This window comes from Salmo salar, chromosome 03, assembly GCF_965601325.2.
Source record: "Salmo salar chromosome 03, fSalSal1, whole genome shotgun sequence".
NCBI classification, from domain to species: domain Eukaryota; kingdom Metazoa; phylum Chordata; class Actinopteri; order Salmoniformes; family Salmonidae; genus Salmo; species Salmo salar.
In genome coordinates this window covers 23780706-23924884 of record NC_138293.1, presented here as the reverse complement: position 1 = coordinate 23924884, position 144179 = coordinate 23780706, and the positions used below count along the sequence as shown (strand labels likewise).

General features: G+C 41.9%; 4 protein-coding genes across 6 annotated transcripts in view; 3 read left to right on the top strand and 1 right to left on the bottom strand.

The window, feature by feature from the left end:
• The window catches only part of LOC106599430 (laminin subunit gamma-1), a 75120-nt gene extending 4839 nt beyond the window's left edge, over positions 1 to 70281 (top strand). Inside the window, exons 2-28 of the mRNA XM_014190665.3 lie at positions 44056 to 44360; positions 47105 to 47235; positions 49048 to 49217; positions 49860 to 50048; positions 52335 to 52452; positions 53100 to 53198; positions 55945 to 56081; positions 56248 to 56367; positions 56581 to 56770; positions 56975 to 57087; positions 57785 to 58006; positions 58522 to 58710; positions 58901 to 59146; positions 59854 to 60007; positions 60240 to 60382; positions 60650 to 60828; positions 61048 to 61204; positions 61914 to 62119; positions 62478 to 62557; positions 62814 to 62951; positions 63128 to 63272; positions 63624 to 63773; positions 64374 to 64488; positions 64750 to 64949; positions 65288 to 65446; positions 65934 to 66033; positions 66260 to 70281. Coding sequence (XP_014046140.3) covers positions 44056 to 44360; positions 47105 to 47235; positions 49048 to 49217; positions 49860 to 50048; positions 52335 to 52452; positions 53100 to 53198; positions 55945 to 56081; positions 56248 to 56367; positions 56581 to 56770; positions 56975 to 57087; positions 57785 to 58006; positions 58522 to 58710; positions 58901 to 59146; positions 59854 to 60007; positions 60240 to 60382; positions 60650 to 60828; positions 61048 to 61204; positions 61914 to 62119; positions 62478 to 62557; positions 62814 to 62951; positions 63128 to 63272; positions 63624 to 63773; positions 64374 to 64488; positions 64750 to 64949; positions 65288 to 65446; positions 65934 to 66033; positions 66260 to 66516 — 4412 coding nt within the window. The 3' untranslated portion in view covers positions 66517 to 70281. The remainder of the gene's footprint in view (positions 1 to 44055; positions 44361 to 47104; positions 47236 to 49047; positions 49218 to 49859; positions 50049 to 52334; positions 52453 to 53099; positions 53199 to 55944; positions 56082 to 56247; positions 56368 to 56580; positions 56771 to 56974; positions 57088 to 57784; positions 58007 to 58521; positions 58711 to 58900; positions 59147 to 59853; positions 60008 to 60239; positions 60383 to 60649; positions 60829 to 61047; positions 61205 to 61913; positions 62120 to 62477; positions 62558 to 62813; positions 62952 to 63127; positions 63273 to 63623; positions 63774 to 64373; positions 64489 to 64749; positions 64950 to 65287; positions 65447 to 65933; positions 66034 to 66259) is intronic.
• Positions 70282 to 72458: 2177 nt separating this feature from the next.
• LOC106599435 (laminin subunit gamma-2) lies at positions 72459 to 88209 on the top strand. The gene is made up of 22 exons (XM_014190671.3): positions 72459 to 72738; positions 74226 to 74399; positions 74656 to 74779; positions 74888 to 75012; positions 75124 to 75255; positions 75560 to 75749; positions 76621 to 76733; positions 76999 to 77214; positions 77453 to 77629; positions 80482 to 80715; positions 80862 to 80998; positions 82174 to 82330; positions 82580 to 82785; positions 82937 to 83016; positions 83119 to 83256; positions 83417 to 83561; positions 83998 to 84147; positions 84398 to 84512; positions 86234 to 86430; positions 86724 to 86885; positions 87051 to 87150; positions 87306 to 88209. Exons 1-22 carry the CDS (start codon positions 72612 to 72614, stop codon positions 87557 to 87559), a joined length of 3453 nt encoding a protein of 1150 aa, XP_014046146.3. The 5' UTR covers positions 72459 to 72611; the 3' UTR covers positions 87560 to 88209.
• Positions 88103 to 101727, bottom strand: LOC106599437 (nicotinamide/nicotinic acid mononucleotide adenylyltransferase 2). The gene is made up of 11 exons (XM_014190674.3): positions 101501 to 101727; positions 98966 to 99054; positions 98295 to 98362; positions 95844 to 95922; positions 93229 to 93358; positions 92913 to 92993; positions 92745 to 92789; positions 92440 to 92516; positions 91960 to 92061; positions 91271 to 91338; positions 88103 to 90687 (listed from the first exon to the last, which is right to left on the bottom strand). The coding sequence occupies exons 1-11, from the start codon at positions 101583 to 101585 to the stop codon at positions 90585 to 90587; spliced, it is 927 nt and encodes a 308-aa protein (XP_014046149.1). The 5' UTR covers positions 101586 to 101727; the 3' UTR covers positions 88103 to 90584.
• A 1459-nt stretch (positions 101728 to 103186) lies between these two features.
• smg7 (SMG7 nonsense mediated mRNA decay factor) lies at positions 103187 to 130945 on the top strand. Of its 3 annotated transcripts, none has more exons than XM_014190668.3 (24): positions 103187 to 103344; positions 105084 to 105115; positions 105488 to 105605; positions 105898 to 106030; positions 106854 to 107025; positions 107154 to 107225; positions 107383 to 107533; positions 107762 to 107897; positions 110079 to 110241; positions 110560 to 110719; positions 110918 to 110988; positions 111084 to 111144; positions 111269 to 111388; positions 111612 to 112029; positions 112223 to 112364; positions 112528 to 112667; positions 112898 to 113134; positions 113460 to 113828; positions 117337 to 117483; positions 118152 to 118238; positions 118507 to 118663; positions 123381 to 123551; positions 123726 to 123889; positions 128114 to 130945. In XM_014190668.3, exons 1-24 carry the CDS (start codon positions 103319 to 103321, stop codon positions 128219 to 128221), a joined length of 3555 nt encoding a protein of 1184 aa, XP_014046143.1. In that variant the 5' UTR covers positions 103187 to 103318; the 3' UTR covers positions 128222 to 130945. The 3 variants fall into 3 exon arrangements, with proteins under 3 accessions (XP_014046143.1, XP_014046142.1, XP_014046145.1); XM_014190667.3 differs by having other exon boundaries at positions 112895 to 113134; XM_014190670.3 differs by lacking the exon at positions 117337 to 117483 and having other exon boundaries at positions 112895 to 113134.
• The last annotated feature ends 13234 nt before the right edge of the window (positions 130946 to 144179 follow it).

The following is a 144179-nucleotide window of genomic DNA, read 5'->3' as shown; positions in this document are numbered from 1 at the left end:
GGAAAAGTGAACAATTTCTGTACAGTCATATTCCCAACTTATTTCCTGTCATTCGCAACATTAAACTGTTAATATCATTTTATTATTGACTTAGGCCTACTAATGGATTACAAAGTCTCACAACAAGAGCACACAAGGCTGGCACCCTTGGCATGAATTGGCCACTGTTAGTTTCCCATTATCACTAAATGCATAAGTTCACTGATTGATCACATTATGTGATTCACTGTGGGGATGTGAATCACTGTGGGGAGGTGACTAAGGGAGTGGGAAAGGATGTGCTTGAGCACCTATTCTGCTTCTCAGAAACTAAAAGCCACAATGGTGGAGGTGGTTGAGGCAGGCAGCCCTCTTTACATTCTGTTTGCCAACCTTTGTTTGAAGGAAACATCGACCTCACTCGAATTATGTTTGTTCCTAGTTGGCTTGTTGAGGACAAATAAAATATTTAAATTCGAAATCTTGCTGTTTGTGCGGCTATGCATTTGATCTTATTCTTTAGAGAATGATTGGCATAGATGCCGGGCTCGACATTAACTCTTGTCTGTGACAATAATTTTTTTTTTTTTTAAAGTCAGACAAGAAGAATATAGATTTTAAGTTGTCACAATGGACAAGTAAAAAAAAAAAATCTCACATAACAATATCAAACAATTACTCCAATCAGAATTGGATAAGAGAGGCCAACATTGGAATAATATTAAAATCTATTTTTACTTAAATATAAAAGCCTACATGTCAAAGTGTAGGCGATATGCAGATTGGCTACAGCCTCGTGTCCAAACCGATGGTGACATGAGGGAGGCGCCAGAAAATGTAGCCAAACTGTTAATTACGTAAATACATGCTAAACGCCAGTCATGTTTGACAGCTATAATAAAGGATAATTAACGTCTATAGGCTTGATTCTGTCAACATACTCGAGGCATGGTTTGTTCAGATCAAATGGTCAAAAGACCGGAGAGTGAAGGACAGTGCCTGTTGCGCACCGCACATCACCCACCTTGAATCTGAGTGGAGGTGGTCAGCATTTTGAAACTGTTTAACAATTAACTTAGCTTTAGCTTTCTTCTGGAAAATGTGAAGTCCAAGATGGACAAAGGGGGTGTTGTTGGGGCTGTGTTTCTGGACCTAAGGAAGGCTTTTGATACTGTTAACCATAAGATTCTCATCACAAAATTGTCCAAGTTCAACTTTTCCCCCGATGCCTTGAGATGGAGGAAATCATACCTTGAAGGCAGAACTGTGTGTCAGAGTGAGCAATGAGCTGTCGCCCACTCTTAGCTATGATGTGGGCGTGCCCCAAGGGTCAATACTGGGGCCCCTCTTGTTCAGCCTGTACATTAATGATCTGCCTTCTGTCTGTACTGGGTCTGAAGTTCAAATGTATGCAGATGATACAGTGATATGTGCATGCAAAGAGCAAACAACAAGCTGCACAAGAACTTACTACTGTAATGGTCCAGGTTACAAAGTGGCTCAGTGACTCGTGTTTGCATCTCAATGTGAAAAAAATGGTCTGCATGTTTTTCACAAAGAAGGCAACGGATACTACTGTGCCAGATGTCTATGTGTCAGGGGAGAAGCTCCAGGTGGTATTTGATTTTAAGTACCTTGGCTTTATACTTGATTCCAACCTCTCGTTTAAAAAGTATGTGAAAAAGGTAATTCAAATAACCAAATTCAACCTTGCAAATTTCCGATTTATACGAAATTGTTTGATTACAGAGGTAGCAAAACTGTACTTCAAATCTATGACACTCCCCCACTTAACATACTGCTTTACTAGTTGGGCCCAAGCTTGCTGTACAACATTAAAACCTATTCAAAGGCTACAAACAGGCTCTCAAAGTGCTTGATAGGAAGCCCAATAGCCATCATCACTGTTACATCCTCAGAAAGCATGAGCTCCTGAGTTGGGAAAATCTTGTGCAATACACTGACGCATGTCTTGTTTTCAAGATCTTAAATGGCCTGGCTCTCCCTCCACTCAGTATTTTTGTTAAACAGAAAACCCAAACATATGGCAGCAGATCCACAAGGTCTGCCATGAGAGGTGACTGTATAGTTCCCTTAACCTCTCTGGGATCATTCGGGACTCTAGCGTACCACCTCGCCAACAGCCAGCGAAATTGCAGGGCGCCAAATTCAAACAACAGAAATCTCATAATTAAAATTCCTCAAACATACAAGTATTATACACCATTTTAAAGATAAACTTCTTGTTAATCCAGCCACGGTGTCCGATTTCAAAAAGGCTTTACGGCGAAAGCACACCATGCGATTATGTTAGGTCAGCACCTAGCCACAGAGAACCATACAGCCATTTTCCAAAGAAGGAGAGGTGTCACAAAAGTAAAAAAAAGCGTTAAAAGTAATCACTAACCTTTGATCTTCACTGGATGGCACTCCCAAGACTCCATGTTAGACAATAAATGTGTGTTTTGTTCGATAAAGTTCAAACTTATGTCCAAAAACCTAATTTGAAATTGCCGCATTATGTTCAGAAATGGATTGTCTCAAACATCCCGTGAAATTGCAGAGAGCCACATCAAATTACAGAAATACTCATCATAAACATTGATGAAAGATACACGTGTTATACATAGGATTAAAGATAAACTTCTTGTTAATCCAGCCGCTGTGTCCGATTTCAAAAAGGCTTTAAGGCGAAAGCACACCATGCGATTATGTGAGGTCTGCGCCTAGTCACAAAAACCATACAGCCATTTTCCAACCAAGGAGAGGTGTCACAAAAGTCAGAAATGGCATTAAAATGAATCACTTACCTTTGATCTTCATCTGATGGCACTAGCAGGTCTCCATGTTAGACAGATGTTCGTTTTGTTCGATAAAGCTCATCTTTATGTCCAAATACCTCCTTTTTGTTCATGCGTTTAGTCTAGTAATCCAAATGTACAAAGCACGGGCACAAATTCCAGACGAAAAGTCCCATTAAAGTTAGTAGAAACATGTCAAACGATGTGTATATAATCATTTAGGATGTTTTTATCATAAATCTTCATTAATATTCCAACCGGACAATTCCATTGTCATTAGAAAGGAAAGAAAACGAGCGTCGCGCTCGAGACTAAACTAATGTCTTTCAGCTTGACCACTTGTTGAAACAGCTCTTATTCGATCCCCTTTCACAATACAAGCCTGAAACAACTTCTAAAGACTGTTGACATCTACTGGAAGCCTTAGGAAGTGCAATCTGACCCCACAGACACAGGTTATTGGATAGGCAATCACTTTAAAAAAAAACTACAAACCTCAGATTTCCCACTTCGTGGTTGGATTTGTCTCAGGTTTTTGCCTGCCATATGAGTTCTGTTATACTCACAGACATTATTTTAACAGTTTGAAACTTTAGAGTGTTTTCTATCCAAATCTACTAATTATATGCATATCCTAGCTTCTGGGCCTGAGTAACAGGCAATTTACTCTGGTTACGCTTTTCATCCAAACTTCCCAATGCTGCCCCCTATCCCAATGAAGTTAAGGAAAAGCACCTTTAGTAAATCCGCTTTCTCTGTGAGAGCTTCCCATGTCTGGAATACACTGCCATCAGACACGCATAACTGCACCACATATCACACTTTCACAAAATGCATGAAGACATGGCTAAAGGTCAATCAGATTTGTGAACATAATCCCTAGCTGTGTATTGCCGCTTTCCATGTTGTCTGTAGCTTGTGAGGTGTGGAAACACTTTGTTGCTTTTATGGATTTTGTCTGGTTGCTTTTTGTTCTATGTTGCTCTGTCTGTATGCTACGTCTTGCTTGTCCTATGTTGCTCTGCGGGTACTCACTGCTCAATGATTGTCTATATTGTAATTGTTTTTAATAACCTGCCCAGGGACTGCGGTTGAAAATTAGCCGGCTGGCTAAAACCGGCACTTTTACTGAAACGTTGATTTAATGTGCACTATCCCTGTAAAAATAAACTCAAACTCAATTGTTAACCTGGCTGTTTTATGTAATCTTATTAAGCATCTCTTACCTTGTTTCAAAGTAGTCTTGCCGAAATACAAATGACCATAGAAATGATGAGAGAATTATTTAAACGCTTAATATGCCATTGAAACCAGCATATTTCTCATGTTCTATTGGTTTTCAAATCAACTTTATTTTATTGTCCAGCAGCAAAATGTATAGTCCTATTTGTATTAGTAACCCATGCTAGTTGATACATCTTTAGATCTTGATCCCTCTTGATTTCTAACAGATATTTTCATATCATCACATGAAACCGCTCGCGCTTTTGAGAACGGTGTTTCCTGCTAATTGCATTTTGGAACATTGGTGCCTACAGCCGTGTGCGCATTGTTGAGATTATAATATGAAGAAATAAAACGTCAAGATTTTAAACTAAACAGTCTGATCTGTTGCATCAGCCTCATTGCTTTTTACATTTTCTAATGTGCAGTGGTTGTATGAATTTTGGATCTGTCGTCCCAGAATTGTCCGAGTCTGTTTTGAACCATAGACATTTTTAATCGGCCCAGGGATGACAGGACACCCTTCAGTTCGAGCCCTGGTTGTAATTGTAATGTTGCAATATTTTATAGGCTACCAAAGGTGGCCAATCATCCACCAGGAGAGCCTTAAATTGTATTTGTATTTTGAGGCAGGCTTGAATAGGCAAAGAAGCCAATAGGCAGAGTAGCCTCCATGTTTGTTTTGATTCTCTATGGGGGAAAAAAAGATAGTAATGCATTTCATTTTGAAAAGTGATTCCATGCATCGTACAATGATGTAAAAATAGTGTGATACCTTTTTTAGGGAGGGACAAGTGACTTGTGTGTTAATGGTAAGTCACTTAAAATAAAAGTACTGGTTAAATGACCATATTTATTTTGTTAAGATCTAAGCTTTTGTTTGTATATATTCAAGGCTTGGATGACTTTCATCTCAGTATGCCCTTGAAGGGCTGGTTTGGGCAGGAAGAAGGCATGTCCCGACTTGACAACACAGCAGACATTTAACTAGAGGTTGAAGATGTTTCCTGTCTTTCTAATACGGTATCCTCCACTCTTGAATCCCTAGGCCTCAAATACATGATGATGCCTTACAAATAAGGAGGTTGGTCCCACATTTTGACTACGTGTTTGAATTGTAAGTTCAGGAAAGTTCATCCCCAGGCAAATTCTGTTCCCCAGTTTAGCCCACACTCAGTGCTGAAGAGAAATGAACATTCATGGTGTGCCCATCTCTGAGGGGAATTCTCTTCACCTATGCCCTGAAATGTCAGTCTCTATGAAGAATGTGAACAATGAGGGAGACATCCCCTAGAGGTTTCTGTTTCAAATGTACTTTTAAAGGCATTTGTTGAGATCCTTAAAGGAGAAGGGAAGCTTTTTACTAAATGGCGTGGATTCTCCCTACTTAGGCTATTTAACAGTGCACAAATGGTTTCCAAGGTTGGTTACAATTTGTATTCCAAGAGGCAGCACCATGATTTAGTGAAGTAAAATTAACAAAGCAAACTGTTAAAACATTGTTCAATCTTTTACTCCTATGAACGTGCAGTGAACACCTGCAGGATATGAACAGTTCCGCCTATTATCCGGATAACAATCGTAAAATAGCTTGTTAACCCAAGTTAGTGACTTTGATATGACTGAGGCATGTCCACTCAAAAAAGCATTTAATTCCTATGTATACTTCAAAGAGTTGAATTAATGCTACACACTTATAATATTGCTTTCAATGTACCACTGGCCAAATCTTCTGCTACTGAAGTTGTGCTTGAACTCTTTTGTATGTTCTATCCTCTGTAGGCCTACATCGGAAACCATTCACTATCAGGATGTGGGAAAACTTCACCGTAACTTATCCCTTTGTGATCTGGGAGGTGGTTAACGGCCAGACTAGCTTTGGCCAGCACACAGAAGTGGTTTCTCTATCCCAGAGATGAGATGGTGCGCAGCAGTGTGGGAAAGCCTTTGGGGAAAGTCTTTCTCTGTCCCCTGAGGTTCCCAAGTCATAATTTTCCTTGTAGGCTTTCCCAAACACAATAAAAGACAGTCATTTTTTTTTTTTTAAGACTGGCCAGCTGTTGCAAATTATACCAATCTGAAAGTGGTGGGGGACGGGGCGATGAGCCGTCATCCTATTGTTTTGCTGGTGAATGAATTATCTCAGCGTGGGAACCTTGTATTTCTAACGCCCTAGGTTTTTCGGATGGTCACACATATTTACTTTACATTTACATTTAAGTCATTTAGCAGACGCTCTTATCCAGAGCGACTTACAAATTGGTGCATTCACCTTATGATATCCAGTGGAACAACCACTTTACAATAGTGCATCTAAATCTTTTAAGGGGGGGGGGGGGGTTAGAAGGATTACTTTATCCTATCCTAGGTATTCCTAAAAGAGGTGGGGTTTCAGGTGTCTCCGGAAGGTGGTGATTGACTCCGCTGTCCTGGCGTCGTGAGGGAGCTTGTTCCACCATTGGGGTGCCAGAGCAGCGAACAGTTTTGACTGGGCTGAGCGGGAACTGTGCTTCCTCAGAGGTAGGGGGGCCAGCAGGCCAGAGGTGGATGAACGCAGTGCCCTTGTTTGGGTGTAGGGCCTGATCAGAGCCTGAATACAATATATATATATATATATATATATATATATATATATATATATATATATATATATATATATATATATATATATATATCTCTGAATACAATTTTTAAGTTGGAAAAGCTAAGATACATTTAACAAAGGATGCAAATGATGAAATAACAAAGTGCACATAAGCTCCGAAACCAAATTATCTGAAGAGTCACAATGACAGTTCAAAGAGGCACTCGTTCGTTTATAAGCTATGCTGTAGTGGTTTCCTGTAGAGTTTATTAACTACATTCGGGTAGCATGTGTAGTCCGGCAGTGTCAATTATGCGTGTGCTTTGAATTTATGGCGACTTTGTGTGACGTAAATAAGCTAGGCTAAAGGCTTCCATACGACAACTTGTTTGGATAATGTGCTATATTTGTTTTGCTAATATGATGCTGCGCATGTGTATGTAGTGGAATTGCATTAGTGCCGACATTGGGAATTTGTTTTGTAATTTCCCGGGTCTTGTCATTGCTTTTTTGGGGGAAGTTTGAAGTGTTCCCAGATACCCATGTTAATCCCTACTGTTGTTAATTTCTCTTTATATATATCTTTTTAAGTAGAACAACAAATATAGCTTTTCTAGGGCCCTTTACGGATTTTTCGGGGTCAAGGAGGGCAATGGCGGATTTTTATTTTAGGCCGATATTCAATAGCCAGCAGCATACCACCCTGCCTCCCACTGCTGGCCTGCTTCTGAAGCTAAGCAGGGTTGGTCCTGGTTGGTCCCTAGATGGGAGACCAGATGCTGCTGGAAGTGGTGTTGGAGGGCCAGTAGGAGGCACTCTTTCCTCAGGTCGAAAAAAATATCCCAATGCCCCAGGGCAGTGATTAGGGACATTGCCCTGTGTAGGGTGCAGTCTTTCGGATGGGACGTTAAACGGGTGTCCTGACTCTCTGTGGTCACTAAAGATCCCATGGCACTTATCGTAAGAGTAGGGGTGTCAACCCAAATTCTCAAGCTGTCCCTCATACATCATGTTCACCTAATCATCCCCAGCTTATAATTGGCTCATTCATCCCCCTCCTCTCCCCTGTAACTATTCCCCAGGTCATTGCTGTAAATGAGAATGTGTTCTCTGGCAACTTTCCTGGTAAAAAAAAAATATATATATATATATGCTAACATTTTTGTGACATTTTCCAGAGACAGCCATGTATGCATTAATGGATCCATTTTAAAATCAAACAATACATTTTAATATTTACCAATCTAACTACATAACATTTTATTTGAATGGTAAATCTCTTGATTAACTGGGTAAATTAAGATTGCATAGGCCTACTCACAATACACGTGAATGCATATTCAATAGGAGTGTGCCTGCATTGAGTTATTGATCTTGTTTAGGCTGATCAGTGGAGTCTGTCTTCTGTAGCACCAGTCTGTTTGCCTTCCATTTGGGACCTACACTGAGTGTACAAAACATTAAAAACACTTTCCTCATATTGCTTTGCACTCCCCCTTTTGCCCTCTGAACGGCCTCAGTTCGTCGGGCATGGATTCTACAAGGTGTCGAAAGCGTTTCACAGGGATGCGAGCCCATGTTGACTCCAATGCTTCCCACAGTTGTGTCAAGTTGGCTGGATCTCCTTTGGGTGGTGAATCGTTCTTAATACACACGATGAACTGTTGAGCGTAAAAAACCCAGTAGCGTTGCCGTTCTTGAAACAAACTGGTGCCCTGGCACCTGCTACCATACCCCGTTCATCGGCACTTAAATCTTTTGTCTTGCCCATTCACCCTCTGAATGGCATACATTCACAATCCATGTCTCAAGGCTTAAAAACCATTCTTTAACCTGTCCCCTTCCCTTCATCTACACTGATTTGAAGTGGATTTTACAAGTGACATCAATAAGGGATCATAGCTTTCACCTGGTCAGTCTGTCATGGAAAGAGCAGGTTTTCCTAATGTTTTGTACACTCAGTGTACATAAAAGGTGGTCAACCATCCTCCAGGAGAGCTAATGGGTGTGCAGGCTTTTATTCCTTTACACCTCTAACAAACCACATTTTAGAAATTATCCGGTAATCCAGCCCTATATTGTGTTTTGAGCAGAGCTTGATCAAAAGCCTGCACACCCAGTAGCTCTCCAGACTGAGGGTTGACCGCATGTGTTTTATACAGTTGCCTAAACCCAAGCAAGAATGCGTAGACAGAGATGATCGCCTCGCTTCACGTCCTTAGGAAACTATGCAGTAATTATTTTTTTTAATGTATTATTTCTTACATTGTTAGCCCAGAAAATCTTAAGTGTTATTACGTACAGCTGGGAAGAACTATATGGATATAAGAGCGACGTCAACTTAACATTATGACCAAGTATACGACTGTCCCGAGGCAGATCTCCACCCTGGACATTGGTTCTAATCCCAGAGGCCGACCAAAAACAGCGAAATCGCCACAGGAGAGGCAGATGGAGCGGCCTCCTGGTCAGACTTAGAAGGCGAGCACACCATCCACTGCTTCCGAGCATATTACTCACCAATGTCCAGTCTCTAGACAACAAGGTGGATGAAATAAGGGCATGAGTTGCCTTCCAGAGAGACAGAGATTGTAACATTCTCTGTTTCACGGAAACATGGCTCACTCGGGATATGTTCTCAGAGTCGGTACAGCCATCCAGTTTCTTCACGCATCACTCCGACAGAAACAAACATCTCTCTGGTAAGAAGAAGGGCGGGGGTGTATGCCTTATGATTAACGAGTTGTGGTCTGATCATAACAACATACAGGAACTCAAGTCCTTTTCTTCACCTGACCTAGAATTCCTTACAATCAAATGCCGATCGCATTATCTTCCAAGAGAATTCTCTTAGATTAGTGTCACAGGCGTGTATATTTCCGCCTCCCCCCCACAAGCAGATACCTTGACAGCCCTGAAAGAACTTCACTGGACTCTATGTAAACTGGAAACCATATATCCTGAGGCTGCATTTATTCTAGCTGGGCATTTTAACAAAGCTAATTTGAGAACAAGGTTACATAAATTCTACCAGCACATTGATTGTTGTACCCGCTCGAGCAAAACATTAGACCACTGCTACTTGTATGCGACGCATACAAGGCCCTCCCTCCCTTTGGCAAATCTGACCATGACTCCATCTTGTTGCTCCCCTCCTATAGGCAGAAACTAAAACGTGCTTAGGTCTATCCAACGCTGGTTGAACCAATCAGATTCCTCTCTTCAAGATTGCTTCGATCACGTGGACTGGGATGTGTTCCGGGTAGCCTCAGACAATAACATCGACATATACGCTCACTCGCTCTGCTAGTGAGTTTATTAGGAAGTGCATTGGAGATGTTGTACCCACTGTGACTATTAAAACCTTCCCTAACCAGAAACCGTGGATTGATGGCAGCATTCGCGTACAACTGAAATCATCAACCACGGCATTTAATCATGGCAAGACGAGTGGAAACATGACCAAATACAAACAGTGTAGCTATTCCCCCCACAAAGCAATCAAACAAGCAGAGCGTCAGTATAGTGACCAATTAGAGTCGCGGCTCAAACACGAGACGTATGTGACAGGGTCTACAGATAAACACAGATTACAAAACGAAAACCAGCCCCGTCGCAGACATCAACATCTCGCTCCCAGACAAATTAAACAACTTCCTTGTGTGATTTGAGGACAATACGGTGGCACTGTATTTGAGGACAATACAGTGCCACCGACACGGCCCGCTACCAAAGACTGTGTGCTCTCCTTCAACGTGGCCGACATGAGTAAAACATTTAAACATGTTAACCCTCGCAAGGCTGCAAGCCCAGACGGCATCCCTAGAGAAGGTGGAACGTTTTAAGTGCCTCGGCGTTCACATCATGGACAAATAATTGGTATCGGCGTTGAAAAATTAAAATCGGTCGACCTCTAGTATTATACTGTATTGTATACCATCTGTTACATCTTGCCTGTGCCGCACAGGCCATCGTGCATCCATATATTTATATGTACATATTCTTATTCCATTCCCTTACATTGTGTGTGTGTGTGTGTGTGTGTGTGTGTGTGTGTGTGTGTGTGTGTGTGTGTGTGTGTGTGTGTGTGTGTGTGTGTGTGTGTGTGTGTGTGTGTGTGTGTGTGTGTGTGTGTGTGTGTGTGTGTGTGTGTGTGTGTGTGTGTGTGTGTGTGTGTGTGTGTGTGTGATGTGTGTGTGTGTGTGTGTGTGTGTGTGTGTGTGTGTGTGTGAAGGTAGTCATTTTGAATTTGTTAGTGCAGTAATATCTAACAAGTAATCTGTCGGAACTAGAAGCACAAGCATTTCTCTACTCGCATTAATATCTGCTAACCATGTGAATGTGACCAATATCATATCATTTCATTTGATGTGTGTTTTATACAGTTGCCCCCTACTTTGTGTTGTATTAGGTGCCTTGCACAACGACAGGAGGTGGTACATGGGATCAAAGAGCCACCTCCCAGTGTCTAACGCATTACACATACTTTTTTTTATGGAGTTGAAGTCGGAAGTTTACATGCTTAGGTTGGAGTCCACTCCACTAATTTCTTGTTAAAAAACTATAGTTTTGGCAAGTCGGTTAGGACGTCTACTTTGTGCATGATACAAGTAATGTTTCCAACAATTGTTTACAGACAGTGAATTATAAGTGAAATAATCTGTATCACAATTCCAGTGGGTCAGAAGTTTACATACGCTATGTTGACTGTGCCTTTAAACAGCTTGGAAAATTCCAGAAAATGATGTATTGGCTTTAGAAGCGTCTGTTAGGCTAATTGACATAATTTCAGTCAATTAGAGGTGTATCTGTGGATGTATTTCAAGGCCTACCTTCAAACTCAGTGCCTCTTTGCTTGACATCATGGGAAAATCAAAAGATATCAGCTAAGACCTCAGAAAAGAAATTGTAGACCTCCACAAGTCTGGTTCATCCTTGGGAGCAATTTCCAAATGCCTGAAGGTACCACGTTCATCTGTACAAACAATAGTACGCAAGTACAAACACCATGGGACCACGCAGCCGTCATACCGCTCAGGAAGGAGACGCATTCTGTCTCCTAGAGATGAACGTACTTTGGTGCGAAAAGTGCAAATCAATCCTAGAACAACAGCAAAGGACCCTGTGAAGATGCTGGAAGAAACGGGTTCAGAAGTATCTATTTCCACAGTAAAACGAGTTCTATATCGACATAACCTGGAAGGCCGCGCAGCATGGAAGAAGCCACTACTCCAAAACCGCCATAAAAAAGGCCAGACTACGGTTTGCAACTGCACATGGGTACAAAGATTGTACGTTTTGGAGAAATGTCCTCTGGTCTGATGAAACAAAAATAGAACTGTTTGGCCGTAATGACCATTGTTATGTTTGGAGGGAAAAGGGGGATGCTTGCAAGCCGAAGAACACCATCCTAACCGTGAAGCACGGGGGTGGCAGCATCATGTGGGAGTGCTTTGCTGCAGGAGGGACTGATGCACTTCACAAAATAGATGGCATCGTGAGGATGGAAAATGATGTGGATATATTTAAGCAACATCTCAAGACATCAGTCAGGAAGTTGAAGCTTTATTTGCAAATGGGTCTTCCAAATGCACAATGACCCCAAGCATACTTCCAAAGTTGTGGCAAAATGGCTTAAGGACAACAAAGTCAAGGTATTGGAGTGGCCATCACAAAGCCCTGACCTGAGCCCTATAGAAAATGTGTGGGCAGAACTGAAGAAGTGTGCGAGCAAGGAGGCCTTCAAACCTGACTCAGTTACACCAGCTCTGTCAGGAGGAAAGGGCCAAAATTCACCCAACTTATTGTGGGAAGCTTGTGTGGAAGGCTAAACCCGAAACTTTGACCCAAGTTATACAATTTAAAGGCAATGCTACCAAATACTAATTGAGTGTATGTCAACTTCTGACCCACTGGGAATCTGATGAAATGAATAAAAGCTTAAATAAATCATTCTCTCTACTATTATTCTGACATTTCACATTTTTTTAAATAGTGGTCATTTTAACTGCCCCAATACAGGGAATTTTTACTAGGATTAAATGTCAGGAATTGTGAAAAACTGAGTTTAAATGTATTTGGCTAAGGTGTATGTAAGCTTCCGACTTCAACTGTACGTACAGAGACTCCGCCAATTGTTGGTCATGGAAATTTGGTGAAAATTCATGAAATTCTGTCTGTCAAAATGTGTATTTAATCATAGGTGTTAGGTTTTTAAAACGGGTGTAGAGTTTATATTTTGTGCATGTTAGACAGGACTAGGCTTAGGCAAAGCTGCCTAGCTATATCCCAGAGTAGAGCAGCCTATTTGAAAATTGTGTTTTATTTTGAACAATTTTATTATGATATGGTTGTGCTGGATTTGTCCAGCTCACCAAAGAACACTTAGGTTTCCGCAGACCAAAGTTAAGCCAGAGGTATAATCAGATTCACTGCTGTGACTTCCCTTGTCTGCCTGGCCAAATATAATCTCTTCTTGTGGAACAAGGCCATTTCTTTACTTTGTTGTGACATTCCCTCCTTTTGTTTATTTTTATTTAACCTTTATTTAACTAGGCAAGTCAGTTAAGAACAAATTCTTATTTACAATGACTGCCTACCCCGCCCGAAGCTGGGCCAATTGTGCGCCGCCCTATGGAACTCCCAATCACGGCTGGATGTGATACAGCCTGGATTCGAACCGGGACTGTAGTGATGCCTCTTGCACTGAGATGCAGTGCCTTAGCCCCACTCGGGAACCCTAGATGACCACTGGACTTCAGTGGCTGATCACTGATATGGTCTTAGTTCCTACTAGTTCATTTCATATGGATTTCACAGTCTTCGTAAATTGAAGTGTAGGCTATTTTCTGTACATTAGGCAAAATATTGTGCTTCTTGCAACAACAAAAAATCCAGTGAGCTGGCTAGCCTTTGCTTTAACTGTACTATTATGTTGTTAGTGCAAGTAGTTGAAGTACTCCTGAATATTATTAATTTATAGCTTAGATATTAGGCCTATTTGATTCGAGTTGTTGGATGCACTTGTATTTGAGTTGATGACCACCCTTGGTGAGCAAATCACTGGTCAGTGTCACTTAGTTCTTTTAAATATTGCCAACCAGGAATAACTTTACCAAGGACACATTATTAAAGAAAAAATGCAGCCATTTTAGGATTTCCACCTGTGGCAGTTTAAACTTGTAACTGAATAAACCCTCTTTATCGAAGGTGCCTCTAGAGTCTCTGACGACGACAGAGTCCTATCTTTAGATCTGAGGCATGGGTGACCGCTCCCCACCTTCCCCTCCTAAAGTCATACAACCTCACAAAACTCCTTTGTCTCTTTTCTTTACCTGGGGAGCGGTTATTCAGTTGCTGGATTAGCCTTTTTGTTTGGTCATTCCTATCCGTCTGACCACATCTTCCCTCTATCCCGCCAATCCTCCTCTTTCTCTCCTGGATCTCTCTGTTCCTTTATTTTCCTGCATGTCTTTACATCTTATAGGGAAAGTCTCTTACGCACAGCCTTCAAGACAGAACCTTATCTTTTTGGAGACCTTACACTCAATATTCATTCTGTGATTGGGGATCCCTAAAAAGCTTAACTACAGCCTGTTTGCTGTCCATTCATCAGTGTTTACTTTGAAGTTGAAACATTCTTGCCGCTCTGAGCTAATTATAAGGGCAGTGGTAAGTTTAGGGGCAGTCCTTTGCACTGCCAAAGCGCAGCAAGGGGTGCTTTGATATCACTGGGATGTTGTCAGCAAACCCCATCCATCCGTTGGAAACAATGAGTTGTTCCTGCCAAGGTAGGCTGACAGCCGTTAGGTCAAACTTTTCTAGTTCGAGAGGAAAAGAGCTAGGAAGGATACCTGTATCTTTGTAGTGACTGAGTGTATTAATACACCATCTAAAGTGTAATTAATAACTTCACCATGCTCAAAGGGATATGTTATGTCTGTTATTATTTTTTTAAATGACCCATCTAACAAAAGGTGCCTTTATTTGCGAGCCATTTGAAAACCTTCCTGGTCTTTGGGGTTTGAAATTTACTGCTCGACCCTACAGATAATTGTATGTGTGGGGTACAGAGATAAGGTAGTCATTCAGAAATCATGTTAAACACTATTACACACTGTCCATGTAACTTATGTGACTTATTAATTATGTGCGCATTTTTACTCCTGAATTTATTTACGCTTGCCGTAACAAGGGGATTGTTTGACATTATGGGGTGTTGTGTGTAGTCCAGTGACACAAAATCTAAATTTAATCAAATTAAAATGCGGGCTGTAACACGATGTGGAAAAAGTCAAGGGGCATGAATACTTTCTGAAGGCACTGTATGTCAAAATGTTTATTTCAAATAGCCATAATCAAGTGGCAAGGATCAGATAAATGCTTTCAAGTCTGTGGCCACAGCTATAATTACATTGGTTGGGTCTGATTTGCAGGAAATTTGGCCTCCGCACTTTCACATAAGAGGTGTGGCCACTTGCCTCTCCTCCTTATAGTGTTTTTTCACAGGTGACGACAAGATGCGAGCATGGGAGAGGGTGTGTGAACAGGGCGGGATCAAAGTTAGGGAAAGCTGAACTTCGTGCAAATACTCTGCGACATCGCGGTGCTATTTACCAGTCGAAGCTCATTATAGCTTCCAGCCCCTACTGGATTGGCTGCTTATACCTAGCCTGCTTGCTAGCACCAACATGAGCGTGGCTAACCGAATTATCGCATTATGTCGAAATCCCCTGTAATGACCCCAGTCACTCACCCCACAACAAACATGGACAACATTAAGGAGCGAACTAAAATAAGTTTCATGAAGGACTATGCTGTTAACCGCAAACAGACTGCAAAATTTTTTAAAACAAACAAAGTTTGACCAGCCAAAAGGAAGTTGGATGAAGATTGTGGACCAGGGTGATCGGAAGGAGTGGATAGGTACTTCGGGAACTGATGGACGGACCATAACAATGGTGCACTCAAAGCTGGTAGGCTAGCAAGAACTGAAAACTAACGTTAGTTTAGCAGCATTTATTAGCTATTCTTCTCTGTTAAAAATTATACTAGTCATCGAACATTAATCATACTATGTTCCAGCAAAGCATTACGTAGGTTAATGGCTTAATGTAGAAAGATAGCTTGCTGAGCTAGCTAGCAAAGCCTAAAATTGACATTTTGGTCAACCAGCCACTGTGGCAGCCATGCAGATTTTTTTTACCAGCCAAATGTATTTATTTTTCATTAGAATTACACCAACAAAACTGGAAAAAACAGACTGATTATGCTTTAATGTGTAAAAAAAAAAAAAAATGAATGTATTACTAGTAAGAAGTGATTTATTGTTTTAATAAAATTTTAACCAAAATATCACAAATGAAACAAACATTATTCATCTGCCCCTTTAAGGGTGGGAGGTTACCATGGCAACGTGCCCTGTCATGTTTGTGCCTGTGAGATTGCCTAGCGGTTGAAACTCAAACATTGAAAAAGCTTGTGAACAAAATAATGTAAATGGCAAAGAAACAGAAGGACAAAGTGTCACTGCAGTAGACTTTCGTTTCAAATAAATTAGACCAACTTTTATGCATGGGCACAGCACTTCTAAAAAATATCTCTATATATTTAACTCCGCTCTTCACGCACAGCCCTGCATTGTTGCAGTGCAAGGTGGGATAGGATTCGCAGTTCTTTGACTTTGTGCGATTTAATTTACCAGCTTTGAAACAAAATGGCAGAAATACTTTGAAAGCAGCTACTGCAGCATTTATTTTACTATAAATGTGATCAGATTGACTATTTTTACTCACAAAGGCCATGGAACTGCTCACACTGTATCCCTGACCACCCGCCAACGTGGCTAATGAAATGGACATCTTACCCGCCAATGCAAAAATCTACCGGCAGGGTGTTACTTTTAGGCCCTGTTAGCTAACCTACTTTGCTAAGCAACACACACATTTGCTATGCAGTCTGTGGTTTTAAGTATTTAAAAAAATGTAATCTTCAGATATCCATTTCGGCCCATGTAATGTATTTAGCTAGCTAGCTAGTTAGCCAACTTTGTGTGTAGGCGTTCATTAGTAAGCAATTAAGCATATCACTTTGACTGTCGTTCCATTCCATTGCAGCCTTTAGTCTGGTCTTGGCCAGCTCTGAAATGACTGGTTATCAGTTTCTAATTTATTACATAACCACATTCCCATGTTGTCTATGCGAGTAGCAAAGCATGTGTATTTGCCTTGTATCCTCCGGTTCATGAGCCTGGAGCATTATTGCAGGCAGTGTTGAATTATAACCACCACATATTAGCCATGCAGAACTAAAAATGATGTAAGTCTGATAGCAATTGGGTGTAATATTATATTACTATGAATTTAATGCAAGAACACCCATGCAACAAAATTATTGCTCACTCAAAGCATAATTCCAATGGAAACATATTTTTAGGTAGGTATTTACTTTCCCTTCATTCAATGAATATTTCATCAACTATGTGTATATTCTTTCACTCCAGAAGACAAAGGATTTATGCATTGAAGACACAACTGCATCTACACCCCAGACCTCCACAGAGCGGTTTTGGGGGCGCCGGCCAACATCTGACCAGGGGATGCCAAGATACCTAAGCCTGATAACCTATGCCAAAGACAAGAACTACTGCCATATTGTACATCTTATGTCACTCACATATGTCACTGAGAGCAGGGTTTCCCAAACTCAGACCTGGGACCCCACCTGGGTGCACGTTTTGGTTTTTGCCCGAGCACTACACAACTGATAATCAAAGCTTGATAAGTTGGTTATTTGAATCAGCAGTTTAGTCTGAGGGTAAAAACGTGCACGCGGCGTCGGGGGGGGGGGGGGGCACAGGATCAAGTTTGGGAAACCCTGACTCAGAGGATTTTATTTTTATTTTATTCCACCTTTATTTAACCAGGTAGGCCAGTTGAAAATAAGTTCTCATAACTGCGACCTGGCCAAGATAAAGCAAAGCAGCGCGACAAAAACAACAACAGAGTTACACACAAACGTACAGTCAATAACACAATAGAAAAATCTATGTACAGTGTGTGCAAATGTAGAAGAGTAGGGAGGTAATAAAATAGGCTATAGAAGTGAAATAATTACAATTTTTACCATTAACACTGGAGTGATAGATGTGCAGATGATGATGTGCAAGTAGAGATACTGGGGTGCAAGAGGATAAATAACAATATGGGGATGAGGTAGTTGGGTGTGCTATTTACAGATTGGCTGTGTATAGTGATCGGTAAGCTGCTCTGACAGCTGATGCTTAAAGTTAGAGAGGGAGATATAGGTCTACAGCTTCAGAGAATTTTGCAATTCGTTTCAGTCATTTGCAGCGGAGAACTGGAAGGAAAGGCGGCCAAAGGGAGTGTTGGCTTTGGGGATGACCAGTGAGAGATGCCTGCTGGAGCGCGTGCTACGGGTGGATGTTGCTATGGTGACCAGTGAGCTGAGATAAGGCTGGGCTTTACTGAGCAAAGACTTATAGATGACCTGGATCCAGTGGGTTTGGCGACGGATATTTAGTGAGGGCCAGCCAACGAGAGGATACAGGTCGCAGTGGTGGGTAATATATAGGGCTTTGGTGACAAAACGGAGGGCACTGTGATTGACTGCATCCAGTTTGCTGAGTAGAGTGTTGGGGGCTATTTTGTAAATGACATCGCCGAAGTCAAGGATCGGTAGGATAGTCAGTTTTACGAGGGTTTGTTTGGCAGCATGAGTGAAGGAGGATTTGTTGCGAAATAGGAAGCCAATTCTAGATTTAATTTTGGATTGGAGATGCTTAATGTGAGTCTGGAAGGAGAGTTTACAGTCTAACCAGACACCTAGGGATTTGCAGTTGTCCACATATTATAAGTCAGAACTGTCCAGAGTAGTGATGCTAGTCGGGCGGGTGGGTGCGGGCAGCAATCCGTTGAAGAGCATGCATTTAGTTTTACTAGCATTGAAAAGCAGATGGAGGCCACGGAAGGAGTGTTGTATTGCGTTGAAGCTCGTTTGGAGGTTTGTTAACCGTGTCCAAAGAAGGGCCAGATGTATACAGAATGGTGTCGTCTGCGTGGAGGTGGATCAGAGAATCACCAGCAGCAAGAGCGACATCATTGATATATACAGAGAAAAGAGTCGGCCCGAGAACTGAACCCTGTGGCACCCCCATAGCGACTGCCAGAGGTCCGGACAACAGGCCCGCCAATTTGAACTCTGTCTGAGAAGTAGTTGGTGAACCAGGCGAGGCAGTCATTTGAGAAAACAAGGCTATTGAGTCTGCCGATAAGAATGTGATTGACAGTCGAAAGCCTTGGCCAGGTCGATGAAGACTGCTGCACAGTATTGTCTTTTATCGATGATGGTTATATCGTTTAGGACCTTGAGCGTGGCCGAGGTGCACCCATGACCAGCTCGGAAACCAGATTGCATAGTGGAGAAGGTACGGTGGGATTTGAAATGGTTGATGATCTGTTTGTTAACTTGGCTTTTGAAGATTTTAGAAAGGCGGGGGTGGATGGATATAGGTATATAACAGTTTGGGTCAAGAGTGTCTCCCCCCTTTGAAGAGGGGGATGACCGTGGCAGCTTTTCAATCTTTGGGGATCTCTGACGATACGAAAGAGGTTGAACAGGCTAGTAGTAGGGGTTGCAATAATTTTGGCGGATAATTTTATAGACGGTCCAGATTGTCTAGCCCAGGATGGTAATACTGTAATGTCACTGCTACCACCAAATCTCTAAATTGTTTGAAATACTATGTTAAGTTGTGGGTGAGTAAGTTTGATCATCAATTGTTGTGTGTCTGTATAATTTGAATAAAAACTAAACCATGGATTAGCTTTTCTTTATACATAGTTTTTTCTTCTGCAATATAGGCCAATATATAGCTTTGCAAAATAATATTCATTGCTAAAGTATGAACATTTCTGGCATCAGATTGGATGCACATTTATTTCATGTTCCAAATGCATCTTTTTGCTTTAGCCAATTGTGTTATGCTAAAATATATATTTTTTTTGCCAGTGACAGAGACCGCTGATCAGGGCAGGAGACAGCCAGGCTGCCGCAATAGAAAGTAGGTTCACCAAAGCTGTAAACTTTTATCTTTGGTTTTAGTAGCTAATGTGCGTGAGATGCTAAGTCATACATTTCCATTATTGAACTTCTGCTCGACGAGAGCCTAAATATTTTTCTCTGTCAATAGTAAGTCCATGCATTCTAAGCAGGCAGTCCTTCATATGGCCCTGTCTGTCTAGCACGCGCTCGAAAAAAGCATGGTGGGACGAGATAAGCACGTTTGAGTTCAGCATGCAATTACTCTCGCTGCCTCCAGCGCCGACGTTGTGCCTAAAGTCCATCCAGACGTGTCTATTGTACCTTTAAATCTAAATCATCTGTTGATTCTGGCCTAAAAGGGTAATGTTTAGGCCTAACCCAGTATTTAGCACTGGCATGATCTCCTGAGAAATCTGTGAGAATGACACCCTAAGGCTGGAGTTACACGAAGCAACTTTCATGCAGTTTTTGTTGCAGTTGCATGTGACATCTCCAGCAACTTTGCTGTTACATGAAGCAACTCAAGCGCAATTAATCCTTAAGAGTCTAACGCACCCGTGCGTCAATCTAAGTAACATAATTTTAAAAACTCTCCATCAAAACGCATCAGTTTAACCAAAAGGTATCTGTTTTTTTGCATGGACTGCGTCTCAATCCACAGCATCTGCATATGCGCCTTCTGCATCTGAGGTGAAAGGTGGCAGAGCAAGACCGGTGTTTGTCAGACCATGAGACATCCAAAAAATAAGTATTCTCATGTAAACATCCGAACGGTTTGGCCTACAAACTATTATTGTTTTGCTCTACGACCCCCACAAGTGTCACAGGACTCGTCTGAAGGTAGCCCATTCAAACGAATGGAAGTATGGAGGTAGTTTTGTGGCAACAAAAATAAGGGGTTAAATATGTTTTTTTTTTAAAACCACCTTTCCTGTGTTTTCTTATAGCTCTTCGATAAAGGATAGACACGTCAAAACCTTGTTCCTTATTATTTTTACTTTTTAAACTGTTTGTTTTGATTGGCTCTTGCTTGCAACTAGTTGCATGAAGTTGAAACGTTTCAACTGGATGCAACCAAGTTGCTGATTAGTTGCAGGAGTGGTGCTTCTTGATTGCTTCATGAAACAACTCAATTGCAAGCCACTAGAATTTCGTGCAAGTTGCGTGGTGTAACGGCTGCCTAAGAATGACAGGATCTGAAAGCGCTACACCCTCAAGCCTGTCATTATTGTTTGGCAAACAACTGAATACCCAATGAGGGAGCTTTTCTCTGACCTCTGTTTTAGCCTCCCCCTTCCAATTAGCATGGCTTGATTTGTCAACTGTTAAGTCCCATGTAAAAAATAAAATGTTTTTAAATGGTTGAGTAACTAAATAGAAATGTTGCGTACTCTAATTGGGATCAGATGATCTAAATGCTTATTTGATAACAGTGCGTCACACCCAAACACATTTATATGGTTAGCCTTGTTTTAGTGTCAGCAGCTGTCCAAAGGCCAATGCTCACTTATTTATTCATAGACCATATGTAGCTTGGAAAGACCAGTGAATGTTTTAAAATGCTGTGCCATCTAATTCAACGAGTCTATCATGGTGACAGCTCAGGTTTTTTCTGTGCACTTGCTTCCTTTATTCATTCCTCACTGTAACACAACATTGATAACAGAAAGCCTTTTAAACGGTGCATGTTAAGTCATTAGCTATGAAAGTTGTGAAAGCTTCTATAAGCAGTATGATTTTATGACCAGTTATCATACACCTGATAACCCAGTAGACCTGCATATGTTTCTAGACGTTAACTCAAGATTTTTTGGATTTGCTTACCGTGACCTCCAACTGAAAATGTGAATCCTCTTTTGCTTTCCTCATGCTGGTTTAGACTAAACAAGCTCTGTTCAAAAGATGTGGTGATGGAATATGAAAGCTCAGTAGTCAAATGAATCTGCTGTGAAGGGGAGTGGGGTGCGCTAAACATTTTTGATTTTGTCTAGTAAGGAGAATATGTCTCCTTGCTTATTTCTTGGAGAGGAGCCTTTTGAATAGTACTATTCTCTTGTATCTGAAATAAAGTTTCCTCTTTTAGTCTAACTTTTAGCATGGTTTGATATGTTCTCTAGGTTTTCTGTTACTTCAGTGGCTGGATTAACTTTTTGTATATTGCAGGGTTTTTAAACAAGCATACGGTACCTCTTTCTTTCGGGTGGAGATCTGTCGATAAGAATGCCTTACTGGATAAAATTGCCATCTTTGTGCCAACATAATATATTTTAAACCTTTTGCTTGGCTACTATCCCTGAGGTGTGTTATCTCCTCCAGGGTGGATTTTTGGCAATGGATGTCAACTGGTAGATCCCATTTTCTACAAACAAAGTTGAAGTTCTTTACCCCAGGATCCAAAACATGTACTGTGGCTTAAATATATTTGTGGAAAAAGTGCATATTTAAACAAAATCAATATTTATCTATATACCTTAGACCAGTTGTTACCTAGAAAGAGCTACTGGGTGTGCCAGTGTTTCCAAGCATTGACATGTAATCTTCGCCTCAATGTGTTATCAGACCAGCAGTTTTCAATATGACTTACCATATTGACACAGCATTAGTAGCTGGTGACCGAGCTATGTGACTGTGCACTTGTCACCCTTTCCACAGACAGACTGAACTGACATGGTTATCCACTTCCGCCCTGCCAGAACCTAAGGCTGTGGGAACTAGACTTGACAGACTTGGCTTAGGCAACACACTGACCTCCCAAAAAACAAATAGGAAGTGCACTCAAACTGTGTGGTGGGGCCAGGTTGTTGTTGTCTACATTGAGAAATGGGGATTTTGCTGTGCCAGGAATTGATTCAATCCCTAAGGGAGAGGATTTTCTATTATTTTAGACAGTGTGCGTATGTGAAAGAGATGCATTACACAGGCATGCAGATGCTTGCAGGGTAATTTTAGCCTGTGCTGAGTGGAAGGATCCCCTTGTGGTTGGGGGGGGGGGGGTGTAATTAAGTGACTTCTTCTTTCAAGGCTCTCTGCAAAGAGTAGTAAACAGATAATTATGGCTGAGGTGTCAGGCGTGGAGAGATTTATACATAACCCAGGTAGAAATGTGATATTTGCACCCTTTGTACGTAGTTCCTTCGCTGAAGACATCTTTTCCAGCTGCATTTGATAATTGTATTAATTGATGGAGATGGTTGATAATACAGAAGATCTCCAAACATCATTCGTTTCCCACAAATGTTTTGTTGGTTTCAGAGAATCCCAAATTTATTACGAAAGACTCTTCCGTATCGATGCTTCAGTGAGATTGTGGTGGTGGTGACTTGGGGTGTGTGACAGTTTCCATCCATCAAATGATGTGAACTTTCATGCTGCCCTGTTTTATTAGGTTAACAAGGTTCTTCCTTTTTGAATAGTGTTCAAAACCCATACAGCCCCATACAGCTAATGATTGAATCTGTATTTTTGTACTGACAACATTAGGCCAGGTGTTTGTAGTTAGTCAGTGACACCTTTATTGGTGTAAATGTGTTATTGATAAATGCAGGCCAAATCGGAAGTGGTGGAGGATTTCATGCGTAAAGCAGGAATTATTTCCTTCTAGGACTCTTACCCAGAGGCAGAGATTGGAGTCTCACTGTCACCCTCCCCTAGTATGCTATTTGAGGAGGAGGGCCGGACATGAGGTTTGGCACGACTTCAGTAACTGTTTATGCAGCTGTTACATGTCTGACATCCATGTTAAAACATGCGTCTGGGAAAACTCTTTTTTTTTTTTTTAGAGTAAGAACTAAAGACCCATGTTTGTTTCATTATCTTTTGACGTTTATGTATTTGTCTGTCCTCAATTCTCCCCAAGTTCAACACTGGTAACCTGTACCTCTAAACAATTCTTATATGGATTGTAGGTCTGGGTGATGGCTCAGGGATCTGAAATATCTAGGTCAATGAATGCTAATACTTTGTAGAGTCTACCCTAGCACCCTTTTGGAATATATTTTTGTTTTGAAGTGCTTTTAAACTTTAACTATGAGGCTGGCTATGCAAGTACAGACATAAAGTCTAGGAAAGGAGTGAGACAAAACCCCTTACGACTCCGGTCTTCCTCTAAATCAGATCCTCATTTTACATTTGACATTTTAGTCATTTCGCATTCATCTTAAGATAGCTTGGTGAGACAACAACATCACAATTATAGCAAGTTTATTTTCCCTCAATAAAGTAGTTATCAGCACAACCAGTGGTAGGAGGAAAAGACAAGTGCCTTTTCTGTTTTTGGGGGTGGGGAGCACCGTTGGATTTAAAGGGGCGGTGTAGTCCAATGTAATTTGCCTGTTTTCTTATGATATTGCCACAGTATGATGTCGAAATAACACTCTGAAATTGTGAAAATTATGATAATGCCCTTTTTGTTTAAGTGCTGTTGAAAAAATGCCTGGAATTTCAGCCTGTTCAGGTGGGATGGATTTTTTTGGCCCAGATCATGACATCACAATCTGATCTGAATATTCTGACCAATGACCACTCACCTTTTTTTATTTGCGTATGTATCCTCTTACTTTGAAGGGGTAAGCGGCGTAGGCTCTAGACTAGAGTCTAGATGGTCCTATCTGCCAATCAGGGCTGTGTATGTAAAGATATGTTTTATTTGTATCAACATGCCAACATGATCTGACTGAGCATTTCAATGGCTAATAGAGGCTCAGGTCTGAGCTGGAGCTGCTCTTCCATAGGGTTAGGAGGGCCAAGAGACCTGAGGTGGCAGAACAGAGTTATTTTACTGGCCTATTAATCTACATTGTTTGCTGTAAATTCTCTGCATGTACAGTTGAAGCGGAAAGCATATCACACCCATCACTGGCTTGCCCTCAGTCCGCCCTTGCTTGAGCAACTTAAAGAAAACTGCAGATGTATGCATCACTACTGCCAGATGTGCCTTATCAGGCCAGTTGGTTAGCTTGTAAAAAAAAAAAAAGATTTGAAATGAAATTCAAAGACTTGAATGTTTCCATTGAATCTTTGTGGCATACTTCTTAATTATTTAACATCCGTTATGCTCAGCTTCACAAGTATCCAATATTAAAAGTCCAATGCAGCTGTTTCTATCCCAATAGCAAATCCTTTCTGGGTCGCAATGAAGTGCCTTACTGTGATTTGTTTTCAATTAAAATGGTCAAAAAGACAGAAAAATAGCTTAATAGCAAAGAACAATTCTTCAAGCAAGAATTTGGAGTGGTCTTAGTGGGGAGGGGATATCTAGCCGTTATTGGCAGAGGTTTGGAACTCTTTCTTATTGGTCTGTTAATTTAACACGTTTTACTGCATGGTGATGTCACCATGGAAAGGCATAAGCTCCATCAGCACTAAAACAGGCTAAATTATCATGCAGTCTTTTCAAACAGCTCCTACATTGAAAAGGGTATTGTCATGATTTTCACAATTTCACATTATAACTCCAGGTGGGAATGTATATAAAACACAAGAAAATCTGTTACTTTACTGGGTCTTTAAGATCAAGTGTGATCAGATTGTGATTTAATTTGAACAAGGAAACAAAGCACACTAGCATAGCCTTTTACTTACACAATAAAAGCAGTTATTTAATTCAGGAATATTTAAGTTTTTGACAATCCAAATGTTTCAGATGAAAGAAAAAAATACTGCATACCACCAGCATGTGTATTGTTATACGGAGCAGAAAAGCCTATTGTTATGACTTGTTTAGCATTCTTCTTTAGAAATAGATGTCTGGTGAGATGTCTGGTAAGATGTGGTTTTTAGAGATTGTTAGACAGTGAGTGAGCATTCATCAGACTACTGTACTCAGTGCAGTATTCAGTGCAGCGCTATACGATTCGAGGCAATAGGATTCTCAAACTCTGTCCAAATTATATATATATATGTTTTAAATATATAATGAAAAAAATATAACGTAACATGTCAAGTACTGGTCTCATGAGCTGAAATGAAAGATCCCAGAAATGTTCCATACGCACAAAGAGTTTTTATTTCTCTCAAATATTGTGCACACTTTTTTTAAATGTTGGTGCGCATTTCTCCATTGGCAAGATATGCCACACGTCAGGTGGATGGATTATCAGGAAGCTGATTTAAACAGCATGATCATTACACAGGTGTATCTTGTGATGGTGATAATAAAAGGCCACTCGAATAAGTGCAGTTTTGTGCTGAGGAGTATTTCTGTCTATAATAGTCCTTTTGTGGGGAATACTCATTCTGATTGGCTGGACCTGCCTGGCTCCCCAGTGAGTGGGCCTGGCTGTTAAGTGGGAGGGCTTGCTCATTCATTTGAAATCCGTAGATTAGGGCCTAATGAATTTATTTCGATTTGATTTCCTAACTAACTCATTAAAAAATTAAATGGTTGCATTTATATTTTTGTTCACTATATATTTTTTTGGATTCAAGTTTTTCAAAATAAGTTAGTTAGGCCAACCCTGCAATCTACACTGAACAAAAATATAAACGCTAACATGACACATCTCCTTCGCATTGAGTTGATCAGGCTGTTGATTGTGGCCTGTGGAATGTTGTCCCACTCCTCTTCAATGGCTGTGTTAAGTTGCTGGATATTGGCGAACTGGAATACGCTGTCGTACACGTCGATCCAGGGCATTCCAAACATGCTCAACAGCTGACATGTCCCAGTTCTTCCACAGCCTTCATATTCACCAGACATTTTCAGCTTCCAGTAATTGTGTACAGATCCTTGTGACGTGGGGCTGTGCATTATCATGCTAAAACATGAGGTGATGGCGGCGCATGAAAGGCACGACAATGGGCCTCAGGATCTCATCACGGTATGTTTGTGCATACAAATTGCCATTGATAAAATACCTTTGTTTATTGTCCGTAGCTTATGCCTGCCCATACCATAACCCCACCGCCACCATGGGGCACTCTCTTCACAACATTGACATCAGCAAACCGCTGACCCACATGACGTCATACATGTTGTCTGCCATCTGCCCAATACAGTTTAAACCGGGATTTATCCTCGAAGGGAATACTTATCCAGCGTGCCAGTGGCAATCGAAAGTGAGCATTTGCCCACTGAAGTCGGTTACGACGCCAAACTGCAGTCAGGGCAAGACCCTGATGAGGACCACAAGTACGCAGATGAGCTTCCCTGAGATGGTTTCTGTCAGTTTGTGCAGAAATACCTTAGTTGTGTAAACCCACAGTTCATCAGCTGTCCGGGTGGCTGGTCTCAGACGATCTGGTAGGTGAAGAAGCCAGATGTGGAGTTCCTGGGCTGGTGTGGTTACACGTGGTCTGCGGTTGTGAGGCCGGTTGGACAAACTACCAAATTCTCTAAAATGAAGTTGGAGGTGGCTTATGGTAGAGAAATGAACAATACATTTTCTGAGAACAGCTCTGATGGACATTCCTGCAGTCAGCATGCAAATTTCATGCTCCCTCAACTTGTGACATCTGTGTTGTGTGACAACTGCACATTTTAGTGGCCTTTTATTGTCTCCAGAACAAGGTGCACCTGCGAAATGATCATGCTGTTTTAATCAGCTTCTTGATATACCACACCTGACAGGTGGATGGGTTATCTTGTCAAAAGAGAAATGCTCACTAACAGGGATGTAAACAAATTTGTGCACAACATTTTAGAGAAATAAGCTTTCTGTGTGTATGGAACATTTCTGTGATCTTTTATTTCTGATCATGAAACCAACACTTTACGCGATGCGTTTTATATTTTTGTTCAGTATAGATACATTTGTTGTTCTGTAAGTTACCTATTCCATGGTAGGTTTTCATAAAGCCACAGACATAGATTACACTTGTCCCAACTACAGTATTCAGAGGGCTGTGGAGTGACACTGAGCAAATTGTTCCTTCTGTGTCCTACTGAGATCTTTGTCTTGATTCATTTAGGCGGGGTGGGCAAAGCAGGCCATGTTTTGTTTGTTCCTGTCATCCTCATGTTGTAACGCCTATTGACTGGGTGGCTTCATCTTAGGTGGCCTGAGCAAATAAAGCTTAGCCAAACAGGGTCTCTGTTTTGTGACCCCATGGATCTAAGCCTACACCAATGACAATACAAAGCAGCATAGGGTTTTAGTTTGCTAACTAATTCATATTTTGAAACTAAATAAATCTTTGTTTTGTTTCCGGTAATGCATAACAGAAGGGCCTACAGCACTGTTTGTGAAACTTTCTCACTGGTTTTATTAACGTAGTTTGCTCAAGGCAGATAGACATATTTTAATACCCCCCCCCCCCCCCCCCCCCCCCATGGATTACCTTGATCTTCCCATGATGTAGACTACCAAAATAATTCAGTAGTCAAGGGACAGTAGCTAGTGGGACAATCACAGGCTTGCCAACACAACTAGTCGTTTTCTATTCACACTGGGAACTAAGGAGATGAGATCCCGCCCAAATTTGAATTAATGATGAGGCAGTGTCTTCAACCATTAAAAGCAATCATTACCTCCCTCCCACCCTTGGTTCCTTCCTGCTTTTCGTCCACTGCTTTCCTTAATTGGAGACCCCATGGTGGACACTGGCTTTGTCCCAAATGGCACCCTATTCCCAATATAGTGCACTACTTTTGACCAGGGCCCCTAGAGCTCTGGTCAAAATTAGTGCACTATATAGGGAATGAGGTGCCATTTGGGACGCGGCCTCGGAGAACCTCCTCCGCCCACCCCCCAGGATACTACATTGTTGTTCAGTATACTCACCTCAACAATGGTCCACTACGACTAGTCTATCTCCGTCTTGCGAGGATGTGCATTGATTTTAATCCCCTCACCACCAATCTGTGCCTGCAGGCTGCTTCTGTGTTTACTGCTAAAGCAGGGGAGGAGATTGAGTTGATAGGAACAGCATTCCACTATCATGTGAAGAATTGCTTATAAGTACAAATAAGCCTGTGTTTGTCCTTAAAGTTTCCCAATGTGAGAGACTAACAAATTGAAACTTGGTTATATATTTACAAGAACATTAATGTGTAACTGTCAACAGTATTACAGGTTTCCACATGTCCCTAATATACCAGCCAAGTTACTCAGAACCCAAGCTTAGTTTAGGCCTACCTGATTTCCTCTGCAGCGTACAGCAGTGTTTGAAAGATAATAGCATGGCAACCTTTTCATGTTTGTCAGTCATTTTCCAAATGGCTAAGCCTGGTGTTGTGCCTTGGATTTCAACTGTCCGGAACATTTTGATTGACCACCTAAAGTACAACAGTATCACCAGTGGCAATGATTCCACTGTTTGGTGGAAATATAGAGCTGTCAGCTTTTTGGCATCATTGCAATGTTTCTCATATCCCTTTCAAACCAAGAAGAAAACCCGCCAACTTTAGCATGCTGCCAACTTTTCTTTAAATCTGAAAGGTATTGCCGGCAACAAAGCCTAGTTTATTTCCACCAACCGACCAAGTCATGATTGCAGTAATGTGTTTAAAAGTCCCGCCAACCCCTCAGTATAAATGTCCCCTTTCATCTTACTGGCTTTGGCACGCATCCTGAACCTTCTATTGTTGTCCGACGTCATTAAACTTGTCCTTATAATTATGAAAAAGCATAAACAAAATGGCTGTCTGCATGCAACAGCCTGTTTCAAACAGCAACTCTACTTGTAAAAATATGTGCACCAAAAAAACATCCGTTTTAAAATGTATTTATGATTTGTCAAGCTAGCAAGTCGGGGGAAATTAAAATCAACTTTCTGGACAACATTTTGGTTTGTTGTTAGCTAGCTATCTAGCTGGCTAGCCAGCTCATATAATTACCAGAACAATTTTTTATTCCCCATAAAAGGAAAATCATGTATGGCAAGCTGCTAACTTACTGTTGTGAATGGGAAGAAATGAAAGCAGTGCATTCTGTCCTAACGGAGGAATTTAGAACTTGATTAATAGATGAGTTAATGGAACGCGGATGTTCCATTGACCAGATTGACGCACATTCAACATCTGATCTAACAAAGTGGATGTTCATCAGGCCCACAGTGTGGTTACTTGGATGTATTTGGCTGTTTTCACTGCATAACATGTTGAAGTTGTCCCTTTTTTTTTTTCATTTTTAGAAGTGACTGCTAAATGCTAACTCACTTATAAGTTTGGTTAGCATACAGAAATCGGATGTGGTAGTCAGTTGTTTTTAACTGTAATCAGTTGATTGGTAATGATGACATGAACATGTTGGGGTTGACATCCAAACAAGCATTATACTCTGATTTTTAACTCAACATAGTGTGAAATACACTTAAACAATAGCCTGAATGTAGGCTAATTTTGCTGAGAGGCAATGAGGAGCCTCAGGATCTTTCCCTCACGCCCCTTTTCCTGAAGCATTTCCATGGCAATTCCATTGTTTTGGTCGAGTTCGATTAACCTCTTTGAATGTTTCTTGCTCATTTGCCGCTAAGCAATGGCTAAATAAAAGGAGAATGACGACGAGAGGTAAAAATGTGTCTGTTTGAAAGGGGATCGTATGTTTTTACAAGCAACATGCTGTGAATTCTGAAAGAAGTATCATAATGCTGGGAAAGCACCTCTTTCTGACAGAGGGGGCTCCCTTTGAGTCGCTGGACCTGCCGGAAACAGTTTATTTTAGAGATCAGCCGGGTGAGGGGGATCTTTATACCAGTCTGACAGTTCTCATAGAGGCAGTTAGTAACGGGCTATCTGCCCTTCAGATGATGAACTCGGGCACATTCCTCAGATTCCTCAATTGTAATGTTGCCCTCCCCCACCCTTTCTGAATACAACTTTCAATTTGTTAAGGTTTTTATCTCAGGAGGTTTTACTTGTCAGACTCTGACCCGACATGACACCTGTTAGAGAAAAGCAAAATAGCCCTAATGAGTTTCCCTTTCCTTTCTCCTGTTTAATGCAGAAGCACACGGCCATCTTATCCCCTGCAGCTCACGCTTTTTTCTTTCCTTACATTAACAGGGTTTGGGTATATCTTGACAGTGAGGACTAGCCTACATGGTGTGTAAGCACACAAGCAAGTAAAAATCAACTTCAGAAGTGCTTTAGTTGCCTTTTTAGAATTTGATATTAATTTGATATGAATAAATTTGCCCTATTGGTTACTAGATCCTACTGTGATCATATTAGCAAGGTGTTAACTGAATTGGATTGTGCCCTGAAGTAAATTGATTACAGTGAGTTCATGCCATGGTTGTTGCTGTATCCGATCCCCATGTCTGTCCGTGTATTGGTTCAGCCCGTGGGAGTGTTGAGTTAAACAGATGTTCTACATATCTCCCGAGCAGATGGAGAAAATCGTGTACAAGGGGAAAAAAAGTTGTCATGCCCACACGTTAAAACTCAAAGCGGTCATTGTTCATCTCCCACGTAAAGAATGTGATGAGGTCATGGGAGGAAATCTAATTGGACCATGGTGTGGCCTGGGGCCTTCCCCTGGACATTAACACACACCCTACAACAACCCGTAATCCCCCCCATCCACCAGATATTCCCTGCTACTCACCCCCAGGCTGTGCCTCTACTGGGTGTAAGGGGATGGAGGCCCAAATCCCACATCCCAGCAAACCGTGTAAAAGGTGAAAATAAGAACACACCTTAAAAGTAGCATGTAGAGGGAGAAGTTTCTAAATGACACCTCGATAATATCAACCCAGAGATTACTTGATAATATATGTATTTTAAATGGCTGATTTAGCTGTTTTCCCCTTGAATGTAAAGGGAGCGAAACATATACGGACACGATTTTAGGGCTCTGATATTTCTACTCATTTGGCTGAACTAATTATGTTTTTCTAATGATTTTCTGAAATAATTAGGCCTTTCATAAGCTGAGGGCTTGAAAAAATCTGATTTCTCAGCCATTAGGAAGGGTTACAATCATCACCCAAGTTTTCACATGATTAATAAGCAACTGGTGTAGATTAACAATGAAATGCTTACTTACGGGCCATTCCCAACAATGCAGAGGTAAAAAAAGAAATAATAGAAAACTAATAAGAGGAATAAGTACACAATGAGTAACGATATCTTCGCTATATACACAGGGTACCAGTACCAAGTCGATGTTCAGGGGTATGAGGTAATTGAGGTAGATATGTACATATACAGTGCCTACGGAAAGTATTCAGACCCCTTGACTTTTTCCACATTTTGTTACATTACAGCCTCAAAAATTCAAAAATGTATTAAATTGTTTTTCCCCTCATCAATCTACACACAATACCCCATGATGACAAAACAGCTTTTTTTTTTCTTCATTTTTGATCATTTATAAAACATGTAAAAGGGATCACATTTACATAAGTATTCAGTCCCTTTACTCAGTACTTTGTTGAAGCACCGTTGGCAGCGATTACAGCATCGAGTCTTGGGTATGACGCTACCAGCTTGGCACACCTGTATTGGGGAGTTTCTCCCATTCTAATCTGCAGATCCTCTCAAGCTCTGTAAGGTTGGATGGGGAGCGTCGCTGCACAGCTATTTTCAGGTCTCTCCAGAGATGTTCGATCGGGTGCAAGTTTGGGCTCTGGCTAGGCCACTCAAGGACATTCAGAGACTTGTCCTGAAGCCACTCCTGCAGTGTCTTGGCTGTGTACGTAGGGTCATTGTCCTGTTGGAAGGTGAACCTTCACCCCAGTCTGAGGTCTTGAGTGCTCTGGAGCAGGTTTTCATCAAGGATCTATCTGTACTTTGCTCTGTTCATCTTTCCCTCGATCCTGACTAGTCTCCCAGTCCCTGCCGCTGAAGAACACCCCCACAGCATGATGCTGCCACCACCATGCTTCACCGTAGGGATGGTATTGGCCAAAGAGTTCAATCTTGGTTTCATCAGACCAGAGAAACTTTTTTTCTCATGGTCAGAGTCTTTAGGTGCCTTTTGGCAAACTCCAAGCAGCATGTTGTGCCTTTTACTGAGGAGTGGTTTCCGTCTGGCCACTCTACCATAGAGGCCTGATTGTTGGAGTGCTGCAGCGATGTTTGTCCCTTTGGAAGGTTCTCCCATCTCCACAGAGGAACTGTAAAGTTCTGAGTGAGTGCCCATCAGGTTCTTGGTCACCTCCCTCACCAAGGCCCTTCTCCTCCGATTGCTCAGTTTAGCCTGGCGGCCAGGTCTAGGAAAAGTCTTGGTGGTTCCAAACATCTTCCATTTAAGAATGATGGAGGCCACTGTGTTCTTGGGGATCTTCAATGCTACAGACATTTTTTGGTACCCTTCCCCAGATCTGTGCCTCTACACAATCCTGTCTCGGAGCTCTACGGACAATTCCTTCGACCTCATGGCTTGGATTTTGTGGGACCTGTTTTCACTTTTTTTAAAAAATTTTTTTAATCTGTTTTAGAATAGGGCTGTAATGTAACAAAATTTGGATAATACTTTCCGAAGGCACTGTAGGCACTGTAGGTAGGGATAAAGTGACGAGGCAACAGAATAGATAATAAACAGTAGCAGCGGCGTATGTGATGAGTCTAAAGAGTTAGTGCAAAAAGGGTCAATGCAGTCCAGGTAGCTATTGGTTAACTATTTAACATTATTTAGCAGTCTTATGGCTTGGGGGTAGAAGCTGTTCAGGGTCCTGTTGGTTCCAGACTTTGTGCATCGGTACCGCTTGCTGTGTAGTAGCAGAGAGAACAGTCTGACTTGGGTGGCTGGAGCCTTTGACCATTTTTAGGGCCTTCCTCTGACACCGCCTGGTTTAGTGTTCCTGCATGGCAGGGAGCTCGGCACCAGTGATACATTGGGCCATACGCACTACCCTCTAGCGCCTTGTAGTCGGATGCCAAGCAGTTGCCATACCAGGCGGGTATGCAGCCAGTCAAGATGCTCTCAATGGTGCATCTGTAGAACTTTTGGAGGATCTGAGGGCCCATGAGTCTTTTCAGCCTCAGAGATTGAATAAGAGATTATCTTATTCAATAAGAGATTGTCTGCAGAGATTGAATAAGAGATTTGGTGTGACTGAGACTTTTCTCCCAGGAAGGCGCTCCAACTTTCAGCACCATTTTCACTTACAGCCTCGCTCTTGTTGCTAACACACTCAGCCTGAAGCAATCAGCTTTGTTTTTGATACCTTTGTGGGATGTCAATGAAACCTTATCCCAAACCCAATCACAAATCAGCAGTTTTATCACCTCTCGTCTCTGACAACTTAGAGGTGTGTTGAAAGACCCTTCATCAAATAGCCAACAGCGAAGCATACCACCTTGGTTTAACCCAAGAATGTCAACAATAATACATTCAAAAGAATTTGACATCAAAAGAACTAGCCTCAATGGGTGGGAAGCCACCATATCATGTCCACTTTTTTTAAATAACTAGCCCATAACCACATACACTATTTGCATTCCACCCCCCCCCTTACGCTGCTGCTACTCTGTTTATTATTTATGCATAGTCACTAACTCTACCTACATGTCCATATTAACCGGTGCCCCCACACATTGACTATGTACTGGTACCCCCTGTATATAGCCTCACTATTGTTATTTTACTGCTGCTCTTTAATTATTTGTTACTTTCATTTGTTACTTTTCTGTTTTTTACTTAACAATGCAGTTTAAAGAATAGTACGTGTTAAGGGCCTGTAAGTAAGCATTTCACTGTTAGGTCTACACCTGTTGTATTCGGCGCATGTGACAAATAACATTTTGATTTGCTTACTCATTTTCTATAATACATTTGTCATTAATGCATACATTAGTTTCACAAGCCATTGTTAGTTATTGTTAGTGCAATGACTGGAAGTCTATGGTAACAACTAACATGTTCATCTGACTCAAGTGAGGTAGATAAAGGGCTTCATTGCCAAAATAAACTGTTGTCAAACATTTTAGGTAGTGTCGTGAGGGGAACTGGCAGAAACCACCTGGCACTGAAAATGTTGGAAAGAGTTTTCCAATAGCCACAGAACGTCAAGTACAAAATGTTCTGCATGTTGAATTAATTGCAGTGTGTGGGCTTCTTGACTGTAATGTTCTTAAGGAAAGATCTCTTCTGTGTTAAAATAGAATTAATGAGATTGTCTTCGGGAAATGGTACCATCTGTTTTTCATACGATGTTCACTGCTTATGAGTATAGGAATTGGCTGTGCGATTAACAGATTATAAACTTTTCAAAGACGCCCCCTCTGCTGACCCCCTGGAATGTCCCCCTTGGTAGTCATCTACAGAAAGGTCCCAGATCTGTTTGTTGAAAAACTCTGGTCTTGTGAGGTTTGTCTGCTTACAAGTCCAAGCTTGCAGTGATAACACACAACTTGTGTTCTAATGACATGTTAGAGACCATAGGAAACATCAGTGTGTCTTGTCAGAATGTTTGGCAATGTAAATGCGGATTTCACATTTCCTCAAACCAACCGAATGCATGTTTGAGTGTCGGAATATATGAGCGGAATGTGCATATAATTACATGATTCGCGGAATATTACGTTTGACTTTTTCTTTACAGTATGTGATAAAAAGTCCTTGTTTAGTTCTGGCCATTCATGGTTCAACAATTGTAAGCCAGGCACAAATTCTCAGATTCAATCAATGCTTGATTTGTTGAGCATGCATGTCTTCTTCTCCAGAACTTTTGAATTGCTGATCAAAGACAATCCTCTTTTTAGAACAGTCATGAGCTTTCATTCACATTTTAACAAGAAATATGTCTCCATACACAGCCCCTTTTCCCCCTAACTTACTTGTCTCTGTTCTCCCTCTCGAGTCGTTCTCTTGTCAGCCCTCCCCTTTACTGGCCTAGCGGAAGCACATTCCAGCAGAGAGGAAGAGACGAAGCGAAAGGTTTTACTCAGCCCATAATCTGTCCACGAAATTGAGCCCGCGAAGTGAGGAATTTTTGCTCGAATAGAAGTTCCATAATGGTTAGGTTTTGTTTTTACGAATGCACTGATCTAAGCAGACGCACGTGGCATTTCGACAACTTTGAAAAGACTACTATCGGAGTTGTGCCTGTTGTCAGAGATGGATGGAGGACTCATCATTGGTATAACCTGTTTTAGCATGGACATTGCCGTTGAGGGCTTCCACCATTTTAAAGTAGTCAACTGGATGGAGATTTCCTATGAGTTGGGAGCAGTCAGCCAATGAAAAATAAGAAAATTGACTCCTTTAAAATGGATATGGCCTCAATGACACTTTCAGATGCTATAATGGCAAAGATAAAAATATGGGTCTAATATCCATCTCTGGCCTATTGTTCACACACACGTATCTGCCCTCTCATTGGCTAGAATGGTCCAATCTGATCTCGCCACCTCCCGCCTGCCTTTCATCTTTGAGGACATGTATTTACATTGTTAGAGCAGGCACTTGACTATCTTGTCAATATCAAATAATATTGATTCCAGACAGTACACTCTCCACCTCCCCTCCCCCAACCACCACGTCACAGCCTCACTCTACTACAACATGCTTGAGGAGTGAGCAGCTGCACACATGGTTGAAGTCCCCTCCCTTAGTTATCGGCTGTCACTCACAGGAGTTTCTTTTCATTTAAAACATTACTGCGTTTGGAGATCTAAAAGATATTTCAGTATCAGTATCTTACAATGGTAGTGTTAAGTCGGTTTTAACCAATACCAATTATTGCGTATTAGGCTGTAGCATAACTATAGCTTGACAGATATCGGTTGATAGATATTATCAGACATTATTAGCCTTATACAGAAATATTTGTATCGGTCTTTATTCCACCGATAAAGCACCGATATTCTATACATAGAATGAACAAATACTTGTGCTCATTTGCGGTATTAGAGTGCTCTACGAGCTGCTCATTGAACATCATTCAGCCTGTAAGTCATGACGTGAGAGTCAGAGTGGTCGTAGTGGTTTGACGGTGAGTAGCTTGCCACAGCCGTTTTTGAATAAGTAAATAATCAAAATTACACTTCACCAAGCAAGCAGTCCTATCCTCATCACATGCTCACTTGGTTAACGTTAGCTGGCTAGCTAACCAGCAATGTAGTTAGGCTCTATCTAGCCAGCAAGGTAGTTAGAATGCTGCGCCCCTCGGGAGGCCCTTAGGCCAAGGCACTGCATTGCAGCGCTAGAGGCGTCACTACAGACCCGGGGTTGATCCCAGGCTGTGTTGCAGCCGGCCGCGACCAGGAGACCCATGAGGCTGCGCACAATTGGCCCAGCATCGTCCGGGTTAGTGGAGGGTTTGGCCGGCCGGGATGTCCTTGTCCCATCGCGCTCTAGCGACTCCTTTGGCGGGCCGGTCACGTGCGCTGACATCAGTGGACAGCTATACAGTGTTTCCTCTGACACGTTGGTGCGGCTGGCTTCCGGGTTAAGCGAGCCGTGTGTCAAGAAGCAGTGTGGCTTGGCTGGGTTGTGTTTCAGAGAACGCATGGCTTACGACCTTACGGGAGTTGCAGCGATGGGACGAGACTTTAACTACCAATTGTGTATCACAAAATTGGGGAGAAAAAGGGGTTTAAAAAGTACAAAATAAATAAGGGTAGTTAGCCTAACTAAGTGGCTAGCTAGCAAGCAATCTCAAATCAAAGTTTATTTGTCACGTGCACTGAGTACAACGGGTGTAGACCTTAGTGAAATGCTTACTTACAGGCTCTAACCAATAGTGCAAAAAAGGTATTAGGTGAACAATAGGTAGGTAAAGAAATAAAACAACAGTAAAAAGACAGGCTATATACAGTAGCGACGCTATATACAGACACAGGTTAGTCAGGCTGATTTGAGGTAGTATGTACATGTAGATATGGTTAAAGTGACTATGCATATAAGATAAACAGAGAGTAGCAGCAGTGTAAAAAGAGGGTTTGGGGGCACACAGTGCAAATAGCCATTTGATTACCTGTTCAGAAGTCTTATGGCTTGGGGGTAAAAACTGTTGAGAAGCCTTTTTGTCCTACACTTGGCACTCCGGTACAGCTTGCCATGCGGTAGTAGAGAGAACAGTCTGACTGGGGTGGCTGGGGTCTTTGACAATTTTTAGGGCCTTCCTCTGACACCATCTGATATAGAGGTCCTGGATGGCAGGAAGCTTGCCCCCAGTGCTGTACTGAGCCGTACGCAATACCCTCTGTAGTGCCTTGCGGTCAGAGGCCGAGCAATTGCCGTACCAGGCAGTGATGCAACCAGTCAGGATGCTCTCGATGTTGCAGCTGTCAAACCATTTGAGGATCTCAGGACCCATGCTAAATCTTTTTAGTTTCCTGAGGGGGAATAGGCTTTGTCGTGCCCTCTTCACGACTGTCTTGGTGTGTTTGGACCATTCTAGTTTGTTGTTGATGTGGACACCAAGGAACTTGAAGCTCTCACCCTGCTCCACTACAGCCCCGTCGATGAGAATGGGGGCGTGCTCTGTCCTCCTTTTCCTGTAGTCCACAATCATCTCCTTAGTCTTGGTTACGTTGAGGGATAGGTTGTTATTCTGGCACCACCTGGCCAGGTCTGACTTACTCCCTATAGGCTGTCTCGTCGTTGTCGATGATCAGGCCTACCACTGTTGCATCGTCTGCAAACTTAATGATTGTGTTGGAGTCATGCCTGTCCATGCAGTCGTGGGTGAACAGGGAGTACAGGAGGGGACTGAGCACGCACCCCTGGGGAGCTCCAGTGTTGAGGATCAGCGTGGCAGATGTGTTGCTACCTACCCTCACCACCTGGGGGCAGCCCTTCAGGAAGTCCAGGATCCAATTTCAGAGGGAGGTGTTTAGTCCCAGGATCCTTAGCTTAGTGATGAGCTTTGAGGGTACTATGGTGTTGAACGCTGAGCTGTAGTCAATGAATAGCATTCTCACATAAGTGTTCCTTTTGTGCAGGTGGGAAAGGGCAGTGTGGAGTGCAATAGAAATTGCATCTGTGCTACTTATGTGCGAACACTGGACTGGCACCAAAGTCAAGACTCCTTAATACAAAAATAACACTGTTACTATCTGGGACTATTACGTTAGTGGATTCATTTATTTAGTTGACGCAGATCTATCATTCAGGCCATGTGCTTCATTCATGAGATAAGATTGTTAGCTAGCTCCTAGCTAAATTAGAACGTGCGACTAAAACCAGTGTGGCAAGTATTTTCCTGTAGTAACGTTTTCAATCATCAGTGCATGTCATTTGCAGTTGAAATGTATAGCCAATACATTTTGTATTGAATAACAGTGTAATTTACATTATGGTGTCAGTAAGAAAACTTTGTCTTACTGAACAGCTTGCGTGTGCTTTTCATAACAGACAATACATTATGTGATAACAAGGAATCCCATTGGGCAATGAATGGTGGAACGTATAACGCCTCAAACAGCAGACTGTCGACCAATTGTCTTCACGTTGTTATGCTGCATCACGCGGTTGCTAAGCTAATTGTCATGCAATCGTTTTATAGTCCCATACCCCTTCAAACGTTCAACCTCCAGCTGCATATCCCCTCCAGCACCAGGGTTAGCGCACTCTCAAATGTTGTTTTTTGCCATCATTGTAAGCCTGCCACACACACACTATACGATACATTTATTAAACATAAGAATGAGTGTGAGTTTTTGTCACATCCCGGGTCATGGGAAGTAACAAAGAGCTCTTATAGGACCAGGGCACAAATAATAATAATCAATTATTTTGCTCTTGATTTAGCCATCTTACATATAAAACCTTATTTGTTCATCAAAAATTGTTAACTCACCACATGTTAATGAGAAGGGTGTGCTTGAAAGGATGCACATAACTCTGCAAAGTTGGGTTGTATTGGAGAGTCTGTCTTTTCATTTTCCACACACAGTCTGTGCCTGGATTTAGTTTTCATGCTAGTGAGGGCCGAGAATCCACTCTCACATAGGTACATGGTTGCAAAGGGTATCAGTGTCTTAACAGCGCGATTTGCCAAGGCAAGGAACTCTGAGCACAGCCCAATCCAGAAATCTGGCAGTGGCTTCTTTTTTAATTCAGTTTTCACAGAACCGCTTGTTGCAATTTCGATGAGGCTCTCTTGTTCAGATATCTGTAAGTGGACTGGAGGCATGGCATGAAAGGGATAACGAATCAAGTTGTTTGTGTCGTCCATTTCGGGAAAGTACCTGCGTAATTGCGCTCCCAACTCATTCGGGTGCTTCGCTATATCACATTTGACATTGTCAGAAAGTTTGAGTTTATTTGTACATAAAAAATCATACAATGATGGAAAGACCAGTGTGTTGTCCTTGTTAATGCAGGCAACTTCTTAATCATAGCCTCAATTTTGTCCCGCGTGTTGAATATAGTTGCGAGAGAATCCCTGTAATCCTAGATTCAGATCATTCAGGCGAGAAAAAACATCACCCAGATAAGCCAGTCGTGTGAGAATCTCATCATTATGCAAGCGGTCAGACAAGTGAAAATTATGGTCAGTAAAGAACTTTAAGCTCGTCTCTCAATTTAAAAAAAAATAAAAATATAAAAAAGAAACTTGTCAATACTTTGCCCCTTGATAAGCAGCGCCCTTCTGTATGTTGTAAAAGCGTTACATGGTCACTGCCCATATCATTGCATAATGCAGAAAATACACAAATTCAGGGGCCTTGCTTTAACAAAGTTAACCATTTTCACTGTAGTGTCCAAAACGTCTTTCAAGCTGTCAGGCATTCCCTTGGCAGCAAGAGCCTCTCGGTGGATGCTGCAGTGTACCCAAGTGGCGTCTGGAGCAACTGCTTGCACGTGCGGTACTACTCCACTATGTCTCCCTGTCAAGGCTTTTGCTCTATCAGTACAGATGCCAACACATCTTGACCACCAACGTCCATTTGATGTCACAAAGCTGTCCAGTACTTTCAAAATATCCTCTCAGGTTGTCCTGGTTTCCAGTGGTTTGCAGAAGAGGATGTCTTCCTTAATTGACCTCCCATAAACGTAACGGACATATACCAGGGGTCTGCCAGGCCCGCCACGTCTGTTGACTCATCCAACTGTAACGCATATAATTCCCTGGCTTATGCGAAGCAGTAATTGTTTCAGAACATCTCCTGCTGTGTCACTGATGCGTTGTGAAACAGTGTTGTTTGATGAAGGCATTGTCAGTATAGTTTTTTTGGGGGGGCCTTTTCCCCTAGCATTGTCCCAGCCACATCCATGGCATCAGGAAGAATTAAGTCATCCACGATATCATGGGGCTTGCCTGTCCTAGCCACTCGGTAGCTCACCATATAAGACGCTTCTAATGAATGTTATATGTTGCTTTTATACATGTCTTACTACTCGAAAGTCGTCTTTATTCCCGCTCAAAAAACTTTCGTGGCTTATTTTTCTAATTGTCATGTTTCGCTTCTAAATGTCTGTGCAAAGAGTGAAGGTTTCCTGCAAGAGAGTAACAGTTAATGTGATTGGATGTTAATTATTTGAATAGGCTACCTGTATTTGACATAATTCTTTGACATTTTATTTTTGGCAGTGAAATGAGGCTACTCAGGCAAGAAAAAAAACTCTCCCAAATCTATAGCCCCGTTGGAAAATATAAATGTGCTGTTTGAAAATGCGAAGAAGAAAAAAAAGTCAAAGAATTACATTTTTATTTGGCGTACCCCAGTTCGGGAATACCTGCTCTACGCTATAGTTATTTTTTTGTCACATAAACTAAAATTAGGCAAACTGTTATAATTTTAGCAACCAGGAAATGGAGGAGCTATTTCTGCGTAGTGCATCTTTAAGTGCATCAGCTCGATCATTGCATTAGACGACAATTTTAGTAAAGACTGAAATCTTAGCTATTCCTGCTCACTATTGATGTTTGTTACTGCAGGCCTACATCACTGAAAGGATGCATTTATAGGGCATAGCTGGCCATGTGGGTATTACTTTGTACAGTTTTAGCTAATCAGTGAAAGAATGCACCTAGGGCTTGAAAGCTGAAAGTAGGCCTTCAGTGACAATCACAGCCACAGTGTACTGTAAAACTCATTTTGGTTGAAGGTACTAAGAACAAACCTTGGCCACCCAAGACTCTTAATCGGTCCCACACACCAGTAAGATTTGTAAAATGTTTGCTTGCAGAGAGTACTTAGCGCCTGTGAACAAATGTCAACAGACTTTGAACACATCAGCCTTGTTAAAATACTCCATTCCAGAAGGTGGCGGTAGCATTGCATTCTTACGCTTAGTTTGGCGACGCGAGTCCCTGTGTATTTTGCTTTGTAGGTATCCAATGTTGGCTAACTAGCTACCTGTGCTAATGTTGCTATTGTTGTAAAAAGCCGTTGTTAATACTAGACGGATGACCACAGCTAGATAACTAGCTAGCAAGATGACGAGGAAACTATTTAATTCACTCTCCATAATCCCATACTGCCAGTGGCTGCCCATAGCCAATTATTTAGCTGGCTAGATAACCTTAGCTAAACCTTTAGAATGTAATTCGCTAATTTTTTCATTTTTGTTGTCACTCCTGTCGGTTTCCCCTCTTGGAGGTTTGTGCTCTCTGATTGGCTCAAAGTCAAGTTGTCGGCCACTGAGGAGCATTGCAATTCTACAAGTAGCAATGGCAGATTCGTCGGTACCAGTTCAGTACGCAGCTGGTACATATTTTGTTCTAGCAAGAGAAGAAACGGCCTCCTACTGTGATATAAGTACCTATTAGCAGTCAGATTCTCTTAATGATTTAAACCTCAGCTGCCAGAGTAACCATGTCCTTGTTCAAGGCTAAACCATAATTTCCATTGCCCTTTCCTCATTTTCTTCAGGACTTGCCTTGCCTGTGAACTAGACTACTTGTCTAGTGACTGCCTGACCACCTGTATTCACTGCTGAGGCTTCCTTTGTCTCCACTGAGTGGCTCTTCCATGTTGGGTTGACGAGAGGCCCTTTTGTTTGCCTCTGCTTGCCACTTCATTGCTGTGCCAACAGATGCTGTTTGTCTTGTTTGCGAGGATGTGGGGGTGGTTTTAGAAATTAGATGTCAATGACAGTCTGTTCCCAGTGCGATTCCCCGATGCTCGGGCACTCTTAAGTTTGCTTGTTCACAGAATGTCACATTCAGATGCTTTGGTGTCATGCCTGTGCATCTTAATAGAAGTGGCCAGTGGAAAGAGTGGGCAAATTGGTTGTAAAAGGTCAGACAAATGGTTAAGCTTAAAGTTCTTTATGTCTATGCCATGTTATGGAATGTCAACCAGTCAAGTATGCCTGTGTCTCGTTGCACTTGTGTGTGATTTGAGTTTTTTTCCATGATTTAATTTGCAACTTTCTCAGTGTTAAGCTAAACTCTTTTTCTACTTAAATAGATTTGAGGAGAAATTTAACACAATCGAATGGGTATAAGCGCAAATAAACATCATTGTATTCCTTCCTGCTTTTTTCATTTGAAAAGATTGCTCTAGATGTTAAAGCAGACCTGTTGAAATCCACGCCTAGTTTAGTGACTCACAGGCCAGTTGAGGTAAAATTTGTACGTCTTATGTTTGAATAGTACACTCACTGGGCCAAAGCAGGCACTCCAGAACATTTATAGCATACTCGACTATTCACTTTAATCTCAATGTAAACGCATGAATTCATGACAAAACCAGTTCACACCCTACAGTATGAGCTATCGTATGAGATTTATATTTATTTATAACTATAACTTATAACTTTTAAAATACAGAAATGCAGCCAACAAAATGCATCATAATGGCTGTATTTTGAAAGTTGCCGATCTTGAAAACTTGATTGCTGACATGTCAAACATTTCCGGACTATATCAACAATGGGCTAATGAAACAAATACCAAAAGATAATTTTGGGGTGGAATTTTCCTTTAAGAGGTCCCTCAAGTCAAAGGTCATGGTCACTGCAACAACATACACAAAAACTCACTCGGGAAGAAATTAACTGATTCATTTAAATCCTCTCTCTTCCAGCCCTTCTGTAGTTGAGACATCTATATGTTTCAGTAAGTTACATGGCTTCACCTATATTTGCGCACGGCACAATGGTTCCTGTATAGATTTTTTATTTTCTTTGCAGATCTGTTTAGAGAGAAAATTCTTTGTTAAACAACTTGTACCCCCTGTCACCGTGTTGAAAGATCATGTCATTTCTTTACACAAAATAAATGACGTCTCCCCATACCATTTCTCTTAGCGCATATAGTCTGGTGTTCATCCCCCTTCAAGTCCTAGCCTGCTCAGACATGCCAAATAGGTTTTGAAAAGACCCTCTAGTATTACTGGAGGACACTGGAGAGCTTTGGAAATCCTCCTTTGTCTTGGTTTAAACAGACAATGCATCTGGAAAAGGCTTGTTGTAAACAGTCTTTTAGTGACTGATTAGCTTTTTTGGGTCATTGAGCAACAGCTTAATATTTATCCATGCGTTGTGCAAGAGATTTTTTTTCATCTTTATTAACTGTGTAGTTGGAACAGTTATGGTAGCTTGTATTGTTCACTGTGAACCATGCGCTCATCTTTTGGCTAAAGTATCAAAAATCTCATGTTTCTTTTCTGTTCTGCAGGCAAGGCTTTCGACATCACTTATGTGCGACTCAAGTTCCACACCAGCCGCCCAGAGAGCTTCGCCATCTACAAGCGCACAAGTGAGGATGGACCATGGACGCCTTACCAGTACTACAGTGGCTCCTGTGAGAAGACCTACCAGAAGACCAACAGGGGCTTCATCCGCACCGGACAGGACGAACAACAGGCCCTGTGTACAGACGAGTTCAGCGACATCTCACCCCTGACCGGAGGAAACGTCGCCTTCTCCACCCTTGAAGGCCGGCCCAGTGCTTACAACTTTGACAACAGCCCAGTTCTTCAGGTAAAGAAAAACATCTGCTGTTTTACAGCGTTCTAGAGACCTTGATAAAGGAACATTGTGTGATGCTTTTGTTCCAGCTCCATATGAATGATCTCAGACTTGTGTGTCCCTGAGTGGCTGTTTTATTTTTGCAAGGTTGTCTGAGGCACAGAGTATGTAGTGCATCATATATCAGTAGCGTTGAGGCTATCAATGATGTGGAAGAGTAGGTGGACAGAGTAATGATAAGTTAGCCCCTATACTTGAGATATTGGCCTGGACATTTGCTGTTGGCAGGCGTGCCCAATGGATGGGAGTAGCACACTAGTCTAGTTGGGAAAGTGTGAGAGCCTGACCAGTGCCAAGTGTTGCAACATGTTGCTAGGTGACACCCCCAGATTTCCCACTACAGTACTGATTGAATTTGGCTCTACAGAGGCACAGCTGGAAATGTTTGTTGCGCATTGCTTTCAGCAAGTGAGAATTTTTGTGTGTGCTTCCAGACAAAGCACAACGATACTATTAGCCAATAGGGCTGGAAAATTGCCAGGGACCTCACGATACGAAAAAACTAGGAAAAAATACCTGAGTTTTTGCACAGGAACAGCCGACTAGCGTTAGCTAATGCTACCTAGCAACAACAAAAACGCTAAAACATGTTTTTTTTTTTTTTATCAAAGTGTTGATATAATATTACAATATGTAACTGTATCGATTTGTTTTCCTCCCATCACTACTAACCTACATCAGATTTTTAACCCAAATGACTAACATTTTATAGACTAACTGTTTAAGAGGTTAACCAGCTACTTACTTACTATATTCATGTAAGAAAGTTGTCTTTATATATAAAGGGTTTATCTTGAGTGCTTTCTTAATTAAAAGTAGTCCGCTGATGCCTGGTAATTTCAGATATATTTTAACGTTTTTATTATTCTTGTTTTTACAAAAACTAGTCAGCTCGTGACTCATAGTACGTATTTATCTGCTATTGGTTGTTCATGCTTTTTTCCGCCTGTGTAGAATACCCTGGCTTTCAAATGTAATGCACTATCTCTAGCAAATGAACAAATTTAGCTCTGGCGCCATATACTTCCATATTTGACTTTCTCGTGTGACATAGCTATTTATACCAAAGCCCAAGACTCTTTTTGGAATGGATACCTTTGAGGCGTCATAGGGCTACGTTGCAGGGATAGTTGTTTGTTAAGTGGAGTCTATGTAATATTTTAATGATTGTTTAAGATTCCTCAGGATATGGAATATTTTTCATACAACAACAACAATCTACCAAAACATTTTAATATTGGGCTAACTCTGTATACAGAAAATATAGCCTACAGGTAATGAACAGAAAAAAACTTTACATAATTCATCAAGCTATACAGTGCATTCGGAAAGTATTTAGACACCTTGACTTTTTCCACATTTTGATACTTTATAGCCTTATTCTAAAATGTATTAAGTTGTTTTTCCCCCTCATCCGTCTACACAAAATACCCCATAATGACAAAGCAAGCACAGGTTTTTATACATTTTAGCGAATGTATAAAAAACAGCGATTACAGCCTTGAGTCTTCTTGGGTATGACGCTACAAGCTTGGCCTGTAGTTTGGGGAGTTTCTCCCATTCTTCTCTGCAGATCCTGTCATGCTCTGTCAGGTTGGATGGGGAGCGTCGCTGCACAGCAATTTTTTAGTCCGGGCTTTGGCTGGGCCACTCAAGGGCATGTGTTATCTTGGCTGTGTGCATAGGGTAATGTCCTGTTGGAAGGTGAACCTTCGCTCCAGTCTGAAATCCTGAGCACTCTGGAGCAGGTTTTCAAGAAGGATCTCTCTGTACTTTGCTCCGTTCATTTGATGTTATTTTAATGGACAAAAAAATGTGCCTTTTATTTCAAAAACAAGGACATTTTGAAGTGACCCAAAACCTTTGAACGATGGCGTATAAGCGGATGGAGTGATAGTGCCAGAGAAGTCAAAGGGGTAGACGAGCAGAGCCTTTGGCCCCGTGCCTGAGACAGACGGAACCTGCTCTGACTCATGGCTGCCCTATGGATGTGTCAGACTGTTCTAGTAGAGTTAGGCTATAAGTGGCAAAACCATGGAGCTGTTGTCAGCAAAAACTCAAGCCTGATATATGTTTTGAGTTAGTCTACTGGTAGTAGTTAGGCTACAACTAATTCTGCAGAATGTTTGTTGGCAAATAATTTTGCCTGTGCAAGCGATATGTTGCACACTGGACTTGGCTGCATTTACAACTCCTGTTCAAAAATAATTAAAACGGTGTATTAAAATGTTGAACGTAAAACAGGCTATTTAAACCTGCATGTGTGGAAAAGAACAATCTTAGATGTTACTCTTCTGCTGTTTACTCTGGATTTGTCCTCCTCTGCTGTAATTCTAAACAAGCAAACAAAAGGCTTCTATCTTCTCATTCCAGAACCAGTCTGATTCCATGAGAATGTCTGAGGTTTGGTTTAGATTAGTTTAGCTGTATTTATTTTTCTTCTAAATGGCTGCAATAGGACCTGGGATAGGGCTTAATCTCTCATTTAAAATGTAAACAATTCCTTGTATGTCAAACAAACCTATCGTGCAGTCCACATTAAAATCTCTAAAACACTCTCCCTTTTCTCCTCCGTCAAGAAAAGTTGTAAGTTAGTAACTCTCCATACATATTTAGCAGGCAAGGCCTGTCAGACGTGTTTGTAGAGTCTGACCTGGCTGCATTTTAACACTGTGTCCTTTTTGTCTTTTCTTCAGGAATGGGTGACGGCCACAGATATCAAAGTGACCCTGAACAGGCTCAACACTTTCGGAGATGAAGTTTTCAATGATCCCAAGGTCCTGAAATCCTACTACTACGCTATCTCAGACTTTGCAGTGGGAGGAAGGTGAGAGTGGTTCCCTCGGCATTATGCTATCTCTATCTTGCAACAGCTTTTGGCAGCTTCCACTGCCTGGCTTTTCCCTTGTGTACAGATTTTTTCCATTTTATTTTACCAATACCATTGAATATAGCAATTTCACACACACAAGTATATTTTCTATGAATAATTCATCGTACAAGTTTTTATTTTATTTGGAATTAGAAATTCGAGCATAAAAAAGAAAAATGACAACATATAATTTATTCCTATAAAATTCTAGCCACACAGCGTGTTTTCTTCAGTGCAGATTCACAAAAAAGTCTAATTCACGATCATTATCAAACCTCAAGTGCTCACAACAGATGTTTTTGTCTGGGTGTTGTTAGCTAAATCAAACATCTAAAGTAGCGTAGTCTGATGACTTTTGATCAAGTTCATATCACATATCTGACCCCATTTTACTTTGTGTGGGTTCATTCTCAGCAGCTCAACCAAGAATCCAACAAAACTATCCCTCTCAAGTTTTGATCTGAAAAGCCAGAAGAGAAGAGGGGATTCTGACACGTGTTAAACTGACCCCTTGCCGCTGCAGTGTCTTTTCACCTTAATCTGTTTTGAAATATAGAGCAGATTTCCATTACACAGCCACGTTGTTGGCATTCCGGCCTGGTTGTGCTGGATTATAGTGCACGGAAGCCGGAATGGGGCGGGCCCCGATATGACGACAGAGTTGAGTCCAAAGACCAAGCCAGTCCAAGCTCGGGTGGAGTAGGCCTACTCTACCTGTCAGGGCACCAAGTTCACGGTCCACTGATCAGCCATGTCAGCACATCTACCAGCTAGCCTATATATTCTCAGTGGAAAATGGATCTGACTCATAGTACAGGTACTACAAAATGGAAAAGACAGTGAGGGAGGTTTGCTTTGTTTTTTTTAGATGAACAAATGGCCTATTCTGTTTAATAGGCCTCTAATGCTATAGTGTCTTCCTTCCTGTTGTCAATTTTTCCACACTTCGCTGCCAAGGAACACTTGAAACAATACCCGAATGTTGCTGCCATGCAAGTCTTCTCTTGTTCGGAAGGGCTCTTTCGAGGTGTCTCAGGTGGAGAATGTTCAGCCCTTCTGCATTGGGCAAACGCAATGGAGTTATCAGTCCAAATAAAACTCTCCCAGTGCTGAAATTGATTTGGCTAAAGGTGTAATAGGAATGTATTTGTTGATGGATCATTAAGTCAAATTATCTTGAAGTGTTTTTGTGATTCCTAACACACACTTTGAGTAATGACTTTCAAACGAACAAGATGTAGGCTACAAATAGTGGTGTGTTAGATGGAGTCCAAGTTGCTGCTATCTGTCAAATGTAGATAGATGAACACCTATTTGTAGATGACTGTAAATAAAACCATGCTACTATGATGTGGTATCAGGTCACCCACTTAAAAAGCTTGCATAGAAAGGTGACTGACTTATATGATTGCACTGAAAATCAATGCAGTTGATATACCATATGGTTGGAGTGTTAAACTGTTTAACCAAGTAATTAGGTCTGTTAGGTTAATCAATAACTGAGTCTCATTTGATTTTTACAGTCAGGTCCTCTAAGACCAGTGCAAAAGACCACTGGTCAGAGACCATATTCATAAAGCGTCTCAGAGTAGAAGTGCTGATCTAGGATCAGTTTTGCCGTTTACATCATAATGAGTAAGATGACATAGACAGCGGGGACTTGATCCTCCTACTCAGAGAGGCTTTGTGAATACGGCCCAGATGTTTGAAATGTGCATTGTAACTCTCATGATGACAAACAGACTCCACTGTTCTCTGCTGTTCCAGGTGCAAGTGCAACGGCCATGCGAGTGAGTGTGCGAAAAACAACGGTTTCGGCAAGCCGGTTTGCAACTGCAAGCACAACACAGAGGGCGATGACTGCAATGTGTGCAAGCCGTTCTACAACGACCGTCCCTGGAGGAGAGCTACAGCCAATAACCCTAACGAGTGTCTGCGTAAGTCAGTCCCTTGCCATCCCAAATGGTACCCTATTCCCTATGTAGTGCACCACTTTTGACCAGAGCTCTATGGACTCTAGTCAGGGGCCCTGGTCAAAAGTAGTGCACTACATAGGGAATAAGATACTATTTGGGACACAGCCCAAGAGATGAGCGTCTGCGTAAATCCCATAGCAAGAGATCCTTCCTGTTTCTGTGCAGGCCGGGCAGACATTCATATCATACTGCAAATGCATAACTCATCCGGTTCAGAACAGTCCACACCACACTTCACACACCCACTTCCACACCCACCTCAATCTGCTTCAGGCCACATAATCTGCCATTTAGGGGAAAGTATGCCTGATATGTGAAATGTGCCAAATGAAATGCCCCACCCTTTAATGCAGGGAAGATTCAGTATGATATTGATGTTCCATATATGTATGTGTTTCTACCACCACCTCTCACATATACATTGAACCCATCATACGTTGTCCCTAAAATGTTATGGGCTTGTTTACCAAAGCCTGGTATGTAAAATATGCTTTTCCCACTCTGAAATCCGACAGTTTAAATTCTACTGCTTCCTCCCTAATATACACATACATTGATCTCACGCACACAAAAACTAATGGCAACTTTTTCCGGTGGTCCCAGCGTGCAACTGTAATGGCAAGAGTGCAGAGTGCTACTTCGACCCTGAGCTGTACCGTGCCACCAGCCACGGAGGACACTGCCGCAACTGTGCCGACTACACAGACGGGCCCAACTGTGAGCGCTGCCTGGACAACTACTACAGAGACACATCTGGCACCCGCTGCCTGCCCTGCAGCTGCAACCCAGTAGGTAAGTGTCTGGAGTCTATACCAATAAATCCTTATGTGCATCCAAAATGGCACTCTATTCCCTACATAGTGCACTACTTTTGACCAGAGTGCTATAGGCCCTGGTCAAAAGTTGTGCACTACATAGGGAATAGGGTGCCATTTGGGATGTAGACGTACTGTTTCTATTGGGGTTAAAGGATAAGTCCAGTATGAAGCCAGGCTTTGTTGTGAAGGGACTGCCCTTGGTGCTGTTTTATGGGATTCAGCGACGAACCACAAGTCTTAATTAGGGCTGGGAATTGCAAGGGACCTCACAATACGATACTATCACGATACTTAGGTGCCGATACAATATGTGTTGCGATTTGATACTGACATTTTATTGTAATTTGATGTTCCAAACATATTGCTCCTTTGTCTCTCTGCTGCAGAGAGACAAAAGAGAGGGTGAGAATTTGTTTTGATCAGTAATGGAAATAAAAGACCTGGAGAACATGTTGACTATTTAAAATGAAGATGGAGAACAAGCTATAGGATGAAAAACGACAGCGTTTTCATACATCCTCTGCTTTGTAACCTCGTATGCTACCATTATTGTGCGATGTGTAACCTAATGAAAACCACTGCAAAACGCATGTGACATCGATACTGCTTTAGCTGCCAATACGGGTTATTAGAACAAGACTGTCCGCATGTGGTGTGAATGATCTATGCTCTTAAAACATGATTGTCTGCATGTGTGTTAGAGGTCAACCGATTAATCGGCATGGCCGATTTAATTAAGGTCGATTTCAAGTTTTCATAACAATCGGTAATCAGCCTTTTTGGATGCCGATTACATTGCAATCCATGAGGAAACTGTGTGGCAGGCTGACCACCTGTTATGCAAGTGCAGTGTCAAAAGGACCTTGTGGCTGCAATGAGCCAAGGTAAGTTGCTAGCTAGCATTAAACTTATCTTAACTATCAATCTTAACATAGTCACTAGTTAACTACACATGGTTGATGATATTACTAGGTTAACTTGCTTGTCCTGCGTTGCATATAATCAATGCGGTGCATGTTAATTTCTCATCCAATCACAGCCTACTTCAACTTTGCCAAACGGGTGATGATTTAACAAAAGCGCATTCATTGCACAAATGTACCTAACCATAAACATCAATGCCTTTATTAAAATCAGTACACAGAAGTATATTTTTTTTAAACCTGCATATTTAGTTAAAATAAATGCATGTTAGCAGGCAATATTAACTAGGATAATTATGTCACTTCTCTTGCATTCAGTGCAAGCAGAGTCAGTGTATATGTAACAGTTTGGGCCGCCTGTCTCGTTGCAAACTGTGTTTCTTCCTAAGAAAGTCCATAATTAATTTGACTGAATTTTACATAATTATCACATAACATTGAAGGTTGTGCAATGTAACAGCAATATTTAGACTTCGTGTTGCCACCCGTTCGATAAAATACAGAACGGTTCTGTATTTCATTGAAAGAATAAACATTTGGTTTTCGAAATGATAGTTTCTGGATTTGACCATATTAATGACCTAAGGCTCGTATTACTGTGTTTTTATTATATTATAATTAAGTCTATGATTTGATATTTGAAGGAGCAGTCTGACTGAGCGGTGAGCATTCAAACAGCACTTTACTGCGTTTGCGAGCAGCTCTTAGCAATGCTTGATTCACCGCGCTGTTTATGACTTCAAGCCTATCAACTCCCGAGATTAGGCTGGTAATACTAAAGTGCCTATAAGAACATCCAATAGTCAAAGGTAAATGAAATACAAATGGTATAGAGAGAAATAGTTGACGCATCATAATTCCTATAACTACAACCTAAAACTTATTTTGCTGGGAATATTACAGAAGTGGGAATATTGAACCACCAGCTTTCATATGTTCTCATGTTCTGAGCAAGGAACTTAAACGTTAGCTTTTTTACATGGCACATATTGCACTTTTACTTTCTTCTCCTACACTGTGTTTTTGCATTATTTGAACCAAATTGAACATGTTTCATTATTTATTTGAGACTAAATAGATTTTATTTATGTATTATATTAAGTTAAAATAAAAGGGTTCATTGTTCATTCAGTATTGTTGTAATTGTCATTATTACAAATATATATAAAAACTGGCCGATTTAATCGGTACCGGCTTTTTTTGGTCGGCTTTTTTTGGTCTTCCAATAATCGGTATCGGCGTTGAAAAATCCTAGTCGGTCGACCTCTGTGTGTAGCAGTGTGCTGAAATGTTTGAACTGAGGTTGGTCTGTGCTTCTATTTCCTCTCTACTGCCAGGCTCTCTGGCCACTCAGTGTGACAACACGGGACGCTGCAGCTGTAAACCAGGTGTGATGGGGGACAAGTGTGACCGCTGCCAACCTGGCTTTCACACATTGACCGAAGCAGGCTGCAGGTAAAAACCAGCATTAACAAGCCAATCACTCTTACCAGCCACTCGGCATGTCATATTTATCTTTTTACTGCTCCAGATCAAACAATCTTAACGTTTTATTATGGTTCCTTCTAATGTATTTATCGTTTGCGCTTCATGTGTTTATTTGGGAGTGAGATGGAGCCTGTCAATTTTAGGGTGTATCCCAAATATATATTTTTTTAATGTAACCTTTATTTAACTTGGTAAGTCAGTTAAGAACAAATTGTTATTTACAATGACGGCCTACTCTAGCCAAACCTGGACGACGCTGGGCCAATTGTGTGCCGCCCTATCACAGCCGGATGTGATACATCCTGGATTCGAACCAGGGACTGTAGTGACGCCTCTTGTACTGAGATGCTGTGCCACTCGGGACCCTACTCCCAATATAGCGCACTACTTTTGACCAGGGCTCTGTTCATAAGTAGTGCACTATAGAGGGAATAGGATACCATTTTGGATGCAGTTTAGAGTTCTGCGCCAGGCCAGCAATTGTCCTTTTACTTTATTTAAGGAAATAAACAGGCTCGCAGCACGTCTGCTTTAGATGGTGGCTGTCTGACCCATGCTGTTAATGTGAGTGGCTCTGCTTCCCCTCTCCCCTCCATCTTCCCTCTGCTATCCAGACCTTGCTCCTGTAACCCTTCCGGAAGCACACAGGAGTGTGATGTCCAGACAGGCCGTTGCCAGTGCAAGGACAACGTGGAGGGCTTCAGCTGTGACAGGTCAGCGTCAGACCTACTCGCTCTCTCCACCACAGGGATTCATTACACAGACACACACACAACACAGAGAGACAGCACACACACAAACATGATGTCCTTATACCAAAAAGATACTCTAACAAGGTGTGTTTTCAGTTAGGAATGTCTTTTGTCTGGGAATATTTATGGGTTTAGAGTGAAACAGGGTTACAAAAGACTCACTTAGGCAGTGAGATACGAGTTGGCTCCATTCAGCTTTTGCAACACAGTTTACAGTATTGTTCATTGGGGAGGTAAACTGTTTTAAAGGTACTTTGCTTTGCAGCATTTCAGCTCCACTTCTGTTATCACATCCTTATGTTGAACTACAGATGTTTAAAAGCAGCCCCTGACACACAGAAACACAGGAGAGTACCCCTCTCAGTGAAAGAATGCTCTGTATGTGTGCAAAATGGAATTAGACCGGCCACATGGTTCCCCTAGCAGCAAAGGAGAAAATAGCCCATAGATTGCTCACCCCTCCCCACTGAGTCAGACTGGCAGCCAGGCCTTCTATGGCTTCTCCCAAGCCCAGTCACCCAGCCAGTCACCGCTGGCTTGTTTGCTGCCTGGAACACTCTTCTCTCTGCCTTTGTGCAATGGCCACCACCTAACCCCATCTCACCCCTCTACCTCAGATCTCCCACCCCCAAAAACAGCACCTTTCCCCTCCACAGCCCCAGCTCCACAGACGCCGGTGGGTGAAATTCCTCCCAGCCACCCAGCTGGGCCACAGATGGAATGAATGATCCCCCCCCCCCCCCCCCCCCCCCCCCGTGTAGGTTTGTCCCAAATAGCACCCTATTCCCTATAATGTGGCCTGGTCAAAAGTAGTGCACCATATAAGGAATAGGATGCCATTTGGCACACTACAGTTTGTCAGATGCTGCATGGTCACTCACAACAAGAGACTGAAATTACAGACCGGTGTTTGTCTGTCTGCCTTTTAGGCGACAGCAGTTTCACAGTCTAATAAATTGTCATTCTCCCTGGCTGTCATTCGATTAAAATGCGTTGACAGATTAATCTCTGTTGAAATGTATACCCATATCATATGAGGACTCGAAAGGCAATGTAGGACTCATTATAGAATATAAGCTACGTCTCAAACTGAATGTCAATAGTTTCACATACAGTGCCTTCAGAAAGTATTCATACTCCTTGGCTACATAAGTATTCACACCCCTGAGTCAATACATGTCATAATCACCTTTGGTCGCGATTACACCTGTGAGTCTTTCTGGGTAAGTCTCGGTGAGCATTTCACACCTGGATTGTACCATATTTGCAAATGTATTTTTTTTTAATTCTTCGAGCTCTGTGAAGTTGGGTGTTGATCGTTGCTAGACGGCCATTTTCAAGTCTTGCCATAGATTTTCAAGTACATTTAAGTCAAAACTGTAACTCGGCCACTCGGGAACATTCAATGTTTTGGTAAGCAACTCCAGTGTGTATTTGGCCTTGTGTTTTAGGTTATTGTCCTGCTGAAAGGTGAATTCATCTCCCTGTGTCTGGTGGAAAGCAGACTGAACCAGGTTTTCCTCTAGGATTCTGCCTGTGCTTAGCTCCATTCAGTTTCTTTTTTATCCTGAAAACTCCCTAGTCCTTAACTATTACAAGCATACCCATAACATGATGCAGCCACCACTATGCTTGAAAATATGGAGAGTGGTACTCAGTACTGTGTTGTATTGGATTTTCCCCAAACATTACTTTGTATTCAGGACAAAAACTGAATTGCTCTGCCACATTTCTTTGCAGTATTACTTTGGTGCTTTGTTGCAAACAGGATTCATGTTTTGGAATATTTTATTCTGTACAGGCTTCCTTCTTTTCACTCTGTCAATTAGGTTAGTATTGTTGTGTAACTACAATATTGTTGTTGCGCCATCCTCAGTTTTCTCCTATCACAGCCATTAAACTCTTAACTGTTTTAAAGTTACCGTTGGCCTCATGGTGAAGTCCCTGAGTTGTTTCCTTCATCGCCGGCGACTGAGTTAGGAAGGACGCCTGTAACTTTGTAGTGACTGGGTGTATTAATACACTATCCAAAGTGTAATTAATAACTTCACCATGCTCAAAGGGATATTCAATGTCTTCTTTTTTACATTTTTAGCCGTCTTCCAATGAGTACCCTTCTTTGCAAGGTATTGCAAAACCTCCCTGTTCTTTGTGGTTGCGTTTGTGTTTGAAATACACTGCTCGACTGAGGGACCTTGTAATTATCTGTATGTGTGGGGTACAGAGATGAGGTAGTCATTCAGAAATCATGTTAAAAACAATTATTGCACACAGAGTGAGTCCATGCAACTTATTACGTGACTTAAGCACATTTTTACTCCTGAACTTGTTTAGGCTTACCATAACAAAGGGGTTGAATACTTATTGACACAAGACAGTTCAGCTTTTCATTTGTAATAAAACATTTAAAAAATCCACTTTGACGTTATGTTGTATTGTGTGTAGGCCAGTGACACAGAATCTCAATTTAACACATTTTAAATTCAGGCTGTAACACAACAAAATGTAGAAAAAGTCAAGGGGTGTGAATACTTTCTGAAGGCACTGTTTCCAATCCTAAAACCTAATTTTACCTCAGTTTTATACTGTTCACTTTTTATAAAATCGATTGACTATATGTTGACTATCTATTTGCAGATTTAGACTTACCCATTGCGCATATCATTTTTTATGGACGTTGCAATTAAAAGGCTGTGGTTTATTTTAGGTGTAAGCTGGGCTACTTCAACATGGACCCGCAGAACCCTCAGGGTTGCACTCCGTGCTTCTGCTTCCAGCATTCCTCTGTCTGTGACAGCGCTGAAGGCTACAGCATTGACACAGTCTCCTCCACCTTCGACCGAGGTGAGCCCATACACACCTTTTCATTGTGGGCAGTTCTGGCTCGGACGAGGCTTACATTTTATTATGCTGGAGGAAGTTTCTAGAAATATTCCGAAAGTATACAGGTATTTGTGATGTAAAGTTATTTGATAGAATTGAATGTAACAAATTTGAAACCTGTTCCTAGATGATGAGCGGTGGACAGGCCAGCAGCGTGACGGCTCCAGTGTTTCAGTCCAGTGGTCCGCTGGTGGAGAGATCTCCCTCATCTCCGATGACTACTTCCCAATGTACTTTGTGGCTCCAGGTACTGTGTGACTGACACTAACTCAAAACGATTTGGGGTGAAAGATGCATTTAAAAAAAATTGTTTTACTATTTGAGGACTTCATTTAAGTGAGCCTATGGGGAAACCGTGTGATTGCCCCAAAGACCTATGGGAGATGGTGTCTTATCTAAATTGTGGCGACATTGTTGAAGTGATCCTAACAAGTATTTTTTTGTTATCTCATTACTGTAGAGAGGTTCCTGGGCAATCAGCTGCTGAGCTATGGCCAGAATCTCACCCTGAACTTCCGGGTGGACAGGAGAGACACACGCCTCTCAGCCGAGGATGTGGTTCTGGAGGGGGCTGGTCTCAGAGTGGCTGTGCCTCTCATTGCTCAGGGAAATGCCTATCCTGGAGAGAACATGCAGACGTTTGTGTTCAGGTGTGTGGAAATCATACAGACATAACCCAGAGATGTGTATAAAATACCAGCACAACAAAAGTTCATAATTTGAAGTTGGCTTTTTACAGCATATTCTGTTGTAATAACATAATTTAGAAATTGTTACAAAGCAAACGCATAAAGTTGTCGTATGTTATCTGATGTTGTGAATGCCCCACTAACTGTTTTTTTTCTTCCTGTCAGGCTCCACGACAGCACAGACTACCCCTGGAGGCCCACCCTCACTCACTCAGAGTTCCAGAAGCTTCTGCACAATCTGACGTCCATCAAGATCCGTGGCACCTACAGCGAGAGAAGTATGCGCTCACTCTTCCACCTCACCTCATTTCACTATGTAAACCATGCATACATCCTGGTTCAGGGCCTGTTTTCATAAAGCATCTCAGAGTAGGACTACTGATCTATGATCATGTTTCCCCTGTCCATATAATCTTATGTATTATGATCTAAAACTCAAGAAAACGGATCCTAGGTCAGCACTGCTACTTATAGACGCTTTATAAATATGGGCGTAGGACTACAGTAGTATCTGTCGAATTGGACCATGACAAGCGGCAAGTTGGTTAGGTCTAGCGAACTGATAAGTTTGAATTTCATGTCCTTTTATCAGTTGTGAGGACATCACGGAGAGGATGTTGAAACTCCAGCCTAGTCATTATATTAGTGCGCAGGTTATGGCAGATTTTTTTTTCTCATTTCCCCTAAAGACACAACGTGGTGGTGATTTACCCTGTTATTGAAGTCATCAGATCCTCTCAGAACAAATATCCGTATAACTCTAAGAACAAAGACATATAGTAATATTCAGTTATCCCACTACTTTAGACATGACCAGTGAGGTCTAATCAATGCGGTAAAAATTAAAAGCTGGGAGACAAGAATGTTGGTGGTCTGTATCTTTGATTCCATGGCACTTTGGTCACCGTTTCAGCCTAGTGGTCTTTCTTAAGACAAGATACGGATATGATCGAATCAGTGCTCATCGTTCCCCAGGTGCTGGTTACCTTGACGATGTGAAGCTGATCACGGCGAGGAGAGGTCCCGGGAGCCCGGCTCGCTGGGTAGAGAAGTGTACCTGCCCTCAAGGCTACGTGGGACAGCACTGTGAGAGGTGCGCCCTGGGATACAGGAAGAGCAGACCAGACCTGGGGCCCTTCAGTTCCTGTGACTCCTGCAACTGTAACGGACACAGTGACACGTGCAACCCCGACACAGGTCAGTGAGATGGCAGTGACAGGCTTGAGTCCCAAATGGCTCCCTATGTAGTGCACTACTTTAGAGCCGGGCCCATAGGGAAACGATAAAGCCCAGAGGACTAGAGGTTAGAGACAAGTCCTCAATCATCACATTGACTGGTTGGGTAAATGTCCCAGACAGGAGTCATGCCGTAGACTTGGGCCCCTGTGACTGTATTTGTATCTGCTTGGCGAATTGTGTCTGTGTTTGGAACCGTGGGGGGTTCAACATTAAATGTCCCCTTTATAGTACAGTGGAACAGAACAGAGAGTAACAGATCACACTGTCATCCAGTAATAACACACTGCTATAAAGAGATTTATCTGTGTGCCAAATGGTTTAAAACATGACTGATGGGCAGGCTACTCTCTCCTCATCTACTCTAAAGAGGTCTCTGGATGGAAAAATAGTGGGGCCCTTTAAACTCTCATCTTAGACTCCCCTCTGGTGGCGGCTAGAGGCATGACGTGTGTTTTTGACATGTCTGTTTGAAGGGATGTGTGACTGCCAACACAACACAGCTGGGCTCAGTTGTGAGAGGTGTAAAGACGGTTACTATGGAGACTCCACTGTGGGGAGTTCCAGCGACTGCAAGCCCTGCCCGTGCCCTGGAGGATCCACTTGTGCTGTTGTGCCCAAGACCAAGGAAGTTGTCTGCACCAACTGTCCTACTGGAACCACAGGTAATAATAAATGATTTGCTGTACACTTTTTTTATTCACAAAATATTAAAGTACACAGTTAAAAACATAAATAATTTTTCCAAATTGTGTGTAGTATTTACTTATTTCTTAATTTAGTTTAGAAGTTGTTGGTATGGAAGCTTTTATTCGATATTCATAATCACAACTATGAATTGCGTCTTTTCCGCAGGCAAGCGCTGCGAGCTGTGTGATGACGGTTTCTTCGGAGACCCCCTGGGGGAGAACGGGCAGGTGAGGGTCTGTCGGGCCTGTAAGTGTAGCGACAACATCGACCCCAACGCTGTGGGCAACTGTGACCGAGAGACCGGGGAGTGCCTCAAGTGTATCTACAACACAGACAGCTTCTTCTGTGACCGCTGCAAAGAGGGCTTCTATGGAAACCCTCTGGCCATCAACCCCAACGACAAGTGCAAAGGTAAGACGAGAAAATGACCAGCATGACTTTTGTGTGTGTGTGTGTGTGTGTGTGTGTGTGTGTGTGTGTGTGTGTGTGTGTGTGTGTGTGTGTGTGTGTGTGTGTGTGTGTGTGTGTGTGTGTGTGTGTGTGTGTGTGGTGTGTGTGTGTGTGTGTGTGTGTGTGTGTGTGTGCTCAAGTTCCACATACTATACAGAGTGACTGATGTTGGCTGATGTGTTTATTGGTAGTAATGCGTGTCTCTTCCCCCTCCTGTGTTAATGGGTGTCTCTTCCCCCCCTCCTGTGTTAATGGGGGTCTCTTCCCCCCCCTCCTGTGTTAATGAGGGTCTCTTCCCCCCCTCCTGTGTTAATGGGTGTCTCTTCCCCCCCTCCTGTGTTAATGGGGGTCTCTTCCCCCCCCTCCTGTGTTAATGGGGGTCTCTTCCCCCCCTCCTGTGTTAATGGGGGTCTCTTCCCCCCCTCCTGTGTTAATGGGGGTCTCTTCCCCCCCTCCTGTGTTAATGGGGGTCTCTTCCCCCCTCCTGTGTTAATGCGTGTCTCTTCCCCCCCTCCTGTGTTAATGCGTGTCTCTTCCCCCTCTTGTCCCCAAATAGACAGTGTTCTGTTCCATTGTACCGTGTGTACAGTTCAGATAGTTGTACTATACAGAGGTGACTGATTCTTGCTGTGTTAGCCATGGGTTTCTCTTGTCTCCCCTGTCCCCAGCCTGCTCCTGCTCTCCATATGGCACAGTGGACAGACAGACCAGCTGTCTACAGGTCACAGGCCAGTGCCAGTGTTTCCCCCACGTCACCAACAGGGACTGCAGCGCCTGTCAGCCTGGCTTCTTCAACCTGCGGAGTGGAACAGGCTGTGAACAGTCAGTAACAGTACCCACTTTGCCAACACCTCAATATGGATATTTAGTGGAAGTGTTTCTTAGTAGGAATAGAGGTCTATGAAGCTTTTACCTGTCTGATTTTGATCACTGTACCTCAACTGTTTATTTTCTTATTGGAAATAGAGGGCTGTAATACGCTATCTGTCGGATTTGGATCGCTGGTATGTTTCTAAATTGTAATGTGCCTTGACCTTCTTTGATATCATGACAGGTGCAACTGCAATCCTATTGGGTCCACCAACGGTCAGTGTGACATCGGTTCCGGTCAGTGTGAATGCCAGCCCGGCGTCACCGGTCAGCGCTGTGAACGTTGTGAGGTTAACTTCTTCGGATTCGGATTGTCAGGCTGCAAACGTACGCTTTCTCTTTCTTAAATCTCTTTAATCTCTCGTTAACATGATGAAACTCTGAGAATGCGTCTTAATGAGCCATGCAGCTATATTACTTCAGTAGGTTGTGACATGGTCTAATGGGAAGAGAACATCATCATAACCTGAAGACTGTCTGACTGGATTTATTGTCATATCTTTTCAACCTCTGCTCTGAAATCACACTTATGTTTCAAGAGCCTCCTTCATTTTGGCCAGTTTCTCATCTCTCTTTATTTTTCGTCTTCTCTAGCGTGCGACTGTGACCCAGAGGGCTCCTCGACGGCCCAGTGTAAGGAAGATGGCCGCTGTGCGTGCCTTCCAGGCTTTGTGGGAGCCAGGTGTGACATGTGTGAGGAGAACTACTTCTACAACCGTTCTACTCCCGGCTGCCAGCAGTGTCCGTCCTGTTACTCCCTCGTCAGAGACAAGGTAAAGAATCTTGGTGTTTTCGTCAGTGGATTGATTATCTTGTCAAAGTTGAGTTGTATCACACCATCTCTTCTCCGTCCTTTCCAGTCTCTCCACTGTCTCTGTCCAATAAACTTCAAATATCCTTAAAATATATATTTAATAAAGTTGAGTGTGCTTAACATGTCTGTACAGCTGCATAGGAACCCACTCTAAGCTTGTGGTTTTACTCTTACGTAGGTGAACCAGCAGAGACAGAAGCTGCATGATCTGCAGACTTTGATTGACAACCTGGGCTCCACGTCAGAGACTGTGAGTGACAAGGCGTTTGAGGACCGACTGAAGGAGGCAGAGAAATCCATCATGGACCTACTGGATGAGGCTCAGACCAGCAAAGGTGCAAGCCTTGACCCTTTCAGGGATTTTATGATATTTACATGTAATGTCTCGCTTGCTTGAAGAGATGCTGTTCTATTCATTAGCCATTAGATGAAATTGATCATGTGAATTTTTTAGGACGTAATGGGTCAATCAAACAAACGTTATTGTCCCGAGAGGGGAATTTGATGGTGTCACTAGGTTGAAACAATGCTGTTCTTGTCAACTAGAATTAGATCAAATGAATCATGAATTTGTGGAGTTTTCTTTTTTAAATTTTTTGAGCACGTCGGGACCTGTTGGATCGGAGGGTGAGGGCTAGGGCCGTTCCCCCCAGAAATGTCTGGGAACTTGCAGGTGCCTTGGTGGAAGAGTGGGGTAACATCTCACAAGAACTGGCAAATCTGTTGCAGTCCATGCGGAGGAGATGCACTGCAGTACTTAATGCAGCTGGTGGCCACACCAGATACTGACTGTTACTTTTGATTTTGACCCCCCCCCCCTTTGTTCAGGGACACATTATTCCATTTCTGATAGCCACGTGTCTGTGGAACTTGTTCAGTTTATGTCTGTTGTTGAATCTTATGTTCATACAAATGTTTACATATGTTAAGTTTGCTGAAAATAAACGCAGTTGACAGTGAGAGGATGTTTATTTTTTGGCTGAGTTTACATGGGAGTATTTCCACTCAGAATGGGAGTTGTGAATGCTGCTTTGGTTTTTTCAGATGTGGACAAAGGCCTGCTGGAGCGCCTGGGGAAACTGAACAGCACACTGACCACTCAGTGGAATCGTCTGCAGAACATCAGGAACACCGTGGACAACACCGGAACCCAGGCCGACAAGGCCCGCAACCGGGTCCGAGACGCCGAGGACCTGATCGGCCGCGCCCGCGAGGAACTGGACAAGGCCAAGGAGGCCATCAGCAAACTGGTGGGTCATCCAGTAATGAATAAAAAAAAAAGTAACTAAGGATGCGTCCCGAATGTTACCCTATTCCCTATATAGTACACCACTTTTGCTTATAGGGCCCTGGTCAAAAGGAGTGAATTATATCGGGGAAAAGGATGCCATTTGGGACGAAACCTAAGACACTTGGAGGACTGATCGCATGATCTCACAGCCTTATCAAATTTGGATGTAGTATATTTTTATTGTTACTGTTCTTGTTGCATAAACCCTTAGTTCATGTTTGTTCCCGACCATAGCACACTGATGAATGCCTTCGTCCTGCATGAGAGAAACAACAGGAAGTTCATTGATTCCCTACTTTATTATTTATCTCCTCCAGGACATCAAAGCACCCTCAATCAGTGGAGATCCTAACAACATGACCCTTCTGGCAGAGGAGGCTCGCAATCTGGCCAACAAGTAAGGACTGTAGCTACAATGATGAAATAATTATGTTGTTCTCTGAAATGTATTGCTCCATACAATCCACCCTGGTTTCCTGGATATGCAATTCTTCTGAGTGGGAGGGGGGAAAGTGCACATGCCAAATAATAAACACCCTTATCACCACTTTTGATCTTATTATTTGATTATATTCTTGCGCTGCAAGAAACCAAAAGACAGCTTTCTGCTTCGTCTATGAAAAACAAATCCAATCCCTCTGTGTCCTCTGCAGACATAAAATGGACGCGGATCAAATTGAGAAGATCGCCAAGGATGCCAACGACACGTCCACCAAGGCTCTCAACCTGCTGACAAAGACTCTAGATGGCGAGGGCAAGACCAACCAAGACATTGATGAGCTCAACAGGAAGTATGTCACTGTCTGCAACAGCACTTTTCTGTGATTCCTCTCTCTCTCTCTCTCTCCTAAAACCGACAATTAAATCATTCCAACGTTCATCCTGTCCGGAAAATGTCTTATAAGCTAGTACAGGTTCAAATCCCGTCCTCAGTTTTATAATTGAACTATCATGTTCATCCACTCAGGTACAATGAGGCAAAGGATCTGGCCAAGAACCTGGAGAAACAGGCCAACAAGGTGCATGCTGAGGCAGAGGAGGCAGGCGACAAAGCCCTAAAGATCTACGCTAACCTGACAAGCCTGCCACCTTTCAACACCAAATCACTGGAGGTCAGTTACATGAAGTGACCGTAACCCTCTTTTAGGTGGAGACAGTGTCTCCATCCCAAACGGCACCCTATTCTCTATATAGTGCACTACTGGTCAAAAGTAGTGCACTAGAAATGGAATAAGGAGCCATTTGGGATGCAGACACTCATCAGGAATCATTTGAATTATTTTATGTATTAAACAAACCTTTGAAATATGTTCCTAGTCTGAGTGAGTGACAGGTTACTCTTCAGAGTCATTAAAAGGGTTAGAGTATCACAAGACATACATGTAAATGTAAAGGGCCGTCAGGACATTACTGAAGTAGTTTCAAAGTCTGGAAGGATAACTTATCTTGACATCCGATTATAGGACGAAGCGAGCAAGATCAAGAAGGAAGCATCTGACCTGGACAAGCTGATTGACAAGACCGAGAAAGAGTACAACGACTTGAGGGACGACCTGAGAGGGAAGGAGACTGAGGTCCGCAAGCTGCTGGAGAAGGGCAAGACGGAGCAGCAGGTAGGACAAGAGACCTTTACTTGGAGTTGCAAAAATTCCGATAACCTTCCCAAAATGTCCAGGTTTCCCAGAAATCCCGGTTGGAGGACTCCCAGATTTCCTGCTAATTCCCTCCTGATTCCAGGAATCTTCCAACCACGAGTTCTGGGAATTTTGGGAAGTCAACAGAATTTCGCAACCCTACTTTTATTTTATCTTTCTGGTGTCTATAAGCTTTGCTCTAAATAGATATGTCTCATGTAGAGCTTGTGATGGTTTCACCCCCTTTGAAATTGCTGGTGTGTGTCTCCATTTTAAGATGTAGCTTTAACATGCCTCATTAAACAAGGCATGAAATTGAAAATGATTTGCATATGTGACGAATTACGACAGCATTGATTGGCCTCCTCACTCGTTCAGCCACTAAATATAGCGATAATGAGCAAGCCATGAAGTCAAAATTATTCAAATTAATTGAGCTGTTTTTGTTGTCTGTGGGATGTGTCCCCAATGGCACCCTATTTCCTATAAACTGCACTACTTTTGACCAGAGCCCTATGGGGATTAGGGTGCCATTTGTTACACAATGGAACTAATGACTGTCTCTATCTGTCGCTGCAGACTGCCGATCAGTTGCTGGCTCGTGTCGATGCTGCCAAGGCGCTGGCTGAGGAGGCCGCCAAGAAGGGGAGGACCACCTACCAGGAGGCCCAAGACATTCTGGGAAATCTGAGAGGTACTTAGTAGCAGGACTGGTGGAGAGGCCAGGGAAATGCCCCTTTCTGCCTGATGGTAGAGCATTTTTTCAGAATAGTGGGAGTGAAAACCATATCGAGACCACTATGCTTTAAACACTGTACATTTTGCCTCTCAGATGGATGTTAAAGAGAAAATACCATTGTTGTATAAAATATGGCTATAGTATTGAGAGATAATATATTTCATTTAGGTGTTTACTCAACCTTTCTTGTCATTGTCTTTGGTGCGTCCAACACAGACTTTGACAAGCGGGTGAATGACAACAAGACGGCAGCTGAGGACGCCATGAAGAGAATCCCAGAGATCAACGCTACCATCATCGCGGCCAATGAGAAGACCAAGCAGGCTGAGGGGGCGCTAGGCAACGCAGCTGCAGACGCCAAGGAGGCCAAGAACAAGGCAGAGGAGGCAGAAAAGATAGCCAGCGCTGTGCAGAAGGTACATAATATTACTGGTATATTGTTATATTATAGCTAGGTAATTTATGACCATTTATGCTACTGTCCTGAAATGACGTGGCCAAAATCAGTGGTGGCGTCTTGATATAAACGGTGTTTCTCAGTAGATTAACTGTTTTGAAAATCGATTATTTTTGTGGTCATCAAATGTGATGTTTCACATAGAATAATAAACCCACTTTCAACATGCACTAAGCCCCCTCTGTCCCCCTCTCATCTGATGTATCAAAAAATAAACTATTCAACCGATAAGAAATGATGTACCTGCTTTCAAATTGTCAACATGCATTAATCCCCCTCTGTCTGTTCACCCCACAGGGTTCTGCTAAGACCAAGGCGGATGCGGAGAAAGCCTTTGAGGACACTATGATGCTGGATGGGGAGGTGAACGGCATGATGGACCAGCTGAGTGCAGCCGAGGCAGAGCTGGCCAAGAAGAAAGCTGAGGCCGACCAGGACATGATGATGGCTAGCATGGTGCGTGTCTGTCTGGTCGGCATCCCAAATGGCCCCCTATTCCCTGTGTAGTGCACTACATTTCACCAGGGCCCATAGGGCTCTCGTCAAAAGTAGTGCATCATATAGGGGAATAGGGTGCCATTTGGGATGCATGTTCTCTGTCTGGTGCTCTGTTGTTTAAATCCAATGATGTCATTAGATTCTCATAACCTTAGGAACCCAATACTTAGGAATTCCTAGAAGATCTCTTTGGGTTGGAAATCAGAGATCTCTGAGAATGTTTGTGCATAGAAGCCGTCTACGCAGAGCTTGAGTTGCTCAATGTTTGTAGTTCTTGTCAAAGTTGTTTGGAGAAAAAATAAACAATGAGGCTAAACATAAAGAAAAGGAAGTGGATGAACACTGCTGAGGGTTAAGGAAGTCAAGTGTTTTACAACTGTTTATGTTCGTTGTGGTTCTGGAATTCTGACTCTGACGTGTCAACTATGTTGTTTTGGTATTTCAGGCATCAGACAATGCGAAGGAAGCGGAGGACAACGCCCGCAAAGCCAAGAGTGCTGTCAGGACCGTTCTCAACACCATCAACGACCTGCTCAAGTCACTGGGTGAGTGAATGGTATTTGATTAAGCAAACTGCTTATTTTTGTGTAGGTAAGAATACAAGCAGGGATATAATTAAGTATTGTAATTTTATTTAATCATTGTTTCTGGCTTGTGCATTGTGTGTAACCAAACAATATTCCATCAGTCAGGGTTTTACTTGCACAAGTCAAAATGACTCTAGTCTTATGTCATTGAGCTTAAGCTTACACCTCCTCTGTCCCGGTTCAGGCAACATTGACAAGGTGGACCTGAGCAAGTTGGGCTTGATTGAGGGGTCGCTGAAGCAGGCCAAGGACAAAATGGCGAACAGCGACCTGGACCGCAAGCTGGCGGAGCTGAACGACGTGGCCAAGAGCCAGGAGGAGATGATCACCGACTACGACAGGCAGATCAGGGAGATCCGGTCTGACATCGCCAACCTCAACGACATCAAGGACACTTTACCCGACGGCTGCTTCAACACCCCATCCCTAGAGCGACCTTAACCCCCTCTCTCTCCACCACCTGTACCCTCCTTCCTCATATCCCGTCTGTACCGCTCATTCCCCATATCCCGCCTGTACCGCTCCTTCCCCATATCCCGCCTGTACCGCTCCTTCCTCATATCCCGCCTGTACCGCTCCTTCCCCATATCCCGCCTGTACCGCTCCTTCCTCATATCCCGCCTGTACCGCTCTTTCCCCATATCCCGCCTGTACCGCTCTTTCCCCATATCCCGCCTGTACCGCTCTTTCCCCATATCCCGCCTGTACCGCTCCTTCCCCATATCCCGCCTGTACCGCTCCTTCCTCATATCCCGCCTGTACCGCTCTTTCCCCATATCCCGCCTGTACCGCTCTTTCCCCATATCCCGCCTGTACCGCTCTTTCCCCATATCCCGCCTGTACCGCTCTTTCCCCATATCCCGCCTGTACCGCTCCTTCCCCATATCCCGCCTGTACCGCTCCTTCCCCATATCCCGCCTGTACCGCTCCTTCCTCATATCCCGCCTGTACCGCTCCTTCCCACGTCTAACACTCTGGCAGAATGCCACCTTTTTACCAAAACGGTTGAAATGTTTTCTTTTGTCTTTTTTTTTTCTACAAGAGAAGCTAAGTTTCATGGTTTTAAAGAAAGAGAAGAAGCAGCTTTGACATGCAGAAACGTGAAATGAACTAAAGGCAGTCGACAAAAAACGTGCATCCATTCTCCTTCGGTGCAGCAGGTTAGGAGTGGTGTGGCATACCTCGCTCCAGAGTAATGAAAACCCACATGACTGCACCACCTCCAGACTGTTCCTACACTTCTACGTGGAGGACCATTACACTGTCTTGTTTCATCACAACCTAAACCACCCCGACAGAGAAACAAGGAGAAATGTCCTCAGCCTTTTCGGTTGGGTCTATGTCATATGATATAGCATTTGTTTTATTTGATATGGTATCTAACAAGTTATCCTTACCCATCATTCTAGACCCAAGGGCATGCTGGGAATGGTTTGTCTGCGAGATATATTTTAGCTATAGGTATTGTGCAACTTCCATTACATATGTGCCATCCTTGGTGTTATCAACCATTTGTTTAAAAAACAAGCAGTGAAGGAATTCTCACAAGTTTATATATTTTGTTTGCCTTCATTCACTTCCAAAGCTACATGTCTTGCATGGAGAAAGTATTCCTGTTATTATTACACATTTTTACAGTATTCAACTCTACTGCACATTCTGCTCCATACCCACATTAAATAATACTGCAGTTTACTATAGAATACTACATTACTTAGTATAGAATTCTGTAGTAAACTGTAGTATACTATACTACACATTGCACTACAGCATTTCCCAAATTCTGTCCTCTGGACCCCAAGGTGTGCACATTTCGTTTTTTGCCCTGGCACTACACCGCTGATTCAAATAATCAACTCATCAAGGTTGGATTATTTGAATCGGCTGTGTAGTGCTAGGGCAAAAATACAAAAATGCACCTCTTGGAGTCCCCAGGACCGAGTTTGGGAAACGCTGCTGTAGTATATATCGATCATTGGTAGTACTTACTATAGAATGTTGTAGTATACTATAGTAAATACTACAGTATACTATAGACAAAAATACTACAGTAATGTCTGCAAAAACACTGCAGTAATTACTGTACTATATATATTACAGGATTTAATTTGCGTATACCCTGCCCATTCCCATATCCCAATTTGTGGCACCAATAAGTGACAAACCTACGTTTGGTATAGTATAGATTATATATTGTGTTCCCTACAGGTTATAAAAAGGAGCAGAAGCTCTGAACTCTCCGTTCAGACCTCAGTCCTACCGACCTACAGGTATGGTACATTTTCTTTTGTGTATTTTTTCCAGTAGGTTTCCTCAAGGATAACATGTCAAAGATAATAAAACAAGAACATTATAGTAAATACTACAGTTATTTCCGCAAAAACCCTACAGTAAATACTACACTCCACAAAAATACTACAGTAATTACTATAGTGTATATACTACAGTTTTTTTCTTACGACAGTGTTTACTGTGAACAGTAAATACTACAGTAAACTACAGTCATGTCGGCAAAACTACAGTAAATACTACAGTATTCACTGTATTTTGACACGACATTCACTTTTTTCACTACAGTATTTTTTCACTCCACTGAATACTACAGTAAAGTCTCCAAAAACACTACAGGGAATACTATAGTATTTAACAATAGTATACCTTAGTATTTTTTCATGTGGGCATGCACAACTGAAACGCTGTTAAATGAAACCAGCAAGTGGGTCTTTAAAATGGCTCTGATATTTTTGACATTTGAGACAGTCCTGTACCGCCCAGTCAAACAATATGGTTAAATATAATTGTATGTAAAAAAAAAAAATATATATATATATATATATATTATTAACACTACAAATCTTGTGTTTTGTCTGATGTTTTTTCCTCCCTAAGCTGCTGCTTAAAACAGGTGTATTGCAAATCACATATTTTTAAGACAAAATTCTACACTATGCAACTTTGTACATTTTGCGTAGCAAGACTTTATCTGATACACTGGTGCTAATAATTATTTCAAATGTTATATTTTTGTGTGAATGTTTTTTATTATGATATAGAGTGAGGAAATATTATTTGTGTAAATATATGCTTAAATGATTCAGGGCTGGCTGATTGTTAAACCCAAGACCCAGCGGCCATCGTATAGGTTCTATCGCTAAAAAATCAACAAACCTCCACATAATATATAAATATATATGATAAGTTCTGTGGTATAATATGCTTGCTTGTGTACATGGCTCGGTGTTGTTGCCTTATAGCTCTGCCATTATTAATTTGTGTTTAATTATCAGTCACCAATTAATTGATGAATGCTTTTAAAACAAGAACCTTTATCCTTGACTGATAAATTCAGGACTGTGTAAGGGATGGCCCTAAAGAAGCCATCGGTCTACATTGAGCCTATCATTTCATTTTACTGAATTTAAATCCTTGACTCCAAGAAAATAAACTTGGTCACAAGTTGGTAGTTAACCATTTAGTGTTTTGTGCTTTAATATGTGGTCAATATTCACATCACTTAGTTCCTAACAAGGGCGTCACGTTTATCGCACACATTACGTTTCAGACAAACACTCTTTTCACACATTACATTGTCTCCTCACACGTTCGCTACTCGGTGTCCTCGCATTTCAGTAGAACAGGGATTTTGTTGATGGGTCCAGAACATCAGCCAGCCACAATACAGTAAATGAATAGGTTATAACCTGGAAACCACTCATCCTTCCCATTCAACATCTCTCATCCTCAATACACTAATACTCACTCCTTTCCTTAGCCTGCCTTCTGTCATGTTATCTGTTGGATAGTTGTTAGCTAACCTTTTACCCACAATTTTATAGATGTGGCAGCGGCTAAAACGTTGTACTCTGCAGTGAACCATCTTTTGCCGTCTCTTAACCCTCCAGGCTACCACACTGCTGTGGAAGAATGTGCAGCACATACTGTTTGATGTATAAAACAGTATTTCTAATTTATAATGTCTCAAGTATTTGTATTATTTTGTTGCAGAAGATGATGATATGTATGTGTTGCACAATCTTGTTGTGGTCATTTGGCTATGGAGGGCATGTTCTGTTGTACAATATAATACAATGGCACCAATTCACTGCAACATTTCATTTGTGAGGACCTGAGAGAACCCTGTTTGTGACTCAATTGCCTGTAAATCCAATCGTAACATTTTAAATAATAAAAAAATTATTACAGGAATTGCTTCCGTTGACGTGTGATTGTATTAAATGTCATGCTGCCTCAGGGTTCTGTACGTTGTATTTGCTAACATATAACATTTCTTATTAATCTCTTATTTTATCTCTTAGTTTAATCTTGAGGATATTTAGTCTTTAGGACGTTCAGGAAAATATTTTTCAGTATTAGATATATGGTTGGTTTTTCTGCCTCGTGTAGTGATTGTGAAACACTGTTTTATAAATCATTATTTGATTATAATCTTGAAATTACTTTAAAATAAATGGAAGAGATTTCAGAAACTGGTATGCATTAAAATATGTACTTTGAATGAATTCCTATTGATGCCACAATGTTCCTTGTCTGTGCAGTGAAACATGCCAGTGTATTTGCATAAATAAGATGCAACCCTTATTTTCCGCTGCTGCATTCATGATCCCCCAAAATCCCCTTGTTCACTCTCCAAATGAGTTTAGCAACCAAGTCTTGACTGCACATTGAATTGACACAATCAGAAATGTCTATTGAACTGCTAAAAAATGTCTATTGAAATGTATTTTTTTTTTGTGTGTACATGTTTTCCTTTAGAATTATTTCTGTGCATGCAGGAGGGGCCCTAACAAATCACCGCTCCTGTGTGTTTGTGTATATGTGCCGAGGGTGTGGTGTTGACAGTGCCCTGTGCTAGCGGGAAGGGTGCGGCTTTTAGGGCGCGTGTGTGTGTGACTAGTGCACACCTCAGTCGGTCTGATCACCGTGTCAGAGCATGACACTATAAGGGTGTGGCAGCCATTTTCAAACAGTACAAAACTCATAGCCCTTAGGCACCTTTTTTCCCTTATCAGGAATGTACTCATCGCTGAAGGATGTGTCTTTCTGTTTGTCTGGCTACACGTCTGATTCCAAGGGTGTGGCTATAGAATGTTAAAAGGTACATTCCATGAATCTGTACAGTATTTAAATCATGGAAACTTGTTCAAATGAGGCATAGGAAAAATATCTGATATATTGAACAGGTGACTAGAAAAGTTGCCTTGTGAACTGAACAAATATGATAACGTGTATGAGGTGTGAAATTCAGATTTTCAAGCTTTGTCTGTTCTTTCACCTGTAACTGACTTGTGTCCCTTTTTATGGTGCTCTTATGCTTCCCATGGTGTTCCCCACCCAAAGCCGAACAATACCGTCCATACGTTCAAACACGAAGTGGGTGACTCATTCTTGTTCTGGATTGGTAAATAACTGCCAACCCTTGAGGAGATGGAAAAAAGTATTATTACTACGGTGAATGTTCTATCCAAAGTGCTGTTGCTCAGGAACAAATTTACGTTTCCAAATAAACAGACTTAAGTGATGTTGGCAGATGATAGATATTGGATTGAACAATTTCCAGGCTGCGTGTAAAATAGGTCTTCTGACCTCAATGGGACTTCCTGGAATAAATTAAAGGTTTATATAAATAAGGGGGGGGGGGGGGGGGGGGGTGTTGCACATGGTTTAGCTTGATTTACATTTTAGTCATTTACTTACAGTAGTGAATACATTTCATACATTTTTTTTTTTCGTACTTGATTTAAGCAATCAAGTTGAAAACCATCGCACACATTGATGAAACTTACAGCTTCAACTGTTTGCTTGTGCCTCATCTTCGATTTTTACGGTGTTCTAGGCTACTCCGTTGTAATCATCAGCAAAACAATAACAAACCCTTTAAAGGAAATGGCAACAACTACCTATGTCAGGTCTTTTGGTTTGAGGTTTTGGTTTTCATATTTTTTCTATTGTGGGGTGTTCTCTTAGTTTTGCACTGTAGACATATTGCATATTATTTGTAATTACGCTTTTGATGAGAAGGTGAAAATACACAAGCATAATCCAGTTGTATTCACTATTCTAGTAACACACCATTAGGATACATATTTCTGTTTAACTTTGTTTTCTATTTAAAGTCTTCACTTATTCATGTAACATATGGGAATTAGATCTTCTAGATTCACATTTTGAAATGTTCCTTCAAGTATGTCTAGTGAATTGTGAAGCGGATGTAAACATTTCTGTAAAGATCCTGAGTGAGTGACTGGCTATTTCATGCTGCATCAAACAACACTTCTCTTTATTCATGTCTTGACAATGTCCATAGTAGTGATACAGAACCAGACATTTCCTGTGAGAGTGGGCACAGCCACTGTATGTCCTCTGAATCACACGTGAGTAACCTTCCAGCTGTGAGACTGTCCTCGACATGCCACAGCCTGCCACGGGGAGGTGTTAAAAGAGGCTCACCTGGGGATGTTGAGCAGAAACATCAGGTGTAGCCAGCCTGATCAGCCTGTTAGTTTGATTGTACTTATATGAGAATTTTGATCTGCTTAATTCCCATTCGATTTTCTGTGACCATGAAGAGCAGTTGGATATTTCTGTGTGGACTTTATCTTTGTACCTGGTCGTCTATCCAAGGAACCTACAGATATGGAGGATGTGAGTGTCTACTAACTTTTTACCTAATGAATAATATCAAAATCCTAAATTATTGTGGTTATGTCTGCATATATAATCAGCCTTCAGCATTTTAAAATTGGTTGTTGCATTTGAATTGGGGACATGAATTTAGAATGATTTGACTTCTTTAACACTCGGCGGTTAGGAGGTAGCCGACAGAACACAATTTTAGATAATTGGGCTACCTACAGCAGTTGGGTTCCTGTAAATCTGTATTTGTGTATTCTGGCTTTAGCTAAAGTGGATATAAAAATGACAATTTTGATCTAAGGATATTTACCACAGGTATGCTTTTAGGGGAAAGGGGGTTTATGATTTTAAGAAACATGATTGTACTACAGAGTTACGTAGACTATAGTAAAATAGTAGTATAGTCTATGAAGGTCTCAGTAGATCTTGATGTTAAATTGGATATGTTTACTTGTGGTACTCTTAGCAAAGATGATAAATCCTCAACACTTTCCTTACTGTGTGGTGCGCTGGTAAATATGTACAAAGTGTCTTCGCCATGCGCGCATACAATTTACATATGGGTGGTCCCGGAAATCGAACCCACTATCCTGGTGTTGGAAGCACTATGCTCTACCAACGGAGCCACAGAGGACCACGTGATAAATTGCTAGATTTTTTTTAACCTTTGGACAACCATACTGACCTGGAAGGCCTGAATCACTGCATTATTGATGGGTCTTCCCCCAAATGGCAGCCTATTCCTTAGATAGTGCACTACTCTGAGTCCCACACAGTAGTGCACTATATAGAAACAGGGTGCCATTTGTGACACAGACAATAACTCATGTCTCCTCTTAGGGCATGACGACTTGATGTTCTGAGCTCTGTACCTTTCTATATTACCCCATCGACAAAAACAGCTACAAGCTGCAGCCTGTCATCACAGGAACTCCTCTGAATGATCATTTAGTGTGTGAAAGGATAATTTGATATCCTCAGGCTAATTTATGCTTGGGAAAATGGTCATCAAAAAACTGATGACGGACAGTATGTGTTGGCTATGATTGTACAAACCATTACCATAGCAAACAGACAGACATTTGCTTGATTGCAAACATTGTGTTGCCCACGGTGGGTGTGCTTGATATCAGAGTGAGTATCTTTCGTCTCTCATCGCTTGGGAATGAGGTATTATGAGATCTGGGTCTGCTGACAGTGGTTTAAACTTCACACCACTGTGAGAAAAGACAGGCTGTGCAACTCCCAACCCCTCCTTACATTGTATAAAGATGGTAGCCTACATAATTATACATTTTTTTCCTGTGTTGACTGTCAAAGGACTATACTTAACTCTTCATGGTCAAGAAGATTTGTGAGGGGAAGACTGTTTATCCCATAGCCTGAACAAATACACCCAAATTAATGTTTTATGATTTTAGAAAAGGTTAGATCTCTATCTAAAACACAGTTTTCACTTCACAAATGTCCCAATATTGTATATTTCACCTCTGTAGCAGACATCTGTGAATGCAGTGGAAAGTCACGTTATTGCTTGCATGACTCTGGGGGCCTCCATTGTGTGGACTGCCAAGACAACACTGAGGGAAGGCATTGTGAGAGGTGCAAGGAGGGATTCTACCACCAGAGGGCAGGAGACAGTTGTCTGCCGTGTAACTGCAGCCCTATAGGTGAGTGAACAGAACAGGACTGAGCAAGAAATGATAACCATACCTGGGCCCGTATTCAGAAGCGTCTCCAAATATGAGTTCTGATCTAGGGACAGTTTAGCCTTTTAGATCATAATGAGTAAAATGACACAGGTAGAGGGACCTGATACTAGATCAGTAGTCCTTCTCTGAGACTCAGTGAATACAGCTCCTGGTGTATTTGATAATGGTTTCCCAGATGTCCAGGTGGTGAGGTGATGTGTGGTGTTTCTTCCAGGTTCTGTAGGCGCCCACTGTGACAGTAGAGGACGCTGCAGCTGTAGAGCGGGAACACAGGGGGAGAAATGTGACCGATGTCAGAATGGAACACCTATCAGCTCAAATGGCTGTGCTGCTAATGGGTACGACTTTTTATCCCCACTTTGTATTCCCTTCACTAAACCTTAATGTTGAGCTGTGGATTAGATGGATGACTAACTATTAAATGTGATCATGTATTTCTTGTGCAGTGGCCAGCTCACTGACAACTCAGTGACAGCTCAATCTCTACCTTGCTTTTGCTATGGACACTCGACTGAGTGCTCCACAGCCAAGGGATACTCAGTTCACACAATCACTTCAACCTTCGACGATGGTAAGTTTACACCCATTCACCTGATCAGAACATAAACAGCAGTAATATATACACTAGTTCATTTGGTATTGTATCAGTAGGTTAAATGTCTGCCAATCTTCTGTTTTTCAGGGCCAGAGGGGTGGCGAGCTGCCACAGTTCACGGTGTGACCCCGTCTCAAGTCCACTTCCGCTGGTCCCCCACTCATCATGACATTGAGGTCATCTCCAAAGACATCCTGCCTGTTTACCTCTATGCCCCTGGTGAGAGCTGCTTTCTCTGCTCCCTGCTCTTAATATTGATCCCTTACTGCCTTACTTAGGAGGAACCCTAAAGAGTGCACTACTTTTGACCATAGGGCTCTGGTCAAAAGTAGTGCACTATATTGAAAATAGTGTGCCATTTGGACGCATCCTATGCTTTTTCCCGGCAAAAAAACAAATGGTGCAGGTATGAAAGTATGCAAAATTATAGTGAGTACTGGATGTGTTACACCACACGCCGCACCATACAGTCACCATTCACCTATTAATAATCTGGTTTTCTGTCTTATTTTGTGATGGCTAGACTCTTACCTGGGCAACCAGGAGCTGAGCTACGGTCAGAACCTGTCCTTCTCCCTGAGGCTGGACCGAGGGGTTCGCCATCCGTCCATGGCTGATGTGGTGCTGGAGGGATCTGGGCTGAGCGTGGCAGCTTCCCTGGGAGACCTGCAGACCATCGTTCCCAGTGGACAGAAGATTACCTACACATTCAGGTTGGAATCAGCCAGAGCACTGTGCTAGACAGATAAGCTTGATTTTAGCGTTAGGCAAAATGTAAAGTTATAAACTTTTTTTAAACTACTGTTCCCTGAAGGAAGGAAACAAGATACAACATATAGCTATGGGGTCTCGCGAGAGCGATAGCGTATCCCCGTAGCTATGGGTTGTACCAAGTGTACTGACAGTCTCAGGGCAGGTACAAACATAATTTGATCTGCGGGAGATAGGTATGCAGGTGTGGTGGATAGTGAGATGGATGCCAAAGACATAACAACTGAGAAACATTAGAGACGATTTCACATCGTGGATGTGAAGGGGTCACTGTTTATCTCACACAGCTGAATGTAAAAGCTTAATAACAGTTAGTAAGCCAAAGGGTCATCTGCTTGTCTGATTCAAATTAATTACAATTAAGTGGAAAATGGCTAGTTGCCAAGCAGCTTATCCCTAAATGGCCAAATCCAATCCTGTCTAATACAGCAAACTGTACCATACCAGGACTGGGGTCAATTCGAGTTGAAGGCAGTCATTTCCGGAAGTTATTTCAATTAAACAAAAACAAAAAATAGTAAAATGTTTTAAATAAATAGTTTATGCTTCTCAGTTTATTGAGAAGTCATTGACCATACACCACATTATTGTGACCAATATAGTAGCCTAATGCACACTGTTTTTTGTTTTGTTTCCATATTTATTCTGATATTCATTATATCTACATAATAATTGCAGGAATAATTTCACAGTAGCAAGGACAAGGTGGTGTAAAGTGTGAATGTGAAACACATAACTATAATACTCATGTTTCCTCAGGCTTTATGAATCTGTGCACATCTTAGGTAAACATGCTGTGTCTTTCATTCTCAGACTGGATGAGCAACAAGGCAGTGAATGGAGGCCCCGCCTTTCATCTTTCCAGTTTCAAACACTCCTCCACAATCTGACTGACATTAAAATCCGTGGGACATTTGGAGAAAATGGTAAGTACTTATTTTTGTATCACTCAGACTATAAGATTGGTTACTGTGTACATCAACAGATCCTTGGTGTTACTTCTTCTCCTGAATATGTTGTTAATAAGTACTTTGGAACAGTTATAAATCTAGTTTATTTTTTAAATATTAATTTTTTTTATGTAATCTTTCTAAATAAGTTATCAAAAATGACAGTAGTACACATCCTCATCACATTGCCTTGTCTTCATCTTTTGTCAGTCACTCAATAAAAAGCCTTACTGTCCTCTAGGGCGTGGTTACCTTGACGACGTGCACATGGAGTCTGCCCGTCGAGGTGCCGGGTCCCCAGCTGCATGGGTACAGAAATGTAGCTGCCCAGTGGGATATGAGGGCCAGTTCTGTGAGAAGTGTGCTGCAGGCTATAAAAGAAGTTCCCCAAGCAAAGGTCCATACAGCTCCTGTGAGCCCTGCAGCTGTAGAGGTGGAAGCTGTGACTCTGAAACAGGTTGGTGACATTTGAACTTTGTCCAAGTGTTACTGTATGTTTGTCTTAATAGATTTTGTTATTTTGTTGTTAATGATGAGATTTGGAACAAACCTCCTTTTGCAATATGCACTTCCCTGGATAAGTTATAGTTATAGACATGTTCAAATCAATTATTGAAATATAATGTTCATTCGTTGTGAAAATGAATTTGAACATGCCCAAAAGTGATATGTGATGTTGTGTTGTTTTTCCACAGGAGACTGTTACTCTGCAGATGAGACCCCTGGTCGCCAGACCTGCCCGCCAGGGTATTATAATGACCCTGCCCAGCCACAGTCTTGTCTGAAGTGTACCTGTCCCAATGGAGGTGCCTGCTCCGTGAGCCCATATTCCTTGGAGGTCAAGTGTGACCTCTGTCCACCTGGCACCACTGGTGAGTCACAGTCACAAATGGCATCCTATTCCCTATATTGTCCACTTGGGTCCTGGTCAAAAGTAGTGCACTATATAGGGATTAGGGTACTATTTGGGACACAGCCACTGTCACAGACCATGTCTGTTAGATGGGATAGACTACTAGGGCATTGATCTTTTAATGTCAGCTATTTGCATATTATATATACACTGTATATATAGTACCAGTCAAAAGTTTGGAAACACCTACTCATTCCAAAATAGGCAACTCTGGGTCTTCATTTCCTATGGCGGTCCTCATGAGAGCCAGTTTCATCATAGCGCTTGATGGTTTTTGCAACTGCGCTTGAAGAAACTTTCAAAGTTCTTGAAATGTTCCTCATTGACTGACCTTCATGTCTTAAAGTAATGATTTACTGTCGTTTCTCTTTGCTTATTTGAGCTGTTATAGCCATGATATGGACTTGGTATTTTACCAAATAGGGCTATCTTCTTTATACCACCCCTACCTTGTCACAACACAACTGATTGGCTCAAATGCATTAAGAAGGAAAGAAAGCTGTCATCATGGCAAAGGGTGGCTGAAGAAACTGAATTTGAACAATCTCAAATATAAAATATATTTTGATTTGTTTAACACTTTTTTGGATACTCCATGATTCCATATGTGTTATTTCATAGTTTTGATGTCGTCACTATTATTCTACAATGTAGAAACCCTTGAATGAGTGGGTGTGTCCAAACTTTTGACTGGCAGTGTGTGTGTGTGTGTGTGTGTGTGTGTGTGTGTGTGTGTGTGTGTGTGTGTGTGTGTGTGTGTGTGTGTGTGTGTGTGTGTGTGTGTGTGTGTGTGTGTGTGTGCAAGTAAATGTGTGTGTGTGTGTGTAAGTAAATGTGTGTGTGTGTGTAAGTAAATGTGTGTGTGTGTGTGTGTGTGTATATCTGTGTGTGTGTGTGTATATGTGTATCTGTATGTATGTATGTATGTATGTGTGTGTGTATATGTGTATCTGTATGTGTGTGTGTATATGTGTATATCTGTATGTATATGTGTGTATCTGTGTGTGTGTGTGTGTATCTGTATGTGTGTGTGTATGTATGTACTGTGAGGGAAAAAAAGTATTTGAACCCCTGCTGATTTTGTACCTTTGCCCACTGACAAAGTAATGATCAGTCTATAATTTTAATGGTAGGTTTATTTGAACAGTGAGAGACAGAATAACAACAAACAAATCCAGTAAAACGCATGTCAAAAATGTTATAAATTGATTTGCATTTTAATGAGGGAAATAAGTATTTGACCCCCTCTCAATCAGAAAGATTTCTGGCTCCCAGGTGTCTTTATACAGGTAACGAGCTGAGATTAGGAGCACACTCTTAAAGGGAGTGCTCCTAACCGCAGCTTGTTACCTGTAAAAAGACACCTGTCCACAGAAGCAATCAATTAATCAGATTCCAAACTCTCCACCATGGCCAAGACCAAAGAGCTCTCCAAGGATGTCAGGGACAAGATTGTAGACCTACACAAGGCTGGAATGGACTACAAGACTATCGCCAAGCAGCTTGGTGAGAACGTGACAACCGTTGGTGCGATTATTCGCAAATGGAAGAAACACAAAAGAACTGTCAATCTCCCTCGGCCTGGGGCTCCATGCAAGATCTCACCTCGTGGAGTTGCAATGATCATGAGAACGGTGAGGAATCAGCCCAGAACTACACGGGAGGATCTTGTCAATGATCTCAAGGCAGCTGGGACCATAGTCACCAAGAAAACAATTGGTAACACACTACGCCGTGAAGGACTGAAATCCTGCAGCGCCCGCAAGGTCCCCCTGCTCAAGAAAGCACATATACATGCCCGTCTGAAGTTTGCCAATGAACATCTGAATGATTCAGAGGACAACTGGGTGAAAGTGTTGTGGTCAGATGAGACCAAAATGGAGCTCTTTGGCATCAACTCAACTCGCCGTGTTTGGAGGAGGAGCAATTCTGCCTATGACCCCAAGAACACCATCCCCACCGTCAAACATGGAGGTGGAAACATTATGCTTTGGGGGTGTTTTTCTGCTAAGGGGACAGGACAAGTTCACCGCATCAAAGGGACGATGGACGGGGCCATGTACCATCAAATCTTGGGTGAGAACATCCTTCCCTCAGCCAGGGCATTGAAAATGGGTCGTGGCTGGGTATTCCAGTATGACAATGACCCAAAACACACGGCCAAGGCAACAAAGGAGTGGCTCAAGAAGAAGCACATTAAGGTCCTGGAGTGGCCTAGCCAGTCTCCAGACATTAATCCCATAGAAAATCTGTGGAGGGAGCTGAAGGTTCGAGTTGCCAAACGTCAGCCTCAAAACCTTAATGACTTGGAGAAGATCTGCAAAGAGGAGTGGAACAAAATCCCTCCTGAGATGTTTGCAAACCTGGTGGCCAAGTACAAGAAACGTCTGACCTCTGTGATTGCCAACAAGGGTTTTGCCACCAGGTACTATGTCATGTTTTGCAGAGGGGTCAAATACTTATTTCCCTCATTAAAATGCAAATCATTTTTGACATGTGTTTTTCTGGATTTTTTTGTTGTTATTCTGTCTCTCACTGTACAAATAAACCTACCATTAAAATTATAGACTGATCATTTCTTTGTACGTGGGGAAACGTACAAAATCAGCAGGGGATCAAATACTTTTTTCCCCCACTGTATGTATGTATGTATGTATGTATGTATGTATGTGTGTATGTGTGTGTGTATAGGGGGAATGTGTGTGTGTGTGTGTGTGTGTGTATATACATACACACGTATATATTTATGTGTATTTATCTATTTTTTTTAAATATTGTACCTACCTCTTCCTCCCTCCTCACTCTCAACAGGCTCACGTTGCCACACCTGCCAGGATGGTTTCTATGGTGATCCCTTGGGTGAAGATGGCATCCAGAGGCCATGTCGGCGCTGCCAGTGCAACGGGCACATGGACCCAAACACCGTCCGTAGCTGTGACCCACAGACAGGGGAGTGCCTGAAATGCCTAAAGCATACCACTGGCCTTTTCTGTGAGAGGTGTCTGGAGGGCTATCACCACAGCATGCCATCAGAGGCATGCAAACGTAAGGACAGCACCTTGTTGGCTCCCCATATCCAGCTCTTTCACACTTAGACACGTGACATATAGCTCCTCCTTTAGATTCCAACAGTTAAATATTGTCTACAATTTTATATACATTTTAACAATTGTTTTCATTTTGCGTTGTAGCTTGTGGCTGCAATTCTCAGGGCTCTCTGCACAACAAATGCAGTGACCAGGGCCAGTGTTCTTGCAGAGAAGGCTTTGAGGGTCTGAAGTGCCAGCGTTCCGCATGTCCCTCCTGCTTCAACCTTGTCAAGACTGAGGTAAAGCCCACTGGGATTATTTGATCAATGCCTCATATTTCCATTGAGGTCAAACATGTCACAGTGCTCTCTCCAATGATTAAATGGCAGCACAGTGTTCATCCCTAATGGCACCCTATTCCCTATATACAGGCCTTGGGAATAGGATGCCATTTGAGACGCAGACACAATAACTGGACCAGAAATTAGGGTACAGGCTGTAATTTTTGTCCTGGCTCACCCTGTCGCAAATTCAACATCCTTATACAGTAGCCTAGTGGGTTAACGAAGGAATAGTTGGAATTTTGATACGAAAGGAAGAGGTTTACAGAGTTGTCATCTTGCATCTGTATTTCTTACAAGATTCCTCTCAGTAAATGTTTCCCCTGGGAGGGGAAAGTACCTGCCAGATAAATGGAAGAGTTGTGTTGGTGTGCAAACGCCACGTAATCTGGAGCTGCTGGCACTGCGTCCCAAATGGCACCCTATTCCATATATAGTGCACTACTTTTGACCAGAACCCTACTAAATAGGGAATAGGATGACATTTGGGGTGCCACCTATCCTCAGGATTTAGTGTGGGAGGAGGAATTACAAGGAGCAGCACTATGTGACTCATTGAAACACAACAGTTAACCTATGAAGTTATTTCATTATCATAACGAATACCTTGCAGGGTTTGAATTTACTGCTCCATCTCACACTTGCTTCTAATTACACATTCTGAATGTACTATATTGTCCTACAGTATTAGTAATGCAGAGGTGTGTGTGTGTATATATATATATATATATATAATTATCATTTTTTGCCAACCTTTAATTAATGTCACTAACCCAGACCCAATTATTTTGTGAATGCTGGCCTCCAGCCAGCGAACTTTTTGAGGACCTCCTAAAAACACGCCACTTCAATACAGCTATGACCGGAAGTGACTTTTCGTAGCATGTTAGGAAAGCATTTTTCCTAACCCTAGCCCTTTTTCTAACCTTAACCTAATTCTCCTAACCTGCTAAGTTAATTCTCCTAACCTGCTGCTTAAGTTATCCTAACGAAAAAGTCACTTCGGGTCGTAGCTGTATCAAAGTGGTGTGTTATTAGGGAATGTCATATTTTTGTCTATCACCAGAGATTAACCCCACCAGAGATTAAGCTCTTTTTAAAGCTTTCCTATCCCGTTGGTTCATGTGTTGCAGATCGAGGGGTATAGTCGTAAACTATGGGAGATAGAAACTCTGTTTACGGGCATGGAGAGTGGCAGTCTGCCAGTTAACGACGCCCAGATGGAGAAAGCCATCAGAACAGCAGAGGACATAGTCACAGACCTGCAGAGAAATGCACAGACACTCTCTGGTAAGTCATTCATAACTGGTTATACAACGTAGATACTAGATAGTGTCAGAGGATCACTCATTTGCTAATGAATCAACATATATTAAAACAATTCAGGATGGTTATCAGGCATCTGAAACATGGTGGAGCAATGTCCATGCACTGTATCTCTGTCATAACCCAATGTATCACACTCAGTTTGTGAAGCAATTGGTTTAGAAAGTGCGAGGCAGATCTCATTTTGGGTTTTTTTTTTCTTCTATTGAATAGAATCAGAGAAAGACTTACAGGCCCGGCTCTCAGACATCAGTGCAACCCAGCTGAGTGAAGGCAGAGACATCCAGGCAATCTCCAACACCATTGACAACATCAAGTTGCAGGACCAGAAGTACCAACGACAGGTATCTGATGTCCAGACACTCATCAGCGATGTGCGGCGCAAACTAGAAGAGGCAAGATTCAACATCAAACAAGCTGTGAGTAATACAGTAGTACAGTAGTATTCTACTTTTGTCACTGATGTCATTGTCATCAAATAAGGAGAGAGTAAAGGGCAGATGAATATATCCAAATGTATGCTTGTTAATAATCCGTTTCATTAGTGTTTACCTTCCACCCCCATGTTAGGAATTCCCCTTAGGTGATGCAGAGGCGGGCACGGACACCCTCTCTTCTCTGGTTCAGAGAGCAACAGACCTGGCTGAGAAGTTAGTACTGCACCCCTCCATGTCACATTCATACAGACTGCAAAATCCCATGTTAGAAAATGACTTGTGGTGCTATGAATGACTGTTGTGACTGTTTATTAGACATCAGAGCAAATCGGGGACAGTGGAGAAGACAGCAAACGGTGCCCTTGCAAAGTCAGAGAAGTCCCTGGCACTCATGAGATCGGTCATGACAGGGGAAAACAAGATCAAGGAGCTTATCAGTGATCTCAAAACCAAGTAAGAAACTCATGTCTTTATACAATACCCATGATCTGTGAAAATACAGTAGACGATATATCCTCTACTAACAGCCATGTAATGATCTGCATAATAACATAGTTGATGAACCGTTGTTGTTAGATTGATGAGAGTAACCCTTCGATTTTTCTCTGGACAGGTATGATGAGAACTCAGCCCAGGTGAAGGCCATGGAGAGCCTGGCCACTCGCCTGAGCAGCTCTGCCCGAGATGAGAGCAGGATGGCGGCTGACACTCTGGAGCAGATAGCCTCCCTGGAGCCGGGAATCCCTCGTCCTCTCAAGGTACTGAGCAGAACAGGCCTCTCATCAGGCTCAATTCTCTCTGGTCTCTATTTGGTGACTACTCTCAGGTCAAGTCTTCTGAGATACCTTAATCATAATAAGCATACATTGATAGTTAGTGTCTGGGTCCTGGAAATGAAGGAGATAAAAATACATTAAATTTCAACACCTTTCACCATGAACAACTATTGGCAGCTGAACCTGTCTCAAGGCATGTCTGTAAAGCTAGATCTCTAAATCGTTTCCTTGCTAAGCTACATTTAAACACAACAAAGCAATTAATGATCAAGAACATGAGTCAGCAAAAAAATGCATGGGGGGACGACCTAATTAAAACCTGGCTGGTGAGGAATCTAGGGCAGTTCTCCACAGATTTGTGAGCATATGTAATTACACTTGCACAACACACCGAGTCTGACTGAGCTTTTTCTGGCAGAAGGACATTGACAGTGTGTTGGCTAAATTGGATGGCCTGAGAGAACGGGTGGAGAAGAACCTAACAGTGTACAAGGCACTGCAAGAGGACACCCAGGAGGACAAGGCCGCAGTAGAGGATCTCCTAGCCCAGGGGAAGGCAGCTCAACAGGTACACTAGAAGCCTTTCACTATTCACTTGTCATCATTTAGACATCTTTCTGTGTAGGATTGGTAGTATATAAAATAGTATTACTTATATTCCAACTTCAAAGGTTTCTGAGAACTGTTTTCATGCAACCTCTGAAATTCACTGTTAGATTATCCAACTGAACTATTTCAAGTGTCGCTAATGACTTCACTAAACCTTATGAATGGTAATAACTGACACAATGTTGATTGTTGGTGTTTCTCTCCTACAGAAATTTGACCAGCTCCTTGACAGAGCAAATGATGCGAAGGCTGACACAGAACTGGCCCTGAAGGATATCACGGATAATATTGATGGGGTGGATAATGTACTGGAGATGCTAAGAGGTATGAAAAGCCTTTCATATTTCTATAGGTCTTATTCCCACTACAGCACAGTATAAATATGAATAAACTATCAGCCTTATATCTGACAAGGCTGGCCCACATATTAGAAAAGCACAGTCACATAGCAACTGTAATTATTTCTCAGAGCTTTTACTCTGAGTGTACGAAACATTAAGGACACCTGTTCTTTCCATGATATAGACTGACCAGGTGAATCCAGTTAAAAGCTATGATCCCTTATGGATGACACTTGTTAAATCCACTTCAACCAGTGTAGATAAAGGGGAGAAGACAGGTTAAAAAATTATTTTTAAGCCTTGAGACGATTGAGACATGGATTGTGCATGTGTGCCATTCAGAGAGTGAATGGGCAAGACAAAAGATTTAAGTGCCTTTGAACGGGTTACGGTAGTAGGTGCCAGGTCAAGTGCACCAGTTTGTGTCAAAAACTACAACGCTGCTGGGTTTTTTCACGCCCAACACTTTCCCAAGTGTATTAAGAATGGTCCACCACCCAAACGACATCCAGCCAATTTGACACAACTGTGGGAAGCATTTGAGTCAACATGGGCCAGCATCCCTGTGGAACGCTTTTGACACCTTGTAGAGTCCATGCCCCTACAAATTGGGGCTGTTCTGAGGGCAAAAGTGGGTGCACCTCAATATTAGGAAGGTGTCCTTTATTTTTTGTACTCACTGTATTTCTTAGTTTAGTTAATTATGATTTACTACAGCACTACCGGCAGTTACAGTAGGTGAAAATTTGTCATTAAAATATTTTTACTTTTCACCAAATACAATGATTCTCTCATCTAGAAAGCATTTAACATATTTATGACATAATATCTGCGACATAGCAGGGTAAATATATTTAAAACTGTATTACTCAAAAAATCATTGTAAATAATCATACACTATTCCTTGCTATGAATGTTCTCCAAGCTGCACTCTACCGGCGATGCAATAGTGGTGCCCTAAAGTCGCGATAAGCCCAGTCATTCTGGACGGAAGCTAATGACTGTTTAGTCAAAATTACTATTACAATTGCCTGGAAATACGATGACATTGCTAAAGTAGTCAAATGTTTACTAGGAAACAACATTGCTAGCAATATCATGTTGTCAAATTTAATTTAGAAAGATGGCAATGTTGTCATTAACTAGCAAAGTTTGTAAAAAAAATACCTAGCAATGCTAACGTTAGTTAGCTAAAATCCTCCCCTCAATCTTAGCTAACTAGCGGTATCTGTACTGCGTCTAAAGTCAATCTGGTGACATCAAAAAGTTGTCGAGCCTTCCCTGTAGCTCAGTTGGTAGAGCATGGTGTTTGCAACACCAGGGTTGTGGGTTCGATTCCCACGGGGGGCCAGCACAGAAAAAAAAAATGTATGAAATTGTATGAAATGTATGCATTCACTACTGTAAGTCGCTCTGGATAAGAGCGTCTGCTAAATGACTAAAATGTAAATGTAAAAAAAATGTAAAATGTCCTTATAATTGTTTGCCTCCTTTTGAACGGCATTGTATTTCCAAGCCACTGTAATGCACTTTTGCTGAAGTCTCCATCAGCACTCATTGACAATGCATTGAGTAGAATTCTCAGTTAGGCATCAGTCCAAAACGAACGTTGAAAACAATATTGTGACGAAACATGCAACCCATGAATAGACACGCGTGCCAGAAATCACTGATGCTTATGTCTGAGTCTCTTGTATTCTGCAGGGTTTGATGGCCAGATCAACAAGAACAAGGCATTGGCCGACGAGGCCATAAAGAAGCTCCCTGGCATCAACGCCACCATTCATCAAGCTGTTGGCAACAACTCAGAGACCCTATTCATCATAGGCAGTGTGTCTGGAGACTACAATGATGCACTGGACACTGTCAGCAGCCTGGAATCTGTGGTCTCTCGACTGGAGGTACCTTAACAGACCCCTTCCTTTCAATAGAAATATCCAACTGGGGTTCATATGCTAATCCACAGCTTGTGCCTTTAGCTAGAAGCTCTAGAAGGAGAATGTCAGTTGGGAAAAACAATGAGGTTAATGTCTCGAGTCACTTATGCTTATGAGTCGATTTGATTCCAGACATGGCCTATTCACAACCAAAATACTAACATTTTAGGCTATCAGGCGTGATTCCAAATGTATTTTACCAAGCATGCATGAAAACTTCGAGATGAGCTCATTTGACTGTTTGGTGATCTCAACAGGGAATGTCCGGCTCTTTACCAGTTCCTCCTGCTGATCTGTTGAAGGACGCCACCAAGCTGAACGAGGATGTGCAGGGTCTGCAGAAGCAGGCAGTGGCCACTGTGGCCAAAGTGGCAGCAGAGAGGGCTAACGCTGAGATACAGAAACGCAGAGCTGCAGAGGTCCGTTTCAGTGCGATGCTAAACCTAAACAAACCTGGGTCAATGTAAAGGATTGACGTGAAACACTCCAGTACACCACTGCAGCACACACAAATGGTTCTTAAAATAAATATATTTTTCCCAACTAAAGGTCTGTAATGCTTTGTAATGTACTTTCCTCCTCAGGCTTCAATGGGAGCAACTGGTGCTTACAACAATGCCAAGCACACCAGAGACGCTGTGGGAGAAACACTCCTGGTCATCAATAACCTTCTGAGTATGATCGGTATGTTCCACTAACAACTACAAACCGCTAACTCGCACCAAACAAAATCACTTGTTTTTTTGTCTTATTGCTGCACCATCCCATCTTCATATGACCACTGTTTTATGACATTATTATGATGTTTGTTGGTGCTGACAATTGGTACTCTCCTAAAGGTAAACCTGGCAGTGTGGACGAGGAGAGGCTAGGGGAGTTGGAGCAGTCCATCACCAGCGCTCGTGGCCAGGTCAACCTACAGCTCCAGCCTCGACTGCAGGACCTGGAAGAGAAGGAGGCCAGCCAGAGGACCAGGTTGACTGGCCTCAACCTAGATATTGATATGATCCTAGACGACATCAGGAACTTGGAGGACATACACTCGAACATCCCTAACGGCTGCTTCAACTCCCCACCTATTGAGAGACCTTAATCCCCACCTATTGAGAGATCTAAGTTTACGTCCCAAATGGAACCCTTTTCCATATATAATGCCCAACTTTTTACCAGGGCCCATAAGACTAGTCAAAGAATAGTGCACTATATAGGGAATAGGGTTCCATTTGGGACTCAAATGTATAGGGAATAAGGTGCCATTTGGGACACAAATTTAGTGTCTGAATGTAACATGGTATTATGTAAGAGAAAAGGAGTGTTTATTTAACTAAATGTATGTATAGCTGCCTGCAACAACAAAAAAATCTGTGAAATGTTCAAACACGAGGAGCAATATTTTGTCAATGGTAATGCGATATTTTCAGTGATCTAGTAAGTGTTAAAAACAATGTATTTTCTGTTGTATTCTGTCAAATAAACTTCAATATTTATTCCTTAACAACACAAACCAGGTGCTACTAAAAGCAACACACACAATTCATGACAATTAATGTGGATGTGTTTCACGTGAGAAAAAAGCTATATCCTTTTGCTTTTCAACTGAGGGAATTACTAGTAATGTAAACAACTACAATATATCTATTGTTACACACTTGGTTTATTATGGAAGTATTGAAAGACTGAGAATATGTTATATTGTGTCAGTCCAGTCTAAGATGACAAAATACAAATCATTTCCAACCCAGATCTGAAAGTGGAATTGTAGCTCATTTTACATAGGATTCCAAAAAATAAGTGTTTTCAGGACTCCTTACCAAATAAATCAATGAACAGAATAAAATATAAATCAAACATCTCTTCATATTATATCTAGAAATCATCTACTCATACAATTTCCTCAGGTTCTATGAGACCTTCTCTCCCACTGGGCAAACACTGGTTTAATCAATGTTTCCACATCAGTTCAACACCACAAAGTAAATGTGATGATGTTGAATCAACGTGGGGAAATGATTGGATTTGCAGAAAGTCAACAGCGTACTGGAATTTTGTGGTTTTTTTCACCTAAATTTAATGACATGGAGACCTGTTTTTTTGTTGTTTTTTTCGTGTTGAATTCACGTTAGTTGACAACTCAACCAAATTTAAATCCAAACTAGATGTTGAAATGATGTCTGTGCCCAGTGGGCTGAGACTATTATACTAAACATTGTCCTATTACTAGGACCACGACGATGCTTATTTTTCATATCAGATTTTCCACATCTTGTTTATCTAAACCAGTCTTTGAAGAATACCAAATAACTGATGTGTATGCAAAGGAAGTACCCTGCTGAGATGTTTGATAGAAAGACTCAAGGGATCCATGTATAAAGACCGTCTGCTTGAAGGGAGATTCGACCCAGTTCAGTTTGTTCATTACACTCGGATGACACATAAAGAAGCAATATTGTTTGTCTAGAACATCTTACACACAGTGTACTATTGATAGTCTTGCATCATGCCAGGCTTATACAACGCTACAATATTGACAACTAGTAGCACTTCTGTGTCCCTTTCTTATAACTTATGAACCGTGAGATTGCAGGAAGCATTGGAATGTATTTTGCTTTTGCTTCATCTGATATTAAGATTGAATAACCTAATATTGTTAGCCAAATGGACACATGTAAAGCTAGATATGAATGCAAGATGCTTTGGTAACAATTAGAGACCCTAATTAAACCAAATAATCGTCATTATTTTGCATTGACCAATTGGGCACAATGTGCACCACAGGAGGCTGCTGAGGGGACGACAGCTCATAATAATTGCAGGAACGGAGCGAAAGGAATAGCATGGAAACCATATGTATGATGTATTAAAAACCATTCCACCTATTCCGCTCCAGCCATTACCAAGAGCCTGTACTCCCCAACTAAGGTTCCACCAATGTCCTGTGATGTGCACATACTGTATACACCCTATTACACTGAAATCATTACTGCACAAATCAATGGTTACACTCAATGCCCATTAAACTGAACTGTCTAAAGTGTCCTGGCACTGAACATGAGAAGCTTCAGTAAGAAACTATTGATCAAAGGCTATGTCCCCACTTCCTTTGCAGAACAACGTTAGAGCACATTTTATATCAGGTTGATGATATTATGACAGAGTGTTGAGTGCAAGGGAGCGGGAGACTTATATCTGTGAATTCATCCCCAGGCACATGGAATGCACTTCTGTAGTTTGTGCTGTTGTTTTTTCCACTAGACACATTTTTTAAAGAATCTCAACTAACTAGCTACATAACACATAGTAAGAAACAGGTTCATTGCATTTGCTTTGGGAGTCGTGGTAATTTGCTTAGTGGCAAGCAGAAGAAATGTGCAAAATCCTTTGCACACGAAAAAGAAATTAACGTTCAAATCATTGTCTTATGTGCAAACAAATCTACATTTTGCACGAATGCCCACTGAAGACAAAACATTTAGGCATTGATATGCAATCGCAGATACATCAATACAGATACTTCTGTACATACAGTAGAATTATAGTGAATAGAAAATGAAGTGAGAGGTGGGTACCCACTATATGTTTGTCTTTTTGCAAACACTTTCACAACATATAGCTACGAAGTGAGTAAGTACTCATGCCAAAACAAAAAAACGTTCTAAGCATGCAGTCTAAGAACCGACAGATTTAAATCAAACTGCAAAGGCCAACATTCATTAGGTAACAATCTCTGCACCCTCTCTTCATGACACCAAGGTTGCATCTCAAATGGCACCGTATTGAATAAAAAGTGCACTATTTTTTACCGGAGCCATATAGGTCCTAGTCAAAAGTAGTGCACTATATAGGGAATAGGGCGCCATTTGGGACAGACAAAAACACTATCCCATGCGGCCGGCGCAACCTACACAAAGTCAGTTGTGAAGGTGGTCCACCGTACACACAGCTCTTAGGCACCTCGCTGTACAGTACATCCACAGGTCTGATGAGTCACTATGATACAGTAAGAAGGGAAATGCATATCTAATGCTCCTTCGAATGAAAAAGCAGTAGCTCAAGAGGAGTATACATTTTACATGAAAGACAGACAGGGACAATATGACAGTAGGCCGGAGCAGTAGTTCCTATCCAGAGGCATTGATGTAGAGCTGACTCTGCAGGATGTAGTCGATGACTGTCTGGTTCAGGTAGTCCACCACATGGCCGTCCCCGTGTTGCAGGGCCAGTCTGATAGAAGGGACATAGAATTAGAATGTGATATGGGAACAGCTTAGTTCAACTAGAGGCGGTTTCCCGGGAGTAGACTAAGCCTAGTCCTGGACAAAACAGTACGTTTAATGGAGAATATCCAATGAAAAAGCTTTTTAGTCTAGTACTATGCTTATTCTGTTTCCGGGAAACAGCCTCCTAATGTTTAGCAAATACCGAAGAGCCACTAAACAGCTACTGAAGTGGTACATTAAAGGGAAAATCCACTCAAAAACGATCTTGTGGTATTTTGCATCATCATGATGACGTGGCAAGTGACACTTTCCTTCTTGAAAGTCCAATATCTTGTCATCTTGAGCGCTGACATGCAAAACATTTTGGAATTGTATCAACATTGGACTATTGAAAAAAATTGCTAAAGATTGTTTTTGAGTGGATTTTCCCTTGAAAAGAGATACATATTTGTGAAAAAGAACTAAACTTTACCAGAGTCCACAGTGAATAAAAGACAGTAGATTCTACAATTATGTATTATTATTTATTAAATAGGCCTAATGGAGGCCCAAAATAGGATGGTTGCTAACTTATAAATCACATTTACCTGCTCTTGGTGGAGCTGACAATGGACATAGGGTGGTTGGCATCGTCTTCTACTACTGTGATGTTATCCTGGAAAAAACACACAGAGAGAAAGTTTTACATGTTATAAAATGTATCAATGGATATTTATAATTTTCTATGGTACGGAGTTGGTTCCATGTTAAGACATGAACATAATAAGCTTTTAACAGATTACATTGCCAAAACCTGCTGTTTTCAACTCTCTAGAGACAGCAGGAGCGGTAGAGATACTCTCAAAGATCGGCTATGAAAAAGCCAACTGACACTTACTCTTGTGTTACTGACTTGTTGCACCCTCGACAACTACTATGATTATTATTATTTGACAATGCTGGTCATTTATGAACATTTGAACATCTAGGCCATGTGCTGTTATAATCTCCACCCGGCACAGCGAGAAGAGGACTGGCCACCCCTCATAGCCTGGTTCCTCTCTAGGTTTCTTCCTAGGTTTTGGCCTTTCTAGGGAGTTTTTCCTAGCCACCGTGCTTCTACACCTGCATTGCTTGCTGTTTGGGGTTTTAGGCTGGGTTTCTGTACAGCACTTTGTGATATCAGCTGATTGATGTAAGAAGGGCTATATAAATAAATTTGATTTGATTTGATTTGATTGGGTTTCCACTTTTAACCAAGCTCATGACTCATATAGGCTCATAATGTAGATACTACCTTGTTCTTGCGCAGCACAGAGGAATGGTTCATTATCCTCTCTGTATCAACTCCATCCCGAGGCACAACAACAATCCCAAAGTCTCCCACAATCACCTCCATCTGCAAACAATTTGTATGACACATTGCAGTATTGCCTTATAATGCTGATTAAATGGGTCCCTGTAATAGTTATGGTAAAGTGTCTCAGATGCAACATTATGCATATTAGGGTATTAAATAATTATCATTCATGTCCCTACGTGGAGACTGGATAGATTAAAATGTCAACATTATTTAAAACAATTAGCCTTCCAGTGCCTTATTATGTCTGCTTAGAACTTCAGGGCAAGCCATTAGGACAAGTATGTACTGTATACTATGTAAAGTATGAAAATAACTAGAAAAAAAACTAAAAGTGTTATTATTTTCTGTGAGAATGACAGTCTTACAACAGACTTAAGAAGACAGGGAAGTGAAAGAGCGAGAGGGCCTACTTACATCACTGTCTTTCCATAAGCCAGGGATGCAGAATGACTCCAGAAGATCACTGCCACACAGAAGCAAGATGCGCAACTCTGGACAATAGATAGGAAGACAGAAATTAGACACCCAATAAACAAAAAGTACATGGATAAGATAACTTCCTGTTCAATTATTCGATAATGAAGAAAGTTATTTTGGTTTGTGAAAGGAAAATATAATGACCTAAGCTAAAAGCTTTTGTATTCTGACAATATACAGTCGGTATGCAATATTGGTAATACGTCAATCTTATGGAGACATACAAAAGAGTGTTAACTCACCAATTTCCTCATATCGCATTGCAGTACCAAGGTTGGCATTTTCATCTTTTGATATAAAAGAAATAAAGATAAAATAAAGGGTTATTAATCAATCATTGTGAACTTACTGTACCATACAATTACAAATGTATGATTTTCAGGAAGTTGCTTGTGTAGCATACTACTTACCCACAAAGGTAAAACGATCAATGTGGGGGCGAACACAGCAAATTTTGCCCAAGCTCTCACTCATCTTCCCCCAAAGCTTAACTGTTTAGGTATGAGGAAGCAAACATCAGACATTTTCTAGTAGTAAATTACATCCATTGAAGAAGTTATATAAAGCAGACAATCCATTTCTTAGTACATTACAACAACCTTTCCTCTTTCTCATCAATCATAAATTATACTTCAGATTCTGAGCTCTTTATTGTCAACCTAATGAAAATGGCACGAATGAGATCTGAAAGACATTTGTGTAGTATATATATACATAATCCCTCACTGGCAGTGGGCTTGTTGTTCATCGTGTTGTGGTTCTGATAGATGGCAGTCTGAGTCTCATTCTGTGGTTGGCCGATCACTGGAGTTGTGGACGGTGTGTTCACATTGGACAGAATGCACCCTGTGACTCTCTGTGGACAGGAAAAAAAAAAGTACTTAAAAAAAAAAATGTTACCTTTATTTAACTAGGCAAAATACCATGATTGGCACCTTCAGTACCGTTAAATGGCATTTGATCCAGCTTAGGTCAGCACCACAAATAGATTGCCCACATTCTGATGGAAGGATTTGTCACATATTACAGCAGTGGTTTGATATACTGTAGTGTTCTAAATACGGTAATGTTTTGTTGCCATGGAAACAATTGCAGCATACAGTAATGTTATAGGCTATTTCTAAAAACAGTTCAAATTGCCCTCAGTCTTTATTAATATTTCCACCACACACTTCAACTAGCTAGTGGGCCTTGCATGAATGTATCATCTATGAATAAGTTCCATACACAGTAGGTAATTCTGTTGCATCTAATGTAGGCTACCTTGAACACTCCTCTCTGAACTACCACAATTTTATCTTGATATTATCCTTCACTGCTAAATGTACAGCTCATGCAATACACAAAGCCGCAAGAGGTAGGGGTGCTGAGGGTGCCCCTGATAAATCAAAAAATATATACAGTACCAGTCAAAAGTTTGGACCCACCTACTCATTCAAGGGCTTTACTTAATTTTTACTATTTAATAATAGTGAATAATAGTTAACACATCAAACTACGAAATAACACACATGGAATCATGTAGTAACCAAAAAAAATATATATATATATTTTAGATTCTTCAAAGTAGCCACCCTTTGCCAGCTTTTCACACTCTTGGCATTCTCTCAACCAGCTTCACCTGGAATGCTTTTCCAACAGTCTTGAAGGATTTCCCACATATGTGGAGCTCTTGTTGGCTGCTTTTCCTTCACTCTGCAGTCCAACTCATCCCAAACCATCTCAATTGGGTTGAAGTCAGGTGATTGTGGAGGCCAGGTCATCTGATGCAGCACTCCATCACTCTCCTTCTTGGTCAAATAGCCCTTACACAGCCTGGATGTGTGTTAGGTCATTGTCCTGTTTAAAAACAAATGATTGTCCCACTAAGCGCAAACCAGATGGGATGGCATATCGCTGCAGAATGCTGTGGTATCCATGCTGGTTACGTGTGCATTGAATTCTAAATAAATCACTGACAGCATCACCAGCAAAGCACCATCACACCTCCTCCTCCAGGCTTCACGCTGGGAACCACACATGCGGAGATAATCTGTTCACCTACTCTGTGTCTCACAAAGACACGGCGGTTGGAACCAAAAATCTAAAATTTGAACTCATCAGACCAAAGGACAGACTTCCACCAGTCTAAAGTCCATTGCTTGTGTTTCTTGGCCCAAGCAAGTCTCTTCTTCTTATTGGTGTCCTTTATTAGTGGTTTCTTTGCAGTAATTCGACAATGTAGGCCTGATTCAGGCAGTCTCCTCTGAACAGTTGATGTTGAGATGTGTCTGTTACTTGAACTCTATGAAGCATTTGGGCTGCAATTTCTGAGGCAGGCAACTCTAATGAACTTATCCTCAGCAGAGGTAACTCTGGGTGTTTCTTTCCTGTGGCGGTCCTCATGAGAGCCAGTTTCATCATAGTGCTTGATGGTTTTTGAGGCTGCACTCAAAGAAACTTTCAAAGTTCTTGAAATGTTCCAGTTTGACTGACCTTCATGTCTTAAAGTAATGATGGACTGTCGTTTGTCTTTGCTTATCTGAGCTGTTCTTGCAATAATATGGACTTGGTATTTTACCAAATAGGGCTATCTTCTGTATACCACCCCAACCTTGTCACTGTAACGATGTGCGCTGAGAGTCGGGAAGCAAGTTCAGGGAGTGAGTGTTTTAATAAATAAATGCAACATAATACAAAACAAGAAACACAAACAATGCACAGACATGAAACAGAAACAATGACGCCTGTGGAAGGAACCAAAGGGAGTGACATATATAGGGAAGGTAATCAAGGAAGTGATGTAGTCCAGGTGAGTGATGACGCGCAGGTGTGTGTAACAATGGTGACAGGTGTGCGCCATCACGAACAGCCTGGTGACCTAGAGGCCGGAGAGGGAGCACACGTGACAGTCACAACACAACTGATTGGCTCAAACACATTAAGAAGGAAAGAAATTCCACAAATGTACTTTTAACAAGGCACACCAGTTAATTGAAATGCACTCCAGGTGACTACCTCATGAAACTGGTTGAGAGAATGCCAAGAGTGTGCAAAGCTGTCATCAAGACAAAGGGTGGCTACTTTCTCAAATATAAAATTTTGTTTTACACTTTTTTGGTTACTACATGATTCCATATGTGTTATTTCATAGTTTTGATGTCTTCACTATTATTCTACAATGTAAAAAATAGTACAAATTAAGAAAAACCCTTGAATGAATAGGTGTGTCCAAACTTTTCACTGGTACTGTATATATAAAAAAATATATAATATACATACTTTTCCCGGTCACAAAATGAGTGAACTAGGCCTTCATTAGTCCTGAACCCCACGCCCCCCGCCCCCCAACCCCGGCTTACCTTCATGAGGTCACGATGATGCTCCAGCACGCTGCATGTAGTCTGCCATGTGTCCTGGTAGCACTCCCAGGGATCCACTCTGCAGGAAAATAACACATGATAGATGTGTACTTCTGGGCCCCTATTCCTAAACTGTCTCAGAGTAGGAGTACTGATCTAGGATCAGGTCCCTCCTGTAGATTCATCATAATCTAAATGGCAAAACTGATCCTAGAACAGCACTCCTACTCACGCTTTATGAATACGTGCTCTGATCTCTATCCTTTTCATTAGTAGGGTAATAGAACTGATGATAATGCACATCTGCTAAATACCTCACACATCATGTCTTGATAATAACATTGCCAGAAAAACATCCTGTCTCAAAGGACTAATAGAGGAAGTGATATCATCCTGTCTACTGACAATGATACCTATATTAACCTGGTCTATGTCCCAAATGGCACCCTATTCCCTATATAGTGTACAATGGAAGTGGTCAGATGATGCGGATGCTACACTACAGGACTGTTTTGCTAGCACAGACTGGAATGTGTTCCGGGATTCATCCAATGGCATTGAGGAGTACACCACCTCAGTCATCGGCTTCATCAATAACTGCATCGACGACATCGTTCCCACAGTGACTGTACGTACATATCCCAACCAGAAGCCATGGATTACAGGGAACATCCGTATCGAGCTAAAGGCTAGAGCTGCTGCTTTCAAGGAGTGGGAGACTAATCTGGGCGCTTATAAGAAATCCCGCTACAAACCATCAAACAGGCAAAGTGTCAATACAGGATTAATATTGAATCCTACTACACGCTCGTCGGATGTGGCAGGGCTCGAAAACTATTACGGACGACAAAGGGAAATCCAGACACCAGCTGCCCAGTGACATGAGTTTACTAGACGAGCTAAATGCCTTTTATGCACGCTTTGAGGCAAGCAACACTGAAGCATGCATGAGAGCACCAGCTGTTGTGGATGACTGTGTGATAACGCTCTCGGTAGCAGATGTGAACAAAACCTTTAAACAGGTCAACATTCACAAAACCGCTGGGCAGACGGATTACCAGGACGTGTACTCAAAGCATGCGTGGACCAACTGTCAAGTGGCTTCACTGACATTTTCAACCTGTCCCTGACAAAGTCTGTAATACCTACATGTTTCAAGCAGACCACCATAGTCCCTGTGCCTAAGGAAGTGAAGGTAACCTGCCTAAATGATTACCGCCCCGTGGCACTCACGTCGGTAGCCATGAAGTGCTTTGAAAGGCTGGTCATGGCTCACATCAACAGCATCCTCCCGGACACCCTAGACCCACTCCAATTCGCATACCGCCCCAACAGATCCACAGATGATGCAATCTCAATCGCACTCCACACTGCCCTTTCTCACCTGGACAAAAGAAACATCTATGTGAGAATGCTGTTCTTTGACTTCAACTCAGTATTCAACACCATAGTGCCCACGAAGCTCATCACCAAGCTAAGGATCCTGGGACTAAACACCTCCCTCTGCAACTAGATCCTGGACTTCCTGACGGTCCGCCCCCAGGTGGTAAGAGTAGGCAACAACACGTCTGCCACGCTGATCCTTAACACGGGGGCCCCTCAGGGGTGTGTACTTAGTCCCCTCCTGTATTCCCTGTGGCCAAACACAACTCCAACACCATCATTAAGTTTGCTGACGACACAACAGTGGTAGGCCTGATCACCGACAACGATGAGATGGCCTATAGGGAAGAGGTCAGAGAACTGGCAGTGTGGTGCCAGGACAACAACCTCTCCCTCAATGTGAGCAAGACTAAGGAGCTGATCGTGGACTACAGGAAAAGGCGGGCCGAACAGGCCCCAATTAACATCGATGGGGCTGTAGTGGAGGGGGTCGAGAGTTTCTTGGTGTTCACATCACCAACGAAGTATCATGGCAAGCGGTACCGGAGCGCCAAGTCTAGGACCAAGAGGCTCCTCAACAGCTTCTACACCCAAGCCATAAGACTGCTGAACAATTAATAAAATCGCTACCAGACAATTTACATTGCCCCCCCCCCACCCCCCGTTCCCTTGTGTACACTGCTGCTACTCGCTGTTTATTATCTATGCAGACACTTCACCCCCACCTACATGTACAAAGTACCTCATCTAACCTGTACCCTCGCACACTGACTCGGTACCGGTGCCCCCTGTATATAACCTCATTATTGTTATTCTTATTGTGTTACTTTTTATTATTACTTTTTATTTTAGTATACTTGGTAAATATTTTCTTAACTCTTCTTGAACTGCACTTTTGCTTAAGGGCTTGTAAGTAAGCATTTCACGGTAAAGTCTACACTTGTTGTATTCGGCGCATGTGACAAATAAAGTTTGATTTGATTTGAACAAAAGCTGTGCAGAATGTAGGGAATAGGGTGCCATTTGGGACGCAACCTTATTGTTCTGGGCAGATAGCCACTGACTCACCTGATCCAGTCAGACGACTGGACTGCCAGTTGACACATGGTGAGACGATGCCTGCTGGGGACGAGGCCCTGTGAACACACGGTGGGAATGATAAAGCTTTCAACCAGTCATTGTGTTCATTGTGTGTCACATTGTGTGCACCCTATTCCCTATATAGCGCACTATATTTGGTAAAAAGTAGTGCACTATGTTGGGAATAGGGTGCCATTTACAACTCATACATTGTGTTTATTCTATTTATTGTATGTCTCTGCATGGTAATCCACTGGTTTGACATGTTTTATTTGTGAGGAATATAAAATGCACATAAGATTGATGATCTGACTGAAACGGCATTTCTCGTACATTTATTAGTCATGTTTTCTGTTTCTTATAGGGAGAGAAACTGGGAAAAGCTTTTCATTCATTCCAGAAATGGCTCGGGAGAATAGATGACGATAGTATTAGAGGTGGTTTATGTCATCTGAATGCAACATGAACACTTACACAGGAGGACCACACAAAAATGTCACTCATTCATAAAAATAACCACAAGCTATCACTACTGTGCGTCATTACTGTAATTATACACATGTCAGTCAAATAAGATTTGGGGATTCTTTGTTAGTTACTCGAACTTCATAGATAGCAAACAAAGCAGTCTGTGAATATACTGTTAAAGAAGTTCTTACCGGTTTGCCATAGGAGTCATGTACAGGTGAAATGATACCCCCAATCACAATGAACTTCCCTGTTTTGTGCAGGTATTCTCTGGCTTTTTCTGTAAAAGCAGATACAGTATGTAACTGTCAACATACTTACCATAGTTCATAGTGTGCACAATATTACAGTTTTAATCAGGTAACCTGTTTGCCATCAGCAAACCCAAAAATAAATTAACCCTGGTTTGCCAGTATACATGCAAATGAATTCGTACATAATATCTCCAGGGAGACTCCAATAAAATAATTCCAGAAGCCATGCTTTAGTTTAGGCTACAAATTAAGTGTATAATAACAGTTGTTTTCAACTGGAAGTTGATTGGTGAGATCTTTTTGTTTCGACCACAGGGCAAGAATGAATCTATTCATCTATTCACTCTGTTGTTGTGGAGTAACGTTACTGCCTGCATGCCACCAATAGAGAAACTCATTATATGAGTCCTCTTCAAGCAAGCCTGTCTGTGGAAACTTACTGAAGACTATATGTTGCAAGTATACCAGCTCAAAGTGTATGATGTACAATGCCTGTGCAAATTGAGCAGAGCCACTACAGATAGAGTCATATACATTAATATGATTAGAGAATGTATTATTCATGCAAGAAGACGGGGTATGAGCGAGGAAAGTAAGAAAGCTATGTTTTGAGTCAAATGTTAATGAGAAAGTCAGAAATCTGGGGTTGCCCTCCAAATCAGATGGATTGAGGTAACAAAAAAAAAGAAACCAAGTCTGCGTCCTAAATAGCACCCTATTCTCTATGTAGTGTGCTACTTTTGACCAGGGAACATAGGCCTCTGGTCAAAGGTAGTGCACTATATAGGAAATAGAGTGCCATTTGCAACACAGACAAGGGTTCTAGTGAAGACATGCAACTATTGAATGAGGTGATAATGAGCTACAAGCGTCTCACCCTTACATTCTCAAGAGAATCACAATTCTTCTCAACAATGACTTGAAAAATAGATTAAACTGAATCACTATTGAAATGCATGATCTGACACCATCCACAAGTTTTCATATTCAGTAGTCCTAGTTCTTGATATATGTATGTATTTGCTTCATCACTTTCTGTTCTTTCATGTAATCCTGCCGTGAGTCAGAAGGGCTCACTGGGGAGTTTCCATTGCTCCCTATGAGCAACTACAGTACTTTCATTTTTCCAGAACTGCCACTCCAAGGCATGCAGAGAGGTGGTGTGAAAAATAGGTAATGGAAACATGGAAGCTTTCCCCCCCTAATATTTCAGGTTCACTTACTACTGCTGCAGCAGAACCCTTGATTTCACTCAATTTATTCTAATGACTATCTCTTAGGATTTAGTTATTTTTCAGGGTACTAGCCTATGCTGTACCCTAATTTTGGATGACAGTCATTTAACTATATTTTATGATAATGGTTTGTATTATAAAACAGTGTACTTTACTAGTTCTTCTGTGATTGTTTACGGCAATATACTGATGCATCTGGCTGGCTGTTGAAATGTGAAATGTGAAATCTCTGTGCCATTACTGAATTGTGTGTACTGGATCAGTAGCCTAATATTTAAAGCAACAAGAAAACCCTGATGAAATCAGACGAAATGTCCGTTGAAAACTGATAAGAGGTAGGGCAAAGACAATAACGCAATTGCCTCTATGGATCAATCAAATTGCAAGTCTGCAGTCACACAACATGAAAAACAAAGGATATACAGGACCACACATATGTAAAAAAGGAGAAAATATTTAGTCAGGAGATTTAGATTTGCCATTTGTGTTGTCTTGATATTTTGCTGCATTTCCATGAATTGGTGAATACCTGTTGTGTTTAGCGGATTGTTTTACATTATTGCTCGGCTGCACAGTAAGATTGATTGTATGCTATTATGATTTGAGATACGATTTCTCATTCGTTATGAGTGACGCAGTATGTGCTATCAGGCAACCAATGCCCAAACATGCTCAACATGCCCCCTGTGTCCAGTGGCTCAACATCCGTATACTGCAATACATTCTCAAAATAGCCTAGCCTACTTTTTCCAAATCCATTTGCTATTGTTTTTAGGGCTGGTCGGGCTATGCAGCATTCACCAACGTAGACTACACTGAAATAATAGTGTGCGCTCAATATAGTAATAATAACCTGTAGATGGAATGGTTCTGGTGTTAATTCATGTAATTATTTTAAACATACGTGGTGTTCAAAAACACACAGCAAAATAAAGACCCCCACGTGAAATTCAATGATAAGACTTTAACTTAATTGACATAATCATATTTCCGTCACTGAGGCCGTCGCCCATTTCAGCACCCCCCTCGTGGACAGCGAAAACCATAAAGGTCTATGGCAAACCGCCTACCCAACATTACGCAATTCTGACATTATAATGCTGATATATAGGTTAATTGCCATAGTAATGTAGACCCCTGAACGCCTTCTCATTCTTAAACTAATATCCTACCCACAACATCTGGGGCACCAAACATCCCTTCAAAATATACAGAAGAACGCATAGGTAATGCTTACCAAACATATGAATGTGTCCTTTAGTGATGGGGTTAAAACTTCCACATGAGAGCAAAATAACGTGCGTTTTAGTGTTGTCCGTCATGATATGATTAGATATGAGGCTCTTTTTCTGCAACTACCAATTTGTTCTTCTTTGTTTTGCTGTTAGCGACCGCAGAGAGAGGCGAGGTTCATTTCGATGCGGCAGTATCCAAGTCTCCTCGCAGGATACAGAGCGTCACTGCACTCTATATTAAAGGCACAGGACCAAAGGCACTCACAGCACTGGGCATTTGAAAATGTTCGATTTTACAATACAATTTAAAACAATAGGCAGGCTACATTGGCTTTTATTATAGACTTAGGGTGGCCTCTGGCAGATTTGCCACATAACGGGGTATGCCACTGATCGAAATGTTTCTTCCGTTTTTTAATGGACCTACTACTCCAGTATTAATTTGCTTCTGACTCGAGTAGCCTAGACGGTTTAGACATGAGATTAAGTGAGAACACTGAACTAACTGTTGTTAACAGGGCTGATGGCCTTAGTCTTATAGGCTTAAGTGAAAACTCCGCTCAAAAACGATATATTTGTATTTTTTTTATTAGTCCACTGTTAATACAGTCCCAAAACGTTTTGAATGTCAGCAGTCAAGTTTTGAAGATATTGGACATTCAAGAAGCAAAGTGTCACTTTGTCACAAAATGCATAATTTGATGTGGCAAGTGGGGTTTCCTTTAATGTAAAGAACATTCCATCCTTTCTGCGCTGGCACTATACCCTCAAGTTTCAGTTATGGTTTGTCTGGCCCATGGACAATTTACCATTATAATAATACTAATTAGGCCTATACATTTGCTGTGATAGCTTTACATCATATACAGTATATGACCCTATCATGCATTTAATAATTCAATAACTGAGTTTATGTTAATTGGTTATATAGTGAAATGAAACGTATTTTCCTCATAGACTCCATGAATGTGAGTGTAGACTACCATGTTCTCTTCAAAATTGGTCTGGTCTTGAGCTCCCCGATTATGTGCTCGCCCCATAACAGCAGGGTCGCTGGTTCAAGCCCCATTCTGGCTGTTCCGAATTTGCTTTGTCTTTTAATCACTACACTGGTGGCAGAGGTGGGATAATTCTGTTGCCTTTTTAAGGTTATGATCCCCTGTTGTGTTCCCCTGTTCGCATTGGGGTTGGCTGTGTGCAGTATTGCAACCTCCCTGTTGTGAACGAGCATAGACCTAATATATCTGCCAAGAGGTCAGGACCCTTATGGCAAAGTTGACTCGACTTGTGATGTGAAATAGGCAATCGAACTGTAAATGTCTGGGTGATTCCATTCTAGTATAGCCTATAATTAACCTCTTAGTTAGCCTAGGTTAGGCTAGGTAGATTTTGATAATTTTCCTAATTCCGCCCAAGGCAATTGAGGTCAGAATGGATATATTACTGTAGGTCAGTGTGACCGCGAAGCAGGCCCACTGGCTTGAAACAAAACTTGACCATACCTTGTGCCGCTCACAATTTGCATGGTGTACATTTACCGCGTTCAAAACAACTCGGAACTCGGACATTCCGACTTGGATACTCGTAGAAAGATTAGGTCAGAGTTTCCCACTCGGAAAGTATCAGAATCAACCAATAGGAAGCTCTACACAAAAACCGTACGCAAATTTTTAACTCAGAGGTTTTTGAGTTTCAGAGTTGTCAAGAACGCAGCAACTGGGCCGGTGGCTCTGTTAGTGACAGAGTGACGAACAATATGGCGCCGGGAGTAGCTCTTGCTTTTGGACCAGTCGTTGTCTAAAGACCGGCGATCGGACAGGATGAACCTCTGCGCCCAATATTTACGGTAAATTTGAAATTCTACATTTTCTAAGTTTTTTTTTTATTCTCACCTACTGCTTAATCTTATTTGTGTTATCGCTATAAATGTCCGTTCTGTCTAGCTAATTAGCCAGCAGCGTTAGCTAGCAACGCACAACAGGAAAACGCGTTATTTGAGCTAACAGCTAACGTTACCTATTTGAACGAAATTTCACTAAAGGTGCCATCCTTGTTGTTTATTCGTGTTAAAAACGTATCTGACTGTGAGTAGAGTCAGTTATTAGCTATGGGTGTTACTGCTAGCATGTTAGTGAGCTAAAGTACACAGTAGTTTTCTAGCTCGCTAGTAACGTTAGGATGACTAGTTAGTTAACGTTAGCTTGCTCGGTCGATACGATAACACGTTAGCCAAGTTTTTACTAACCATAATGGTTATTTCCATAGCGACGGAATGGAAGTAGTATGTGTCGTAAGGAAAATGGATAGCTAGCTAACGTTACTAAGGTAATTCTCGAGCGCGTTACATAGCGAACGAATAACTAGTTTGATCATAGGCAGCAGTTAGCTAGCTAACCTAGTAGCGCCCTTGTTTGGTAGTTAGCTAACGTTAGCCTGCTGGGCATGTCGTTTTTAGCTTGGTAGCTAGTTAGCTAATGGATGTCAACCTGAGTCCGGATGTCTACCGTTTAACTAGTTAAACTGGATTAGTTAGCTAACATTAGTCACTGCAGTGAACCTTTCTGTCCACATTGATTACTAACAATAAATATTTTTTAAATGGCTGGCAACATGGGCCTTGGCTTTAGCAAAACGTTACCTAGCAGCTCAGACTAGTGTCAGTGACATTGGATTATCCAGGCAAGGATGTTGTAAATCAAACGCCAAGTAAAGTCAGCAAGCCAAATGTAACCATAGGTTCATCCACTATAATCAATCTAAAGTCGTAGCCAGCCAGCGACTGGTGACAGTATTTGGCTAACGCTTGATTCAATTTGGTATACATGCATTCCAGTTTGGCCTGTGAGTGCGAGTTTGCTGGATTGACACTTCACTGTGCATCTCTCACGAAATGAAACCAATAATTTGCTGTTTTTATGAAAATATACAGGTCCTTTGTTATATCAGAGAGGAATTAACTCATATTTCGTTGACAGATATTGGGATGTTATAGAAAATCGTGCTTTAAGTAATACAGGAGTAGAAACACTTCACCCCCTACACTGGTAGCATGAGCCCTGTATATTAGTATTCTTCATCCCTAGCCCGACCATTGAGCTACACGATGAAGGATAATAACAACAGTATATGGCCAATTTTGCTTAGTTTACGAGATACCAGTAGTGTTGTATCATTTGAATGCATAGTAATCCAATAAAGTAGGCTATTGGCGATGGAAAGATGCGATCATGAGAAGTAGTCTATTACATAAGACGAAAACATGTTTCCTCCTGTTTAATGGCAAATAGTGCTCAGTTTCCATTGAAACTAGTAGTGTCAGTAGTTTTTAGCCTATCCCTTTCCAGCATGTCAAACCACAAATACAATCTCCTGTTACATGTTTGATTGAATTTAGGAATTAGTGGCAGAGGACTAGCACACCCTGTCTTTAATCCCCATAGTTTATGTTAATCTTTTTAAATATCCAATACACTGATCTTAATTCATTATGGTTTATACTAGGTAGCGTCGGAAGATGTGGTTCTCATTGGGTCTGTATTGATTGACTTAGCTTGCCGCCTCTTTTGTTTGTTTACAACCGAGCAGGCAGGCAGAGGCCCTGAAGGCTGACATGACAGGTATGTTCACACCTCAAATTTGGGCTTGCTTTGTTTTAATCCACAACCCCTGCATATAGAGTATGAATTGCAGACAGTATTGCTTTTGAAAACTTTTGACATTAAAAGATATTTTGTTCTTGAAAGCTTTTATACTTGTCTGTTTTTGAATGTTGATAATCCCCACAGCTGGGACAGGGATTGCATATTAATTTGTCATATTCTGCATATGTATCCCATGGTATCTATGAATAGTCTCACAGTATTTGTTGTAGGCCTATTTGATGAAGGATGTTTAGCCTATAGAAATATAATCTCATTCTAGTGGTTTAGTCTGCAGCGTAATCCATCTGAAGTGTATAAAAGATCAGTGAGTGTCATCTTTTCCCCTAGATTTTAAGCTTGGTGCAGCAGAGGTCTGGACTTCAAGGCAAGCGCTTCAGGACTTGTACCAGAAGATGCTGGTGACTGACCTGGAGTATGCTTTGGACAAGAAAGTGGAGCAAGATCTGTAAGCCCCAGTTTACATTACTTTGATTATGTTATGAAACCGATTAGCCTGCCTACTACTATCGCTTCTCTTGCTAGGTCTAGGGGTCTTAGTCTTGCTTCCTAACAATTAGATGGTCCTCAATTATACAATTATATTTATAAGATTGGAAGACAACTATAAAAACGGTAGATAAGTTTTGTGAGTCAGCTTGCGTTCAAGCACAATACAACTGTTGTATTGTTGGAATTAGATTGATTATCATCAGCTGTTTGATTAAACTAAAAGGTATTTGATTTCCTCTATTTTTCAGCTGGAACCATGCTTTTAAAAATCAAATAACAACACTACAGAGTCAAGCCAAGAACCGAGCCAACCCCAATAGAAGTGAGGTGCAGGCCAATCTGTCCCTATTTCTCGAGGCAGCTAGTGGATTCTACACACAAGTAAGTTGCAACTACAATGTAGCCTAACGAGGGCTGGCACAATTGCCATATAACTGCATAACCGATGTTTATGGATGAAGACAGTTATGAAAATAAAATGTCATAACCATAAAAACAAGTGTGTGTGTGTGTGTACACATACACACAGTATATTCAGACCCCTTTACTTTTTTCACATTTTGTTACATTACAGCCTAATTCTAAAATTGATTAAATTGTTTTTCTCCCCTCATCAATCAACACACAACACCCCATAATGACAAAGCAAAAAATAAACAAACGTAAAAATATGTGTGTGTGTGTATATAAAAAAAAGTGCTGCAGAGATGGTTGTCCTTCTGGAAGGTTCTCCCATCTCCACAGAGGAACTCTGGAGCTCTGTCAGTGCTATGAATATGGGACCAAATACTGACACTTTTTACTACTTTAATACACAAGTGAATTTGTCCCTTAAAATGAAGGGACTATGTACAAAAAGTGCTGTAATTTCTAAATGGTTCACCCGATATGGATGAAAATACCCCCAAATTAAAGCTGACAGCCCACTTTTTCACCTCACTCATTGTATAATTTAAAATCCAAAGTTCTGGAGTACACAGCCAAAACAACAAGAAACGTCACTGTCCCAATACTTTTGTAGCTTCCTGTCTAAACATGAAAACATTATATACAAAAGAACAACATTCATACATCAGACATTTAAAAACAAACTTCGAAACTGGGGTCAACACATTACACATGACATTATATTTGAAGATCTACAATGTGAAAATGACGCAGAACTCGGCTGCTCTTAATAATACTTGATCCTGGACTCTAACAGTTACTACAGGAGCTGTGTACTGTGTTCAACGTGGACTTGCCTTGCCGTGTGAAGTCATCTCAGCTTGGAATTATCAGCAATAAACAGACCAACACCAGCGCCATTGTAAAACCCCAACCCAGCTCTTGCTCTTATATCTGCCAGCATTGTCTCGTCCACCTCGGAGACATCGGTGAGTGTTGTCACATTATCGCTACAAAATAATTTAACTGTGCAGATCATTTTGTGGTCAAAGCAATGCTTTGTGGAGATTTGCTTATATGCTACTACCCCCCCCCCCCCCCCCCCCCACCCCCCCAGCACGATATCGCAACCAAACCAGCCAAGCGGAGTCCTATTACAGACACGCAGCTCAACTTGTCCCTTCAAATGGTAAGTACTTTATACAGAAGTTTTCCTGTACAGTATTTGTTTACCGACACACACAGCATTAATGTGCTTCTTTTTTCTTTCACCTGACAAGGAAATCATTTCTGTAAATGAAGTCTTCTGTCAACCTGTTGATCTGTCAATGTCTCTCCTCCAACAGGTCAGCCTTACAATCAGCTGGCCATCCTGGCCTCCTCTAAAGGGGACCACCTCACAACGATATTCTACTACTGCAGGAGCATTGCCGTCAAGTTCCCTTTCCCTGCAGCCTCCACCAACCTGCAGAAAGCTCTCGCTAAAGCCGTTGAAAGGTATCATTGAGCATTTTTATTGTAGCTTCATCTCAACTGCTCTTTTGAAGATGTTTTGCTTAGCTTTTATTTATTTTTCCACCTTTATCAACCATCATTTGGGATGGGACTAATGAGCATTTTGATTTCCATCTTAACCGGTGTTGATATCACCCAGCTGGTTTACAGTGTATGGACTTTAGGAGTTAAAGTTGTTCCATGTATACTTAATCCCTGTCTCGTCTTCAGCCGTGATGAGGTCAAAACAAAGTGGAGTGTGTCAGATTTCATCAAGGCCTTCATCAAGTTCCATGGTCATGTTTACCTGAGCAAGAGCCTGGAGAAGCTTAACAACCTGAGAGAGAAGCTGGAAGAACAGTTTCAGGTAATGTTTTAAAGTAAAGTTTAAATCCTTGCATACTTTGTGAAGGGGAACTAAGGATATACATCTTTCAAACCAAGACGTGTTCCCACCAACTTAAGCATCTTGTCAACTTTTTGCAGACTTTTCTTTATAGATGAAGGTATTACTGGCGACAAAGCCTCTATTTTATTTCTGCCTAATGACCTATTCATGATTGCGGTAATGTTCTGCTTACGGCTTAGTATGAAATGTATCTGTAATGCTGAGGCAGCATTGGCATGCACGCTATGCTCTTAAGGTCTTGGATGGTTGCTAGGCAGCGCCCGTTACTACTATCCTCCTGGCAGTTCTTAACTTTGCAAGGCATGTCCCTTCACCCATGTTTTCGCATAGCCCACTCATGCACTGTTTTCTTAACCACAACTGGATGGATCCATATATAATTCCTGTTTGAATAAATATCACTGAATTACGTAAATATCGGAGTAAAGTAGGCTAATGCAATTGAAGCCATCAAATTGTTGCTTACTGTTATCCAATTGTTATAATACATTTGAAGCAATAGCCTATACCTGCGTGTGGTCAACTATTTCAGCGCTGATTTGAGACAAGCGTGGGGACTCGATCGTCTTGATATATCAAACAATGTCCGATTATATTTTTTATTTTTTTTAAATCATTTTTTCAATTTTTACTGAATCGCCGTTTGGATATTGGTAAAGCTACAATTAGCTTGGGGAAATATTAGCTAAGTTGAGGTGAGTGCTGCTCGTGATCATCTTGTGAAGTTGGTGGGGTGCTGCTGCTGAGGAGTATTTATGGCTGTAATAAAGCCCTTTTTGTTGGGGGAAAAACATATTCTGATTGGCTGTGCCTGGCTCCCCAGTGGGTGGGCCTATGCCCACCCATGGCTAAGTTCCTGCCCAGTCGTGAAATCAATAGATTAGGGCCTAATGAATTTATTTCAATTGACTGATTTCCTTATATAAACCCTATTCAGCTAAATCTTTTAAATTGTTGCGTTTTTATATTTTAGTTCCGTATAATTTAACAAGTGGATTATTTTGCTCTTCAGACCAAATGCCTGTGACTTGTCTTAATCAATCTATGTGATTTTGTTTCACTGAATCTGTCTGTATATTTGGTTAATTCTCTGGCTGGGCAAATGCGTGGAGGTGGTAAAGCTCATCTATCACTGATCAGAAACATTTAGCATGCAATAATGTAGCCTAAATCAAGAGTAGGCCTATTATTTTGCTCTATCACGAATAGGCAACTGTCTAAAAGCCCACGGAGGTTGTGAGGCATGAACATGAGACTCGCATGCTTTTGGAAAATCTAGATTGCTATTATTTTCTATCGGTATCATGATGAGGATACTCAGTGTAAGACCCTGCTCCCTAACAAAGTGGAGTGGGGGTAGGAAAGAGATGAAACGTGGATCAGAAAAGCTTGGGCTCTGTTTATAAAATATCACCTTTTTTTATGACAGCGGTTCCACACGTTGCTGTGACTCAAGTTGTGTGGTTAAAAATATTATTTGTATTTTGTGTTATATTTCATTTATATTCATAGGCTACCCTGATTATAGTAGGCTAAGTGTGTCTTGTCTGTTTAACTAACTATTGATTTCATCAGGCTGCACAGACTAATAACATAGTTAAAAGCAAAATATGGCATTCTATTATTTTGAATACATTTTATTAGTCTTATGTTTAAGACCTGCCTAAAACAAATGAATAATTGATTTCTTTGATGGTGTTTATTCAATGGATTTATTAAAATAGACATTGGTTCATGTCTACTCCAACTTGCCGTGCACTGGCGATTAGAAAAGCTTATCCCGGCAAGAATGTGGTAAAAAAAGACTGAATTGGGTTTTAAACAAATATTAGCAGATCTTAAAAATCCACATTTTGTAACAAACAAATAATAGGCAACATACTCTGAAGTGTGTCTGAAAGGGTAGATAATAGAGTGGTCTTGGATATGTACCTTCCTATGAAAGTGTTTGGGCAGGTTTCCCGGACACCGATTAAGCCTAGTCCTGGGCTTAACTATTCTCAATGGAGAATATCCTTTGAAAGTACTTTTTTAGTTCCGGACTAGGCTAAATCTGTGTCTAGGAAACTGCCCGACGATGTCTGAAGCTACCCCAATTCCATATATGACAGTAGCTTAAACACCCTTGTTTTTTTGCAGCGGCTGATTCTGCAGAAAGCCTTCAGCTCCCAGCAGCTGGTCCACATCACAATTATCAACATGTTTGAGCTGCACCATCTGAGGGACTTCGGCAATGAAGCAGATGACCAGAGCTTCAGCTCCGAGGAGCAAATCGGCTGGTTCCAACTTCTCGGTCTCTTCAGTATGTCCCCGACTCCAATTGTCTCTCAATATGCACAATACAACTTACCTTGTGGATGACATGGCTGTTCGCGGTGATGCAACTGCTGTTTTTAGATTTGAAGTTTTACTTGCTTTTTTTTTTTTATAATCTGGAAGTACAGATCGATGTTACCAAATCAATTATCTTAGATTGAACTGTGTCAACTGCAGGGTGCTTTCTCACGGCCCCACTAGCAGATCACCTGGAACTCTTTCCTCGACCTCACTCTGTGGAATTGGAATGATTCAAGGAGCCAGGTTGTTGTTGGTGTTTTAAGGCCCTCTTCCTTTCCCACAGTGTCATTTCTTGGTGTCATGTGTAGCCGGGCACTGCTGAACAAGAACCGAGGAGAGGAGATCATGGGAGAATGTCCATTGCCAGCCATCAAGGTGTCCCTGGACTGGCTCAAACTACGACCTACCGTTTTTCAGGACGGCGCCGTGGACAGACGACAGTAGTATGTGTATCTTTTCTCTTTCAATGTCACTGTTTACCCTCTAGGTGTTTAGATACAATCTGCCTGTCTGGTGTTGTAGCGTGTTATTTGTTTTGGACTCTTTTCTTTTAGATCTTAGCAATAGCAGTAATACTTTTGAATGTGGTTTTGTATTGTCTGCATTTAGTTAAACAAGATTTTGCTCTTATTTCGCCTTAGTGTTTGGCCTTGGCTGGTGTCCATTCTGAACAGTTTCCAACCAAAGGAAGATGATGTTTCCTGTGCATCAAGTAATGGCCATTCGATATCTCTGCTTTTGATATGCAAATTTGTTTCATTTTTTGTTGATTATTTAGAGACAATGTCCCTTACCTCTCTCTTCCAGTGACTCCACTTCCAGAGGAGTTTGAACTGCAGGGGTTTTTGGCTCTCAGGCCAGCGCTACGGTACATACAGTACATCCCCTTTTGTCTCAGCCTCTCTTCCATATAGAATGTGTCGTTGTGTGCATACCATGTTCCATGTTTTATTGTATTAACCCTGGTCTGTTTTGGTGTACTCCTTTTCCAGGACCCTTGACTTCACTAAAGGCCACCAGGGTGTTGCTGTGGACAAGGAGGGTCTGCCAGTCCGTGCCCGTCATCAGAGGCTCATCAGCCTGGGGAAATGGGTGGCAGACAACCAGCCAGGGTGAGTCTTCCTCTCTCTACCCACTACTGTTTTGAACTACCACATCCATAACAAAAATATAAAAGCAGTTTCCATCTTTGAATAATTGCTTACTTTTAAAAGATGCAACAGTATTTCACAAGGCCTGTGTTTTGGAGGGGTTGGAATAAAGCAGAAGACAAGTTTGCTTTGGACTCCCATGTACATTGGATAATAAAGTAATCTTGTGTGTACTATGTTTCAGGCTGATTCAGTACAAAGTCAGCGACGGCCTGCTGCTGTTCATCACCGACATCGAGGAATTGGCCATCGAGGAGCCCCAGGAGAAGGATGCCCCTGTGCTCCAGGAGTCCTCCAACAGTGAGCAGACCCCCAACGAGGGCAACATGGGCCTGAAGTCAGTCCTGTCCATGGGCAAGACCCAGAACAGCGTGTTGGAGATCGGCGAGAGGCCCGTGGTGACCTTCAAGGAGAACATCAAGCCCCGGGAGCAGAGCAGGGAGCCCAGCCGCAATCACCACCAGAAGGAGGCAGGGAAGGAACGGAGGGACTTCGGCAAAGGCAATGGAGTGCCGGGAAAAGGAGAGCAGAAGAGGGATGGCAAGAGGAAGAGTGAGGTGAAGAAGAACAGCCATGAGAAAGCTGCAGACGCAGGGAAACAGGTCAAATAAATAGTTTTTCTTGAAGTTGGGATATATCCTGTGATTGTATGTATGCATCCCACATGGCCCCTTCCCCCTATAGAATGCATTACTTTTGACCAGGGCCCACTGAGTGCCCTTTGGGATTCAGACATGTTTACTGTGGTTGAAGGCTTAACTACTTTACTGACTGAGTTTGTGTGTTTTCATGCAGGTGAAAGCCCAGCCGGATATGAGGAAGACGCCAGTGTCTGAGGCCAGGAAGACTCCAGTCACTCAGACCCAGACTACCTGCTCCTCCCAGTTCATCCCCATCCACCACCCGGGAGCCTTCCCTCCACTGCCCAGCCGACAAGGTACTAGCACCACCTCTCACAGTGCCTAGATTGAAAAGTTTTACACTTAAAAGATTTTTAGATCTAAGAGTAGTGAATAACCTTCTCTATTTTATGTTTAAACTGTTTGCAGTTCAATTGTATTCTGCCATGTGAATAAATTAAATTAACTTGCTCTTTCCAGGTTTCCCCCCTCCAGCCTATGTGATCCCTCCTCCCGTGGCGTTCTCCATGAATCCCGGCTTTACGTTTTCTACGGGCATGTCTGTCCCCGGGCCGTTCCTGCAGTCGGCTTCCCACCCTCAGCAGCCCGGTGCCCAGCAGGTAAAGGGAGACGTGCTCAACTCTAAGGGCCAGAATAGCGGACACAGATTAAGCCTAATCCTGGATTTAAAAGGACTTTTCATGTAGAATCTCCATTGAAAATTACTTTTAGTCCAGGACTATGTTTAATTTGGAAAACCACCCCCTGATCCTCTTGTGCAAACAAATACAAATGTGCTTGGAACCAAAAAACGATACCATAAAAAAATGTATTTCATGGCATCCAGCAGGTGCAGGTTCAGGCTGGGAAGCCGTCGCACATTCCATACAGCCAGCAGAGGCCGTCAGTGCCGGGGGCGATGAACCAAGGGGCCCCCCAGGGCCAGGGCCAGCAACAGCCTTCCCAGACCATGCAGCAGGTGCAGCTCCAGGTCCAGGCTCTTGTCCAACAGCAGCAGTCACCCACCAAGCCTGTGCAGCCAGTCCAGCTGGGCAAAAGCCCACCTCACCATCCAGGGATGCAGCAGGTAAATTATAGATCACAATGGTTCTGGACTGGTAAGATACTAATAGATAACATCAGTCCAGTCAGTTGAGAGCCAGAATGGTTATTTACAGGAATGATGACAGCAAGTAGCCTAGTGGTTAGAGTGTTGGACTTGTAACCGAAAGGTTGCTAGATCGAATCCCCTAGCTGACAAGGTAAAAATCTGTTGTTCTGCCCCTGAACAAGGCAGTTAACCCACTGTTCATAGGCCGTCATTGAAAATAAGAATGTGTTCTAAACTGACTTGCCTAGTTATGGGATTTTTTTGTTGTTGAGAAGTGTCCTGTTTTCCTCCTGACCAACAGTACATGCAGGTAGATCAGGCTGGACAGATGTGGGGCCAGCACCAGGCCCAGCAGCACCAGACCCAGCCCACCATGCAGAAGATGCAGGCCATGCAGATGCCTGTCAAGCAGCCCTACTACATGGGAAGCCCCCAGGACCCCCTCAAGCTCTTTGAGCAGCAGCAGTACGCCATGCAGACGGTGCCCCAGCAGAACAGCATGGACAAGAAGATGAAGTACCCGGATGTGAAAATGCAGGACTTTTACTGGGACCCTTCCTACCGCGTTGGGGATAACAGACCGATGGTGGGGGAGAGGATGGGCAAGCGGCTGCCCCCCGGGGCCTTCCACCCAGACCAGGACAACACACCCAGAGGACCTCCTTTTGAGGTGAGTCTTGGTGTACTCCTCAACCACCTAGACCTAAGTTGTATCCCAAATGGCACTCTATTCCTTATTTAGTGCCCTACTTTTGACCAGGTTCCATTTGGGACCGAACGCTGCAAATTAGGGACTGGAGAGTTTAAGGAGAAGGAAGGGTTGTCTTGTGCTCTTTCTTTTCTATAACCAGTTCCATCCAACCTTTTTTATGTGAGTAAAGTGTATGCCGGATAAAAGTCACGACAGTCGACATTTCCAAATGTCAACAAAACAAAATACGCTAGACAAGGTGGGATCTTTTTGTTAAAATTAATTGTGACATGTCTGTGGAAATGCTTTTATGTGCGAGATGATGATGATGATGATGATGATTTATTATCAAATCAATATTTGAAGTATACTTGGTGTCATGCGAGGACGTGGTCCTCCCACTACGTCGGAAAACTATGCAGTTTATTAGGCTACAGATGAAATAAGTTGTGATGAGCTTGATGCTCCTTTCCAATAAATATTGAGGGTCTTACATTTACATTTTTTTTACATTTTAGTCATTTAGCAGACGCTCTTATCCAGAGCGACTTACAAATTGGTGCATTCACCTATAATATCCAGTGGAACAACCACTTTACAATAGTGCATCTAAATCTTTTAAGGGGGGGGGGTTAGAAGGATTACCTTATCCTATCCCAGGTATTCCTTGAAGAGGTGGGGTTTCAGGTGTCTCCGGAAGGTGGTGATTGACTCCGCTGTTCTGGCGTCGTGAGGGAGCTTGTTCCACCATTGGGGTGCCAGAGCAGCGAACAGTTTTGACTGGGCTGAGCGGGAACTGTGCTTCCTCAGAGGTAGGGAGGCGAGCAGGCCAGAGGTGGATGAACGGAGTGCCCTTGTTTGGGTGTAGGGCCTGATCAGAGCCTGAAGGTACGGAGGTGCCGTTCCCCTCACAGCTCCGTAGGCAAGCACCATGGTCTTGTAGCGGATGCGAGCTTCGACTGGAAGCCAGTGGAGAGAGCGGAGGAGCGGGGTGACGTGTCTTATTCAGGTGACATGATCATCGCTGCTTGCTTGGCTGTCATTTGACAAATAAAAATGATCTTGCTCTTTTGTCCATAATAATCTCATCATGTTGGCTAAAGGTCTATCCCCACTGTATCGGCAAGCTGTTGGCTGGAGCGCACTTGCCAATACTAGAGTGGACACACTTGCTAGCTAACACAACATTTTGAAAATGCAATGGAAACCCGTTTAACTTGTTTTCTTTTTATTCGATTCATGGGAATTTAACCGTAGAAGGTATTTTTGTGCTCTGTCATCATGCACAACCTTTTATCCTCAAGTCCATTTGATGGAAACGCATCTCTGATGGAAATATGCTTGTTTTTAAATGCGGATTTTAGAATATTGACATATAAATCATCTGTCGCCAATTGGATGGAAACCTAGCTTATGTTTATTTTTTACAATTCTTTAGTGTGTTTTACGATTTGGTATATGGATGGTGTAACTGTAACAAAGTGCTGAGAGGATGCGTATTGGGCTATGCTGAAGGGTACATTAGCCTACTCGACACTAAATGTTGGATTTAAGTCCATTGGGTCTCCGCTGGACTCATTTATTGGCCTGGTGTATGCTTCGGAAATCTTGTCCTGGACCCACAGGAAATATGTCCAGCATGTAGGTTTTAAAGATCTGTTATTGGACTGACCATACCTGTTGGTTGTTTGAGCAACCGATTGGGAGCTACAGTTTAAGTCGGAAGTTTACATACACCTTACATACATTTAAACTCAGTTTTTCACAATTCCTGACATTTAATCCTAGTAAAAATTCCCTGCCTTAGGTCAGTTAGGATCACCAGTTTTTATTTTAAGAATGTGAAATGTCAGAATAATGGTAGAAAGAATGATTTATTTAAGCTTTTATTTCTTTCATCACATTCCCAGTGGGTCAGAAGTTAACAAACACTCAATTAGTATTTGGTAGCATTGCCTTTAAATTGTTTAACTTGGGTCAAATGTTTCGGTAGCCTTCCACAAGCTTCCCACAATAAGTTGGGTGAATTTTGGCCCATTCCTTCTGACAGAGCTGGTGTAACTGAGTCAGGTTTGTAGGCTTCCTTGCTCGCACACACTTTTCAGTTCGGCCCACAAATGTTCTATAGGTTTGAGGTCAGGGCTTTGTGATGGCCATTCCAAGTGGTTGAAAAATGTGTTTTAATGACTCCAACCTAAGTGTGTGTAAACTTCCGACTTACATTTACATTTAAGTCATTTAGCAGACGCTCTTATCCAGAGCGACTTACAAATTGGTGCATTCACCTTATGATATCCAGTGGAACAACCACTTTACAATAGTGCATCTAAATCTTTTAGGGGGGGGGGGGGGGGGGGTTAGAAGGATTACTTTATCCTATCCTAGGTATTCCTTAAAGAGGTGGGGTTTCAGGTGTCTCCGGAAGGTGGTGATTGACTCCGCTGTCCTGGCGTCGTGAGGGAGCTTGTTCCACCATTGGGGTGCCAGAGCAGCGAACAGTTTTGACTGGGTTGAGCGGGAACTGTGCTTCCTCAGAGGTAGGGGGGCCAGCAGGCCAGAGGTGGATGAACGCAGTGCCCTTGTTTGGGTGTAGGGCCTGATCAGAGCCTGAAGGTATGGAGGTGCCGTTCCCTTCACAGCTCCGTAGGCAATCACCATGGTCTTGTAGCGGATGCGAGCATCAACTGGAAGCCAGTGGAGAGAGCGGAGGAGCGGGGTGACGTGAGAGAACTTGGGAAGGTTGAACACCAGACGGGCTGCGGCGTTCTGGATGAGTTGTAGGGGTTTAATGGCACAGGCAGGGAGCCCAGCCAACAGCGAGTTGCAGTAATCCAGACGGGAGATGACAAGTGCCTGGATTAGGACCTGCGCCGCTTCCTGTGTGAGGCAGGGTCGTACTCTGCGAATGTTGTAGAGCATGAACCTACAGGATCGGGTCACCGCCTTGATGTTAGTGGAGAACGACAGGGTGTTGTCCAGGATCACGCCAAGGTTCTTAGCACTCTGGGAGGAGGACACAAGGGAGGAGGACACAAGGGACTTCAAGACTTCAACTGTATGTTGTTCTTATGTAGTGTTACATAACGCTTGCAGGTTCCTCCCACTTCTGTTTTGGCCTCATTTTCATTATTATTTTTTTTTTAAGGTGGTCGACTTGACTAGGAAGGAATTTGAAAGTTGTAATACTATCTGGTTGTATGATTAATCTCCAGCATCTTATATTGGTGTCATTGTTATGCTTGAACAACTGCAGTGTATGGGCTTATATAATACCTTTGGTAAATTAGACTCATAAAACCAGTGTGACGACAGGGCTTGGTGTAAAGTATTTCTGTATCTTTGGAAAACTAGGCCTATCTTTTTACTACCTTTTTACTGGCTTCTCCACATCTTTGGATAACTTATCCCTTTGCCAACCTATTTCTTACTGGCTTACCTTTTCTGTTCTTTTTTCCTTCCATCCTTTTTTGCTTCATTCTCTCACTAGGACAAGAGCTCCCCTCTTCTGCCTCCAGACCTGTTAAAAAGTATATCAGATTTTGAGGAGGAGGAAGAGCTGGCCTTTACTAAGCCTCATGGTTTCTACCAGGCCTTGACTGGCCCTCTTAGTACTGCTCCAGGACGAAATATATTTGTACGTAGTTAATTTCTCTTAATGTAATCCCCCTGGCTTAACCAGCATGTTAAACATCAGGACACGTATTCATAAAGCCTGCTGATCTAGGATCAGTTTTACAACATAAGGAGTAAGATTACATGGATGGGGGGGGGGACCTGATTCGGGGTCAGTACTCATGAGGCGCTTTATGAATACAGGCCCAGATTCACCTTCACAACTAGTTTTAAGCAGCATTGTCCGGGATGTGAGTAGAATACTAGAGTGGGAGGGATATGGCTCATTTAAATAATGTAAGGCTTATATGTTAAATAAGAGTTCAGAATGTGTACGTATATTTTCCCAGGCTAGTGTTGATATGATTGTGTGGTTGTGTTCCTTATTCTATGTTAACAGAAATAGACCCAGTACTTCTGAGCAGTCACTGCATTTTTGATTCCTGTAAAATGTTGTAGGCATGCCTACATTATCCATAATGAGAGAAACAGACATTTTGTACATGATCAGGTTGAACAAACTAACTCGGATTACATGTGTAAATTGCAACCCTATCAGTATTAATAGCAAACATACAAACACCTGCAGCGTCGACTTGGGAGAATGTGCTGATGGAATAAATGACATTCATCAGAAGCTATTAGTTAACACATCTGATACTGTAACTCTTTTCCCCAACTCTCCTATAGTTGCCAAATCAGTCAAGAATGGAAAGTGGCTCTGAGGTGATGGGCCAGTCGTCTTCTCTCATGCCCTTATCTGGTTTCCCAATTCAGGTCCGTATGTATGCATGGGAAAAGCTCCGCCCTGCCCCCAGACTTGTTTTGACTACTGTTTGTGGAAAATGAAAATGTCTGCAGTATCTCACATGCAGTGGTTTAAGGTCACTCTGAGCCAGATTTGTTAATGTAGTCTCACTGAGCTTCTTTTTAAGGAGGTTTGCTCTGAAATAGCAGTTGGGTTTTAAATGCCATGTTTAATGTTAACTAAAGGGGAATGTATGACTGGCATTTGATCGTATGTGTTTTTTTGTTCTTGGTTTAGGAGAGTTCCTATCAAAACAACAGCATTTTCAGCCAGGCCTATGGGAAGAACATGGCTCCCAACCCCAAGCCCGACGCTCCCATGCTTCACCAGGAACCTTCTCTCTACTCCCTGTTTGAAGGAACTCCATGGTCCCCGTCCCTTCCCGCCAGCTCAGGTACCTGCCTCCGCTCTCTTCCTCCCCCCTTTTCACACCAAGCTGTCCATAAACATCACAACAGCACCCCTGTTAGTGTTAAATAACACGCTTAGGCCAGACAAAATTGATTCACTGTTTTAATGGATTTTCCCCAGAGAAAAGTGAGGCGAGCGAGCAAAAAACGAAACATTAAGTGGATAAGGAATAACAGTACTTTACCACATTGTCCTGGGCATTTTGTATAGGCTCTGGGCCGAATGTGAGCTTCAAGAGTTATATTATTCCATGCGAAAACTTACTGTTTTTCTTAAAAAGAATGCAGATGTTAGTGTTATAACCATGAGAAATGAAACCCAATGAGAAGTATAACTTTTCTTTATTCCTGATAGAAAATAAAAAGAACTCTAAAAATCAAGAACATCTTCAAGACACCATAACTAATGTTGGCCTTGTGCAGTAGATCGCCTACTGGGTGTCAACAAACCATGGCGATTCAACATGTACACTCGTCTGGAAATAAAAAATGACGGCCAATGTTCTGTGGTCAGAGGCAATAGCACAATCACCTGCTGCTTTTTACTGTTCAACAGCACGGTCTGTTTAGTGCTTTATTTGTTGTTTATTCTGGTCTTTAGGGTGTTCATTTCTCTTTAAGATTTATTGGAGCTCTCGTAATGAACTGCTTTCCTTCTTGCTAACACACTGGGCACATTGGCTTGACATGTTGGAATTGTTGTTTGAGCCTCACCACCTCTTCACCCTCAAGAACATCTGGACATCCACAATGGACACATCTGGGAATGACACTGATTGCTGAATAATTCTGCGTCTCCACTTGCATTCCACAGGTTAGCCCCTTGAAAGCAACTATCTGCTCGTGATACGGATTGTCTTCTTTGAAAATCTCTGAACCACTTGTAAAAAGAAATGTCTCATCCCGAATGCGTTGGACTGCTTTCTGTTCTTTAGACAGCCATACAAGCACCTTGGGTTCTCACGTTCAACACAGTTGATGGTCGCTCTCACCTTTGCACTGACCATGGCAGCACTCCTCTTTACATGTTCTATATTTGGTGTCAGAGAAGGACTATCCTTGTCAGTGGTGTCCAGGCTGTACAGATCGTCACATGTCTGGTGCTCACGTTTGTCCACTGTCAATGTTGGATCAGGCATAAACCTTCAGTTCTTAAATTGTTCTTCTGGCAAATGTGGAGGACATCTTGAAATGACTGTCCTGGAATTGCTTGTACTGTTCCTTGTCATGGCCTTTTCTGCTGAGGTCATGCATCATGTCAACTTCTGTATCAATGATGTTGAATTGTTGTGCAATTTTGGCAATTTCTTCCTGTGTTGTGGGCTGATGTACTTCTACGTGTGTTCCTTTCCACTTCAGGTGCTCAAACCAGCCACTTACGAGCTGCAACAGGATGCATACTCTTTTCAAAAGCCTCTTTCAGGTCTGGTTGTTTGGTGGCTCTTTCACTTAGGCTTGTCATTGTGCTACTCTTCTTCACGTGCTTATCATTTGATTCTTCCATCTTCTCCCTAGGGTTAGGGTAGCCAGGGCTACTCTCTCGGCAGGCTTGGCCCAGCTGTTTATCTGGTGCTGTTCTACAGGCGATAAGCATGTCAAGATCCAGTTGAACAAACAGGAGTGTGTGGCATGCTTGAACAGAGGCGTATGTGGTTCTGTGGTCTGGCCCCCCATCAGATTGAGTGATCAAGATTGACTTGTTGGAAGAGACATCTGCACTGTAGTTCTCTCCTCTGAGGATGCTGAGATTTTCAACTGTGTCGAAACGGGGCTGGTTGGCTGGAACACCTTGTCATTGACATGAACTAGATGGAGATGCTGGGATGTCTGCGATCAACATGACAGATAGTACAAGTCCACTCGTGGTAATCGTGGTCGGCAGCTGCTAGAACTGTCCCACTCACAGGAGGAGCGCTTGGATGTCTGCCTGTTACAGGTCCCTATAGGCTGGCCTGGTTCTCCGACAGGGATGGTTGCCTTATCATCCACACAACATTTCAGTCCTTCTGCCACATGCAGGCAAACTGCTTAATGTAGTTCCACTGTACTGCAACAAACTTTGTCTTGATATCCCTTATCACCCGAGACTGGACCATGAACTTGAGGTCAAACCTTCCTGTGTACTGGAGAGCAGACACAGACCATGGATTCTGGGTGTGAACTACAGTCTTTGCCACTGAATTGATGGGATTTTAGTTTCTGGTGGAAGCCGCTTTTCCGCTGTCACACAAGTCCTCAACTGATATAGCAAAAGGTAAGTACAAGTACTCAACATGTCTGCAATCGCTGACCTGAGCTGTGTATTTGTTGAAATACTTTGGTACTTCATCCCAAAAGGATTGTGGTTTGCCATTCAGCTTCTTTAAATCCATGATCAGGTCTGGGTCATCACCATCAAGGAGGAACAAGGATACTCTCTCATCAAGTTGGCCCTGTTTACCATTGTTTGCTGATAATCCTGTCTGTCAAACTGATACATTTCTCTCAGGAAGTAGCAGTTGACTTTGGCAGCATGTGTGTATTTGTTCAGGAATGCTTTTTGCATTGCTCTAGTGTGGTATGTTAGTATTTATTTTCTCAGGGTGGCGATGACAGAAGCCTGGTCTCATGAACGCAATTGTTATGTGAGGATACCTTCCATATGAATGTCAGAGTGCCTAGGTAGTTGTACTTGTACAAAGTGAAAGTCAATGGAAGTTTCAAGTTGTCAATCCATTTCCTTCTCTGGAATCTATCTTCAGGAGTAAAGTCCAGTGGGGTGGTATTGGGGCACTTTCTCCAAAGCTTGTAACTGGGTGCTGTAGGGGATGACCCGTCCGCATGATGCTCTCTGTGTAGCATAAAACATCAGACTCTGGTGTACGTAGGGGAGTGGGCTGTTGGTGACGTCTGGTCATTGCTTGATTCACCTTCTCCAAGTGGGATGCATAAGCTGCTATGGACTCATCTTCTCTGATGCACTGCATCTTCTCTGAGATCTAATGTGAACAAGGAATACAGGCAGTTTTAGTTGAGGTTTAAAACATAAAGCTTACACTTTGAAAATAAACGTTTAAATTTCCTGAATAAATGGTGACATTTTACAATATCAGACACCGTATGTTATACATACAGAATCAAACTTAATTGATATAGAAAAATGACCCAATACATTCATTAAAATACCTGTGAAGTGATTCTGGTGTGCCCAGGGCTGGGATATTGAGCTAGAGCTGACTGCAATGATCCCGAAGCTGATCTTGACTTTGTTTTGGTTCCTTCTGTCGTGTTTCCTGTTATCTGTTGTAGGATCCAAGGCCTTGTGGTAATTGCAGGAATCTGTCTGGTATGGCTAAACCTCTCTGTGAACTTCTCTAGATGGGGGTCCATATATCAGAATGCTTTTTGATAATCGGGTAACGAATGTCCAGGCTATATGGACATAAACAATAGAAAATATACATTTCAGCTTAATTTATCAGATTAGAATTAATACACAAATTAACATTAATGAACATTATTCACATAGGATGTATAATAGAATGCAATATTGCAAATGTAGATATTGATAAATGCATTTCTATAGCTTCCAATGGTGGGGGAGTTACAAGATGGAGGCATGGTGGCTTCAAAACAGCACCCCCTGGGACTAATCTAGTGTACATATAAATCATTGGTATAAAAAAAATGCAGTATTGCAATCATATTAAAAAATGATTGGAGAAATTCTGTTAATTAATCTACTTAATTGTATAGCCTTCAAATGAAGATAATACAAATATAAAGGCCTATCATAGACTACCCTTTCTATGAAAAATATGCCATTGTTAATAAAGGGCAATCATTCGAATTAGGTCAAATGAATGTAACACTGGAAAAAGTGCAATCCAATCTTGAAATGTGATGTATAGAGTAGACTATAAAAATAATTGTAATCAAATTAAAATGTTGATGTATAATGAGTTTATTACCTGAATGCATCTCCTATAGGCGCTAACAAAGTGTTCATACAAATATGATTAGGTCTCTCTCTTAGACTAGGCCTTGTAGAAAGGGGGTCAATCAAGTTAGGTCTGCCAAATTTTATGTAGCACTGGAAAAAATGCATAAATACAGCCATAAAGTATAGCCTATCATCAAAATAAAAATGTTTGTTTATAACATGCCCAATTAGAAGAGTCAATCTATATAGAGCAAGTTTTACTAAATTCGAGTCCAGTAACTTTGCTCACCGCATCCTGCTTCAATTGTCTCGTCTGGCTGCCACGAAAAGCCCCCACCTTGGAGACAGTCAATCACATCATTGAGCTGCTGATCTGTACGAAGTGTGTGAGTGCCACTGGCGATGTACTTTGCTGGACATGCTAGCTGTTCTCGGTGGCGTATCATCACTTTGTTTCACTGTCCAATCCGAGGTTGTTTGGTCTCTTGCGCATCATCTTGGTAACGTGTCAAGGGAGAGAGGACAGTGCATTATAAACAAACCGCCGCATATATTGCCCAAAAAATAACATCTGATAAAAAAAATGTAAATAATTGCGGGGGGGTGGAGAAAATTAAGGCGGGCCATCCGTTTAAAACAGTAATTAAACTTTGTCCGGCCTTAGCATCTGAGTCAATATTTAAATATAATTTTATTGAAAAACATTTTATAAAGGCAGAAATTCTGTTAGAAATCAAGACATATTTGCATGTAATTATATTTCTCCATTTCCATAACAGACCACTCTACACCAGCAAGCCAGTCCCCCCATTCTTCCAACCCAAGCAGTTTACCCTCTTCTCCACCCACGCACAACCATGGCTCCATCCCCTTCTCTAACTTCGGCCCCATAGGAACACCCGACAACCGAGACCGGAGGATGGTCGACCGCTGGAAGGTGGAAAAGACGCGTAAGTCAACCTTCATGAATCTAAATATATAAATGATATCCGTCTACCTCTTATACTCACTGATGTATGTAATGAATGTAATGTTTGGTATAACAACTTAGCCTTTTCTAGACATTTTGTGTTATTCTTAAGTCATGGCATTTTATATAATGAATCTCTGTTTTTGTCAAGTAGCTGTGAGTGGGTTTGGTCTGGACTACCTGCCCGCTGCGTCATCCTCATCAGACCACCGAACCCCTGAGAACAGCTGGCACCAGGGGAACGCCCCCAGCAGCTCCTGGGCCGCCCAGGAGTTGCCCATGGAAGACTCCTCCACTGTGCTCCTGGACAGTCTGAAGGTACCGCACGACACACACCTTTCATACCTTCTGGTAACATTCCACAAATTCCCAAGTTTTCAAGAAATCCCAGTTTGAGAATTCCTTGATTACAAGATTATTCCCTAATGATTCAAGGAATATTCAAACCAAGACTTCTGGAAAACATCTGAATTTAGGGAAAGTTACTGGACTAAAAGTCCCGTTTAGTCGTTTAGAATTAAGCATGTCACCTGTTATTGCCACTTATATCACCCCAACTGTATTCTAGGTCCTGTCTAGGGCTGTTGCGCTGACTGTATTACAGTCACACTGGCAGTTATGAGTCATGACCACAGTAAAATTCGATGTGACTGTTGAGTCATGTTAATCTCCCTTTAGGCAGTTTGGACATGCTCTGGTAGTACCCAACTTGCTGATGATCATCAGGTACTAATGGCCTGGTACTCAGTGCTCTATTGTTCCTCCATCAGGTCCTAATGCCCTGGGACTCATGGCTCTATTGTTCCTCCATCAGGTCCAAATGGCTTGGTACTCAGAGCTCTATGTATTTATATATCAGTCAAACCTTTGGACGCCTACTCATTCTGGAGTTTTTCTTTATTTTTACTCTCTTCGACGTTGTGGAATAATCGTGACAACATGAAAACTATGAAATAACACACATGGAATCATGTAGTAACCAAAAAGGTGTTAAACAAATCAAAATATATTTGAGATTCTTACATTTACATTTTTAGTCATTTAGCAGACGCTCTTATCCAGAGCGACTTACAGTAGTGAATGCATACATTTCATACAATTTCATACATTTTTTTTTTCCCGTACTGGTCCCCCGTGGGAATCGAACCCACAACCCTGGCATTGCAAACACCATGCTCTACCAACTGAGCCACACGGGAAACTATATAAACTAGTGACCCGCAGTGTTTGTCATTATACCCTGATGAAGATGGCTTGTCTGTCAAAATGTTGGTTATTAGGCTATTCAATTATTGCATCTGGGCTCCTAGAGTTTGCGGCTCTCCTTTTTCTTTTTCAAGATTCTTCAAAGTAGCCACCCTTTGCCTTGATGACGGCTTTGCACACTCTTGGCATTCTCACTACCAGCTTCACCTGGAATGCTTTTCCAACAGTTTTGACGATGTTTCCACATATGCTGAGCACTTGTTGGCTGCTTTTCCTTCACTCCGCGGTCCAACTCATCCCAAACCATCTCAATTTGGTTGAGGTCGGGTGATTGCAAAGTCCAGGTCATCTGATGCAGCACTCCATCACTCTCCTTCTTGGTCAAATAGCCCTTACATAGCCTGGAGGTGTGTTTTGGGTCATTGTCCTGTTGAAAAACAAATTATGATCTCACTAAGCGCAAACCAGATGGGATGGCGTATCGCTGCAGAATGCTTTGGTATCCATGCTGGTTATGTGTGCCTTGTATTCTAAATAAATCACTGACAGTGTAACCAGCAAAGCACCATCACATCACCTCCTCCATGCTTCACGGTGGCAACCACACATGTGGAGATCATCCGTTCACCTACTCTGCGTCTTGCAAAAAGACAGCAGTTGTGACCAAAAATCTCAATTGGACTCATCAGATCAAAGAACAGAGTTTCACCAGTCTAATGTCCATTGCTCGTGTTTCTTGGCTCAAGCAAGTATCTTCTTATTATTGGTGTCCTTTAATAGTGGTTTCTTTGGAGAAATTTGACCATGAAGGCCTGATTCTAGGGCTGTTAAACAAATCCAAATATATTTTAGATTCAAAGTAGCCACCCTTTGCCTTGATGACAGCTTTGCACACTCTTGGCATTTTCTCAACCAGCTTTATGAGGTAGTCACCTGGAATGCATTTCAATCGTTAAAAGTTCATTTGTGGAATGTCTTACCTTCTTAATGCGTTTGAGCCAATCAGTTGTGTAGTGACAAGGTAGGGGTGGTATACAGAAGATAGCCCTATTTGGTAAAAGACCAAGTCTATATTATGGCAAGAACAGCTCAAATGAGAAAAGACAGCCCATCATTACTTAAAGACACGAAGGTCAGTCAATACAGAACATTTCAAGAACTTTGAAGGTTTCTTCAAGTGCAGTCACAAACCACCAAGCATTATGATGAAACTGGCTCTCATGAGGACCCCCACAGGAAAGGAAGACCCAGAGATACCTCTGCTGCAGAGGATAAGTTCATTAGTTACCAGCCTCAGAAATTGCATCCCAAATAAATGCTTCACAGAGTTCAAGTAACACACATCTCTAAATCAACTGTTCAGAGTAGACTGTGTGAATCAGGCCTTCATGGAAGAATTGCTGCAGAGAAACCACTACTAAAGGACCTCAATGAGAAGAAGAGACTTGCCTGGGCCAGGAAAACAAGCAATGGACATTAGACCGGTGAAAATCGGTCCGATGAGTCCAAATTTGAGATTTTGCTAAGACAGCATTCTGCAGCGATATGCCATTCCATCTGGTTTTCGCTTAGTGGGACTATCATTTGTTTTTCAACAGGACAATGACCCATCATACCTCCAGGCTGTGTAAGGGCTATTTTACCAAGGAGAGTGATGGAGTGCTGCATCAGATGACCTGGCCTCCACAATCACCCGACCTCAACCCAATTGAGATGGTTTGGGATGAGTCAGACCGCAGAGTGACGGAAAAGCAGCCAACAAGTGCTCAGCATATGTGGGAACTCTTTCAAGACTGTTGGAAAAGGATTCCAGGTGAAACTGGTTGAGAGAATACCAAGAGTGTGCAAAGTTGTCAAGGCAAAGGGAGGCTATTTGAATAATCTCAAATATATATTTTGATTTGTTTAACACTTTTTTTTGGTTACTACATATGTGTTATTTCATAGTTTTGATGTCTTCACTATTATTCTAGAAAATGGTAAAGAAAAACCCTTGAATGAGTAGGTGTTCTAAAACATTTGACCGGTAGTGTACACACACAAAAGTATATCTTTGGTACATAATTGGTCTAGTCTAAATTCAACAAATTCAGAGTTAGCCAACAGTTATAGTGAGTTTGTATTTGATTGTGAATAGCCTAGTAATAGGGCATTTGTTATATTTTCATAAATAATAGGCTGACACCTTGTCTTTTAGCTACAGAATATCTCACCACCATGCATTTCCATCTCCTCCCCTCTTTCCTTCATTCCTTTCTTCAGATTGCAGAGAGGGGCTGTTTAATTAAAACATGTTGCTATCGATTTTCCCAAACAGATTAAACTTGGTTTCTCAAATTTTAGCACTGGGTAGCTGCAGGAACAGGGTTGTAGAACATATGGCATACAGAGTTTGGGTAGAACATCACCTCTTGCACAGCTTAATAAACGGAATAGCCTACCAGACATAAGTGAAAAATGTACCAGCGGGAAAGTGGCCTCCATTCGCTATTCGAGTGCATACAGATGACATGTCTTGCCCCTGTTCCTGCCCGTTTGATAATGGGTCATTCTAAATCAAAACAATTTTTGGATATTTGTAAAGATTACTGAATTGAGGATAGTCTGATGGGTGAAAATATGATCACATGATGAGAGAACAGCGTGTGCCGCCTGAGGCAAGGAACATATCGTAAGCTGTTAGTCTCATCATGCAGCCCATATATCTTTTGATATCTAAAGTTTGTATCATTCACAACTAAAGTTGCCAAATAACTCTAAATCTAGTGTGTAGGACCCTTTTTCAAATGATAACGTTAACTCTCAACATAGCCACTTCATATGTGCACTCTCGCTCTGGACTGGGGAAAAATATCCTTTGGTATTTTATTCAGCTAAGTTCAATTATAATCTTCTTACTATAAAATCATGTAATATAAAATAATGCCACATGACTTATTAGCATATGTTGTCAGCTGAATGAACAAGCCTACAGCCTATGGCATGGAGCATAGCCAGATAACATACAGTAGGCCAACTCATATTCTGTTCTTCTGAAATACAATTTCTTCATATCATTAACTTTGTTTTAGACCTACCTAAAATAAATGGATTTATTGTGATGGTGTATATTCAATTAGATTTTGATAAGACTTTTTAAAATGTAGATGTTTCAAAGCTGTGCATCAGCAACTTGTGTGAGTGGTGTCCTGGAAATGCTAAACGTGTTTGTTATTTAACTGTAAATTACCGTGAGACTGGCTATCTTTTGCATGACCATAACCGGCTTACAAAATTTCATGACTGCCACAGCCCATATTGTTAAATTCCTTTTCAATCTATCTCTGTGCTCCCCAGTCCATCTGGTCTAGCTCCATGATGCAGCCGGGGCCTTCGGCCCTGGAGCAGCTCCTTATGCAGCAGAAGCAGCAGAGGGGCCGGGGCACCATGAACCCTCCACACTGAAGGGCCTGCAGTCAGAAGCACTTGTGTGAAGAAGTAAGAAGTAAAAAAAAAAACGAGCTCCAAATCGGAATTACCGGCATATGGAGGCTGGGGAAGGTGAAACGATGACCCAACAGGCTCAAAACACCCTTCTGCTGACGAGGAGGACTGGTGCAAGTCTACTCTCCCCTCTCTCTCTCTCTGTGCCTCCCATGGCAACGAGGGTGTGCAAGCACCTCCCACACCACCTCACTGAGCACGATTCTTACATTGAGGAAACTGAAAACCTCTGACAGCCAGTCACCATGCATACCTCCTGAATTCCTCTGGAGAGTGTGGGAATAAACAACCATCCTTCAGTCCATCTCACTTGGATTCCATGTATCTGGTCTCTGAAAACTATTCTTGAGCTGCTCTTGGTGTGGATTTACTATGAGTCTTTGATTTGCCTACTGGAGAAGTGAGGAGCCTAAAGGTGGTGCGGGGTGTTTTTGGGAAGGCAAGGTGGGCCTAAAACAGATGTGGTGGTGAAAAAAAGAAAGACTGATCTTTCTGAATTCTTGACAAAATTTTCTTTATCTCGGACAGAGAGCGAGGAGGAGGGGGAGTGTGGCTCGACGTAGCCGGGTTATGAATGAACGAATGAAGGCGTTAACAGCTATATTGCCACAGTCGTTGGTAAAAAGTGGGGGGAAAGCGTGCCTATCATACTGTGTACAGAACCGTTTGAAAATGATACGCAGATTATGCTATAGATGCGATTTTCCAGTTTGCAGATGGTTCCTTTCTGTAAAGGTTTTACAAGGAGGGAGGAGCATCTTCAGGTCAGTTGAGGATGACGGGAACGCTTCACAAACTCACCACAACGTTCGCTCAAAAACAAAAGAATCAACAAACTGAGACGGTGATGAGAAAATAGATGTAGGGATAGTATTATTAGCTCTAATAGAGATTTGCAATTATTAGAAATACTGTATTTTGTGATTTGTTCGTAGCAGTTTTAGCTTTATGAAATACTGGGTAACTATGTCCAATAGTTTACTGCTTATGGGGAAAGTAGATATTAATATGTTCTCTTTACCCATCTTTCTTTGAGTAAAAATGTAACTCTAGCTTATCTGCATAATTGTTTATTTTGTTCATGGTCTGCCTTTTAATAGTTTTAAGCAGCTTTATTGGCTCTCTTTGTGCCTGGTCAGTGTTTTTTTTTAAATTTTATTATTACTATCATGGTTGGCACTGTCATGTAACGGAAACAAGCAAACGGGTCCAGCAAAGCTGCTGGTTCAGCAATATGGGGCACAAGCCAAGCGAGACACAGACCGTCAGACAGACAGTTGGGCTGGGCTGTGGCTGGGAGACAGAGGGCAGGTGTAGTCCCTGACTCCCCTACTTGGCTTAGAACAGGAGAGAGAGACTGATTTATGCTAACCTCTTCACAACCACTACTATAATCACAACAGTTATCGAATTAACGCATATTAGGCCCTGGAGAGTTGCATGCTTGGTTTGCTTGTCTAAAGTCATAGCTCAGCTTTTTACATACCTCTGTGGTGTGTAACTAACTGAACTAGTTGTTTGGTATTAAGTTTCTGTCACTTGGGTTACGCCAGTGTGAATCTATCGGAAATGCCCAAGACCGATAATGACTTTTTCCCCAAATAATGAAATCCATGAAGCACTGAGTGACAATCAGCAGACCAAGAGAGGCTCTCCAGGAACAGGGTTAGAGGCCAGTTGAGTCTAGGGGTCACTGTTGGATAGGGTTAGAAATATGACTATATACAGTGGTACCCTCTATGGTTTAGGCAGCAAAAGGCATTTTGTATTTAAAGGGTATACAAAGACTTAATATCTTGTATGAGGGGAAAAACATGTTTTTATTTTCATGTAGAGAACATTTTATTAAACCCAACTTTAAATGATGTCTAATTTGTGTGATTGTGCTTTTCCTGTTACATTAAAATTATATTTAAAAAGATAAATAGATTGGACTGAATGTTGGGACATATTCAGCCAGAAGCTATAAAAAAAATAAAAAAATAAATGAATTTAGCACATAAATGCTAGAGGGGAACTGGGCTGTAAAGTTGGCCCTGTATCTGCTCATTGTAAAGGGGTTCTGATTTCAAATGTGTGGTTGGATGTGTTTGGATCATGAATGGTATTTGTCAGTGGTGTTGAGCTTACCAGTTCTTGCTGTCTAGATGGGCGGAAGAGGGAGTGAGGGGTAACGCACTAGAATGTTAGAAGCGCTCTGCTCTTGGCATCCTGCCATTTACTGCATTCATGTGGACTCTCCTCTGCTGCATCCTTGATAAACTGAAACATCTAACAGTGGCTTTGGTTTTACCACATTAAGGTTTGTGGAAAAGAACCCTGCACTTTGAGCAGTTGTAACATTCCATACTTCTAATAGTCCTGTGGGACATTACAGGCAATGAAAAATGAGACTATTAACAGTTCCCTGCACAGCTGACCAACCAACATCAAGCACTGTGTCCCAGTTTAAGTTCAATATCAAGGAGAGAATCACTGAGAGTTTGAAACTGCATGAGGATTTGGAATTCTGAATGCTTTCACGGGTTATGGGGAGCGAGGTTGGAGTCCGTTTACCTGTGTTTGGGGGGGGGTCATCCAGAAATGGGCTTGTGTTCTAAGCTTTTTGTGTTTCGTCTTTCTCTAGACATTCAGAAATGGTGGAATCGGCTATGCCTTTAAATAAAGTAAACCATGTTCTCCCTATCTTTTCACTGGACTGTCATTTTTCTGTGACTCTCATGTACTGTATGTATGGTTTCTAAGAAGGTATCATCTTGTGCACGAAGTCTACTTTCTCCACAGCTCACAATTTATGACAGAAGTGTGTACAATACATTTGTGTATACAATTTCCGTTCATACGGTATTCTGATATTGGTATGGTTTATAGAAAATGGCTAAATGGTAATAGACAATGAATCATTTTGACTCCGATGTTATGTAGCCTTATTGTCAAGGCGATCAAGAGGAACTGAGCAAGAATTTAATACTATAAAATGTTTTTCACACAGGCTGTCACCCTCCCTCACACACTCAGGAAATCCTAGGGGGGGCATACTTGTGAACGTTAAGTTTAAACTTGAACTTTTGCTCTCTCAAAATCCATTGACCTAGTTGCACGTGGTCACAGCCTGCCACACTTAGCCCTATGCTAACCTCACCAGCTGGCAGTGATTCTTTCTCGTAACATTCTGCATCAGCCAATTACGAATGTTGATGTTGGAAGTGATCAAACATTGGCCTTTTCTCAATTTGATTTGCTCAACTCCTGCATTCTCCCCTCTCCGTCCTTTTCTCACCACCTTTTGAAAAAGGTCCAATGTAATCGAGGAGAGGCGGCGAGGAGTGTGAACGTGGACGAAAATGCGCTATTATGAAATGAGAAGCTCCTTCACTTGCACGTCATCAGGCAAATTACGTTTACAGGGGTGGATCCCAAAATAAATGTACAAAGTGATAACTAAGTTGTGGAATACATTTTATAGATAAAAGGATAGGTAGCATCTCGTTTTTAAATGTGTGCGTTGTCTCCGACAATACATCTGATTCAAAGGGAGTCTGGCAGATGTCAACTCTTCCGCGGTAGGATAGATGCACGCAAATACAGTACAGTATGTTTAGAACAGGGATCATCAACTACATTCAGCTGCAGGCCAAATTCGGCGCGCAGGCCGATACACTTGTCCTTCCTCGCCAAAAGGAGGCTATTGAGGAGGGGAAGACCGTTTTCCGTTTGCCTGCTGACGAATTGACACACTCCTAGACCACACAACCACTTATCGGTTTCCGGAGTATGGAAGACTGACTTTTGCCCAAACGAGAAAAGGTCACTGTGTCACATTGCTGACAAACCTGCTAATGTCACACCCACTACAGTGGTTGCATTTTTGTCTCCACACTAGTGCTGCTGCTGTACTAATCACCCTTGAAAGCAGAGATTACATTAACATGTAACCACAATCTCTCTAGTATCCTAAAAACTGAGTGTATCTGATATAAAATTGTAGTATGGAAACAGTTTCTGACAAGGTAGAAGGATAAAATAATTATCTAGGTTTTTTTATACAGCATCTCAGAAAAATGTAAGCACTGCATGCTTTCCCAAAAGCACAGTATTAGGGAGCTGTGTCTGCCAGGGTTAGATGTTTTATGACCAGTTCAGACGCTATACGTTGTGGATTTATAGAGGAATGTTCACTAGTACTTTATGTGGCACCTTAACCATTAGAAACTGAGGTGCCTTGTTAGGATACTGCCGGTACCAATAATTATATGAGAGGAAGGTTAGCGTTAGGACATAAACACATTATCCAGGATACACTTACATATGCCTGGTTGATAAGTTCATCAGGTGCAGCCAATTAGGGTGATCAGCAGTCATAGTACCAGCTTGCAAGCTGTGAGGCTGCTGGGGGCCATGAGTACTTTCAATTGGTTTTGAATCTTTTTTTTTAGGTATGCTTTTTTTGTAGTTTCCTTTGTAGTTTCTCCCATCACGATGCCCCTCTAAGGCCCTTCTGCTAGCTTGCTAGCCCCGGCCTGCTAACTGTCCGAATCGCCGTGTCCCCAGCCAACCCAACCACTCACTGGACCCATACGATTCACTTGGCTGCGCATGCCTCTCCCTAATATCAATATGCCTTGTCCATTACTGTCCTGGTTAGTGATTACTGTCTTATTTCACTGTAGAGCCTCTAGCCCTGCTCAATATGCCTTAACCAACCATGTTGTTCCACCTCCCACATATGCGATGACATCACCTGGTGTAAACATCTCTAGAAACTATATCTCTCTCATCATTACTCAATGCCTAGGTTTACCTCCAATGTACTCTCTTCTTACCATACCTTTGTCTGTACATTATGCCTTGAATCTATGCTATCGTGCCCAGAAACCTGCTCCTTTTAATCTCTGTTCCGAACGTGCTAGATGGCCAGTTCTTATAGCCTTTAGCCGTACCCTTATGCTACTTCTCCGCTGTTCCTCTGGTGATGTAGAGGTTAATCCAGGATCTGCAGTGCCTAGCTCCACTCCTACTCCCCAGGTGCTCTCATTTGTTGACTTCTGTAACCGTAAAAGCCTTGGTTTCATGCATGTTAACATTAGAAGCGTACTCCCTAAGTTTGCTTTATTCACTGCTTTAGCACATTCTGCCAACCCGGATGTCTTAGCCGTGTCTGAATCCTGGCTTAGGAAAACCACCAAAACCCCTGACATTTCCATCCCTAACTATAACATTTTCTGCCAAGATAGAACTGCCAAAGGAGGCGGCGTTGCAATCTACTGCAGAGAGAGCCTGCAGAGTTCTGTCTTACTATCCAGGTCTATACCAAAACAATTCGAGCTTCTACTTCTAAAAATTCACCTTTCCAGAAACAAGTCTCTCACTGTTGCCGCTTGCTATAGACCCCCATCTGCGCCCTGGACACCATATGTAAATTGATTGCCCCCCATCTATCTTCTGAGCTCGTACTGCTAGGTGACCTAAACTGGGACATGCTTAACACCCCGGTGTCATGACGTTGGCCTGTGGGTAAGGTTTATGACCCCCCCCCCCCCCCCCCCCCCCATAAATACCTTTTACCACTTCCCCTCTCTGAATCTACTGAAGGACTTGAATAGCCTGTGTTAAATATAGAGAGTCTGGGAACATCAAACAAATGGGGAAAGGTACCACATATTTTGTTAATAAAACCAGTTGGAAATATGCTTGGGAACGTAATGAGTATGTATGTCAGTTCGGTTGTCATCTGAGACATTATGACTGATGACAGGACGACAAACTGTATCTGAGAAAGTATACACCCTCTAGTTATCAGAGTCACATGGAATTGTTATGCAATTGAAATGTTTGATATTGAAAATGTTTGTTAGGAGATGAAATGTAATTTTAGCTTCCGAATGAGAGATTTGGGTTTTCATAAGGAAAGTGCCCTGCTCGATCAGTGGCCCAACCCTGTGAAGAGACAGGGGTTATAAACGATGAAACACCTCCCTCCCCCTCTCCACTATATAATCCTTTGACGAAAAGATAACCAGTGGTTCCAGCACGTGAGGTCTGCAGCCTCTACGTTAGAAGGACACACATGTCAAGAACAGAACTGAGCCAACCTCGGCGTGAGCTTTGGTGGCGAATGGTATGAACTTTGAGCTTATTCACTACAGAAGTGCTACTTCCTAGCCGTTGAGTTAGCAGCGGCCGCTGCTAACGTGGGTTAGGAAAGGACGGACGACGGATCCAGTCTAACAACCAGACGAAGATACCACCACGTATCCAATGGACCACCATTGACATTCTTCCGAAAACAGGGAGATCTGTTGGCCAACCCGGCCAGCATCTACGACCAATCTACCGAAGCGCAGCTCAGAGTAAATATTTATTGCATTTTCCTTTTCCAAATGGGCGGTAATTTAGAATGCATAAGATAATGTATTTACGATAGCATAGCTGCTGTTTCTGTGTTCCTAAATCTTCCCGCTCTTTCATTCAAGCCCAACCCCCTTTCCTTTGTGTAACTAGCTTTCATACAGGTTCCGTCCACCAGGACGTTTTCTGTATGACGTCATTGTATTCTGTGTATTTGTAATTCTGTGTGATTAGTTAGGTATTTAGTAAATAAATAATTAAACCCAATTTTGTATTGCTGATTCAACTTGTTAGCCAGGGTTCGTGAAGATAACCAAGAATTTACAACTTTCATTATGAGACTGAAAATAAGAAAAGGGTTACTATTGACTGCTATCGATGTAAAATATTACAAAGTATTTTAAGAGTTTATTCGGAAGATAACGACTCTATAAACGTTCTTCCGTGGTGCCCCGACTTTCTAGTTAATTACATTTACATGATTAGCTTAATCAGGTAATATTAATTACAGAGAAATCATTTTATAAGTTAGCATGTCATATCAATTAATCCGGCATAGCCAAAGACACAACACCGGCCATCCTACAATCTAAGCTTGATGCCCTCAATTTCACACAAATTATCAATGAACCTACCAGGTACAACCCCAAATCCGTAAACACGGGCACTCTCATAGATATCATCCTAACTAACTCGACCTCCAAATACACCTCTGCTGTTTTCAACCAAGATCTCAGCGATCACTGCCTCATTGCCTGCATCCGTAATGGGTCTGCGGTCAAACGACCACCCCTCATCACTGTCAAACACTCCCTAAAACACTTCAGCGAACAGGGCTTTCTAATCGACCTGGCCGGGGTATCCTGGAATGACATTGACCTCATCCCGTCAGTAGAGGATGCCTGGTTATTCTTTAAAAGTGCCTTCCTCACCATCTTAAATAAGCATGCTCGATTCAAAAAATTTAGAACCAGGAATACATTTAGCCTTGGTTCACTCCAGACCTGTCTGCCCTTGACCAGCACAAAAACATCCTGTGGCGTTCTGCATTAGCATCGAATAGCCCCCGTGATATGATCATTGTCAGGGAAGTTAGGAACCAATATACATAGGCAGTTAGGAAAGCTAAGGCTAGCTTTTTCAAACAATAATTTGCATCCTGTAGTACAAACTCTAAAATGTTCTGGGACACTGTAAAGTCCATGGAGAATAAGAGCACCTCCTCCCAGCTGCACACTGTACTGAGGCTAGGAAACATTGTCACTACTGATAAATCCACAATAATTGAGAATTTCAATAAGCATTTTTCTACGGCTGGCCATGCTTTCCATCTGGCTACCCCTACCCCGGTCAACAGCCCTGCGCTCCCCACAGCAACTCGCCCAAACCTCCCCCAATTCTCCTTCACCCAAATCCAGATAGCTGATGTTCTGAAAGAGCTGCAAAATCTGGACCCCTACAAATCAACCGGGCTAGACAATCTGGACCCTCTCTTTCTAAAATGATCTGCTGAAATTGTTGAACCCCTATTACTAGCCTGTTCAACCTCTCTTTCGTATCGTCTGAGATTCCCATAGATTGGAATGCTGCCGCGGTCATCCCCCTCTTCAAAGGGGGAGACACTCTAGACCCAAACTGCTACAGACCTATATCTATTCTACCCGTCCTTTCTAAGGTCTTTGAAAGCCAAGTTAACACACCGATTACTGACCATTTCGAATCTCACCGTACCTTCTCCGCTATGCAATCTGGTTTCAGAGCTGGTTAATGGGTGCACCTCAGCCACGCTCAAGGTCCTAAACGATATCATAACCGCCATCGATAAGAGACATTACTGTGCAGACGTATTCATCAACCTGGCTAAGGCTTTCAACTCTGTCAATCACAACATTCTTATTGGCAGACTCAACAGCCTTGGTTTCTCAAATGATTGCCTCACTTGGTTCACTAACTACTTCTCCGATTAGAGTTCAATATGTCAAATCCGAGGGCCTGTTGTCTGGACCTCTGGCAGTCTCTATGGGGGTGCCACAGGGTTCAATTCTCGGGCCGACTTTCTTCTCTGTATACATCAATGATCTTGCTCTCGCTGCTCGTGATTCTTTGATCCACCTCTACACAGACGACACCATTCTGTATACCTCTGGCCCTTCTTTGGACACTGTGTTAACTTACCTCCAGATGAGCTTCAATGCCATAACTCTCCTTCCGTGGCCTCCAACTGCTCTTAAATGCAAGTAAAACTAAATGCATGCTCTTCAACCGTTCGCTGCCCGCACCCGCCCGCCCGTCCAGCATAACTACTCTGGACGGTTCTGACCTAGAATATGTGGACAACTACAAATACCTAGGTGTCTGGTTAGACTGTAAACTCTCCTTCCAGACTCACATTAAGCATCTCCAATCCAAAATTAAATCTAGAATCCGCTTCCTATTTCGCAACAAAGCGTCCTTAACTCATGCTGCCAAACATGCCCTCGTAAAACTGACCATCCTACCGATCCTCGACTTCGGCGATGTCATTTGCAAAATAGCCTCCAACTTTCTACTCAACAAATTGGATGCAGTCTATCACAGTGCCATCCATTTTGTCACCAAAGCCCCATATACTACCCACCACTGCGACCTGTATGCTGTCGTTGGCTGGCCCTCGCTTCATACTTGTCGCCAAACCCACTGGCTCTTTTTTTCTTTCTTGAATAAGGCAGCTCCAAAATGCAGGTGTTTCAGCCTAGCTCAGTGCCTTCAGTGGTGGTTGGGCAGCCAGTGGAAAATACAGAGCATAGGGGTTGCTAATATTCTCTAGTTGCGCCGTGATTGGCTCAGTGTTCTGTCTCTCATGGGGACAATATGTCTCTGCCAGATCTAAGGGTAGAGCTCGAAAATTCAAGCCATAGAGTTACATTAGATGTGCCTATCCAAGAAGGCTCAAGGTCATTGGCCACAGATAAAATGACTTCAAATCACATATCTACAGTAGCTTTGGTTGGACTGATCATGTCAACCTCATACTTCCAAAATCTTAGCTAGCAGTCATCATCACGAATCAAGTCTACAATCTACTGGGAAATCCTTTTTAATCCTTGTGATATGAAGAGAAATAATGAGAAATTATAGATAAAATGTATTGGTGTTCATTGGACAAACATTACACAAGTTGGAAATCGCAAATTCAACAATGAGTGGTTTGGAAGGAACAGTGGCTAACTGCAAGCGATCACTAGCCTGCTATTCAGTGGAGTGGGTGTGTGGTCCCAAGTCTGGGTTTAAGGGTCTTTTTTCTAAGCTTAAAAAGGATAAACATTCAACATTGGCCATGCGGTCAATCCAGCACGACTTCTGCAGCGCTCAAAACAACTGGAAACTCGGAACTGGGAAATCTGATTTTAGTGAGTTCAAGACAACTGGGAACTCGGGGGGGAAAAAACGAGCTCCGACTGGGAAAATACGTTTTGAACGATCTTTCTAGAACCGCGACCTTAAGAACACTGACGTAATCATTAATCAACCTTGGTTTTTTCCGAGTTCCCAGTTGTTTTGAAAGCGCCATAAATCCAGAGAATGCCAGACTGATGACAAAATTTGCCCAGGAAGGACTGCCGTGCCACCGTCCTGTTCAAGTGAGCACAGCACAACAAGGTAAATCCAAAAATGTATTTTATGCTGCTGCATAAATTATGTAATATGCCATCTGGTTTGCGCTTAGTGGGACTATCATTTGTTTTTCAACAGGACAATGACCCAACACACCTCCAGGCTGTGTAATGCCCCATGTACCCAAGGCTGGAGACTTTCTTCAGCAAAGATGGCTGACAAAAATACTAGGATGGAAGCAAATCTAAGTGAATTTAACGTCATAACGAATCATGCAAGAAATGTATCGTTGAAAGGAATGTTAGTTAATGTACAGATAAACGATTATGCATTTTTATCAAAGTTAATTTACGAAAATTGTGATTTAGCAAGCTAGCTGACTAGCTAACATTAGCCAGCTTGCTGGCTAGCTTTATGGGTGTTGTGACATGAGTATGAAATTGTCATTCTGGTTGTTTAATGTTTCAGGGACTCCTGAAACAACCAGCAAACCAGGCTGTTGTCTTGTAAAACAGTGGATGTAAATAATCTAGCTAGCTAAAGCATTTATTGCAAATTGAATGTATAATTTTGTAAACTTGCCTTGCTGATATTTGTCATGCAATGCAGATAGAGGAAATAACGTAGCTAGCTAACTATTTTATTGCTCATTGTGCAGTGGAGGATAAAAAAAAAAATATATATATATATATATATATATATATATATATATAGAGAGAGAGAGAATTTTAAAAAACAGTACACTACACTTCCTATGCATCATGTAAATACTCTAAAACCAGTTAATCACAATATCTAATTTTCTTCATCTGCATTGATCTGCTAAATACATTTACGTCATTTAGCAGACGCTCTTATCCAGAGCGACTTACAGTAGTGAATGCATACATTTCATACATTTTTTTTCTCCATACTGGTCCCCCATGGGAATCGAACCCACAACCCTGGTGTTGCAAACACCATGCTCTACCAACTGAGCCACACGGGACCACAGGATAGGTGTAGTATTTCATCAAATGAGAGACTTAATTTCAACCAGTAGAGAATGTGACCGCTTTATTGAAAGAAGTTCATTATCGAAGTGTTATATTTAGAATATAATAATCTTTATAAGTTCAATCTTTACTTCAATGCAGATCTGCTGTGCATAATAAAAACAAAGGAAGAAAGAGGAGGTGGCGAGAGAGGTGTAAAAGACAGAAAGGGAAAGAGGTAAGAACATAGGAGCAGGGAAAGCAGCATATGATTAATGAATCACAGTGCTACCCTAATATTCTCTCAGTTCATCACAATTAGTGTCTCTAGTTGGCCCGAAGGTTATCTTAAGAGCGGGTGAGGTGGCGATGATGGGACTGGGGGTTGCCATCCTCTCACATCAAAACAGGCGAGAGACAGATGGAGAGAGCTTGTGTTTAAAAAAAAAAAAAATCTAACACTGTCAGTCATCATAATGTGAAATGCAAAACTAACCTTGGATCATTAACTCTGGGACTACTGCATCTCTATCTGTATTTCAATGTAAAGCATCTCTTTAAAAATACTTCCTGTTGGCCTGACCAAGTGACCTCTCACCTCTGATCATGCTGTGCCCTCTATGTAGCCAGTTCAGATGCGGGAGGGGTTCACCGACACAGCTGATATAACCTAGAGGATTTAGGGAGAAGGGGAGAGAGGGATGAAGTGAAAGAGAGAGACTGTTATTGAGAAAATAAGGTAGTTAAAGAGACATCTGTGTGTGTGGCCTCACCTGGTGTCCACACTAAGTGGCGGCCGAGTACTTTATGCTGAAAAACATGAACAGACAAACGAGGACAAACAATATTGCGTAGTTATAGAAATAATAGTGTCTTACTATTCTCCATGGTTGACACTCTTCCCTATTCTTTGAAGGTGTAAGTAGCCACAGTTATACACTTGAGCCTGCTTACTGCACAACACAATCCATCAATCAGATTGATACATGAGTGTGTAGGTGTGGGTCATGGGGTGTCTAATTGTTGTAAATTTTTTTAATATGGGTGATTTAAAATAGCCTGTTTTTGTTTTTGTACAGACATCACATCCTTACCTAAACAGCACCCTCACCTGAGAAGTGGAAATCAAAGGGAGAGAAACTGGGAATTGAATAACTGCAGTTGACATACCCAAGTAAATGGAAGAATACTCTTATTGCAATGTGGATGGCTCTTAAAAGAGCCTTTGGTTGTGCATAGTGTAGTCTATGGTGTTGCCAGGGAACAGCACCCTCTTCGAATAAGTAGGAGGTGAAGATCTCCCGCACACAGATTGCCTCTCTTGCTGCGTTGTTGGACCCCATCCTTGAAACATCCTGCAGAGCAGCAGACTTCTCCTCTGGCACATGGCGTAAGCTGCAGATCTCCTCCTAGTCCTTGTGTCCATCCTCATGAAGTTATGCAGGACAGGGCCACCAGGAGGCAGTCCCAGATGGCCCTGGTCACCCAACCTTGCAGTGCCCTACACGATAACTGTAGGCAATCGTTTTGAAAGAATCTCCAGTTGCAAGGTATCTGTAGAAATATAGAAGATAATGTCATCATTAGACTTACATCACCAGGTAATTATGGATTACTAAAGTATAATATCCCTTATAACAAACCATGATAACATTGGATTGATAGATGCATGTGCACACACATGTGCATGTGTAGCATGTGACAATAACATGATCATATCAATGATAGTGTCACAAATGAATACATAAATACCACTGGAAGCTTGATGAGGAGTTGATCATTTGAATCAGCTGTGCAGTACTAATGCATAAACAAAAAGATGCACCCCTTTGAGTCCCCAGGACCAGAACCACTGCTGTTCATTGGGACCAATTCATCTGTAGACAGGCTTTCATAGCTCTCTTTATCTGAGGACAGAAAACCGCACAAGAAACAGACTTCATTATACTCAAATTACACCGCAGTGAATATTATGTTACTATTATCCTCACTTCTAGGGACTGGAACTACACAAAAGTACCTGCCCTATCCAGAATAGCCGACTCTCTCACTTTGACAGTTGGGGCTGCTATCCTTTCACCCTCCTCCATGGTTGTTAGCAAGCTACCTACAAATGCATTTGGAGTTTGTTTTTTTACAGTGATAAATACATCAAGATAGCTAATATTAAGTTAGGTAGCTGGTGATATTTCATTCACTTAGCTAGCTATCTATAGAGTATGTAAAGTTGGCTAGTAGCTAGCTCATTTAGCAGCTAATTTGAGTAAGCCTGCACTGTAGCTAGTTATCAAATCAAATTTTAATGGTCACATACACATGTTTAGCAGATGTTAATGCGAGTGTAGCGAAATGCTTGTGCTTCTTGTTCCAACAATGCAGTAATATCTAACAAGTAATCTAACAAATTCACAACAACTACCTTATACACACAAATGTAAGGGATGAATAAGAATATAATGAATAAGAAAGTCGGAAGTTTACATCCACTTAGGTTGGAGTCATTAAAACTCGTTTTTCAACCACTCCACAAATTTCTTGTTAACAAACTATAGTTTTGGCAAGTCAGTTAGGACATCTACTTTGTGAATGACACAAGTAATTTTTCCAACAATTGTTTACAGACAGATTATTTCACTTATAATTCACTGTATCACAATTCCAGTGGGTCAGAAGTTTACATACACTAAGTTGACTGTGCCTTTAAACAGCTTGGAAAATTCCAGAAAATTATGTCATGGCTTTCGAAGCTTCTGATAGGCTAATTGACATCATTTGAGTCAATCGGAGGTGTACATGTGGATGTATTTCAAGGCCTACCTTCAAACTCAGTGCCTCTTTGCTTGACATCATGGGAAAATGAAAAGAAATCAACCAAGACCTCAGAAAAAAAATTGTAGACCTCCACAAGTCTGGTTCATCCTTGGGAGCAATTCCCAGACGCCTGAAGGTACCACGTTCATCTGTACAAACAATAGTATGCAAGTATAAACACCATGGGACCACTCAGCCATCATACCGCTCAGGAAGGAGACGCGTTCTGTCTCCTAGAGATGAACGTACTTTGGTGTGAAAGGTGCAAATCAATCCCAGAACAACAGCAAAGGACCCTGTGAAGATGCTGGAGGAAACGGGTACAAAAGTATCTATATCCACAGAAAAACGAGTCCTATATCGATATAACCTGAAGGCCGCTCAGCAAGGAAGAAGCCACTGCTCCAAACCGCCATAAAAAAGCCAGACTACGGTTTGCAACTGCACATGGGGACAAAGATCGTCCTTTTTGGAGAAATGTCCTCTGGTCTGATGAATCAAAAATAGAACTGTTTGGCCATAATGACCATCGTTATGTTTGGAGTAAAAAGGGGGATGCTTGCAAGCCGAAGAACACCATCCCAACTGTGAAGCATTGGGGTGACAGCATCATGTTGTGGGGGTGCTTTGCTGCAGGAGGGACTGGTGCACTTCACAAAATAGATGGTGTAATGAGGGAGGAAAATGATGCGGATATATTGAAGCAACATCTCAAGACATCAGTCAGAAAGTTAAAGTTTGGTCGCAAATGGGTCTTCCAAATGGACAATGACCCCAAGCATACTTCCAAAGTTGTGGCAAAATGGCTTAAGGACAACAAAGTCAAGGTATTGGAGTGGCCATCACAAAGCCCTGACCTCAATCCCATACAAAATATGCGGGCAGAACTGAAAAGCGTGTGAGTGCAAGGAGGCCTACCAACCTGACTCCATTACACCAGCTCTGTCAGGAGGAATGGGCCAAAATTCACCCAACTTATTGTGGGAAGGTTGTGGAAGGCTACCCGAAACGTTTGACCCACGTTAAACAATTTAAAGGTAATGCTACCAAATACTAATTGAGTGTTTGTAAACTTCTGACCCACTGGAAATGTGACAAAAGAAATAAAAGCTGAAATAAATCATTCTCTCTACAATTATTCTGACATTTTACATTCTTAAAATAAAGTGGTGATCCTAACTGACCTTAGACAGGGAATTTTTACTAGGATTAAATGTCAGGAATTGTGAGAAACTGAGTTTAAATGTATTTGGCTGAGGTGTATGTAAACTTCCGACTTCAACTGTACATATAGATGAGCGATGGCCGCGCCGGCGTAGGCAAGATGCAGTAGATGGTTTCGAACAGTATGAGATGAGTAATGTAGGATATGTAAACATTATTAAAGTGGTGTTATTTAAGGTGACTAGTGATAGCTAGTCAATAAGTCATTGTACATTTTATTAAGTTCAAGTTGCCAGAGATTTGAGTCTGTATGTTGAAAGCAGCCTCTCCATGTTAGTGATGGCTGTTTAAAAACTTCTTAAGGCTAGGCGTCCCGCTACTGGGACAAATTCTGGTGAAACTGGAGGGTGCGCAACTCAAATGAATAATCATAAAAATTATGGATATTACATTTATGTACATACAAGTGTCTTATATCGGTTAAAAGCTTAAATTCTTGTTAATCTAACGGCACTGTCCAATTTGCAGTAGGCTTTACAGCGAAAGCATGCCATGCAATTGTTTGAGGACGGCGCCCCACATCAAAATATTTTTCCACCGGCACAGATTTCAGAAATATTCACTTACTTTTTGAAAATCTTCCCCTTATTTGTCATCCAAAGGGTCCCAGCTACAACATGTAGTGTCGTTTTGTTAGATAAAATTCTTCTTTATATCCCAAAAGGTCTGTTTAGTTGGTGCCATCGATTTGAGTAATCCACTCGTTCAACATGCAGAGAAAGGAATCCAAAAAGCTACCGCTAAACTCTGTTAAAACAAGTCAAAATATGTTTCTATTTAATCCTCAGATACCCTAAAATGTAATTAAACTATAATATTTAATACGGAAAGAAGTATGTTCAATAGGAAAACGATATTAGCAGGTGTATGTCCTCCTCTTCGTCGCGCGTGCATACACGAATATTCAAGTCTGTGTCCCTGTACTAAAACTCATTATTCTTCCTCGTTTTGGAAGAAACAAGCCTGAA

Bases quoted from the DNA above. Each gene is read 5' to 3' on its own strand.
- LOC106599437 (XM_014190674.3), bottom strand. From the start codon at position 101,585: ATGACGGACAACACTAAAACGCACGTTATTTTGCTCTCATGTGGAAGT. The intron at 99,055-101,500 runs GTAAGCATTACC...CTGCTTTTACAG, and splicing joins AGGACACATTCATATGTTTG to AAAAAGCCAGAGAATACCTG. The intron at 92,517-92,744 runs GTGAGTTAACAC...TCTATTGTCCAG, and splicing joins AATGCGATATGAGGAAATTG to AGTTGCGCATCTTGCTTCTG.
- LOC106599435 (XM_014190671.3), top strand. From the start codon at position 72,612: ATGAGAATTTTGATCTGCTTAATTCCCATTCGATTTTCTGTGACCATG. The intron at 76,734-76,998 runs GTAAGTACTTAT...ACTGTCCTCTAG, and splicing joins TGGGACATTTGGAGAAAATG to GGCGTGGTTACCTTGACGAC. The intron at 86,431-86,723 runs GTACCTTAACAG...TGATCTCAACAG, and splicing joins CTGTGGTCTCTCGACTGGAG to GGAATGTCCGGCTCTTTACC.
- smg7 (XM_014190667.3), top strand. From the start codon at position 103,319: ATGAACCTCTGCGCCCAATATTTACG. The intron at 118,664-123,380 runs GTACCTGCCTCC...TTTCCATAACAG, and splicing joins GTCCCTTCCCGCCAGCTCAG to ACCACTCTACACCAGCAAGC. The intron at 123,552-123,725 runs GTAAGTCAACCT...TTTGTCAAGTAG, and splicing joins CTGGAAGGTGGAAAAGACGC to CTGTGAGTGGGTTTGGTCTG.